Source organism: Hylobates moloch, unplaced genomic scaffold (genome assembly GCF_009828535.3).
Source record: "Hylobates moloch isolate HMO894 unplaced genomic scaffold, HMol_V3 SCAFFOLD_12, whole genome shotgun sequence".
NCBI lineage: Eukaryota > Metazoa > Chordata > Mammalia > Primates > Hylobatidae > Hylobates > Hylobates moloch.
In genome coordinates, this window is record NW_026652287.1 from 9230302 (window position 1) to 9372145 (window position 141844).

General features: G+C 46.6%; 3 protein-coding genes across 15 annotated transcripts in view; 2 read left to right on the top strand and 1 right to left on the bottom strand.

The window, feature by feature from the left end:
• Positions 1-18427: 18427 nt before the first annotated feature.
• SBNO1 (strawberry notch homolog 1) lies at positions 18428-97801 on the top strand. Of its 7 annotated transcripts, none has more exons than XM_032168374.2 (33): positions 18428-18589; positions 24865-24908; positions 32555-32686; positions 34891-34995; positions 37407-37719; positions 42192-42292; positions 46804-46900; positions 49367-49527; positions 52224-52357; positions 53132-53222; positions 54736-54897; positions 55596-55731; positions 55811-55916; positions 56044-56197; positions 57610-57792; positions 58345-58442; positions 60698-60849; positions 63070-63267; positions 63934-64101; positions 64193-64368; positions 64770-64901; positions 67859-67994; positions 69534-69646; positions 69750-69821; positions 71788-71887; positions 74258-74332; positions 75540-75686; positions 75811-75905; positions 75992-76084; positions 81370-81507; positions 83190-83266; positions 88503-88696; positions 90917-97801. In XM_032168374.2, the coding sequence occupies exons 3-33, from the start codon at positions 32555-32557 to the stop codon at positions 91057-91059; spliced, it is 4182 nt and encodes a 1393-aa protein (XP_032024265.1). In that variant the 5' UTR covers positions 18428-18589; positions 24865-24908; the 3' UTR covers positions 91060-97801. The 7 variants fall into 7 exon arrangements, 6 of the variants coding, with proteins under 6 accessions (XP_032024265.1, XP_058281634.1, XP_058281635.1 ...); XR_009209075.1 differs by lacking the exon at positions 24865-24908 and having other exon boundaries at positions 18436-18589; positions 90917-92501; positions 93325-97801; XM_058425651.1 differs by lacking the exon at positions 24865-24908 and having other exon boundaries at positions 18435-18589; positions 34891-34989.
• A 15595-nt stretch (positions 97802-113396) lies between these two features.
• CDK2AP1 (cyclin dependent kinase 2 associated protein 1) lies at positions 113397-125117 on the top strand. 5 transcript variants are annotated; one of them, XM_058425685.1, is made up of 5 exons: positions 113543-113689; positions 117943-118040; positions 120118-120244; positions 124239-124915; positions 125101-125117. In XM_058425685.1, the coding sequence occupies exons 1-4, from the start codon at positions 113635-113637 to the stop codon at positions 124304-124306; spliced, it is 348 nt and encodes a 115-aa protein (XP_058281668.1). In that variant the 5' UTR covers positions 113543-113634; the 3' UTR covers positions 124307-124915; positions 125101-125117. The 5 variants fall into 5 exon arrangements, with proteins under 5 accessions (XP_032024297.1, XP_058281668.1, XP_032024301.1 ...); XM_032168406.2 differs by lacking the exon at positions 125101-125117 and having other exon boundaries at positions 113397-113689; positions 124239-125041; XM_032168410.2 differs by lacking the exons at positions 113543-113689; positions 125101-125117 and adding an exon at positions 114345-114363 and having other exon boundaries at positions 124239-125041.
• Positions 125118-128390: 3273 nt separating this feature from the next.
• Positions 128391-141844, bottom strand: part of MTRFR (mitochondrial translation release factor in rescue) — a 28202-nt gene continuing 14748 nt past the window's right edge. For all 3 annotated transcript variants that reach the window (XM_058425684.1, XM_032168403.2, XM_032168404.2), the window contains exons 2-3: positions 132639-132948; positions 128391-129814 (exon numbers count right to left, since the gene is read on the bottom strand). In XM_058425684.1, the coding sequence (XP_058281667.1) occupies positions 129596-129814; positions 132639-132920 (501 nt within the window). In that variant the 5' untranslated portion in view covers positions 132921-132948 and the 3' untranslated portion in view covers positions 128391-129595. The remainder of the gene's footprint in view (positions 129815-132638; positions 132949-141844) is intronic.

Consider the following 141844-nt stretch of genomic DNA (forward strand, 5'->3'; position numbering starts at 1 on the left):
CCGGAGCGTGAGTAGCCCGGCTGGAGCCCTGGGCTCCGAGCCGACCGGATCTGGGACTTCCGGTTCTCCGCGGACTTGACCGGAACCCGACCTTTGACCCCTCGATCTCCCCTTAAGAGCTGGGAAACCTGAGTCTCCCAGCAGTTTAGCAAGTCCAGCACACCGACCCCTCCAGCAGTTTGATCCATTCATTCTCAGGTTTGAAAGGTTTAGGCCGGGTGTGGTGGCTCACGCCTGTAATCCCAGCACTTTGGGAGGCCGAGGTGGGTGGATCACAAACAAGGTCAGGAGATCAAGACCATCCTGGCTAACACAGTGAAACCCCATCTCTACTAAAAATACAAAAAAATGAGCCGGGCGTGGTGGTGGGCGCCTGTAGTCCCAGCTACCTGGGAGGCCGAGGCAGGAGAATGGCCTGAACCCGGGAGGCGGAGCTTGCAGTGAGCCGAGATTGCGCCACTGCACTCCAGCCTGGGCGACAGAGCGAGACTCCATCTCAAAAAAAAAAAAAAAAAAAAAAACCCACAGGCACAAATCTTGCCAACTAACTGGGTCAGTAGGGAAGGTCCTTCCAGGACCGCAAAGATCCTAATGCTTCACACCCACTCATTTTACAGATGGGGCAATAGGGGAAGCGGGTCACTTACGCACTGCCCAAGGTCACCCAGCAATGTAATTGCAGGGCCTGGGTCAGTCTCTCCACTGTTCAAACACTAAATGGCTACCTTAACCCCAGGGAAGCAAGTATTCGCTATTCCCCTCTGGGAGAGGGGGCTCAGTCAGTATGTTCCCAGAGAATCAGGTGTCCTGGAGCATCTTTGCTTTGGACTAGGGGAAGGCGTCCAGTTACTACTGCTCTTCCATGGGGCCCCTCCCAGGGGTGTGAGATGAGGTCACTAATCCATCCTGTCTCTTTGGTAGCTGAAAAGGTTTTGGAGACCCAACCATTGCCCAAAGACCCTGCCAAAGCACCAGGAAAATAGGAAAGGAAAATAAAATGATATATGTGAAAGCACTGGGAAAGGTAGAAAAGGACACTTTTGTCACAAAGTCACTGTGTCATTTGGCACATCAGTTCAGCTCTCTGGCCTTCCATTTCCCTACCTGTCAAATGAAGGAGCTGGTGTAAAGCAATGTGCCTTACAGCTTCCATAAGTATGTAGAGGTGTGGCCATGCGCAGTGGTTCTCACCTGTAATCCCAGCACTCTGGGAGGCTGAGGCAGGTGGATCATGAGGTCAGGAATTCAAGACCAGCCTGACCAACATGGTGAAAACCCCGTTTCTACTAAAAATACAAAAATTAGCCAGGCGTGGTGGTGCATGCCTGTAATCTCACTACTCAGGAGGCTGAGGCAGGAGAATTGCTTGAACCTGGGAGGCAGAGATTGCAGTGAGCCGAGATCGTGCCACTGCAATCCAGCCTGGGCAACACAGCGAGACTCTGTCTCAAAAAAAAAAAAAAAAATATATATATATATATATATATAGAGAGAGAGAGAGAGAGAGAGGTGTTTGCTTTCTCCAAAATTTATTAATTCAATATTTATTGAGCTCTATGCCTGCCGCTGTTTTGGATCCCCCAAGGATCTGAAGGCAAAGTAGACACAGCTCCTTCCTTGCATTTTTTTAGGGAAGAAACAAGGCATTATTTAAAAGATCATTTTAAGGCCGGGCGTGGTGACTCACACCTGTAATCCCAGCACTTTGGGAGGCTGAGGTAGGTGAATCACCAGGTCAGGAGATCGAGACCATCCTGGCTAACACGGTGAAACCCCATCTCTACTAAAAATACAAAAAAAAATTAGCCGGGAGTGGTGGCGGGCACCTGGAGTCCCAGCTACTCGGGAGGCTGAGGCAGAGCTTGCAGTGAGCCGAGATCATGCCACTGCACTCCAGCCTAGGCAACAAAGAGAGACTACATCTCAAAAAAAAAAAAAAAAGAAAAAAGAAAAAAGATCATTTTGTTTATTTATTTTTATTTTTCTTGAGATGGAGTCTCTCTCTGTCTCCCTAGGCTGGAGTGCAATGGTTTGATCTCGGCTCACTACAACATCTGCCTCCTGGGCTCAACCAATTCTCCTGCTTCAGCATTCTGAGTAGCTGGAATTATAGGCGCCCACTACCATGCCTCGCTAATTTTTGTATTTTTAGTAGAGATGGGGTTTCACCATGTTGGCCAGGCTGGATTCGAACTCCTGACCTAAATTGATATGACGGCCTCAGCCTCCCAAAGTGCTGGGATTACAGGCATGACCCATTGCGCTCAGCCCAATTTTTGTATTTTTAATAGAGATAGTGTTTCACCATGTTGGCCAGGCTGGTCTCAAACTCCTGGCATCATGTGATCCGCCTGCCTCAGCCTTCCAAAGTGCTAGGATTATAGGCATGGGCCCACCACCCCCAGCCTAAAAGATTATTTTATTTTATTTATTTTTTAAGACAGAATCGCATTCTGTCATCCAGGCTAGAGTGCAGGGGCGCGTTCTCGGCTCACCGCAACCTCCACCTCCTGGGCTCAAGCAATTCTCCTGCCTCAGCCTCCCAAGTAGTTGGGATTACAAGAGTGTACCATCATGCCCACCTTTTTTTTTTTTTTTTTTTTTTGAGACAGAGTCTCGCTCTGTCATCCAGGCTGGAGTGCAATGGCATGATCTCGGCTCACTGCAACCTCTGCCTCCCGGGTTCAAGCAATTCTCCTGCCTCAGCCTCCCGAGTAGCTGGGATTATAGGCATGTGCCAAAACATGCCTGTATTTTTTTTTTTTGTATTTTTAGTAGAGACGGGGTTTCACCATGCTCCCCAGGCTAGTCTTGAACTCCTGACCTCAAGTGATCCGCCTGCCTCAGCCTCCCAAAGCGCTTGGCTTACAGGCGTGAGCAACCGCGCCCGGGCATATTTTTATATTTTTAGTAGAGAAGGGGTTTCACCACGTTGGCCAGGCTGGTCTTGAATTCCTGACCTCAAATGATCTACCTGCCTTGGCCTCCCAAAGTGTTGGGACTACAGGCGTGAGCCACACGCCCATCCAAAAGATTATTTTATTTAATTAATTTATTTTATTTATTTATTTTTTGAGACAAAGTTTCACTCTTGTTGCCCAGGCTGGAGTGCAATGGCGCGATCTCAGCTCACCACAACCTCCACCTCCCAGGTTCAAGCGATTCTCCTGCCTCAACCTCCCGAGTAGCTGGGATTACAGGCATGCACGCCACGATGCCCGGCTAAGTTTGTATTTTTAGTAGAGACAAAGGTTTCTCCATGTTGGTCAGGCTGGTCTCAAACTCCTGACCTCAGGTGATCAGTCCACCTCGGCCTCCCAAAGTGCTGGGATTACAGGGGTGAGCCACTGCACCCGGCCTATTTATTTTTTGAGACAGAGTCTCGTTTTATTGCCCAGGCTGGAGTGAAGTGGCAGGATCTCGGCTCACCACAACCTCTGCCTCCCAGGTTCAAGCGATTCTCCTGCCTCAGCCTCCCAGATAGCTGGGATTACAGGCACCCGCCACCACACCCGGATAATTTTGTATTTTTAGTAGAAATGGGGTTTTGCCATGTTGGCTAGGCTGGTCTCGAACTCCTGACCTCAAGTGATCTGCCCACCTTGGCCTTCCAAATTGCTAGGACTACAGGCATGAGCCACCGCTCCCAGCCCAAAAGATCATTTTAAATGGTGATTAATGCTATAAGGAAAAAAGGCAGGTCAGGCCCGGTGGCTCATGCCTGTAATCCCAGCACTTTGGGATTCTGTGGCAGGTGTATTGTTTGATCTCATGAGTTTGAGACCAGCCAGGGTAATACCCACTTTTCTACCCTGTTCTGTGATACAGAGCAGCAAACCATAATTCCCCGTTCTCAGTTAATGTTAGGTTCTTCCAATGAGAGCAGATAGAAGAAGCGTGGGAGGCAGGAGGAAGAGAGGGGACTTGTTCTTGCCTGTTTTCTTACTATTCCTAGCATGTTCCCCTCAGTAATAACACTGCCTCTGGCAGTGGTATTTGGTTCAGTCTCCAGGTTCTTTGCACACTCCCAGAGACAGCCTCCTTGTGCTCCCGCAGAGGCACCAACAGCAGACCCCTCCTCAGAGTTTTGAGTCCCAACTACGCAGGGCTCTGGGAGGCCCAGCACCAATCTGGTCGTGCCTCTTTCTTTTTTTCTTTCTGTCTTTTTTTTTTGAGACAGAGTCTCGCTCTGTCACCCCAGTGGCACAATCGCAGCTCACTGCAACCTCTACCTTCTGGGTTCAAATGATTCTCCTGCCTCAGCCTCCCACATAGCTGGAATTGCCAGCATGCACCACTACATCAGGCTAATTTTTTGTATTTTTAGTAGAGACAGGGTTTTGCCATGTTGGCCAGGCTGGTCTCGAACTCCTGACCTCAAGTGATCTGCTCGCCTCTGCCTCTGAAAGTGCTGGGATTACAGGCATGAATCACAGCGCCTGGCTATGTGCCTCTTTCTTAGAGGGGTGAGAACGAGCTCTCCGGGGCTCTTCCTCTGATTTTGCTAGCTCTGCTAACCCCAACTTGTTTTTATTTTTATCTCCAGCTTTGGAGGTGGTAGCTGCTTCCTCTAGTAGTTATTTACATTACCTCGGTGTTCCCTTTCTGTTTTCTCAGTCCTCTGTCACCTGTTTAATGAATTTCTTATTTTAACTTCTCTGTTTTCCTAACTGGACACTGACTTACAGAAAGGCCCTAGTAAGACTTAGATTTTTACTCCAGTCCAATGGAAAGCCACTAAATGGTTTTAAGCAAAGGGTAGATTGATAGATTGTAAATCTGAATACTAATTTATTGCAAAGAGTACATAAATTATAATTATCAACACTGGACATGGTGGCTCATGCCTATAACCGCAGCACTTTGGGAGGCCCAGGCAGGAATATGACTTGAGGTAGGGAGTTCGAGACCAGCCTGGCCAACGTGGCGAAACCCAGTCTCTACGAAAAATACAAAAAAAACTACAGGTGGTGCACACCTGTAATCCTAGCTACTCGGGATGCTGAGGCAGGAAAATCGCTTGAACCCGGGAGGCAGAGGTTGCAGTGAACCGAGATTACACCACTACACCCTAGCCTGAGTGACAAAATGAGACTCAAAAAATATATATATGGCCAGGCATGGTGGCTGACGCCTATAATCCTAGCACTTTGGGAGACAGAGGCGGGTGGATCACCTGAGGTCAGGAGTTCGAGACCAGCCTGACCAACATGGAGAAACCTTGTCTCTACTAAAAATACAAAATTAGCCAGGTGTGGTGGCGCATGCATGTGAACTCAGCTACTCGGGAGGCTGAGGCAGGAGAATTGCTTGAACCCGGGATGTGGAGGTTGCAGTGAGGTGAGATCATGCCATTGCACTCCAGCCTGGGCAACAAGAGTGAAATTCCATCTCAAAAAAAAAACAAAAAAAAACATATATATATATACGATGTGCAAATATATATGAATATATGTAACTATCTTCTTTTTTTCTTTTTTTTTTTTTTTTTAAGATGAAGTCTCGCTCTGTCACCAGGCTGGGTTGCAATGGCGCGATCTCGGCTCACACTGCAACCTCTGTCTCCTGGGTTCAAGTGATTCTCCTGCCACAGCCTCCCGAGTGGCTGAGATGATAGCCGCACACCACCACGCCCAGCTAATTTTTGTATTTTTAGTAGAGATGGGGATTCACCATGTTGGCCAGGATGGTCTCAATCTCTTGATCTCATGATCTGCCCGCCTCGGCCTCCCGAAGTGTTGGGATTAACAGGTGTCAGGCACTGTGCCCGCCTCTTTTTTTTTTGAGACGGAGTCTCGCTCTGTCACCCAGGCTGGAGTGCGGTGGCGCGATCTCGGCTCACTGCAAGCTCTGCCTCCCGGGTTCACGCCATTCTCCTGCCTCAGCCTCTCCGAGTAGCTGGGACTACAGGCGCCCGCCACCACGCCCGGCTAATTTTTTTGGGTTTCACCGTGGTCTCGATCTCCTGACCTCGTGATCCGCCCGCCTCGGCCTCCCAAAGTGCTGGGATTACAAGTGTGAGCCACCGCGCCCAGCCTTTTTTTTTTCTTAGTAGAGACCAGGTTTCAGTACGTTGCCCAGGTTGGTCTTGAACTCCTGGCTTCAAGCGCTCCTCCAACCTCCTTTAGGCCTGAGCCACCATGCCTGGCCTAAAAGTCCCTTTCTGTATATACACACATATATTAATATGTATAATGTATGTACAATGTGCCAGGTGCTATGCCTCACGCCTGTAATTCCAGCACTTTGGGAGGCCGAGGGGCATATCACCTGAGGTCAGGAGCTCAAGACCAGCCTGGCCAACATGGTGAAACCCCGTCTCTACTAAAAATACAAAAATTAGCCGGGCTTGATGGCGGGCGCCTGTAATCCCAGCTACTCGGGAGGCTGAGGCAGGAGAATCGCTTGAACCCAGGAGGCAGAGGTTGCAGTGAGCCGAGATCACGACAGTGTACTCCAGCCTGGGCAACGAAGGGAGATTCCATCTCAAAAAAAAAAAAAAGAAACGAAAGACAGGGTCTCAGCCGGGTGCGGTGGCTCACACCTATTATCTCAGCCCTTTGGGAGGCCAAGGTAGGCAGATCTCTTGAGGTCAGGAGTTCAAGACTAGCCTGTCCAACATGGTGAAACCTTGTCTCCACTAAAAATAGAAAAATTAGGGCCGGGCGCAGTGGCTCACATCTGTAATCTCAGCACTTCGGGAGGACAAGGCGGGCGGATCACCTTAGATCAGGAGTTCAAGATCATCCTGGTAAACATGGCGAAACACTGTCTCTACTAAAAATCCAAAAAATTGGCCGGGCTCACATCTGTAATCCCAGCATTTTGGGAGGCCAAGGTGGGCGGATCACAAGGTCAGGAGTTCGAGACCATCCTGGCTAACATGGTGAAACTCCATCTCTACTAAAAATACAAAAAATTAGCCCAGCGTGGTGGCGGGCACCTGTAGTCCCAGCTACTCGGGAGGCTGAGCTAGGAGAATGGTGTGAACCGGGGAGGCAGAGTTTGCAGTGAGCTGAGATCGCGCCACTGCACTCCAGCCTGGGTGACAGAGCGAAGACTCCGTCTCAAAAAAAAACAAAAAAAAAAAACAATTAGACATGGTGGCACACTCTTGTAATCCCAGCTACACGGGAGGCTGAGGCAGGATGATCACTTGAACCCTAGTGAGCTGAGATCATGCCACTGCACTTCAGCCTGGGTGACAAGAGTGTGAGACTCCATCTCAAAAAAAAAAAAAAAAAAAAAAAAGACAGGGTCACGCTATGTTGCTTATCTTGAACTCTTGGGTTCAAGCCGACTCCCACGTTGGCCTCTCAAAGTGCTACAATTACAGGTGTGAGCTACTGCATTCAACCCCAAACAGCTTTTATGCACAATCAGGCTTTTTGCTTCTCTGTCAAATGGATATAGCTACTTTTCTCCCCACATTTTCTCTTAAAGGAAAGGTATTATTAAACTAGTTGTACAATATATTGGGAATTCCTTACAGTTTTAAAAATTATCAGGCCGGGGCCAGGCGCAGTGGCTCACGCCTGTAATCCCAGCACTTTGGGAGACTGAGGCGGGCAGATCACCTGAAGTCTGGAGTTCAAGACCAGCCTGACCAACATGGAGAAACCCTGTCTCTACTAAAAATAGAAAATTAGCCAGGTCTGGTGGTGCATGACTGTAATCACAGCTACTCGGGAGGCTGAGGCAGGAGAACTGCTTGAACCCGGGAGGCAGAGGTTGCAACGAGCCGAGATCACGCCATTGCACTCCAGCCTGGGCAACAAGAGAAACACTCTGTCTCAAAAAAAAAAAAAAAAAAAAAGTCAGGGCACAGTGGCTTACGCCTGTAATCCCAGCACCTTGGGAGGCCAAGGCAGGTGGATCACAAGGTCAGGAGATCGAGACCATCCTGGCTAACACGGCGAAATCCCGTCTCTACTAAAAAATACAAAAAAATAGGCCGGGCGTGGTGGCTCACACCTGTAATCCCAGCACTTTGGGAGGCCAAGATGGGCAGATCACCTGAGGTCAGGAGTTCGAAACCAGCCTGACCAACATGGAGAAACCCTGTCTCTACTAAAAATATCAGCTACTCGGGAGGCTGAGGCAGGAGAATCACTTGAACCCAGGAGGAGGAAGTTGGGGTGAGCCGAGTTTGGGCCAACACTCCAGTCTGGGCAACAAGAGTGAAACTCCATCTCAAAAAAAAAAATTATTTTATGGCCAAGTGCAGTGGCTCATGCTTGTAATCCCACCACTTTGAGAGGCCAAGGCAGGTGGATCGTTTGAAACGGTCAGGAGTTTGAGACCAGCCTGGCCAACATGGCCAAACCCCGTCTCTACTAAAAATACAAAAATTCACTGAGCGTGGTGGCGTGCACCTGTAGTCCCAGCTACTTGCGGGACTGACACAGGAGAATCGCTTGAACCCGGGAGGCGGAGATTGCAGTGCACCGAGATCATGCCACTTCACTCCAGCCTGGGCAACAGAGTGAGACTCTGTCTCAAAATAAATACAAATAAATAAAAATAAAAATTATCATTTTATTATAAAATCACATGGAAAATGTATTTATTGATGAGCAAGGGCAGTTTGTTTTTGTTTTTTTGTTTGTTTTCGAGACAGGGTCTCACGATGTTACCCAGGCTGTGGTGCAGTAGTGCCATCACAGGTCACTGCAGCCTCAACCTCCCAAGCTCAAGTGATCCTCCCACCTCAGCCTCCTGAGTGTACACCACCACATCTGGCTATTTTTTTGCAATTTTTGTAGAGACAGGGTCTTGCCATGTTGCCCAAGCTGGTCTCGAACTCCTGGTCTCAAATGATCTGCCCGCCTCCACCTCCCAGCATTCTGAGATTACAGGTGTGAGCCATGGCACCCGGCCTAGAATGTGATTTTTCTCAATTTTTTCCTGTGTGGGCTTTCTTTCTTTTTTTAATCTTAAATTGGTGAGTTTGAAGGAATGAATGAATATCATCATTTTGGTTCTGAGAGATGTTCTTAATAAATGAATGATTTGCTGGTTACCATAACAAAGTACCGCAAACTAAGTGGCTTAAGCCACAGAAATGTATTGTCATACAGTTCTAGGGGGCAGAAGTTCAAAATCAAGGTGTTGGCGGGTTGGTTCCTCCTAAATGCTGTGAGCAATGGTCTCTTGCATGCTCCCGTAGCTTTTGGCGGTGAGCAGACAATCGGACATTCCTTGGCTCGTAGAAGGTAGAAGTATCACCCAGATCTGCGCCTGCATCTTCACATAGTGTTCTCCCTCTACCAGGACACTGTTATGTTGGATTAAGACCAATGACGTCATTTTAACTTGATTAGATCTGTAAAAACATCTCCAAATAAGGTCACATTCTGAGGTACTGGGGGTTAGAATATGACTTCAACATACGAAATTGTGGGGGACATAATGCAACCCACAGCAAGAGTGTTATTAAAAAATAATTTAGGTGTTTTCTTTTTTGAGACAGAGTGTCGCTCTTGTTGCCCAGGCTGGAGTGCAATGGTGCGATTTCCGCTCACCGCAACTTCTGCCTCCCGGGTTCAAGTGATTCTCCTGCCTCAGCCTCCTGAGTAGCTGGGATTACAGGCATGTGCCACCATGCCCGGCTAATTTTGTATTTTTAGTAGAGATGGGGTTTCTCCATGTTGGTCAGGCTGGTCTTGAACTCCGGACCTCAGGTGGTCCGCCCACCTCGGCCTCCCAAACTGCTGTGATTACAGGCATGAGCCATTGTGCCGGGCCTAATTTAGGTATTTTAAGGCCAGGAGTGGTGGCTTATACCTGTAATACCAGTGCTTTGGGAAACTAAAGAGGGAGGATCACTTGAGGCCGGGAATTCAAGATCAGCCTGGGTAACATAGCAAGACCTTGTCTCCACAAAAAAATTTACAAATTTGGACAGGCACAGTGGGTCATGCCTGTAATCCCAACGTTTTGGGAGGCCAACGTGGGCAGATCACTTCAGGTCAGAAGCTCGAGACCAGACTGGCCAACATGGCGAAACCCTGTCTCTACTAAAAATACAAAAATTAGCCGGGTGTGGTGGCACATGCCTGTAATTCCAGCTACTCGGGACACTGAGGCAGGAGAATCGCCTGAACCTGGGAGGCAGAGGTTGAAGTGAGCTGAGATCACACCACTGCACTCCAGCCTGGGTGGCGGAGTGAGATGCTGTCTAAAAAAAAAAAAAAAAAAAAAAATTAGCCTGGCATGGCTGACAGGCACCTGTAATCCCAGATACTCAGGAGGCTGAGGCAGGAGAATCACTTGAGCCCAGGAGGCGCAGTGTGCTCATATCATGCCACTGCACTCCAGACTGGGTGACAGAGTGAGACTCAGTCTAAGAAAGAAAAAAAAAATTTACAAATTAGCCCGGTAGTCCCAGTTACTCGGGAGGCTGAGGTTGAAAGGATTGCTTGAGCCCCTGAGTTCGAGGCTGCAGTGAGCCATGATCTCACCACTTATTCCAGCCTGGGTGACAGAGCAAGACCCTGTCTCAAAAAACAAAACAAAATGTTTAGATATTTTAAATGTGATTTTTTAAGGGAAAGTTTACAAACATTAACAGCAATGTTTCCATTATAAAAACATAAAAATCGTCCTTGGGTTTTTGGTTTTTTTTTTTGAGACAGAGTCTCACTCTGTTGCTTGGTGGCATGATCTCGGCTCATTGCAACCTTCGCCTCCCAGGTTCAAGTGATTTTGTGATCCCAGCTACTCTTGCCTCAGCCACCTGAGTAGCTGGGATCACATGTGCATGCCACCATGCCTGGTTAATATTTGTATTTTTAGTACGTACAGACGGGGTTTCACCATGTTGGCCAGGATGGTTTCCAACTTTTTTTTTTTGAGGCAGGGTCTCAGGTAGTTGGGACTACAGGTGCTATGATCGTGCCACTGCGCTCCAGTTCAGCCTGGGCAACACAACAGACAGTGGGAAAGCCTACTTTCTTGGGACAATTTGAGTCATATCAGTCCATACTCAAAAAAGGTAGATAATTGGGGCCGGTAAAAACTTGTAAAGCTTAATTTAAATTTATAATTGAAACTTTCAACATTGTAATTCAGTTAGTATCTGTATTGTTCCAGATTGTTTTGGATTGTAAACAAGGGAAACTCAACTCAATCTGATTCAAGAAAATGAGGGAAGGTATTGACTTTTAATTTATTTATTATTTTTTCAAGACAGGATTTCACTGTCACCCAGGCTGGAGTTCATGCAGTGGCACAAAGATGATTCACTGCAGCATCGACTTCCTGGGCTCAAGGGATTCTGTGCCTCAGCCTCCGGAGTACCTGAGACCATACGTGTGTGCCACCATGCCCAGCTAATTTTCTTGATTTTATTTCTGTAGAGAAGGGGTCTCACTATGTTGCCCAGGCTGGTCTCAAATTCCTGGCCTCAAGAATCCTCCTGCCTTGGCCTCCCAAAGTGTTGGGATTACCAGCGTGAGTCACCACACTCAGCCCTGGCCTGTTGTTTTTTTGGTTTTTTGTTTTTTTTTTTTTGAGACTGAGTCTCCCTCTGTCACCCAGGCTGGAGAGCAGTGGCACAATCTCAGCTCACTGCAATTTCTGCCTCCAGGGTTCAAGCAATTCTCCTGCCTCAGCCTCCCGAGTAGCTGGGATTACAGGAGCCCGCCACCATGCCCAGCTAATTTTTTTGTGTGGGTTTTTAGTAGAGACGGGTTTTCGCCATGTTGGGAGGTTGGTCTCGAACGCCTAACCCCAGGTGATCTACCTGCCTTGGCCCCCCAAAGTGGTGGGATTACAGGAGTGAGCCACTGTGCCTGGCCTGTATTGACTCTCTGTTTTTTTTTTTTTTTGAGATCGAGCCTCCCTCTGTAGCCCAGGCTGGAGTGCAGTGGCACGATCTTGGCTCACGGCAGCCTCTGCCTCCTGGGTTCAAGTGATTCTCCTGCCTCACCCTCCCGAGTAGCTGGGATTACAGGTGCCCGCCAACACGCCCGCCTAATTTTTTTTTTTTTTAGATGGATTCTCACTCTGTCACCCAAGCTGGAGTGCAGTGGTGCGATCAAGGTTCACTGCAACCTCCACCCTGCCGGGTTCAAGGGATTCTCCTGCCTCAGCCTCCTGAGTAGCTGGGATTACAGGTGCCTGCCATCGTGCCTGGCTAATTTTTGTATTTTTAGTAGAGACGGGGTTTCACCATCTTGGCCAGGCTGGTCTTGAACTTCTGACCTCAGGTGATCCGCCCGCCTTGGCCTCCCAAAGTGCTGGGATTACAAGTGTGAGCCACTGCGCCTCGCCCAGCCTGTGTTGACTCTAGTTTTCTTTTTTTTTTTGTATTGACTCTTTTTTTTTTTTTTTTAACCATACTTTAAGTTCTAGGGTACATACGGACAACGTGCAGGTTTGTTATATATGTATACATGCTCCGTGTTGGTGTGCTGCACCCATTAACTCGTCATTTACATTAGGTATATCTCCTAATGCTATCCCTCCTCCCTCCTCCTTCCCCCCTGTATTGACTCTTATATCAAAAAAGTTAAGGCTGAGCACAGTGGTTCCCATCCGTAATCCCAGCACTTTCTGAGGCCAGAGTAGTAGGATCACTTGAGCTCAGGAGTTAGAGACCAGCCTGGGCAACATGGTGAGACCTTGTCTCTATAAAAAGAAAACCAGGGCCAGGCACGGTGGCTCACACCTGTAATCCCAGCACTTTGGGAGGCCGAGGTGGGTGGATCACCTGAGGTTAGGAGTTCGAGACCTGCCTGATCAACAAGGTGAAACCCCGTCTCTACTAAAAATACAAAAATTAGCCAGACATGATGGCAGGTGCCTGTAGTCCCAGCTACTTGGGAGGCTGAGACAGAGAATTGCTTAAATCCAGGAGGCACGGATGTTGCAGTGAGCTGAGATCATGCCACTGCACTTCAGTCTGAGCAATGGAGTGAGACTCCGTCTCAAAAAAAAAAAACAAAAAAAAACCGAAAAACCAAAAAAGCTCAGGGCTACAAATCGCTTCAGGTTTGACAGGGTCCCAGGACTCAGCAGATGTCATCAGAATCCAGTCCCTCCCCATCCCACCTACTTCTTTGCCCTGCTGTTCTCTGGGTTGACCTCATTATCAGCGTAGCCTCCTGCCCCACAGGGCCTCTGCCCCAACTTCCCAACACTGTCTTAGCAACATCAGAGGCAAGAGGGTATCTTTTTCCTGATATTTTCTTTTTTTTTTTTTTTTGAGACGGAGTCTCGCTCTGTCGCCCAGGCTGGAGTGCAGTGGCGCAATCTCGGCTCACTGCAAGCTCTGCCTCCCGGGTTCACTCCATTCTCCTGCCTCAGCCTCTCCGAGTAGCTGGGACTACAGGCGCCCGCCACCATGCCCGGCTAATTTTTTGTATTTTTTTTAGTAGAGACGGGGTTTCACCGTGGTCTCGATCTCCTGACCTTGTGATCCGCCCGCCTCGGCCTCCCAAAGTGCTGGGATTACAAGCGTGAGCCACCGCGCCCGGCCTTTTCCTGATATTTTCAATGCAAAGTACTAGAATTGCGACTCACTGGCCTGGCACCAAATCGATCACTATGGCCGGGCTGTGGATCCAGTATTCTAATCAGCTAGACCTGGCTTGCACACTAAATTCTGGAGTGATGTGTATGAGACATGGTTAGTGCTCTCCAAACCACATGGACTTTGAGAGAGGGAGATAAAACTAAGATGAGGCTCTCTGAAGAAAGAACCATAGATTCTGGGCAGTCAAAAACAATAACTGTCTACCACAGTGTTTGCCATCTTGAATAATCCAATAAACGCTTCAGCCACACACTGGTGCTCTCTGCTGCATTAGACATTGCTGGTGCTAGTGTCTCTGAATTAGAGGGTGACCTTTACAGGGGCTCTGATTTGGCGTGATGAGGCTAGTTCAGCAAGTGTGTGGAAAACTGCAAACTGGGTATAGTTGATGCTATTGCACAGAAGTGCAGCTGCCAGGGTGAAGAAGTGTTGCTGGGATGACTATTCCCTTGCATCCATGATATAATTTCTCCTGATTCTGCTTTGACCTCTCTGATTGACTTTTCTCAGGCTCACTGGGTGCTCACTTTCTTTTTTTTTTTTTTTTTTTTTTTTGAGGAGTCTCGCTCTGTCACCAGGCTGGAGTGCAATGGTGCGATCTTGGCTCACTGCAACCTCCACCTCCTGAGTTCAAGTGATTCTCCTACCTCAGCCTCCTGAGTAGCTGGGATTACAGGCACACACCACCACACCCAGCTAATTTTTGTATTTTTAGTAGAGATGGGATTTCACCATGTTGGACAGGATGGTCTCGATCTCTTCACCTTGTGATCCTCTTGTCTTGGCCTCCCAAAGTGCTGGGATACAGGCGTAAGCCACCGTGCCTGGCCCGGTGCTCATTTCTTTTTTGTTGTTGTTGTGGAGACAGAGTCTTGCTCTGTTGCCCAGGCTGGAGTGCAATGGTGCCATCTCCACTCACTGCAATTTCTGCCACCTGTGTTCAAGTGATTCTCCTGCCTCAGCCTCCCGAGTAGCTGGGATTAGAGGTGTGCACCACCACGCCCGGCTAATTTTTTGTATTTTTAGTAGAGACAGGGTTTCATCTTGTTGGCCAGGCTGGTCTTGAACTCCTGACCTCGTGATCCACCCACCTTGGCCTCCGAAAGTGCTGGGATTACAGACGTGAGCCACCACACCTGGCCTGGTGCTCACTTCTTAGACACAGAACCTCAGCTCTGCCCCTGGCTCTCCTCTCTGCATTCTCTCGTAGTTGTATTTTTTTTTTTTTTTTTTGAGACTAAGTCTCACTCTGTTGCCCAGGCTGGAGTGCAGTGGCATGATCTCGGCTCACTGCAACCTCCACCTCCCGGGTTCAAGCGATTCTCCTGCCTTAGCTTCCCAAGTAGCTCAGATTACAGGTGCCTACCACCACACCCGGCTATTCTTTGTATTTTCAGTAGAGATGGGGTTTCACCATGTTGGCAAGGCTGGTCTTGAACTCCTGACCTCAGGTGATCCACCCACCTTTGCCTCCCAAAGTGCCTGGATCACACATGTGAACCACCGTGTCCAGCCTCTCCTAGTATAGTTTTATCCCGTCTCACATTAATCTCCATCTGGATCCCCAAGCTGTAGGATTCAATTGCTTCCTAAGTATCTCCAATTGGATGTCTCAAAGGTCCCTCACCCTCAAAATTCCTTATGATTTACTTTGGTGGCGTCCAATGAACAACACTTCTCACTAGTCATACCCTTGTGTTGCCTTTCCCAAGCTGAATTTGGCTGCCTTGTTAACCAATAGAATGTGGTGGAAACATCACTGTCAGTTGCAAGCCTAAGAATTTTTTTTTTTTCCAGACAGAGTTTTGCAAGGTGCAGTGGCTCATGCCTGTAATACCAGGACTTTGGGAGGCTGAGGTGGGCGGATCACCTGAGGTCAGGAGTTTGAGACCAGCCTGGCCAATATGGGGAAACCCCATCTCTACTAAAAATACAAAATCAGCTGGGTGTGGTGGTACACGCCTGTAGTCCCAGCTACTCGGGAGGCTGAGACAGGAGAATTGCTTGAACCTGGGAAGCAGAGGCTGCAGTGAGCCAAGATCACACTGCTGCACTCCAGCCTGGGTGAGATAAAGCAAGACTCCGTCTCAATAAATAAATAAATAAACAAATAAATAAATAAGGCCTGGCACAGTAGCTCACACATGTAATCCCAGCACTTTGGGAGGCTGAGGCGGGCATATCACCTGAGGTCAGGAGTTCGAGACCAGTCTGGCTAACATGGTGAAACCCTGTTTCTACTAAAACCACAAAAAATTAGCCGGGCATGGTGGTGGGCACCTGTAATCCCCGCTACTCGGGAGGCTGAGGCAGGAGAATCACTTGAACCCTGGAGGCTGAGGCAGGAGAATCGCTTGAATCCGAGAGGCAGAGGTTGCAGTGAGCTGAGATCACAGCATTGCAACAAACTAGCTTGGGCAACAAGAGTGAAACTCTGTCTCAAAAAAAAAAAAAAAAATTAAAAAAATAGAGTTTCACTTTGTTACCCAGGCTGGTGCAGTGGCACGATTATAGCTCACTGTAGCCTCGAACTTCTTGGCAATCAAGTGATTCTCCTACCTTAGCCTCCTGAGTAGCTGGGACTATATATCACACTTGGCTAATTAAAAGTTTTTTGTTGGGCCAGGCGCGGTGGCTCACGCCTGTAATCCCAGCACTTTGGGAGGCCGAGGTGGGCGGATCATGAGGTCAGGAGATCGAGACCACAGTGAAACCCCGTCTCTACTAAAAATACAAAAAAAAAAAGAAAAAAGTCCCAGCTACTCGGGAGGCTGAGGCAGGAGAATGGCGTGAACCCAGAAGGCAGAAGTTGCAGTGAGCCGAGATCGCGCCACTGCACTCTAGCCTGGGCGACCGACAGAGCGAGACCCCATCTCAAAAAGAAAAATGTTTTTTTGTCGAGATGAGGTTGTACTTTGTTACCCAGTCTGGTCTCAAACTCCTGGCTGAGATCCCCGTTTCAGCCTCCCAGTGTTGGGATTACAGGCGTGAGCCACCACATCTCGGATTCTCGCTCCGTCACCCAGGCTGGAGTGCAATGGCACGATCTCGGCCTACTGCAACCCCTGTCTCCCGAGTTCAAGCGATTCTCCTGCCTCAGCCTCCAGAGTAGCTGGGATTACAGGTGCCCGCCACCACGCCCCTGCTAAATTTTGTATTTTTAGCAGAGATGGGGTTTCACCACGTTGGCCAGGCTGGTCTCGAACTCCTGACCTTAGGTGGTCCGCCCACCTCGGCCTCCCAAAGTGCTGGGATTACAGGCGTGAGCCACTGCGCCCAGCCTAAAATATTTTTTATTTTTGTCTTTACAGGTTTTTTTTTCTATGTGTGTGAGAGGATTAAATAATGTAATTAGTAAAGCGATTAGTTAGCACTTTAAAAATATTTATAAATGTATACAGATATATAATACATATTTATGTGTACAAACACTAAAGTTTCCTATTCTTTTTTTTTTTGAGACGGAGTCTCGCTGTCGCCCAGGCTGGAGTGCAGTGGCGCTATCTCAGCTCACTGCTGGCTCCGCCCCCCGGGGTTCACGCCATTCTCCTGCCTCAGCCTCCCGCGTAGCTGGGACTGCAGGCGCCCGCCACCTCGCCCGGCTAATTTTTTGTATTTTTAGTAGAAACGGGGTTTCACCGTGTTAGCTAGGATGGTCTCGATCTCCTGACCTCGTGATCCGCCCGCCTCGGCCTCCCAAAGTGCTAGAATTACAGGTGTGAGCCACCGCGCCCGGCCAAGTTTCCTACTCTTTCTGTGCCTACTTTTTCCTTTCTTTCCGCGAATACTTTGTCTCTGGAAGAGTTCACACTGTAACCTCCAACTGTTCCAGCTACTTGGTTTGCTTTCAGCACCAGGCTTGTAGGATGCGCAGCCAGTAGGGGGCAAGAATCACCCAGGCGTGCTTATTACCCAAGCAACGGAGTCAAACAGCACTTTCAGAATGACTTTACAAAAGGGTTACCAACAAGGTAATATGTTTATTGTGTTAGGTCGCTTAATAATAACGAAAAGATGAAAACAAGGAAGTGAGAAGCGGTAGGGACAGCCCTACTCTTCAGTATTCATTAATTGGGAGCCCCGGTGTGTTGGGCTTGCGGGTGAGCGTGAAGACAGACGTGGGATGGCCGAGCTCACACGCTTTAGGCTCTGATTCTAGCCGTGGATGCGTCGAGGGCTCCGGATTACTTGCGGTTTCACTGCCAATAAAGTGCTTTGAGCGAGCCTAACAAGCAATGGATATGTAAACATTTTCTTTCTTGGACTAACTAGGTAATGAAGAGATTTTCCAAGTGACAGAAACGCTGCTAGGTAACTTCCCGGGCCGTAGCTCCCCACCCTAACAGGTTCTGAAAATAGCTCCAGGCCCTTCCTAGCCGGAGTTTGAAAGCAGACGCGGGGCGCATGCGCGCGGCCCTCCGGCCGACCTCCCGATAGCCCTGGCACGCGGACCTTCTTCCCGACAGGCCGCGGGGAAAAAAGGGCGGGGAAACGGAATTACCGCGAGCTCTCTGTGAGCGCCGGCGGAAACAGTAGTCACGTGACTCTCCTAGGTGGCCTTCGCCTTCCCCCTCCCCCTTCTCGGAAACCCGGCCCCCTCACCCCTCGCCCACCCCAGAGCCGCGGTAATGGACCATTTGGGTTCCGGAATTCTCTTGGATCCAACAACTGGTACCGGGCCAAGGAGAGCCGGCGGAGTCCGTTTTTGGCGGCGAAAACTGGGGGGTGGTCAAGATGGGGGGGAAATTATCTTCCTTCACCTAGGAGGGAGGCGGGGCGGAGAGGGGCGCAGAGGCGGGTGGGGGGGAGGAGGGAGGAAGTCACGTGAGGGCGCTGCGTGCGCACGGCGCCTCATCCGTTGCCCCTCCCCCGCCCCTCCTGGCGGGGCGGGGGGGCTGGGGGAGGGGCGTCAAGATGGCGGCGGGGAGGTAGGCAGAGCCGGACGCCGCTGCTGCCGCCGCCGCCGCCGCCTCCGCTCCAGTCGCCTCTGGTCCTTCAAACTCGCACCTCCCGGGAGGAGCTGTCCTGGCGCCGGGTCCCGCGGGGAAAGTAAGTCCTTCCCTTGGCCCGTTTCTCCTTCCACACTCCCCCTCCCGGACAGCCTCCCACTCCCACCCTCCTCGGGGGGCCGTGCGGGGCCAGGCTGGGGGGACAGCCATCTCGCCCCGGCTTGGGGCCTCGCCGCTTGCCGCCCCCCGCGGCCGCGCGCTCCGGGGCCCTCGGGGGCATGTTCCCGACGGCGGCGCCGTTGTACCCGCTTCCTCCTCTCGTCAGCGCCGGGCCCTGCTGTCGCCGCTCGTGGGGCTTTCGGGCTCCGGGAGCCCCGCTGTCCCGGGCCGGAGGCACCCCTGTTGGACCGCGGGGCAGGGTCCGTGCACGCCGGCTCTGCTGGTTTCGCCCCTTTGGCTTCCGCTTCACAACCCGGGGGCTGCGGGTCCGGGACCCGCGGGGAAAGTAAGGTCCGGATCCTTCCCAAGTCCTCTCTCCTGCCCCAGCATTGCTCCTGGCTCTGGGCGAGGGAGGGAGGCAGGCGACGGGGTCGTCCTTCCTAAATCTGAACCCCACACCGGCGGTCTCGCGCATGCCCCACTCTTGGGGAGGTGGGAAGCCGCGGGGGACACGTGCAGGCTCCCTTCACGCCTCTCCAGGCGACTCGCGTAGTTCTGCCTCGGCGGGCGAGCTCACCTCCCAGACCCTAAGAATTACCCATGGAGGGGAACGGCAGTTGGGGATTTGCTTACTTTGAGAGCGTTTGGCATAAGGAGCATCCAGAGTTCCTCAAAGCAGTAGATACCGGTGGTTTCCCAGAAGTGGTTTGGGGTCAGTTTAACCGCTGAGGAGATTTGGATGTTCCTAAACCCTTCTGATTGTTTCTTTCCTGACCCTGGCATCCAGCTCCTCCCCTTCCCACCCCTGCTTTGTGCTTCTGTTTGGTTAATGTTTGCGGACCACTAACTTGATCCTCGCACAGAGAAGCTCTTTTTATGTGCGTGCTCGGTTTACTGTGGGAGGCTTTTGTTTTGGGGAGTCACTGGTTGAGAAACGTGGGAAAAGAACGGGCCAGAAAATGAGAGACAAATAAAGCAACGTTTTTATCCATTGAATTGCGCAGCCAATTGTAAGTGCACCCGGAAGTTTGTACTGAACACGTGTTGAGGGAAGGTTATAAACTGGTCCCCTTTGACCTTTGAAAGTTGACTATTATCATTTTATGTTGAGTTAAATGTTTCATATATTCCAGACAGCCAGAATTAGGGATGGTATATGGCTTCTAAAGAGTCAGCCAGGAGGGTACAGAGAGCTGTCAAATCCGGAGTGCCCTAGCAGGAATTGACTTAACACTTTCAGATAATTCTACGAGCTGACGGTACAGAGGGATTCTATTTTCCACCATATTTTCTATCAATCAGAATTGATTTTCATAAGCTTAGGGAAAGCTATCATCGTTGCACAGAAGATAGCAGAATTTCCTACTGGTGACTTGAATGGGACATTAATTTTGCAAGCAAGGGAACATTTTCTCTCATCTTTTAAAGAAGTTGTTTCCAAAATTTTTCCGATGGGAGACGACTTTACTTTTTTCCTCTGGTTTCTGCTTTTTATTTTCCATTCCAACTTATTCCATATGATTGCGTTTAGAATATTTATGCTATTTTTTAATTTTTGAGACAGGGTCCCACTCTGTTGCTCAAGCTGGAGTGCAGTGATGTGGTCATAGCTCACTGCAGCTTGAACTCCTGGGCTCAAGCGATCGTCCCACTTCAGCCTCCTGAGTAGCTGGGAGTACAGATGTGCACCACTACAGCAGCTGATTTTTTTTATTTTTTTGTGGAGAGGCGGGGGTCTCACCATGTTGGGAGGCAGCTACTGGCCTCAAGCAGTCTTCTGGCCTCCGCTTCCCGAAGTGATGGGATTACAGGCATGAGCCATTGTGCCTGGCTCCTTAAGAATCTTTTTTTTTTTTTTTTTTTTTTTGAGACGGAGTCTTGCTCTGTTGTCCAGGCTGGAGTGCAGTGGTATGAACTCGGCTCACTGCAACCTCTGCCTCCCGGGTTCAAGCGATTCTCCTGCCTCAGTCTCCCTAGTAGCTGGGATTGCAGGCATGTGCCACCACACCCGGCTAATTTTTTTATATAGTTGGCAGAAAGGGGTTTCGCCATGTTGGCCAGGCTGGTCTCACACTAATAACCTCAAGTGATCCACTCACCTCTGTCTCCAAGAGTGCTGGAATTACAGCCGTGAGCCACCACCCTTGGCCCCCCGTCAGAATCTTTTTTTTGAGGTGGAGTCTCGCTCTGTCGCCCAGGCTGTAGTGCAGTGTCACAACCTTGGCTCACTGCAGCCTCGGCCTCCTGGGTTCAAGCGATTGTTCTGCTTTAGCCTCCCTAGTAGCTGGGACTACAGGCGCGTGCCACCATGCCCGGCTAATTTTCGTATTTTTAGTAGACACAGGGTTTCACCATATTGGCCAGGCTGGTTTTGAACTCCTGACCTGCTGATCCGCCTGCCTCGGCCTCCCAAAGTGCTGGGATTACAGGTGTGAGTCACCGCGCCCGGCCTCAGAATCTTAAATAAAACTTCACTTTAGTTGCTGAAGGGGAGACACTGAGTTAGTGGCCTACCATTCATTCATTCATTGAATGTGATTGTATGTGAGGCAATTTTGTATTTATTTATTTTTTTTTTTTAGACTGTCTCGCTCTGTCACCAGGCTGGAGTGCAGTGGGGTGATCTCAGCTCACTGCACCCTCCCACTCCTTGGTGCAAGTGATTCTCCTGCCTCAGCTTCCTGAGTAGCTGGGATTACAGGTACACACCACCACGCCCAGCTAATTTTTGTATTTTTATTTATTTATTTATATATTTTTTGAGATGGAGTTTCACTCTTGTTGCCCAGGCTGGAGTGCAATGGCACGATCTCGGCTCACTGCAACCTCCGCCTCCCCGGTTCAAGCGATTCTCCTGCCTCAGCCTCCTGAGTAGCTGGGATTACAGGCATGAGCCACCACTCCTGGTTAACTTTGTATTTTTAGTAGAGACAGGGTTTCTGCATGTTGATCAGGCTGTTCTTGAACTCCCGACCTGAGATGATCCACCCATCTCCGCCTCCCGAAGTGCTGGGATTACAGGCATGAGCCACCGTGCCCAGCCTTTTAAAAAATTTTTTATTTTTTTGAGACGGAGTCTCACTCTGTTGCCCAGGCTGGAGTGCAGTGGTGTGATCTCTGCTCACTGCAACCTCCACTTCCCAGGTTCAAGCGATTCTCCTGCCTTAGCTTCCCAAGTAGCTGGGATTACAGGCGTGTGCCACCACGCCTGGCTAATTTTTGTTTTTTTAGTAGAGGTGAGGTTTTACCATTTTGGCCAGGATGGTTTCAATCTCTTGATCTCGTGATCTGCCTGCCTCGGCCTTCCAAAGTGCTGGGATTGTAGGCGTGAGCCACTGCGCCCGGCCAATTTTTGTATTTTTAATAGGGACGGGGCTTCACCATGTTGGCCAGGATGGTCTCTATCTCCTGATCTCGTGATCTGCCCGCCTTGGCCTCCCAAAGTGCTGGGATTACAGGTGTGAGCCACTGTGCCCAGCCTGTAGGTTTTAAGTGCCTTACTGAAAGTACTATTTAAAAAGGGGCAGCATGCAGATTCGTTTTATGCTTTAAAAAGTGGTTTGCCTCGGCCGAGCTTGGTGGTGCACGCCTGTAATCCCAGCACTTTGGGGGGCCAAGGCTGGTGGATCACAAGGTCAGGAGATCCAGACCATCCTGGCTAACACGATGAAACCCCTGTCTACTAAAAATACAAAAAATTAGCTGGGTGTGGTGATCTGGGCCTATAATCCAGGCTACTCTGGAGGCTTAGGCAGGAGAATCGCTTGAACCCGGGAGGCAGAGGTTGCAGTGAGCCGAGATTGCGCCACTGCACTCCAGCCTGGGTGACAGAGAGAGACTCCGTCTCAAAAGAAAAAAAGAAGTGGTTTGCCTCAGAGTTTAGCTGCAGATATGTTTGGGCATTTCTTAGCATCTAAATTGAGCTTCGATTTGTGACTTGCCACCTGTGAAGATGGAGAACACGCAGGACTAGTCCTACTGAGTAACCTCACATTCCATGGGGCTCTGTAGGTTCCTATGCCTTGCCTTTCTAAAGTTGGTGTAAAGATACATCTTTTTTTTTTTTTTTTTTTTTTTATTGAGACGGTGTTTCACTCTTGTCACCCAGGCTGGAGTGCAATGGCGCAACCTTGGCTCACCTGCAAGCTCCGCCTCCCAGGTTCAAGCGATTCTCCTGCTTCAGCCTCCCAAGTAGCTGGGATTAACAGGCACCCACCACCATGCCTGGCTAATTTTTTTGTGTGTTTTTAGTAGAGACAGGGTTTCATCATGTTGGCCAGGCTGGTCTCGAACTCCTGACCTCAGGTGACCAACCAGCTTGGCCTCCCAGACTGCTGGGATTACAGGGTTGAGCTACCATGTCTGGCCAAAGATAATTTTTAAGAGTAATTACTTTAGCATTAAATACCAGTTAATAACTATCTAAAATGATGTAATCCTAAAGTTTTTGCAGTTGTCTTTGTTTTTATATGCTGATTGACAGATGTAATTTGTTGTGGCTTGAACTCATCAAGTGTTAAGACAGCCTTAGGGATACCACTGAAATTTCCTTAAATGGAAAGGATGGGCTGTTAAAGATCAGGAATTCTCTTTTATGAAAAAGATATGGTGTGAAACCTATCAAATTAACTTATTTATTGGGAGGCAATATATAGATTACAGCCATACTTTTCAAATATTTTTATTGCATCCCACAGTAAGAAATGCGGTTTACATTGTGACCTAGTATACATATACACATACAACTCTCTCTCTCTCTCTCTCTCTCTATCTATCTATATATATATATATATTTTTTTTTTTTTTTTTTTTTTTTTTTTTTTTTTTTTTTTTTTGAGACGGAGTCTCCCTCTGTTGCCCAGTCTGGAGCACAGGAGTGCAATCTCGGCTCACTGCAGCCTCTGCCTTCTGGGTTCAAGTGATTCTCCCACCTCAGCATCTCGAGTAAGTGGGATTACAGGTGTGTGCCACCAGGCCCAGCTAATTTTTTTTTTTTTTTTTTGAGACGGAGTCTCGCTCTGTCACCCAGGCTGGAGTGCAGTGGCACAATCTCGGCTCACTGCAAGCTCCGCCTCCCGGGTTCACGCCATTCTCCTGCCTCAGCCTCCCCAGTAGCTGGGACTACAGGCGCCTGCCACCACGCCCGGCTAATTTTTTGTATTTTTAGTAGAGATGGGGTTTCACCGTGTTAGCCAGGATGGTCTTGATCTCCTGACCTCGTGATCCGCCTGCCTCGGCCTCACAAAGTGCTGGGATTACAGGCATGAGCCACCGCACCTGGCCTGTATTTCATTTTTCTAAGCCTTAGTTTATTAACTGTGACAAAGGGATAATGGGTAGCATTTGATACTCATGGGTTATCTTGAAAGTTAAAAGAAAAAAACCCACCCATATATGGGTTGAGCGTCCCTAATCTGAAGATTCAAAATCTGAAATGTTCAAAATCTGAAACTTTCAGCACTGACGTGATGCCACAAGTGGGAAATTCCACTCTTGACCTCACGCGAGTGATCACAGTCCAAAATGTAGTCAAAACTTTGTTTCATGCACATTTTAAGGTACTGTATAAAATTATCTTCAGGCTATGTGTATCAGGTGTATATGAAACATAAGAGTATTTTGTGTTTAGACTTGGGTCCAGTCTCTAAGATATTTCTTTTTTTTTTTTTCTTTTTTTTGAGACAGAGTCTCGCTGTCGCCCCGGCTGGAGTGCAGTGGCGCGATCTCGGCTCACTGCAGTCTCTGCCCCCCGGGGTTCACGCCATTCTCCTGCCTCAGCCTCCCGAGTAGCTGGGACTACAGGCGCCCGCCATCTCGCCCGGCTAATTTTTTGTATTTTTAGTAGAGACGGGGTTTCACTGTGTTAGCCAGGATGGTCTCGATCTCTTGACCTTGTGATCCGCCCGCCTCGGCCTCCCAAAGTGCTGGGATTACAGGCGTGAGCCACCGCGCCCGGCTAAGATATTTCATTATGTATGTACAGGTATTCCAAAATCCAAAAAAACCCTGAGTCACTTCTGGTTCCAAGTTTCAGATATGGGAAACTCAGCCTGTAGTGAGAATCAAGACAATTGACCATCTGAATTTGACTAGTGATAATCAAGAAAGTTGTTTAATTCCCCCCAACTCAATTATTTGTGTATTGCTTTTGTTAAAGGACTTTTGTGGCTTTGTATATAATTTGCACATTCCTTTGTAAATATCTTCTTCCTATAGGTTTTGCAGTGGGGAGTACTTTACCAAGCAAGGTCCTATGAACAGTAGGTGTTGAAAAGTACAGATTGCATTCTTTGTTGTTGTTGTTTTGTTTGTTTGTTTTTGAGATGGAGTCTCCTCTTTCGCCAGGTTGGAGTGCAGTGGCAAGACCTCGGCTCACTGTAACCTCCACTTTCCGGGTTCAAGCTATTCTCCTGCCTCAGCCTTCCGAGTAGCTGGGACTACAGGCACCCGCCACCATACCCAGCTAATTTTTGTATTTTTAGTAGAGATGGGGTTTCATTATGTTGGCCAGGATGCTCTCAATCTCTTGACCTCGTGATCCGACCGCCTCAGCCTCCCAAAGTGCTAGGATTACAGGCGTGAGCCACCTTGCCTGGTTGTTTGTTGTTTTGAGACGGAGTCCCACTCTGTCGCCCAGGCTGGAGTGCAGTGGTGCAGTCTCAGCTCACTGCAACCTTCACCTCCTGGGTTCCGGTGATTCTCCTGCCTCAACCTCTGGAGTAGCTGGGATTACAGGCACGCCACCATGCCCGGCTAATTTTTGTATTTTTAGTAGAGATGGGGTTTCACCATGTTGACCAGGCTTGTCAGGTCTCGAACTCCTGACCTCAAGTGATCTGCCTGCCTGGGCCTCCCAAAGTGCTGGAATTACAGGCACGAGCCACCGTGCCCAGCCCAGATTACATTATTTTAGGTAAAGGAAATTCTTGTAAACTAACTTTGTAACTGCTGTTTCTTTCTCCTGATGTTCTTAAGTGTCTACTGCACACAGTAGACACTTAATATTTGTTGATGAACTGTATCTCTAACTGGATCATTATCTTAAAATTCTTAAACTAAATGTTAGTCATATCACAGCTGCATAAAAACACAGATAAAGCTGAATCTCGAATCAGACATGCTTAGCACTCTAAGGAGAAAAAAATCCTTTTTGTTATTAGCTAAGGTGAAGATATTTGCTAAGTGATAGTATCCATGCACATTTAAAAATGTCCACCAGTTTATTCTAAGTTTAGTAACTGATTGGTCAAGTTGGATGTGTAGCAGTAACACTTTTAGATAAAAAGGAACTAGTATTTTATATAATTAATATGGGCAGGGCACGGTGGCTCATGCCTGTAATCCCAACACTGTGGGAGGCCGAGGCAGGTGGATCACTTGAGGTCAGGAGTTTGAGACCAGCCTTGCCAACATGGTAAAACCCCGTGTCTACTAAAAATACAAAAAAATTAGCTGGGTGTGGGGGCACTCGCCTATAATACCAGCTACTCTGGAGTCTGAGGCAGGAGAATCACTTGAACCCGGGGGGAGCGGACTCAAGGTTGCAGTGAGCCGAGATTGTGCCATTGCACTCCAGGTTGGGTGACAGAACGAGACTCCATCTCAGAAAAACAAACAGAAAAACCCAAAGACTAGTATGAAAGTTAATTATTTAATGGATTGCTAACAAAGTTTGTATTCTGAGGAATAAAGTGCTGAATCAGTGATATGGGAGTAAACATCTTTTTTGGATGAAATACTAATATGTATAAAAATGATAGTAGCTAGCTAGTAGCTAACATTTACTCCAGGTAGTATCACATTTACTTCACACAGCAATCCTATGAAGGAAGTTCTGTTTGTATTATTTTAAGATAAGGAAACTGAGTCAGAGAGGTTCTCACTTGACCATATCATACTACTAGTGGGCAATGCAGCCAGTATTTGAACCTAGGTATTTTGTCCGACTCCATAGTCTCCTCAGCCACTGTGGTGTGCTACTGCTATTGTGGACATATCCCTCATGTCTGCTCAGAGCTGTAGAGATTGGTTTTAGATCTGAGCAAGAGGAACCTTGTCCCCCTTGGTAACTTTCTGTGTTGGTATTCTGAATGGGAACTATATCCTTTCATTCTTCTGGTTGGCTATCGTTTCTCAGTATTCTCTTCCTGCCAAAACTAGCTCTTAGTTTTTCTCTACTACTGTGTCTTTGTGTCTTACTTATCATAGAAGTTTTCATAGGCGTACTGTTTTGAAATAGGTCATGTTTTCAAATGCATTTGCTTATTTTTCATTTTTTTGGGACAGGGTCTGTCTCTGTCACCCAGCCTGCAATGCAGTGCCATGAACATGCCTCACTGCAGCTTCGACCTGCTAGGCTCAAGGGATCCTCCTGCCTCAGCCTTCCAAGTAGCTGGGACCACAGGCGCATGTCACTGCACCCAATTAATTTTTCGAGGTTTGTTTTTATTTTTTGTTGCAGACGGAGTCTTGCTCTGTCGCCCAAGCTGGAGTGCAGTGCTGTGATCTTGGCTCACTGCAACCTCCGCCTCCCGGGTTCAAGTGATTCTCTTGCCTCAGCCTCCTGAAAAGCTGGGATTACAGGCGCCCACCACCACGCCCGGCTATTTTTTGTATTTTTAGAGGAGACGGGGTTTTACCACGTTGGCCAGGATGGTCTCAAACTCATGACCTCAGGTGAGCCACTGCGCCCAGCGTTTTTTTATTTTTATTATTTTTTTTTATTTTTAAGAAACAGGGTCTCAGCCGGGCATGGTGGCTTATGCTGTAATCCCAGCACTTTGGGAGGCCCAGGCGGGCGGATCACGAGGTCAGTAGATCGAGACCATCCTGGCCAACGTGGTGAAACCCTATCTCTACTAAAAATACAAAATTTAGCTGGGTATGGTGGTGTGGGCCTGTAGTTTCAGCCACTTGGGAGGCTGAGGCAGGAGAATTGCTTGAACCTGGGAGGCGGAGGGTGCAGTGAGCTGAGATCGCGCCACTGCACTCCAGCCTGGGCAACAGAGCAAGACTCTGTCTCAAAAAAAAAAAAAAAAAAAAAGAAAAGAAAAAGAAACAAGGTCTCCCTTTGTTGCCCAGGCTGGTTTCAAACTTCTGGACTGAAGTGATCCTCCTTAGCCTCCCAAAGTGCTGGGATTATAGGCGTGAGTCACCGCACCCAGCTTTCAAATGTATTTATGATAAAAATTGAAATCTTTTTGTCCATTGTTTGAGAGAAAGACCTTCTGTGGTTAGTAACTTGGATTTGTTAGATTGCTCCATGGTAAATGTCATCTGAGGTCTATGAATTCCTTTGTAGACACACTGACACAGTTCTCTTGTACCTAACAGTATTTAGCACTTATATGGTGCTTTGTGGCTTCAAAGTGAAAATGTTTTTCCTCCTATGAATAGGTCTTATTTGTAAAATGAGGAGGAGATTGGCTAATACAAGTTTTTAAGGGCTTTCTCTGCTTGAGCACCAAAATTCTGTGAGTCTGTAATAGTTTCTGAATAGAAATATGATTACATACTAAGGGTTTTGCCTAATGGAGTTAGAGAATGGGATAGATGTTCTCTCTCTATCTCCTTTCCCTCCTTCACGCTGCAAAAAAAGAACAAATAGAGAATTTGTGCCTGTTTGGCTGAGAAATGATTCTTAGTATTCAATTTATGTATAAGATATATAGTAGGATTAAAATCTCTTTCATTAATAGCTTGGTAAAAGACAGTGTCTTTTACAGACATTATTATTCCGAGGTCATTCATCAGATTTGAGGGTCTTTTTTTTTTTTTTTTTTTTGAGACGGAGTCTCACTCTGTCACCCAGGCTGGAGTGCAGTGGCGCAATCTCGGCTCACTGCAAGCTCCGCCTCCTGGGTTCACGCCATTCTCCTGCCTCAGCCTCTCCGAGCAGCTGGGACTACAGGTGCCCGCCACCACGCCCGGCTAATTTTTTGTATTTTTAGTAGAGACGGGGTTTCACCGTGGTCTCGATCTCCTGACCTCGTGATCCGCCCGCCTCGGCCTCCCAAAGTGCTGGGATTACAAGCGTGAGCCACCGCGCCCAGCCAAGGGTCTTAAATTGTTACTTATTTTAATTGACCAGTAAAAATTGTCTGTATGGTGTATAACATGTTTTGGTATATATAAGTATACACTGTGGAATGGCTAAGTCAAATTGTGATTCCTATGAGTGAGTTCTAAGCTGGTCACTGATAATGTTATTTATAACTGTTGCTATCTTTCTTACGTGATCATCAAAAAGTTTCTCAATAAAATTTTTTTGTACTTAAATGCTCATTGTTAAGAAAACATTTCAGAAAGCTCTCATGAAGTGAATAATACTTTGCAGTGAATATGCATTTCATTGACTAATGGTATCTCTACACTTTTGAATATTATTAGATAGGGCTTGGTGTATAGCTCATGGACTGATGGATCCTGTGGCCTGCAGGAGCTCTGTGGTCTGTAGTTTCGGAAGTCACTGGATTAAAGCAATGTACTTCTGTTTCAAATGTAAATAAATCATTTCCAGTATTTATTTTAAAGAGATGACATTTCGATAGTCTCCAGAGTTCTATTAATCTGGGTCAAGATTATCTGTAGCTGGTGGGCCAAGACCCTATTTTGGTCTTAATGAAGTATTTTATGGATTGAAAATGTTAAAAGCATTGATTTAGAGCTCTAGGTACTTGTTCGTATTATGCAGTAAGATAATTTGTAAAAGTATGATCAAATGTGTCTATATTAGAAAAATTAGTTAACTTGGTCTTTTTTTTTTAATCAAGTCATCAGGCAAACAACTTTATTTGAAATCTATATTGGGACATTTCTCCTGTTTCCTCTGTCATTCAGTTCATTCATGTTATTTATATCTTGCTGTCTGATACCTTATTCCCCCTCCAGTTTTAATCTCAATCTGGCGTATATTCTGAAATAAAATAATGAAACATCATAGTTTACCAACATCAACTTTATCTACTCATTGGAAAGAAAACTTCATGGACTTTGGGAGTTTGAACTATCTAGTTTCTAATCTTTACCACTTCTGCGTGAGTGAACTTCGGTAGATGATTTAAGTTTTCTGACCCTCAGTTTCAGCTCTTAAATTATATTACCTATCTCACTCAGGGTTGTGTTGGGCTTGAGTATGGTAATGTTTATGAAGAATTTAACACGGTGCTAGGCTTGTTTCCTTCCTTCCTCACTCCCTGCCCAAAATGGTTTTTTTCCTCAGGTTGCTTTTCCTTTTTCTGGAAAATTATGGAGAAATCTCCTTTGGGAGGCTGGGCACGGTGGTGCACGCCTGTAATCCTAGCACTTTGGGAGGCTGAGGCGGACGGATTGCCTGAGCCCAGAAGTTTAAGACCAGCCTGGGCAACACGGTGAAAACCCATCTGTACTAAAATACAAAAAATTAGCCAGGCATGGTGGCGGGCGGCTGTAGTCCCAGCTAGTCGGGAGGCTGAGGCAGGAGAATTGCTTGAACCTGGAAGGCGGAGGTTGTGGTGAGCCGAGATCACGCCACTGCACGCCAGCCTGGGTGACAGAGCGAGACTCCGTCTCCAAAAAATCTCCTTTGGGGTGTCTGTGTTTCCTCCCACCCTTCTACACAGTGGTCTGCCCTCTGTTTCATTCTGGATATCTGGTTTTCACCTTAAACTCACTCATGTTTCCATTAGAACATCTGTCTAAATGATACACAAACGTAGGTGACATAGACACAGTAGAGGGTTTCTTTGTTAAATGCTTTCATCTGAAGCAGTTCTTACATGCTAGAAGTCATGCTCAGGCCGGGCACAGTGGCTCACGGCCTGTAATCCCAGCACTTTGGGAGGCCAAGGTGGGTGGTTCACCTGAGGTCAGGAGTTCGAGACCAGCCTGGCCAACATCGTGAAACCCTGTCTCTACTAAATACAAAAATTAACCAGGTGTGTTGGTGGGCGCTACTTGGGAGGATGAGGCAGGAGCATCAGCTCGGAAGGCAGAGGTTGCAGTGAGCCAAGAGCGAAACTGCGTAGTCATGCTCATCGTGCTCTTGGCTAATGCCATTTTTGTAGGACATCATGAAACACTGACACTTGATTTTATCACAGTCTGAGAACAAATGGACTAGCTGAAAATTATTATGTAACATGAAATTAGTTTTCTGAGTACAGATTTTTCATGTTTGTATATGTAAATCGGTTATTTCAGAGAAATTAGTGAGAAAAGTTAAAATTTAGAAAGCTCTTTTTCCCCCCTATAAAATGGGTAAATATCCATGGCAGCAGAATACTTTAGTCTGGCCCCTGAGATTGTAGTTGGAAAAACCTCCAAACTAAAATCTGTCTACTTGCTTTAAATTGGCTTTAGCCCCCTACCCCGGCAAACTCCATAGAACTCATCCTTCAGGTCTTCCGGGCTCAACGTTTATTTTTTATTTTCTCTTGGCCTGACTCTAACCATTCATCAGCTCATATTTTTCTCTGACGTGCTTCATATTCTCGCTTCCATTCTGAGTTTTTATTTAAGCTAAATCTGATGGATTTAGCTCCCTAAATATCTTGGATTCCATTTCCCCTTCTTTCTCTCTGCCCCATACAGTTATGATACATCTCTCTCCTGGTCAGCTATGTCAGTTTCCCAAGATGTCTTTCTGCTGCTGGTCTTCTGCCCCCTCTTAGTTTGTTTCCACATTGCTGTTGAGTAATCCTTCTATTTTTTTCTTTCTTTACTGAGTTGAGTCGGGTGCGGGGTGGGGGGGGGTCTTACTCTGTAGCCCAGGCTGGAGTGCAATGGTGCAATCACAGCTCCCTGCAGTCTCCAATTCCTGGGCTCAAGCGATCCTCCCAAGTAGCTGGGACTACAGGCATGCACCACCACACTCGGCTAATTTAAACATTTTTTTTTTTGTAGATATGGGATCTCTAGGCAGGTCTTGAACTCCTGGCCTCAAGCTAACCTCCTGCACCTCCACTTTGGTGCTGGGATTACACACTTGAGCCACGGTGCCCAGATGAGTAATCTTTCTAAATCACAAATCTGCTGTGTCAAGTAGTCCTCAGTCGGAAAACTTGTTAGTAATCCCTGTTTCCCACAGGAGCAAGTGAACTCTCCAGCGTGGTGTACAAGGCTGTAGGTGATACCTTCATCTCTTGCCATTTCCTGCCTGAGCCCCATTCTTCTGTTCTGAGCTTCCATACCCTTGTTGAATTAACTCCAGAGGTTTTCTTTTTTTTTTTTTTTTTGAGATGGAGTCTCGCTCTGTCACCCAGGCTGGAGTGCGGTGGCACAATCTTGGCTCACTGCAACCTCCACCTCTTGGTTCAAGCGGTTTTTCCTGCCTCAGCCTCCAGAGAAGCTGGGATTACAGGCACCCGCCACCACATGTGGCTAATTTTTGTATTTTTAGTAGAGGCAAGGTTTCACCATTTTGGCCGGGCTGGTCTCAAACTTCTGAACTCAGGTGATCCACCTGGCTTTGCCTCCCAGCGTGCTGGGATTACAGGTGTGGGCCACTGCACCTGGCCTCCAGCCATAGTTTTTAAAGTGTGTCAAATTCTTTCATGCCTCCATGTTTTGAATGCGTAGTCCAGAGGATCCTTGTCCACCTGATGATTCCCTGATGCTCTGCTGCATTGTCATCTTTATAACATCTCTGCTTCCACAAAGTTCATTATTTTCTTCTCTGTTCCCGTAGCCTTTTGTAGATGTATACTTGTGCTATGATTTATGTACTTGTCTATCCTTTCTATTTTAGAGTGAGCTTGGGATTGAAGACTGTTTCTCTTTTATCCTCTTTGCCTGACACATGGCAGGTTCTTCATTAATATTGAATGAATGGGTCTAGTAGAGATTGTTGGATTGTTTATATTTAGAGGGGAGTTAATATTTGTCACTTTTTGTTTTTTATGTTAATATTTAATATTTCATTTTAAAGATGGTGGAACCAGGGCAAGATTTATTGCTTGCTGCTTTGAGTGAGAGTGGAATTAGTCCGAATGACCTCTTTGATATTGATGGTGGAGATGCAGGGCTTGCAACTCCAATGCCTACCCCGTCAGTTCAGCAGGTAAGAGTTTTACAAAGCCTCTCTTTCTTAGTGCTTTCCGCTTACAGTATTTTTTTTTTTTTTTAAGATGGTCTCACTCTGTGGCCCAGGCTGGGGTGCAGTGGTGCAGTCATGGCTTACTGAAGCCTCAACCTCCCAGGCTCAAGCCATCCTTCTGCCTCAGCCCCCCAAGTAGCTGGGACTATAGGCACATGCCACCACATCCCGCTAATTTTTTGTCTTTTTTGTAGAGACAGTGTTTGCCATGTTGCCCAGGCTGGTCTTGAACTCCTGAGCTCAAGCAATTGCCCACCTTGGCCTCCCAAAGTGTTGGGATTACAGGTGCGAGCCAAGCTTGGCCCAATTTTAGATATACATGTGAAGCCTTAATTTTAAATACATGTGTTAATTTTTTTTTTTTTTTGAGATGGAGTCTTGCTCTGTCACCCAGGCTGGAGTGCAGTGGCGCATTCTCAGCTCACTACAACCTCTGCCTCCTGGGTTCAAAATTCTCTTGCCTCAGCCTCCTGAGTAGTTGGGATTACAGGTGTAGGCCACCACACCTGGCTAATTTTTGTATTTTTAGTAGAGATGGGGTTTCACCATGTTGTTCAGGCTGGTCTCGAACTCCTGACCTTGTGATCTGCCTGCCTCAGCCTCCCAAAGTGCTGGAGTTATAGGCGTGAGCCACTGTGCCCGGCCGAATGTTATTTTTATGTTGAGTATTCATTTTGATTTATGAGGCAGAAAATAATGAAAACCGAAACATTATTTTTTGCTTTGATATTATTATAAATGTACAGACAGTGTAAGAGATGTTTAGCATTCTTATGGGAGTTATCTTTAATTTCCTTAATAGTTGTTTAATTATTTAGGGATATTCTTCTCTCTGAAACAAAACTAAATTCTGGCTGGCGGGCGGGGTGGTCACTTGTAACCACACTCTGGAGGCCGAGGGGCGGATCAAGATTCTGGCTGGGCACATGTCTTATGCCAGTAATCCCAGCACTTAGGGAGGCTGAGGCTGAAGGATTGCTTGAGCCCAGTAGTGAGACCAGCCTGGGCCATGTAGCGAGACCTTGTCTCTACAAAAAGTTAAATAAAATTAGCTGGCCGTGGTTGTGTGCGCTTGATGTCCCAGCTACCCAGGAGGCTGAGGTGGGAGGATTGCTTGAGCTGAGGAGTTTGAGGCTGTTGTGAGTTGTTATCGTGCCACTGCACTTTAGCCTGGGTGACAGAGCAAGACCTTGTTTCTGAAAAATAAAAAAAATAGACTGGTCCGAGTGCAGTGTTGTTTACAAGTAATTGATCACAGCCTGTTACAGATTTCTTTGTTTCTCCTCTACTCCCACTGCTTCACCTGACTAGCCTTAAAAAAAAAAAAAAAAGACTAAAAAAACTTTTTTTTTCTTCAGACACAGTCTCACTCTGTCACCCAGGCTGGAGTGCAGTGGCACGATCTTGGCTCACTGCAACCTCCACCTCAGAGGTTCAAGCAGTTCTCCTGCCTCAGCCTCCTGAGTAGCTGGGATTACAGGCGGCTGCTACCAAGCCCAGCTAATGTTTTTGATTATTTATTTATTTTATTTATTTCTTTTTTTGAGACAGAGTCTCGCTCTGTCGCCCAGGCCAGAGTGCAGTGGTGCAATCTCCACTCCAAGCTCTGCCTCCCAGGTTCACTCCATTCTCCTGCCTCAGCCTCCCAAGTAGCTGGGACTACAGGCGCCCGCCACCACACTTGGCGAATTTTTTGTATTTTTAGTAGAGACAGAGTTTCACCACGTTAGCCAGGATGGTCTCGATCTCCTGACCTTGTGATCCACCTGCCTCTGCCTCCCAAAGTGCTGGGATTATAGGCGTGAGCCACCGCGCCTGGCCAAGTTGGGCTAATTTTTGTATTTTAGTAGAGATGGGGTTTCACCATGTTGGCCAGGCTGGTCTGAAACTCCTGACCTCATGATCCGCCCACCTCGGCCTCCCAAAGTGCTGGGATTACAGGCGTGAGCCGCCACACCCGGCCTACAAAAATGTTTTTTAAAAGGAATTGTTAGTACAGTTTTGTGGAGATCTTGTGCTTGCAAAGATTGTTACATTATATCTGCTGTTAGTGATTTCACGTCAGTTTGAATGTTAAGCTTGATATTTTTTAATAAATGCAAATCTTGTCCTTGAAACAGAATTTACTGCTGTCCTTTATTTTTTGTCTGATGTCGTTTTCTCTCCAGTCAGTGCCACTTAGTGCATTAGAACTAGGTTTGGAGACCGAAGCAGCAGTTCCTGTTAAACAAGAACCAGAGACTGTACCTACTCCAGCACTATTAAATGTGAGGGTAAGAATGATTTAGATTTGTCGTTACTTCTAAAATAGTTTAGAACTGTAGTGAGAAAACATGGCCAGGTGTGGTGGTTCGCGTCTGTAATCTCAGCACTTCGAGAGGCTGAGGTAGGAGGATTGCTTGAGCCGAGGAATTCAAGACCAGCTTGAGCAAAATGGCAAGACCCCATCTCTATAAAAGAAGAAATGGGCTGGGCACAGTGGCTCATGCCTATAATCCTGGCACTTTGGGAGGCCAAGGTGGGTGGATCACATGAGGTCAGGAGTTCAAGACCAGCCTGGCCAACATGGTGAAACTCCATCTCTAACTCTACTAAAAATACAAAAATTAGCTGGGTGTGGTGGTGCATGCCTATAGTCATAGCTACTTGAGAGGCTGAGGCAGGGGAATCTCTTGAACCCAGGAAGTGGAAGAGGTTGCAGTGAGCAGAGACCAAGCCACTGCACTCCAGCCTGGGCGACAGAGCGAGACTTCATCTCAAAAAAGATAAAAAAAGAGGCCGGGCACGGTGGCTCACGCCTGTAATCCCAACACTTTTGGAGGCCGGGGAGGGTGGATCACGAGGTCAGGAGATCGAGACTCTCCTGGCTAACACGGTGAAACCCCGTCTCTACTAAAAATACAAAAAATTAGCCGGGTGTGGTGGCGGGCGCCTGTAGTCCCAACTACTCGGGAGGCTGAGGCAGAAGAACGGCATGTACCGGGGAGGTAGAGCTTGCAGTGAGCTGAGATGGGGCCAGTGCACTCCAGCCTGGGTGACAGAGCAAGACTCTGTCTCAAAAAAAAAAAAAAAAAAAAAAAGGATAATAAAAAATGAAAAACCTTTTAGTGTGAAATAGTTTTCTCTCTCTAGTTCTGCTTTTTGCCACTTTCCCAATATCCTACCCTTACCTCCTACTTTGCGACACGTTTCTTTCATTCTTGTTTCTTTTTGAGACGGAGACTCGCTTTGTTGGCTCACTGCAACCTCTGCCTCCTGGGTTCAAGCAATTTTTCTGCCTTAGCCTCCCGAGCAGCTGGGAGTATAGGCACCCACCACCATGCCTGGCTAATTTTTGTACCTTTAGTAGAGACAGGTTTTACCATGTTGGCCAGGCTAGTCTTGAGCTCCTGACCTCAGGTAATGTGCCCATCTCAGCATCCCAAAGTGCTGGGGTTACAGGTGTGAGCCACCGCTCCCAGCCCCACAAAGATATTTTTAAAAACAGATTTGTAGGTGAAGATATATAACATGTTCGTTGATGACAAGTCAAAATATTGAAAAAAAAAAGTTGTAAATAGTAGACTTTACTTTTTATTTATTTTTATTTTTTTGAGACGGAGACTCGCTCTGTCACCCAGGCTGGAGTGCAGTGGCGCAATCTCGGCTCACTGCAACCTCCGCCTCCCGGGTTCAGGCCATTCTCCTGTCTCAGCCTCCCGAGTAGCTGGGACAACAGGCCCATGCCTGGCTAATTTTTTGTATTTTTAGAAGAGACAGGGTTTCACTGTGTTAGCCAGGATGGTCTCGATCTCCTGACCTTGTGATCCACCCGCCTCGGCCTCCCAAAGTGCTGGGATTACAGGCATGAGCCACTGCGCCTGGCCAATAGTAGACTCTTTATTAAAGACTCATTATTAAAGGAGTCATGGAGAAATAGCAAATAGTGTTGAGGAGGAAAAAAGTGAAAACGTCATCCATCAAGGCATTAGAAACTTTCTGTTACTAGTCTTTTGGGGAGGTTGGGGCAGGAGAGGTCTTGCTATTTTGCCAAGGCTGATCTTAAAATCAAGTGAACCTCCTGTGTCACCCTCCCAATTAGCTGGAAATGCAGGTGCACACCACTGTGCCTGGCTTAGTCCTGTTATTTTCGGTTTGTGTGGGATAGTTCTATTTTATGCTTGCCATCCCTGACAGTTACAGAAAGGGTTATATTACAACTATACCTTCTTTTCATCAAAGTTGTCCGTTTTAACTTGGTAATTTGTAGTTAATCAAATCAGAAATGAAGTACCAATATTTAGGCAAGGCTGGGCACAGTGGCTCACTCCTGTAATCCCAGCACTTCGGGAGGTTGAGGTGGGAGAATGGCATGACCCCAGGAGTTTGAGACCAACCTGAGCAACATAGTGAGACTCTTTATCTCTAAAAAAAAGTTGCCGGGCATGGTGGTGTGCACCTGTAGTCCTAGCTACTTGAGAGGTTGAGGTACAAGAATCACTTGAGCCCGGTTGGGCAAGGCTGCAGTGAGCTATGATCACATTTCAGCCTGGGTGACAGAATGAGACTGTTTCAAAGAAAAAAAAAAAAAAAGCAATGATAAAACTGCATTTTAGATTTTTAGTTGTCCTTCCAAGTTTGTGGATATAAGCTTCATTAGAGAATAAAGCATTTTTCAGTGGTGTATTTTTTGTTTTCTATCTAGCAGCAGCCTCCATCTACTACAACGTTTGTGCTGAATCAAATAAATCATCTTCCACCCTTGGGATCTACAATTGTAATGACTAAAACACCACCTGCAACAACCAACAGGCAAACCATCACTTTAACTAAGTTTATCCAGACTACTGCAAGCACACGCCCGTCAGTCTCAGCACCAACAGTACGAAATGCCATGACCTCTGCACCTTCAAAAGACCAAGTTCAGCTGAAGGATCTACTGAAAAATAATAGTCTTAATGAACTGATGAAACTAAAGCCACCTGCTAATATTGCTCAGCCAGTAGCAACAGCAGCTAGTAAGTCTGTTTTCAATAGTATCAACTTTCTCTCTCTGGTAAGCTATGTCAGCATGTTTTTTTAAATGATTTGCTTGGGTTTTTAAAGAACTGGCCATAAAAGGGTGTTATCTGCATTATTTTGCATACTTACAGTGTTTAACACAATTCAAGGGAAGCAAAAGTTTAGATGCCTTGGGTAGGTTGTTTAGCTTTGAAATGTAATTTCTGGAATTATCAGGTAGCTACATTAGCAACATGAAATCTTACCAATTTTATATATTATAAGTAGTCAGTTAACATTTTTCTTAATTGTTTACAAATCAGTGCATCTTAGCGATTTACCTATGATTCATCTATGGATCTTGTTTGAAAACAGAATCTGATTCTCAGTAGAGCCCACAATTCTGCATTTCTTTTTTCTTTTTTTGAGACGGATTTTCAGTCTGTCACCCAGACTGGAGTGCAGTGGTGCGATCTCCGCTCTCTGCAGCTTCCGTCTCCTGGGTTCAAACGATTCTCCTGCCTCAGCCTCCCAAGTAGCTGGAATTACAGGCGCGTGCCACCACACCCAGCTAATTTTCGTATTTTTAATAGAGACGGGGTTTCACTATGTTGGCCAGGCTGGTCTCGAACTCCTGAGCTCAGGCGGTCTGCCCACCTTAGCCTCCCAAAGTGTTGTTGGGATTACAGACGTGAGTACCACGCCTGGCCTGCTTGTGTTTTTATGAAATAGAGGGCTAAGAGCATTCTAAAAGAATGAGCGTTAAGTGTTTATAGAAAGATGTAGAACTTTGTCTTTTTTTTTTTTTGAGACGGAGTCTTGCTCTGTCACCCAGGCTGGAGTGCAGTGGCGCGATCTCGGCTCACTGCAAGCTCCGCCTCCCGGGTTCATGCCATTCTCCTGCCTCAGCCTCTCCGAGTAGCTGGGACTACAGGTGCCCGCCACCACGCCCGGCTAATTTTTTGTATTTTTAGTAGGGACGGGGTTTCACCGTGGTCTCCATCTCCTGACCTCGTGATCCGCCCACCTCGGCCTCCCAAATTGCTGGGATTACAAGCGTGAGCCACCGCGCCCAGCAGAACTTTGTCTTAAGTGACTGTAATTAAAATTTTCAGATCATCTGGTTTTTATGTTTGGGTCCATACCATTGTGTCCTTGTGGCTGTAGTTTTTTGTTTTTTGGTTTTTGTTTTTTGGTTTTCCTCTCAAGGTCATTGTCCTGAACTGACTGCAACCTGGCAGTGAGATGCAAGTTGGGAAATCATTTTAGCTGTCTTAGGACTGATTCCATTTTCTGCCGTGGAGTGCAGCACTGTGACCTTGACCTGGCTGAGGTGCAGAGCAGTTTCTGGAATCACTCGCAAGGGACTTGGGGATGGTCGACAGTTGGTGGAAGATGCTTCTCGTTACAGTCTTTGGATTTAATGAGGAAGCCTGCTTCTTATATGAGTGGCTTTCTGAGCATTGTACTCCTCACATTAGCATATGCCATCATAACTTAAAGGAGTGGATGTATGCCATTGTGAGGGAAGAATTTAGAGCACAAAACAGAAAACAGGATAGATTTGAAGCTGACTGAACAAGAAATCTAGTACAGTAAATTCTCCAACATTTAAGGTAGTGATTTTTAAAAGACAAATGCAGACATTTAAAAGGGTGCACAGCAAGACTATCCTTGTATGGAAGCCTGAGAAACTGTCAAGCTAGATCAGGACTAAGAAACAAGGATGGGCCGGGCGCGGTGGCTCATGCCTGTAATCTCAGCACGTTTGGAGCCCGAGGTGGGTGAATCACGAGGTCAGGAGTTCAAGACCAGCCTGGCCAAGATGGTGAAACCCCACCTCTACTAAAAACATGAAAATTAGCTGGGCATGATGATGGGCGCCTATAATCCCAGCTACTTGGGAGGCTGAGGCAGGGAATTGCTTGAACCCAGGAGGCAGAGTTTGCAGTGAGCTGAGATGACGCCACTGCACTCCAGCCTGGGCGACAGAGCAAGACTCCATCTCAAAAAAAAAAAAAAAGATGGTAAGTGAGTGCTGAAGATAAGCAAAGTTTTTTGTTGTAGGAGATGGTCCTCTTTTTACTGAAGGGGAAAAATGTTGAAAATATGAAACTGCAGAAAGCAAGGTGTTGCATGTTTTACTTCTTATCTGTGTGGTTGTTGCCCTTTTGGGTTCTAACCTGTCACCTTTTCTCTGGTCTTAAAACTAGGAGCTGATCACTGGCTCTTTCACAGTTATTAATAAACCATGCCCCCAAATATCATCTCTGTTCTAGTTTCCTTGTTTTGTTAATACTTTATTTTTATTTTTTGTTTTTTTGTGAGACGGAGTCTCATTCCATCACCCAGGCTGGAGTGCAATGGCGCGATCTCAGCTCCCTGCAACACCTGTTTCTTGAATTCAAGTGATTCTCCTGCTTCAGCCTCCCAAATAGCTGGGATTACAGGCATGAGCCACCAAGCCCGGCTATTTTTAGTAGAGACGGGGTTTCACCATGTTGGCCATGCTGGTCTTGAACTCCTGACCTCAAGTGATCAGCCCACCTTGGCCTCCCAAAGTTCTGGGATTACAGACGTGAGCACCTGGCCTGTTAATACTTTAATTAGTTGTACTCGTTTTGGAGTCCGAGTGATAGTCCTCCCAAATACTCTTCATCTTTTGCTAGAATAGGTGAAATGCTGATCAGCTCTCCTGGTGTTAGCACTCTCTTCCCTAAAGGCAGTGATTTCCACACGTCTATCTCAAGAATTCTGGGTACTGTGAGGACTTCAGGGATTCTTGGAGGTTGAAGGCTGGTTCCAGGGGTTCTGGACTGGATACCTCCCACCCCTATTCAGTCAAGCAGCTCTGCTGATTGATAAGTGGATTCTGAGATTTTATTGCTATATTTAAAAGAGTTTGAAAACCAGTGGTATAGAAGAAAGTGTTCATTGTTTAGATCTTTACTCTGGGAGCAGGAGGAAGTAAGGAGTTCCCAAATGGATTTTTCTTCTTCTAGAAATAATTATTTTGCCTTGAAAATTAGTAAGTACCACCAGATCACATGAAATTGATTCTGTTTGGGCTATAACCCCAGGTTTTGGGTTTTTTTTTTTTTTTCTTTTTTGAGACGGAGTCTTGCTCTGTCACCCAGGCTGGAGTGTGGTGGCGCGATCTTGGCTCAGTGCAGGCTCCGCCTCCCGGTTTCACGCCATTCTCCTGCCTCAGCCTCCCTAGTAGCTGGGACTACAGGCACCCGCCACCATGCCTGGCTAATTTTTTTTTGTATTTTTGTTAATTTTTATTAATTAATTAATTAATTAATTTTTTTGAGACAGAGTCTTGCTCTTGTTGCCCAGGCTAGAGTTCAGTGACGTGATCTCAGCTCACTGCAACCTCCACCTCCCGGGTTCAAGCAGTTCTCTGCCTCAGCCTTCCGAGTAGCTGGGATTACAAGCATGCGCCACCATGCCTGGCTAATTTTGTATTTTTAGTAGAGACAGGGCCTCCTCGGCCTCCCAAAGTGCTGGGATTACAGGCGTAATCCACCGCGCTGGCCTTGCTTGTTTTTAATGAGTCAAATGAAGTGTCTCAAAGTAATACTGGCTTTTGAATATCTTTCTGATAAATAATTTTCAAGCTTCCCATGCACACGTTCCTTTTGAGTTACTTGTTTTCTAAAGTTAATTCTTTACTTCCATAAAGACACATGGGTTTGAATATTTTCATGCCTGTGCTTAATTTAAATTAGTAATAGAGGCCAGGTGCGGTGGCTCACGCCTGTAATCCCAGCACTTTGGGATGCCAAAGTGGGCAGATCACCTGAGGTTGGGAGTTCAAGACCAGCCTGACCAACATGGAGAAACTCCGTTTCTACTTAAAAAAAAAAAAAAAAAAAAAAATTAGGCGGCCATGGTGGTGCATTCCTGTAATCCCAGCTACTTGGGGATCTGAGGCAGGAGAATCGCTTGAACTCGGGAGGAGGAGGTTGCAGTCAGCTGAGATTGCGCCAATGCACTCCATCCTGGGCAACAGGAGTGAAACTCCAAAAATAAATAAATAAATGAAAATAAATTAGTTATAGGCAGATTGACATTCTTTGGTTTTTGAAATGTGTAAACTTCTGGGTTTTTTATTTTTATTTTTTTAGACAAAGTCTTGTTCTGTCATCCACGCTGAAGTGCAGTGGTGCAGTCTCAGCTCATTTCAACCTCCACCTCCCAGGTTCAAGCAATTCTCTCCCTCAGTCTCCCGAGTAGCTGGGATTTCAGGCGCCCGCCACCACGCCCAGCTTGTTTCTGTATTTTTAGTAGAGACGGGGTTTCACAATCTTGGCCAGGCTGGTCTTGAACTCTTGACCCTGTAATCCACCCGCCTTGGTGTCCCAAAAATGCTGGGATTACAGGCGTGAGCCGCCGCACCAGCCTTAAACTTCTGGATTTTTAAATAATGGGAAAATAAGTTCAGAATTTTCTTCTAAATGTAATTTGACTTTTTCCTCCTCAGCTGATGTAAGCAATGGTACAGTAAAGAAAGAGTCTTCTACTAAAGAAGGAGCTAGAATATGGATAAACGACATGAAGATGAGGAGTTTTTCCCCAACCATGGTGAGTTTCAAATAGCCGTGTCTTTATTTTTGTGTAGTATGACAGTGTACTCAACTAAAAGTGTTCTATATGGAACAACCCTCAGAAGCCTGTTTTTGGGTTGGGAAGAAGCTATACAGGCATGTAAACTAATGGATGCGCTTAAACCTCACTGGAATAATATAGATACTAACCAGGGTGGTTAAAACTTGCAGATTTGATGGAGTGTGGCACTAACATGCAGTACTGATATCTTACTGTTAAAAATCTCATCTGAGCAGAAAAAAAGACAATGTGGGGTTAACGAAAAGTATTTGATAACTTTGTTCATTTTAGGACCGAACTTGAATAGAAAGCTCATAATGCACTGACAGATCATATAATGGTCTGGTTATGAGTAATTCTTTTTTTTTTTCTTTTTTTTTTTTTTTTTTTTTTTTTTTTTTTTTTTGAGACAGAGTCTCACTCTATCGCCCAGGCTGGAGTGCAGTGGTGCTATCTTGGCTCACTGTAACCTCCGCCTCCCAGGTTCAAGCGATTCTCTCACCTCGCCTCTCAAGTAGCTGAGATTACAGGCATGTGCCACCATGCCTGGCTAATTTTTGTATTTTCAGTAGAAATGGGGTTTCACCATGTTGGCCAGGCTGGTCTCGAACTCCTGACCTCAGGTAATCCGCCCGCCTCAGCCTCCGAAAGTGCTGAGATTACAGGCGTGAGCCACTGCACTCAGCCTGGTTATAATTATTAACATTTTGAAAATGCTGTATGCTTTGGATCAATTGATTCCATACATTTATTTAATAAATTCTCCATGTATAAGATTGTTAATATGTGGTAGGTTTCTACAAGAAGTATATTTATTACATGCTTCTACCTTCAGTAAACAAAATTTGACAACCATCTCGATTAAGTAGTAATAATGAAAAGTACATCAAAAGGTATGCAATGTGCTACTCACAATAAAGGTTAAGAATTTGGAGGAAAAGGTGACCTTCATAAACTCTAGTGGCCTGGTGGACTTTATGGAGGAGGAATAATGGAGTTTGGGTTTTGAGTATGATGAGACTTTGAGGTGGGATATTAGGAAAGGAGCTATAGGATTAATAAGGCGTGGAGGAGGTAGTGACTATGTGCTTCAGTGAAAATAAGCCAGGAAGCTTAGCTTGTAGAAAGAAGTGGGAATAGTAGGTCTGGGCTCCATGGAGGGTCCTGAATTGAGGTTTTTGTCGTCGTCGTTGTTTTTGAGATGGAGTCTTGCTCTGTTGACCAGGCTGGAGTGTAGTGGTGCGATCTTGGCTCACTGCAACCTCCGCCTCCCAGGTTCAAGCGATTCTTCTGCCTCAGCTTCCTGAGTAGCTGGGATTACAGGTGCCCGCCACCAGGCCTGGCTAATTTTTGTGTTTTTAGTAGAGACGGGGTTTTACCATGTTGGCCAGGCTGGTCTCAAATGCCTGACCTCAAGTGATCCCTCCAGCTCGGCCTCCCAAAGTGCTGGGAGGCCAAGGTGCCCTGCGCTGAATTGAGTTTGAAGGACTTTGGACTTAGTCTAGCACCATTTAGTCAGTAGACATGAAGGGACCTGTTAGTGATGCAGGAGTTGGGGTGCAGACTGAGTAAAGGGGTAGGGAAGACAGATTCAGGATGAGTAGGAGTAGGCAAAAGAGAGAGGTTGGAAAGTTGGTTAACGTAAGGGGGAAGTAAGAAGGGGTATACTAGAGACCTTGCAGAGGAGATTGGAAAAGGGAGAGGGGAAAGGAAAAAAAGAGATGACTACATAATGATACCAAAAGAATTTTGGGACTTGGTTCTGGAATATGGAATTGGAGACAGTACAGCAAACTGTAGCTGAGGTTTTGAATGGGGACCAGGAGAACAACAGTGCTACTGGCGGTACCCAGTTTACTTAGTGATTGTCTACTAGCAGCACTTGGAAGGTGATTTTTGGAAACTAAAAATGCATATTTCTTCAAGAAATGTTTTATGTGGTTTTCACATTTCCATTTCAGTCCGTTACATACCAGAAGTTTTTTATTGGCTTAGCAGTTAAACTTAACATCTCAGAGAGACTGTGAACTGATAGCCCATCAACCAGACTAGTCGACGTGTGTGTGTGTGTGTGTGTGCGTGTGCGTGCGTGTGTGTGTGTGTTGTTAGACGGTGTCTTGCTGTCACCCAGGCTGGAGGGCAGTGGCGCGATCTCAGCTCACTGCAACCTCTGCCTCCCAGGTTCAAGTGATTCTCCTGCCTCAGCCTCCCGAGTAGCTGGGATTACAGGCGCCCGCCCCCCCTCCCCACCACACCCAGATAATTTTTGTATATTTTATTTTATTTATTTATTTTGAGATGGAGTCTCGCTCTATCACAGGCTGGAGTGCATTGGTGCAGTCTTGGCTCACTGCAACCTCCCCTTCCCGGGTTCAAGCAATTCTCTTCTTCAACCTCCCAAGTAGCTGGGATTGCAGGCGCCTGCCACTACGCCCTGCTAATTTTTTTTTGTATTTTTTAGTAGAGATGGGGTTTCACCATCTTGGCCAGGCTGGTCTTGAACTCCTGACCTCGTGATTCACCTGCCTCGGCCTCCCAAAGTTCTGGGATTTCAGGCGTGAGCCACTGCGCCTGGCCTGTATTTTTTAGTAGAGACGGGGTTTTGCCATGTTGGCCAGGCTGGTCTTGAACTCCTTACCTCAGGTGATCTGCCCACCCCTGCTGCCCAAGTGCTGGGATCACAGGCGTGAGCCACCACGCCCGGCTGACAAATGTGTTTTGTTTGGCCTTCATGGTATTTTGAAGAATTTTGAATTTGTTTGCTGACATACACAAATCCTGATTTCCTAGTTATTTTGAAAAATGGGGAGTACCTGACAACCCCAGGCCCACGTTCCCCATCTAGTAAGATTTGCCCAGCATTGTGTAGTGAACATCTACATGGTGTGTTGGGCAAACATTTCCCAGGTACCATGGTCTCCCTCCCCCGAGTTATCTCTTTGAGCTAAATTTGATATCAGTTGTCATCTCACATGCACCTGGCTTCAAGGTATTACTTGTTTGTTTCCCGGATATAGTGGTCCTTCAGTATTACCAACTTATCCTTGAGTTATTCAATTATCATCAATTTTATGATGATTTTAAAAAACTCTAGGTAGGAGAATAAAGGATGGAAGGAGAAAGGAGCCTGCTTATCTTAACGTAGAATACATTTATATTTTATAAGAGAGAACAGGGTTAGACGGTGGGTGTGAAGAGGACCCAGAATTTAGGTAATTTGCCTAAATTAAAAAACACTACACAATTAAATAACAGCAGAATTGGGATTCAAATCTATTCATTTGGCCAATCCTATTTTGCCTCGAATTTCTGAAATTGAGTTTTATTTTAGCATAATTTCTAAGAATATTCTAAGTTCTTAGATTTTATCTAAAGACTCCATAGGTTAATGTTGATTGGATGGTTATGTCCCACTTCTTTTCCTTTTCACGTTTATTATCTATTTGCAATCATATTCTGCTCTAGATTCTGAGGTAAATGAAAAAAGAGCCTGTCCTTCACTTTTAATGCTGTCTTGATCTTGCCTTAATTTGCCTTAACCTGTAGGTTTTTGTTCTCCTCTTCCCTTGGCACACTGAGTTTCACAACAGTTTCTTTATACTCTTCCCTGAACAAGTGCATGCTAATAAACAGTTGCCTAATGATTGTACTGGTAATGAAAAGTGGCTTGTTCCAGATCTTCCTTTATTCCTTTAAGATCCTGTAGAGGAAGAAAAGGGAAGCATAACTGTGGTGACCATTCACTTGGTTTGCTGAGGACAGTCTGGGTTTACTTCTGTTTTCTCAGTGTAATGCTCAATAGCTCCCCAACTCAAATGTGCCAGGGTTTGGAAAATAAATTACATGGCCATCTTATATATGATCACGATTGCACCTGTGGAGACACAGAAGTCTGAAGTAAATTTTTCTGTTCTTCATAAGGGCCTCTAAAATAAACTCCAGTCTTCTGGGATTTTGGTTTTAGGATATGCAGGAAAGCAGACAAATAGAAGTGAACTGAGAAGAAGGAGGGATGTGAGACTGAGAGGCCCTGTTTGTGGTGATGCAGGGTCCTTTGGGGCCAGTCCACCTTTGCTAGCGTTCACTCCAGTTCTGCACTAGGAAGAACCAGACACACTGCTTGCTCTTTCTCCTGGAACTAGAATGAAGGCGAAGTCTGAGTGCAGAGAGAGTCCTGGGCATCAAGGAGGGGTGGTAGGCAGTATTGAAGGGGAAAGTAGCTTGACATGATGGTGGCCGGAAGGACGTGGAGTCTTGTGGTGACTCATTTGTGGGTAAGAGACAGAGTAGGTCCTCGTTGTCTGTGCTCATTATTGGAGAAGCAGGAAAGCCACGAAGTGTGGCCCAGATTTTGGGGAGTATTGAGGTGGCGCGTCATGTTTCCATGATGGAAATTTGTAGGTGTTCCTACAAGAGAGTTTTTCTGTGTGTTGGCTGGGCATCTGGTCCCTGGATTTGGGATTGATTGTGCTCTTTCCGTGTTGCAGAAGGTTCCTGTTGTAAAAGAAGATGATGAACCAGAGGAAGAAGACGAAGAAGAAATGGGTCATGCAGAAACCTATGCAGAATACATGCCAATAAAATGTATGTCTTTGGGATTTGTCAGATATTTACATCAAAGTTTTCCTGTGGTTTCTTTGGTTCTTTTTGTTTTGTTTTGTTTTTTCTATATAAATTTAGAATCTTGTTTTAGGTCAAAGTCTTCTAAAACCAAAACTAAAGCTTGGATTTTATTTTAATTTTGTTCCTAGGAGTAGTATTATAAAAATCAAAGGTAATTGTAAAGATACATAAAGCTAAGATATTTAATACAACTTGTCTAAAATTGTAAAAACATTGAAATTATAAAAATAATTGTGCTATTTGAATTCCATAGTTTTAAATTAACTTTGTTTCTCCCTTTTGTATAACATAATTCTTTTTTTAGCAGCCACTGTATGAAGTCGAAAATTAGGTTTTTAATATTTGCATAAAATTTTCACTTTTTCATTATAGGAAACAAATCTATGTCTAGAATTTGTCTTTCATGTAGTCTTGGTTTCTATAAAAAACCACTAATAATACCATTTGAATTGAACTACAATTCTCTTTTTATCAATTACTGATGGACTCAAGATTCCATCCTTTTCTGGTCACCTGCAGTGAATTTTAGGAGTCCTATCTGAACTTCTGTTTTATTTATTCCAGTAATCATTTTGCAAAAGGATTGAAAGAGTTTATGGCCCTTTAAACCAGAGGACAGCAAACTAAATCTGGACCACTCCCTCTTTTATAGTAAATAAAGTTTTATTGGAACATAGACATGTTTATTGGTTTACTTATTATCTATGGCTACAACAGCAATGTTAAGTAGTTGTACAAGAGACAGGATGGCCTAAAACGGCAAAATCATTCTCTGACCCTTTACAGAAAAAGCTTCCTGATCGTTATTTTAATGTATTCATGTTGTACATTTTGGGGACTTGGTTGTTTAACTTTATAGCCAAGTTTGTCTTTCAAATACTTTTCAAAGTAAAATATATTCTTTTTAAGACGGGGTCTGGCTCGTTACTCAGTCTGGAGTGCAGTGGCATGCTCTTGCCTCACTGCAACCTCCACCTCTCAGGATCCCTCCTGGATTCTAGCGATTCTCATGCCTGAGCCTCCTGAGTAGCTAGGATTACAGGTGTGCACCACCATGCCTGGCTGATTTTTGTATTTTTAGTAGAGATGGGGTTTCACCGTGTTGGCCAGGCTGGTCTCAAATGCCTGACCTCAGGAGATCCACCCACCTTGGCCTCCCAAGTGCTGGGATTACAGGCGTGAGCCACCGTGCCCAGCCAGGCAGTGGCACAATCTTAGCTCACTGTAGCCTCAGCCTTCAAGGCTAAAGCAATCCTCCTGCCTCAGCCTCCTGAGTAGCTCGGACCACAGGTCCCACCACCATGCCCAGCTAATTTTTGGATTTTAATTATAGAGATGAGGGTCTCACTATATTGCCAAGGCTGGTCTTGAACTCTTGACCTCAAATGATACTCCTGCTTTGGCCTCCCAAAGTGCTGAGATTGCAAGCATGAACCTTCATGCCTAGCCTCAAAATAAAATTATATTGCAAACTTTTTTTATTTTATTTTATTTATTTATTTATTTTATTCTACTTTAGGTTTTAGGGTACATGTGCACAATGTGCAGGTTTGTTACATATGTATCCATGTGCCATATTGATTTCTTGCACCCATTAACTCGTCATTTAGCATTAGGTATATCTCCTAATGCTGTCCCTCCCCCCTCCCCCAACCCCACAACAGTCCGCAGAGTGTGATGTTCCCCTTCCTGTGTCCATGAGTTCTCATTGTTCAATTCCCACCTATGAGTGAGAACATGCAGTGTTTGGTTTTTTGTCCTTGCGATAGTTTACTGAGAATGATGTTTTAGTAACTGAACTCCTTAATCTGGCATTATGTTCTGTTACTATTAGAGAACCTGCTGGTATGAACCAAGTTGGTGTTTTTTTAGATCTTTTTTTATCAGCAAATCTCTATTTTATTTTATTTATTATTTAATTTTATTTATTTATTTTTTGAGACAGAGTCTCACTCCATCACTCAGGCTGGAGTGCAATGGCACAGTCTCGGCTCACTGCAACCTCCGTCTCCTGAGTTCAAGCAATTCTCGTTCCTCAGCCTCCTGAGTAGCTGGAATTACAGGCGCGTGCCAACGTGCCCAGCTAATTTTTGTATTTTTAGTAGAGACAGGGTTTTGCTATGTTGGCCAGGCTGGTCTTGAATGCCTGACCTCAAGTGATCCCTCCACCTCGGCCTCCCAAAGTGCTGAGATTACAGGCGTGAGCCACCCGCCTGCCCCAGATCTCTGTTTTAACCATATGTAGTTGATAAATCATTTTAGTCAAATATAGATAGTACTTTATCATCAGTAACTTTTTATGGAAGCCCAGAGTGAATACTTTTTAATTATTTTTCTTTGTTATAAAAAGAACATTGAAATATAATGAAACTGGAAATGTTATTACTTAGAATAATTAAAATAAAATGTTTTTACATTTTTGTTTAGTAAAAATTGGCCTGCGTCATCCAGATGCTGTAGTGGAAACCAGCTCTTTATCCAGTGTTACTCCTCCTGATGTTTGGTACAAAACATCCATTTCTGAGGAAACCATTGATAATGGCTGGTTATCAGCATTGCAGCTTGAGGCAATTACATATGCCGCCCAGGTAAGCAATAATATTTCATAATTAATACAATAATTATTTTATCCTATTCTGTATAACATAGTTGTTTCAATCTAAAGGTAACTTTTCCTTGTATGAAAACCTTGTAAATGTGATTTTTATGAAAGTTTAATGTGTTGGAAAATTAAATTTTAGAAGTGTAGCAGAGATCCAGATAGTGCATTTCCAGTGGAAATGGCAGATGTTATAACTTTCTTGGAATTTCCTGGGAATATCTATTAAAATTACAAATATGTATATCGACCGGGCGCAGTGGCTCATGTCTGCAATTCCAGCACTTTGGGAGGCTGAGGTGGGTATATTGGTTGAGCCCAGGAGTTCAAGACCAGTCTGGATAACGTGGTGAAATATCATGTCTACGAAAAATACAAAAAATTAGCTGAGTGTAGTGGCACACGCCTATAGTCCCAGTTTCTCAGGTGGCTGTGGTAGGGGAATCACCTCAGCCCGGGAAGTCGAGGCTGCAATAAGCTGTGATCTTGTCACTCCAGCCTGGGTGATGGGAACGAGACCCTGTCTCAAAAAAAAAAAAAAAAAAATTACATGTATGTATATGTGTGTGTGTATATACCCGTTTCTAGGAGTGTGTTGCCTAGAACTGTTAGATAAGAACATATGTGGCCGGGCGCGGTGGCTCAGGCTTGTAATCCCAGCACTTTGGGAGGCCGAGGCGGGCGGATCACGAGGTCAGGAGATCGAGACCATGGTGAAACCCCGTCTCTACTAAAAATACAAAAAAATTAGCCAGGCATGGTGGCGGGCGCCTGTAGTCCCAGCTACTCGGAGAGGCTAAGGCAGGAGAATGGCGGGAACCCAGGAGGCGGAGCTTGCAGTGAGCCGAGATTGCGCCACTGCACTCCAGCCTGTGCGGACAGAGCGAGACTCTGTCTCAAAAAAAAAAAAAAATGCAGAATGATATTTGTTGTACCTTTTGTCCCCCCAGCTGGAAAAGATTTGAGCATCCACATTATTGGGGGGAATTGCATAAACTGTGATATTATTGGACAGTGGGGGTGTTGTGTGGGCTTTTAAAACGATGTGAGGTAAACAGTTGTCTTGAAATGATTTCAGTCATATTCCATATCTGTAAAATAAGTAATGACCAAAATAGCATTTATCCTCCATATTTTGTGTGATATAAAACTTTTAATTTGGCTGGGCATGGTGGCTCACACCTGTAATCCCAGCACTTCTTTTTTTTTTCTTCTGAGATGGAATCTTGCTGTGTCGCCCAGGCTACAGTGCAGTGGTGCGATCTTGGCTCACTGGAACCTCCGCCTCGCAGGTTCACACCATTCTTCTGCCTCAGCCTCCGGAGTAGCTGGGACTACAGGTGCCTGCCGCCACGCCCGGCTAATTTTTTCTATTTTTAGTGGAGATGGAGTTCTACCGTGTTAGCCAGGATAGTCTTGATCTCCTGACCTCATGATCCACCCACCTCGGCCTCCCAAAGTGCTGGGATTATAGGTGTGAGCCACCGTGCCCGGCCCAATGCCAGCACTTTGGGAGGCCGAGGCAGGCGGGTCACCCTGAGGTCAGGAGTTTGAGACCAGCCTGGCCAACGTGGTGAAACCCTGTCTCTACCAAAAATACAAAACTTAGCCAGGCATGGTGGTGCTCACCTGTAGTCCCATCTACTCGGGAAGCTAAGTCAGGAGAATCACTTGAACCCAGAGGTGGAGGTTGCAGTGAGCTGAGATGGTGCCACTGCACTCCAGCCTGGATGACAGAGTGAGACTCTGTCTCAAAAAAGAAAAAAAAACACTGGCTGGGCACAGTGGCTCATGCCTGTAATCCCAGCACTTTTGGAGGCTGGAGGCTGAGGCTGGCGGATCACCTGAGGTCGGGAGTTCGATACCAGTCTGGCCAACATGGTGAAACCCCGTCTCTACTAAAAATACAAAAACTAGCTCTGTGTGGTCGCACATGCCTGTAATCCCAGCTACTCGGGAGGCTGAGGCAGGAGAATCACTTGAACTCAGGAGGCGGAGGTTGTGGTGAGCTGAGATTGTGCCATTGCACTCTAGCCTGATTGCACTCTAGCCTGGGCAACAAGAGCAAAATGTCTCAAAAACAAAACAAACAAACAAAAACTTCATTTGATTCTGCAAGTGTTGATAAGGGGTATGGCGGGCTCCTCACCAATTTGTTAACTTTCATTACCTGGTGCATGGGAGAGTAGCAGGAAATAATATATGGTAAATATGTAGAAAGTATTCACATTAAGCTGGGCACAGTGACTCAGGCCTGTAATCCCAGCTCTTCGGGAGGCTGAGGCGGGCAGATCACGAGGTCAGGAGATCGAGATCATCCTGGCTAACATGGTGAAACCCCGTTTCTACTAAAAATACAAAAAATTAGCCAGGCGTGGTGGTGGGTGCCTGTAGTCCCAGCTACTCAGGAGGCTGAGGCAGGAGAATGGCGTGAACCCGGGAGGCAGAGGTTGCAGTGAGCCAAGATCACGCCACTGCACTCCAGCCTGGGCGACAGAGTGAGACTCCATCTCAAAAAAAAAAATCCAAAACTCTATGAAATTTATGTAAAAATAAAGTCACAAAATCCATATACAAAACAAAAAATATGACATCAATATATTCCTATTCCTAAAACAGTGTATGAAAGATTGATCACCAAAATATCTGAAGGATTATATCAATTACCAGTGTTTTGTTTTTCAGCAACATGAAACTTTCCTACCTAATGGAGATCGTGCTGGCTTCTTAATAGGTGATGGTGCTGGTGTAGGAAAAGGAAGGACGATAGCAGGAATCATCTATGAAAATTATTTGTTGAGTAGAAAACGAGCATTGTGGTAAGTGTTTAAAAACTGGCTGTGGGCCGGGTGCGGCGGATCACGAGGTTAGGAGATGGAGACCATCCTGGCTAACACAGTGAAACTCTATCTCTACTAAAAATACAAAAAATTAGCCAGGCGTTGTGGTGGGTGCCTGTAGTCGCAACTACTCAGGAGGCTGAGGCAGAAGAATGGCGTGAACCCGGGAGGCATAGCTTGCAGTGAGCCGAGATTGTTCCACTGCACTCCAGCCTGGGTGACAGAGTGTGACTCGTCTCAAAAAAAAAATGAATAAAAATAAAAAATAAAAAAACTGGCTATGGAAGGTTTTGTTAGTGAGTAATTATTTTAGCATGTGGGGATGGGATCCTCCTTCCCCATTAACAGGATCTTTGTCACCCAGGCTGGAGTGCTGTGGCATATTCATGGTTCACTGCAGCCTCTACCTCAGGGGCTCAAGCAATTCTCCTGCCTCAGCCTCTGGAGTAGGTGGGACTACAGGCGTGCACTACCATGCTTGGCTAATTTTTTGTAGATACGGGCTCTTCTTGTGTTGCTCAGGCTGGTCTCGAACTCCTGGGCTCAAGCAGTCCTCCTGCCTCAGGCTCCCAAAGTGCTAGGATTACGGGTGTGAGCCACTGCACTCAGTGGGATGGGTTTTAACGAGTAAGTGTATTTTCTTTTTCTTTTTTTTTTTTTTTTTGTTTAAGTGTCAAGACCTGGCTTTATTAATTCCTGAATTCTAGAATGATATAATTTGTATTTAATTTGTGCTTTTTAATATTTTGGCAGGTTTAGTGTTTCAAATGACTTAAAGTATGATGCTGAAAGAGATTTAAGGGATATTGGAGCAAAAAACATTTTGGTTCATTCATTAAATAAGGTATGAAATCTTTTTATTCAGTTGGTCATTCAATAAATACTGACTCATCTATGAGATGAAAATAATAATAGCTATGTATATAAGGGGAAACTTTTTGGAAAACTTTGATGTTACTCCACAGAAAGCATAGTGAGTGCTAGCAACTATTGTTGGTTTGTGGATTCCTATGTGCTAAACACTGATAGGCAGTAGCCACTCATCACATGTGGCTATTGAGTAGTGTAAATGACCAGTGCAAATTGAGGTGTGCTCTTAAGTGTACAGTGCATACCAGTTGATTCTCTCAATTTTCAGTGTTATTTTTGTGTTTCTTTTATAGTTTGTATGCCACAAGGGTGCAGTTTAGACAGGTGGCATACCTTGCACTATAGGTCACCAAATCATATGCGATGTAGATAGTTATGGCTTGGGCAGGCTGGTTTCAGTATTTGTACAGCTAATGGACTTGAGTTACCCATACCTCTGCTCATGTGAAAACAATTCTGTAAGCTGAAAGACAATGTGTGCCAGTGTGTTTTAGAATGTTAAGGTTCAGTTAGCGAATCTTTATTGCCTTACTATGCATGCACCAATTGTTGGTGTTATAAGGTTAAAATAGACTGATAGGGTTCCTGGAAGGGCCTCCCTAGTAGCCCTTTGAAAATAAGTAACTGCACCTATACTTCCCATGGTGAGTCCTAAGTTGAATTCAGTGTTGCCCTAAACAGTGGCTTGTTAGGGTGGGTTTTACTGGGTGGATTTGTAGCTATAAAGTACTGTGTCTTGAATGACTGTATACAATTCAGAACTAAAAGGATGTAAGTGGCATCTAGAATTTTTTTTTTTTTATTTCAGAGTAGTATTAGAAAGGCGCATTAACAACTACTCATAATTCTTATGTATCAGAAATTAATCACAGTGTTTTGCATATAGTAAGTGCACAATAAGTGTTTGTAAATTGTGACTTTTCTTATAGGGGAGTTTGTCTGGTTTTTAATGTGTTTTTTTTGTGGTGATAAAGTTTTTAAGACTTTGAAAATTGGATTTGAAAAAAAAAAAAGATCTCAACTCTGTTGCCCAGGCTGAAGTGCAGTGGTGCAATCTCAGCTCACTGCAACCTCTGTCTCCCAGGCTCAAGCAACTCTCCCACCTCAGCTTCTGTGGTAGCTGGGACTACAGACATGCGCCATGATGCCTGGCTAATTTTTGTATATTTTGTAGAGATGGGGTTTCACTATGTTGACCAGGCTGGTCTTGGAGCTCCTGAGCTCAAGCAGTCCGCCCATCTTTACCTCCCAAAGTGTGGGGATTACAGATGTGAGCCACTGTGCCCTACCAAAAACTGGATTTTTGTACCATAAAGTTGTATGTTTGGGTTGTGTACATTTATACAAATAAATTTGTGTCTCTGTACTTTTGCATTTTCTGAAGCCTGTCATGGGCCTAACAAGAGTTCCTGCTTGTGAATGTTTAGTTGGGATAAATGTTTCAGTGAGAAAGGTATACTAATTAACTAAATTCTTTTCTTTTTTAGTTTAAATACGGAAAAATTTCTTCCAAACATAATGGGAGTGTGAAAAAGGGTGTTATTTTTGCTACTTACTCTTCACTTATTGGTGAAAGCCAGTCTGGCGGCAAGTATAAAACTAGGTTAAAACAACTTCTGCATTGGTGTGGTGATGACTTCGATGGAGTGGTATCCTTTATGGCAAATATTTTTCTATTTTTTAACGACAAGAAAATTATAAAAGGGTAGACCTTTGGGAAACAGGAATCTTGAGATTAAACGAGTTGCTGGAGTGAAAACTTTAATGATTACCTAGAGTCCAAAGGGATTGGAAAGTTGATTCGGTTTTTTACCTTTCAGGAGACCAATGTTTAACCTCCTGGTTTAGAAAAATGTTAATAGATACAAGGAATACTGAATACCGTATTCCCCTTTTGAGGATTAACATTGCATATTTACATAGCAGAATACGCGAGAAGACTAAGGGAAAGAAAACTGTTAGAACTTAGTGGTCCCAGACTTGTTCACAGTATATCTTTTAACGGTCCTGCGTGAGGAACATCACTTTTTGTAATGCTGATTAAATTGGTTACCAATCATGCTTCTACTTTTACAAGTTACCAGATAACAACTTCTTGCTGCAGTGGGTTCTTTTCTCTGTTTTAATTTAGAGGCAAATTGCTGGTTTAAATTCCAAATTCAGTGAATGTCTTTGAGACTAGAGAGGGAGGAGGATGTAACTGGGGAAAGGCCCATAGGACTTCCTTTGTATTTGCAGTCATGAAGTAGGCAATCAGAAGGCCTCAGGGAAATAAAAGTTAACTCTTCTTGAAAGACTAGAGATTCTTAATACTAATGTGATACATTCCTTAATTCATTCCATTTAGATAGTGTTTGATGAGTGTCATAAAGCCAAAAACTTATGTCCTGTTGGTTCTTCAAAGCCAACCAAGACAGGCTTAGCAGTTTTAGAGCTTCAGAACAAATTGCCAAAAGCCAGAGTTGTTTATGCTAGTGCAACTGGTGAGTATTTATTTATTTAAAAATATATATTGTAGGTTATTTTTTCAACTATAATATATTTCATTTGTGGGATTTTCAGGTGCTTCTGAACCACGCAACATGGCCTATATGAACCGTCTTGGCATATGGGGTGAGGGTACTCCATTTAGAGAATTCAGTGATTTTATTCAAGCAGTAGAACGGAGGTAATGCAGTTTACGGTATATATTCTTCTCAGTAGCAATCTAAGAAATGTGTTATTCCTAAAGCCCATTCTCTGTATGTTAAAATTCTACTGTATTGGTAGTTACTGTATGTTTTAATTTTATTCAGAGGAGTTGGTGCCATGGAAATAGTTGCTATGGATATGAAGCTCAGAGGAATGTACATTGCTCGACAGCTGAGCTTTACTGGAGTGACCTTCAAAATTGAGGAAGTTCTTCTTTCTCAGAGCTATGTTAAAATGTATAACAAAGCCGTCAAGCTGGTGAGGAATTTTTCTTAATTCCTAGTATTTATTTAATGTATCTGATAATGTTTCTGTTAGTTTTGGCGATTGCGATGCCTCCTGCCCATGGGAATGTATTTCTACTATAAAACAACAGATGAAGCCAGGCACAGTGTCTCATGCCTCAGCAGTTTGGGAGGCTGAGGCGAGCAGGTCACCTGAGGTCAAGAGTTCAAGACCAGGCCAGGCACGGTGGCTCACGCCTGTAATCCCAGCACTTTGGGAGGCCGAGGCGGGCGGATCACGAGGTCAGGAGATCGAGACCATCCTGGCTAACACAGTGAAACCCCATCTCTACTAAAAATACAAAAAAAGTAGCCAGACGAGGTGGCGGGCGCCTGTAGTCCCAGTTACTTGGGAGGCTGAGGCAAGAGAATGGCGTGAACCCCAGGGGGCGGAGCCTGCAGTGAGCTGAGACCGCACCACTGCACTCCAGCCTGGGCTACAGCGAGACTCTGTCTCAAAAAAAAAAAAAAAAAAAAAGCATTCAAGACCAGCCTGGCCTACATGTTGAAACCTCGCCTCTACTAAAAATACGAAAAAAAATTAGCTGGGCGTGGTGGCGCGTGCCTGTAGTGCCAGCTACTTGGGGAGGCTGAGCCAGGAGAATCGCTTGAACCTAGGAGGCGGAGGTTGCAGTGAGCCAAGATGGTGCCACTGCACTTCAGCTTGGGTAACAGAGGGAGACTCCATCGCAAAACAAAAACGAAAACAAACCAGATGAGTTACCATATGATAGGCTGTTTAAGCAATGTGGTTTTTTTGGTTTTGGTTTTTTTTTTTTTTTTTTTTTTAATTGAAGCAGGGTCTTACTCTGTCGCCTAGACTGGAGTACAGTAGTGTGATCTTGGCTTACTGCAACCTCTACCTCCCAGGTTCAAGGAGTCCTCTGAACTCTGCCTCCTGAGTAGCAGGGACTGCAGGCACGTGTCAATGTGCCTGGCTAATTGTTGTATTTTTTTGGTAGAGATGAGGTTTTACAGTGTTGCCCAGCCTGATCTGGAACTCCTGGGCTCAAGCGATCCACCTGCCTCAGCCTCCCAAAGTGCTGGAATTACAGGCATCAGCCACTGCGCCTGGCCTAACCAATGTTCTTATATTTCAGATTGTCCATGTTTTCATTTTGTTAAGGTAATTGATAAGTTATAGCCATTTATTTCAGTTGCATAGTTCTTAAAATCACATTATTTTCTAAAATGACTGCATTAGGTAATAAGAAACTTGAGACAACTGTGTGAGTATCCTGAGAAATAGATTCCCAAGTTACTAAAGATGATTTATTAAATTAATATTAAATGGTCTTGCACTTAACATTATTTTGATTTAATTGGTATTTTTAAATAACTAGACTCAAAGATGAAGTGTCTAAAATGTTGATTATGTATCTTCAGTGGGTCATCGCGAGAGAGCGGTTTCAGCAAGCTGCAGATCTGATTGATGCTGAGCAACGAATGAAGAAGTCCATGTGGGGTCAGTTCTGGTCTGCTCACCAGAGGTTCTTCAAATACTTATGCATAGCATCCAAAGTTAAAAGGGTTGTGCAACTAGCTCGAGAGGAAATCAAGAATGGAAAAGTAAGTAGAAGAACTCATTAAGAGATTGTTTTGGGGTTATGTTGTTTAGTCTTTGTGGGTGCTGAGGTTTTCTGCTTGTAAAATCTGGTTTTCCTAAAGGATAGTAAAACTTCTAAAAAATACATTTCTTAAAATTACAAAAGCAATGCCTGCTTAGAGCATTTGGAGAGTTCAGAAAAGTATAACAAAGTAAACATCGCCATAATTGGTCATCCATAGCTGTTAGCACTGGTAACATATGGATGTGTATTGGATTAAGGTTTTTTCTTTTTGGTGAATATTTAACTACTTAAAGCATAAGATACTATAAACTCTACAAGGGCAAGGGTTTCACTCATGCTTACTACTGTCTGTAATCCTATCTCCTGCCTAAATTTTTGACACGTAACCTGTCTCAAATATATAGAAGAAATAAGTAAAACAAATGTGTGTTTTATAATAATGAGGACATTCTTGTTTGAAATCTTTGTTTAGCTAAATGTTTAAAATGTGTCTTGGTAGGAAGCCACAAACGTTATTACTTGTAATTAACGTGTTTTCTTTTTTCTCCAGTGTGTTGTAATTGGTCTGCAGTCTACAGGAGAAGCTAGAACATTAGAAGCTTTGGAAGAGGGCGGGGGAGAATTGAATGATTTTGTTTCAACTGCCAAGTAATGTTTTTGTTTTTCTTTTTGAGTTCTTACTTACATTAGTTCCAATGTGGGCATTTCCTGGAGACAAAACTTTTGATTCACCTGCATCATCTTTAAGTTTTCTTGATCTGAGTTTTCTGCTTTTCTGTAACAGTGTATCTATTGGAAAACAATAACAGAAATCTCATAATCCTAAAATGTTAAGCATTTTGCCAATATTTCACAGAGTATGTGAACTAACAGAAGGGCTTGATTTTGTTTGTCTTGTACATCTTGGAAATCTGTGACAGCTTGGTTTAGTTTCAGTTTTAGTGTACTGTATTTGAAACTACCATTATCCACAGGAACAGTAGTAACTATAGTTTGTCCTGATATAACGAAGTCTACTTTATAAGTTGGCTGAGGATGGTGGCTCACACCTGTAATCTCAGCACTTTGGGAGGCCAACGTGGGCGCATCACTTGAGGTCGGTAGTTCGAGACCAGCCTGACCAAAATGGTGAAACCGCATCTCAACTAAAAATAAAAAAATTAGTTGGGCATGGTGGCACACGCCCTGTAGTCCCACCTACCTGGAGGCTGAGGCAGGAGAATCCCTTGAACCTGTGAGGTGGAGGTTGCAGTGAGCCAAGATTGCACCACTGCACTACACTCCACTCTGGGCGGCAGAGTGAGACCCTGTCTCTAAAAAAAATAAATAAATAAAGTCTACTTTAAAAGTTGAAAATAAGCATGAGATCTTCAGAAATAGATTTTAAAATGTTTTAGGCATTGCTTTTAGTTTGCCTAACCTCCAAATTCAAACTCTGGTAGTAAACTGAGCAAAATAAACTTGCTGCTCTACTATTTTGTGCCTTGGGATTCATTCAGATGCTCCTTTTAAAAGCAATACATGGGGCTCGTGCCTGTAATCCAGGCACTTTGGGAGGCTGAGTCGGGCAGATCACCAGAGATCAGGAGTTTGAGACCAGCCTGGCCAACACGGTGAAACCCCGTCTCTACTAAAAATACAAAAACTAGCCAGGCGTGGTGGCGGGCACCTGTAATCCCAGCTACTGGAGAGGCTGAGGCAGGAGAATTGCTTGAACCAAGGAGGCAGAGGTTGCAGTGAGCCGAGATTGCACCATTGCACTCCAGCCTGGGTGACAGAGAGACTCCGTCTCAAAAAAAAAAAAAGAAAAAAGAAAGACATATACCTGCTAATCTATATTTTTCTGTACATAATTGCCTAGAACTACTGTGTCCGGAATGGCAGCCACTTGTCACATGTGGCTATTGAGCCGTTGAAATGACTGATCCATATTGAGATGTTATTCTATGTGTACTGAGCCAGGTTTCAAAGACTCCTTAAGAGAAAATAATGTAAGGCCGGGCGCGGTGGCTCACGCTTGTAATCCCAGCACTTTGGGAGGCCGACGCGGGCGGATCACGAGGTCACAAGATCGAGACCACAGTGAAACCCCGTCTCTACTAAAAATACAAAAAAATTAGCCGGGCGTGGTGGCAGGCGCCTGTAGTCCCAGCTACTTGGAGAGGCTGAGGCAGGAGAATGGCGTGAACCCGGGAGGCGGAGTTTGCAGTGAGCCGAGATTGCGCCACTGCACTCTAGCCTGGGCGACAGAGCGAGACTCCGTCTCAAAAAAAAAAAAAAAAAAAAAAGAAAATAATGTAAAACATACGTGTTGACATGGTATATTGAGTTAAATAAAATGCATTATTGAAATTAGTTCCACCAGTTTTATTTATTTTTTTACTTTTTTTTGAGACAGAGTCTCGCTCTTTAGCCCAGGCTGGACTGCAGTGGCGCTGTCTCGGCTTACTGCAAGCTCCACCTCCCAGGTTCACGCCATTCTCCTGCCTCAGCCTGCCGAGTAGCTGGGATTACAGGCACCTGCCACCGCGCCCGGCTAATTTTTTCTATTTTTAGCAGAGGTGGGGTTTCACGGTGTTAGCCAAGATGGTCTGGATCTCCTGACCTCGTGATCCGCCAGCCTCGGCCTCCCAAAGTGCTGAGATTACAGGCGTGAGCCACCGCTCCCGGCTTTTTAAACTTTTTTAATGTAAGCTACCAGAAAATACAATAATTGTGTATGTGGTTTGGCTTGCATTCTTATTTAGTTGGACAGCTTTGGGCTAGGAAATTAAAATTTATTTGAGCTTGTTTATCAGTATTTTGTAAAACTGAACAAGATATATTTCAATATATTTAATAATACTTTACATATAATTATTTTGTCAACTGAAGCAGTAATTGTCGCTGTTTCTCTCCTACAGAGGTGTATTGCAGTCACTCATTGAAAAACATTTTCCTGCTCCAGACAGGAAAAAACTTTATAGTCTACTAGGAATCGATTTGACAGCTCCAAGTAACAACAGTTCACCAAGAGATAGTCCTTGTAAAGAAAATAAAATAAAGAAGCGGAAAGGTGAGTACTTTAAAAAAGAAAAAATAGACCGGGCGCAGTGGCTCACACCTGTAGTCCCAGCACTTTGGGAGGCTGAGGTGGGCAGATCACGAGGTCAGGAGATCGAGACCATCCTGGCTAACACGGTGAAACCCTGTCTCTACTAAAAATACAAAAAATTAGCCGGGCATCGTGGTGGGCACCTGTAGTCCCAGCTACTCTGGAGACTGAGGCAGGAGAATGTCGTGAACCCAGGAGGTGGAGCTTGCAGTGAGCTGAGATAGCACCACTGCACTCCAGCCTGGGTGACAGAGCGAGACTGCGTCTCAAAAAAAAGAAAAAATAGTTGATGTCGAAAATACCACAAACATAAGCATTTTAAAGTGGCTATATTTTGGGAATGAACTGCCTTCCGTGAATTCACAAATGGTTCCAGATTTTCACTGTCACTTGTACAATTTTGAATGCACAAGTTATCCCCGTTTTAAATTAGGAATTGAAAATTCACTGGTGGTTGGCAGTGTGTTAAGCACTTGGCTATATACATTCTATCACATAACCTGGCAGAGGTCCATATGAAATTAGGTCTTATTTTTCCTTTTTTTTTTTTTTTTTTTTTGAGACGGAGTGTCGCTCTGTCACCCAGGCTGGAGTGCAGTGGCGCGATCTCGGCTCACTGCAAGCTCCGCCTCCCGGGTTCACGCCATTCTCCTGCCTCAGCCTCTCCGAGTAGCTGGGACTACAGGTGCCCGCCACCACGCCCGGCTAATTTTTTGTACTTTTAGTAGAGACGGGGTTTTACCATGGTCTCGATCTCCTGACCCCGTGATCCGCCCGCCTCGGCCTCCCAAAGTGCTGGGATTACAAGCGTGAGCCACTGCGCCCAGCCTTATTTTTCCAATTTTATAGACCGAAGTCATTAAAGCACAGAAAGATTTAAAGGTTAAAGAGTTTTCCTAGGTTCACAGAGATAGTTAATGATTCATGGGAACTAAAACCTGTGTCTTTGTATTGTCAGACTTGTTTTTTAATATATAGAGAGCTGGGTGTTTCAGTAGTCTTCTTTAAAAGAGCTTTTTTTTTGTTTTTTTTTTTTTTTGTTTGGGAGTCTCACTCTGTCACCCAGGCTGGAGTGCAGTGGCACCATCTTGGCTCACTGCAACCTCTGCCTTCTGGGTTCAAGGAGCTGGGATTACAGGCATGCACCACCATGCCCTGCTAATTTTTGTATTTTTAGTAGAGATGGGGTTTCACCATGTTGGTCAGGTTGGTCTCGAACTCCTGAGCTTAAGCAATGCGCCCACCTAGGCCTCCCAAAGTGCTGGGATTACAGGTGTGAGCCATCCCGCCCAGTCCTGTTTCGGTTTTAGAAGTTGACTTCTCGCCTGGCACAGTGGCTCACGCCTGTAATCCCAGGTTTCTGGGAGGCTGAGGCAGACGGATCGGCTGAGGTCAGGAGTTTGAGACCAGCCTGGCCAACATGGCGAAACCCCGTCTCTACTTAAAATACAAAACTTAGCCAGGCCTGGTGGCAGGGGCACCTTATAATCCCAGCTACGTGGGAGGCTGAGGCGTTAGAATCACTTGAACTTGGGAGGTGGAGGTTTCAGTGAGCCAAGAGTATGCCACTGCACTTTAGCCTGGGAGACAGAGTAGACACTGTCGGGGAAAAAAAAAAAATCTGGTCATGGTGGCATGTGCCTGTAGTCCCAGGTACTTGGGAGGCTGAGGTGGGAAGATCACATGAGCCAGGGAAGTCGAGGCTGTAGTGAGCTATGATTGTGCCACTGCACTCCATCTTGGGCAACAGTGAGGCCCTGTCTCCAAAAATAAAAAGGTTTTATAAATTGATTTTCTATTGATTTTCTAAGTATTCTATGTCTATAAACCTGTAATTATTAGGCCTCTTCTCAAATCTGATACACAGTCAAATTGTGACTATGCCAGAGGTTCTGCTTTTACTCTGTTGTCCTGAATTTGTCTTGAAACTTGTGCACTTGAAGGCAGCCTTGACTTAGTACTTCTGTATCCAATTTCTTCTTCAGAATAAATGTTTATAACCTTATTTTTTATGAGAGTCCAAAAGGTTAGCGCTGGTTTGTGAATTGTTTGTTTTTTGACTTAGATAAATACTTTTCCTCTGCACTTTTCATTTGAATTAATTCATGAACTAAATATGATGTACTGGATCTTAAGAAACATTGAATTTGGGCTGACTCTGTTGTTTGTGGCTGAGGGTAGGTGAAGAAATAACTCGAGAAGCCAAAAAAGCACGAAAAGTAGGTGGCCTTACTGGTAGCAGTTCTGACGACAGTGGAAGTGCATCTGATGCCTCTGATAATGAAGAAAGTGACTATGAGAGCTCTAAAAACATGAGTTCTGGAGATGATGATGATTTCAACCCATTTAGAGATGAGTCTAGTGAGGATGATGAAAATGGTAAGTTCAGTATATTAAATATACACGAAAGCGTATACTATTTCAGTATATTTGAAAATGGGAATGAAACCTTTTCTTCTGTACAGTACAAATGACCACACAGATTATAATCTTTGCTTGGTGGAAAGCTCCAGGCTTATCTGCCTTCTGGAGGTTTGAGCCTCGTATATGTGAGAAGATAACCTCAATTTTGTGCAGTTACTTTTAACTTGAAAACATGGATTTGTACCCCATGGTGTATGGATGGACCAGCGTAGGTGGTGATAAGTTATCAGTTAACAATATAAAAAATTTCATCCGGTCGCGGTGGCTCATGTCTGTAATCCCAGCATTTGGGAGGCTGAGGTGGGCGGATCACCTGAGGCTGGGAGTTGGAGACCAGCCTGACCAACGTGGAGAAACCGCATCTCTACTAAAAATACAAAATTAACCAGGTGTGGTGGCACATACCTGTAATCTGAGCTACTCAGGAGGCTGAGGCAGGAGAATCACTTGAACCCAGGAGGTGGAGATTGCAGTAAGCCGAGATTGCGCCATTGCACTCCAGCCCGGGCTACAACAGCGAAACATAGTCTCAAAAAAAAAAAAATTTACAGGTTGTTTCCTTTGAAGATTCTGTACTTGTTTTAACAAATGATTTGACATCAATCTTTCCTTAACACTCAGATCCCTGGTTAATCAGAAAAGACCACAAGAAAAACAAAGAGAAAAAAAAGAAGAAAAGTATAGATCCAGATTCTATTCAAAGTGCCTTATTAGCATCAGGTCTTGGATCAAAACGACCTAGTTTTTCATCTACACCAGTTATCTCACCTGCTCCTAACAGTACACCAGGTATCCATATAGAAACTTCCTTTTTGAAATACTCTTTTAAACAAAAATATTTAAACTTTGTACTAACTTTTAACAAATGTTCTTTATCTAGCTAACAGTAACACCAACAGTAACAATAGCCTTATAACAAGTCAGGATGCTGTGGAAAGGGCTCAGCAGATGAAGAAAGACCTGCTTGATAAGCTAGAAAAATTAGCTGAAGACCTCCCCCCTAATACCCTGGATGAACTTATCGATGAACTTGGTGGCCCTGAGAACGTTGCTGAGGTAAATAGGCCTGTATCTCTTGGTGACATTTTTGCCATTTGAACCCCTGTAAAATGAGTTGTATTTTGACTTATCTTCACATAATAATCTCAATTTCTTAGATTATAGAATTCTTGTTCTACTTTAGTTGCCATCCTACATCCAATGAACTGCTGCCTCCAGTATCTGAGTGTCTGTCCCAAGCCACTGGTCCTAGTTACTACGCTTGTCACGCATCTTTTGTGATTGTGGCCATGTGTCAAGGTTTTTCCAGGGACTATGTTGCAGTGTTCTGTATCCTTCAGTGCGTGGTGCAGCACAGCCTGTGCTTTTATCTCCCATGTGTCTTCAAGGAAAGAGGCACTGAGTCTGTCCACCGCAGTCAGGTACCTTCATTGTAATGACATTGTTTGGCTTCTCAGATGACTGGCCGCAAGGGACGGGTTGTGAGCAATGATGATGGAAGCATATCTTATGAGTCAAGATCTGAACTTGATGTGCCTGTGGAAATACTAAACATCACAGAAAAACAACGATTTATGGATGGAGATAAGGTATGTTTTACTGGGATGCTTCTCAGTGAAAAGAACAATGCCTGTATATTTAGATTAAGCTTTAGAAGAGTTTTTTTCCTTTTAATATAAGTCATGTCCATTGAGTATTGTCATTCTGTATTTTTTAGTAATTGTACATACTGAATATTGTACTTGTTTTTAATATTTTATCATTGAATATAATAAGTATTTGCCGGGTGCAGTGGCTCAGGCCTGTAATCCTAGCACTTTGGGAGGCCAAGGTGGGCAGATCAGTTGAGCTCTGGAGTTTGAGACCAGCCTGGGCAGCATAGTGAAACCCCGTCTCTACTGAAAATACAAAAAATTAGCTGGGTGTGGAGGTGCATGCCTGTAATCCCAGCTGCTCAGAAGGCAGAGGTGGGAGGATAGCTTAACCCTGGGCGGTGCAGGTTGCAGTGAGTCGAGATCGCACCACTACACTCCAGCCTGGGCAACAGAGCTATTATGCAAATTTTTTTACTAATTGCCCTTTCTCACGGAATATTTTGCATGTTTTTATTGTTTTATCATTGAATATAGTAAGTATTGTGTATAATGCATAGAATTAGATATGGCTCTTGAGTGCTTTGGAGGCTTTTGAAATATTTAATCATGATATAAAAATACTGTGTTCTCTCTGGGCGTGGTGGCTCATGCCTGTAATCCCAACACTTTGGGAGGCCAAGATAGGCAGATCATGAGGTCAGGAGTTCAAGACCAGCCTGGCAAACATGGTGGTGAAACCCCATCTCTACTAAAAAATACAAAAATTAGCCAGGTGTGGTGAGCGCCTGTAATCCCAGCTACTCAGGAGGCTGAGGCAGGAGAATAGCTTGAACCTGGGAGGCAGGGGTTGCAGTGAGCCAAGACTGCACCATTGCACTCCCACCTGGGCAACAGAGTAAGACTGTCTCAAAAGAAAAAAAATGTTCTCTTAGTTCATCTTGGTGTTGTGACATCTAATGTCATTCTAGTGTCATTCTGATTTTGAGACTAAAATATTTATGTGTGTCCATATTACTAGTAACTTTGGTTTCACTGTTTATTTTATTGCTATATCATGTTATATTAAGATGATTTACGAGGCTGGGCGTGGTGGCTCACGCTTGTAATCCCAGCACTTTGGGAGGCCGAGGTGGGCGGATCACGAGGTCAGGAGATCAAGACCACGGTGAAACCCCGTCTCTACTAAAAATACAAAAAATTAGCCGGGCGTGGTGGCGGGTGCCTGTAGTCCCAGCTACTCGGAGAGGCTGAGGCAGGAGAATGGCGTGAACCTGGGAGGCGGAGCTTGCAGTGAGCCGAGATTGCGCCACTGCACTCCAGCCTGGGCGACAGAGCGAGACTCCGTCTCAAAAAAAAAAAAAAAAAGATGATTTACTGTAAATGGCTTACAGATTACATTCCCATATCCAACGATTGTAGAGATTTTGGGTGCCTCCAGAGACTCTTTTTTTTTCTTCTGAGACAGAGTCTTACTCTGTTGCCCAGGCGGGAGTGCAGTGCAGTGGCATGATCAACTCACTGCTACCTTCACCTCCCGAGTCCAAGTGATTCTTGTGCCTCAGCCTCCCGAGTAGCTGGGACTACAGGCACGTGCCACCACGCCCGGCTAATTTTTTGTATTTTTGGTAGAGACGGGGTTTACCCGTGGTCTCGATCTCCTGACCTCGTGATCCGCCCGCCTCGGCCTCCCAAAGTGCTGGGATTACAAGCGTGAGCCACCGCGCCCGGCCTAATTTTTGTATTTTTTGACAGAGACAGGTTTCACCATATTGACCTGGCTGGTCTTGAACTCCGGACCTCAAATGATGTGCCCACCTCTGCCTCCCAAAATGCTGGGATTATAGGTGTGAGCTACTGTGCTGGCCCAGAGACTCTGTAGACTGTTTGTTTGAGAAGGACGGTCACTTTGTCCCCCAGGCTGGATCTCAGCTCACTGCCATCTCCACCTCCCGAGTTCAAGCAGTTCTCTGCCTCAGCCTCCTGAGTAGCTGGGAATATAGGCACACACCACCACACCTGGCTAAGTTTTGTATTTTTAGTAGAGACAGACTTTCACCATGTTGGCCAGGCTGGTCTTGAACCCCTGACCTCAAATGATCCATCCGCCTCAGCCTCTCAAAGTACTAGATTACAAGAGTTTTGAGACCAGCCTGGGCAACATAGTGGGACCCCGCCGTGTACAGGGAAAATAGTCACATGATGGCACACGCCCACAGTCCCAGTACTGGGGAGGCTGAGGTGAAAGGATCACTTGAGCTTGAGAGGTGAAACTATAGAGAGCTGTGATTGCACCACTGCACTCCAGCTTGTGTGACAGAGAGACCCTGTCTCAAAAAATATATATATATACAAAAAGGTAATGTTACATATTTTCAAGATTGTAGGTACAGGTATTAGTTATTTTACATAATTGCTTCATGAATCTAGGCCCATATGCATTAGGAATTAGTTGGAATTAGTTTTGGTTGTTAAATAACAGAAAATACAAAGTCTGTAAAGTGTTGACTTCAATAAGATAGATTATTTCTCTCATGGACACATTTGGGTATGTGGAGCAGGGCTTGTATGCCCCCTTGAAGCCCAGGCATCTTCCATGTTGTTCATTAAATTATGTGGGCCTCCATTTCCAAGTTACCTTTGTATTTCAAGATACCTGTTCCAGACTCTGTCAGTACCTCTACATTTTACCTAACAGAGAGGAGACAAGGGGATGAGAAGGGCATGTCGCCCACTTTTAAGGACACTTCCTATGCATCATACATTTTACCTACACCTTGCTGGCTGGAGAATGTTCACACTTAGCCGTAAGGGAGACTGGGAAATAAAACTGGAAGTCTTTATTATTGAGAAAGAAGGAGAGAGTAGGCAGTCTGCTGAAGGACTTCATTTAAGGCACTGGCCTGCTTGTTCTTAATGCAAAAGTGACTTTATTTTTCTTATATTTGACACAGAATATTGCTATCATCTCAGAAGCTGCCAGCTCGGGTATTTCATTACAAGCAGATAGGAGAGCTAAAAATCAAAGGCGAAGAGTTCATATGACTTTAGAATTACCCTGGAGCGCTGATAGAGCAATTCAACAATTCGGTAAGTTCCTACAACTGGATTTCACTTAATGGATAGCTAGGAATCATTGGGGTAAATTTGTGCATATCAAAACCTAGGTTTAGGCTGGGCACAGTGGCTCATGCCTCTAATCCCAACATTTTGGGAGGCCATGGTGGGAGGATAACTTGAGTCCGGGAGTTTGAGACCAGCCTGGGCAACACAGTGAGACCCTGTCTCCACCAAAAGAAAAGAAAAAAACTGAGCTGAAAGCAGTGGCTCGTGCCTGTAATCCCAGCACTTTGGGAGGCTGAGGTGGGTGCATCACTTGAGGTAATAGTTTGAGACCAGCCTGGTCAACATGGTGAAACCCACCCTCTACTAAAAATACAAAAATTAAGTGGGTGTGTTGGCACGCACCTGTAATCTCAGCTACTTAGGGTGTTGAGGCAGGAGAATCGCTTGAACCTGGGAGGCACAGGCTGCAGTGAGCTGAGATCACGCCATTGCACTCCAGCCTGGGCAACATAGGGAGATTCCATCTCAAAAAAAAAAAAAGAAAAGAAGAACTGGCTGGGTGTGGTGGTGTGTGCCTGTAGTCCCAGCTACTCAGGAGGCTGAGGTAGGAGGATTACTTGAGTCTAGGACTTCAAGGTTGCAGTGAGATATGATTTCACCACTGCACTGCAGCCTGGGTGACAGAGCGTGACCTTGTCTCAAAAAAACAAAAACAGGCTGGGCGCGGCGGCTCACGCCTGTAATTTCAGCACTTTGGCAGGCTGAGGTGGGCGGATCACCTGAGGTCGGGAGTTCGAGACCAGGCTGACCAACATGGAGAAACCCTGTCTCTACTGAAAATACAAAATTAGCCGGGCGTGGTGGCACATGCCTGTAATCCCGGCTACTCAGGAGGCGAAGGCAGGAGAATTGCTTGAACCCAGGAGGCAGAAGTTGCAGTGAGCCAAGATCACAACATTGCAGTCAAGCTTCGGCAACAAGAGCGAAACTCTTAACAACAACAACAAAAAAATCCTGCATAATGTCTTATATCTTATCTCGAAATTTCAGATTTTGCATTTAAGGAGTGTTATATATACCTTATAGTATATGATGCATTAGGGATTCATTTTTTGCTTGTTTACAAGTTGTAAAAAATATATATGTGGTGGAAATTTGTGGGGTTCCAAGAACAGGGCTCCTCAAGGAGTGTCCTTATAAAACTTAAAGATGTATTAGGTCCGTATCAGAGAAGCTGCTACTTCCATATGCTTTTCCAACCTCAGTAGCTTCACCAAAGGCCCATAGCTCCTCCCTCCATCTTCATGTTCTTGTGACCAATGATTTGAAAAACAATTTTGGGAATGTTTGCTTAACGTGGTTAAGCAAAATTGGGGTAGCAATGCTAATACTTCTGTCATTGAGCAGTTTTATGTGTGTTATGGTAATTTTACATTATCTGTAATTTTTATTGTTTAGTAGTTTCCCAATACCAGTTTAGTGTTAAATGCTAGGAATACATCTCAGAATATTCTCTGTCCAGCGAACACAATCAGTGATCTTTAAAACAAAATTTCGTTGCAGGGCGTACTCATAGATCAAACCAAGTTACTGCTCCTGAGTATGTCTTTCTGATTTCTGAACTGGCAGGAGAACAAAGATTTGCATCTATTGTTGCTAAAAGACTTGAGAGTTTGGTGAGTTTTGGAGTTGTGTGGCTGTGTGTAAATGATGATCTGTTGTACCTGTTTTCTGGTAAAAGTTTACCTGTGCCTTGATTGAAATTTTTGTTTTTAATAGGGGGCACTTACACATGGCGATAGAAGAGCAACAGAATCTAGGGATCTGAGCAGGTTCAACTTTGATAATAAGGTACATTTCAATTTTCAGTATCTCTGAAAACTTGTGATAGTGTATGGTGTCTTTAGGGAACACGAAAGAAAAGTAGTTACTGTCTAAAACCAAACTGCCTCTCCTATGCATTTGCTTTAAAATCATGGCTTCCTATAAGACAGAATTTCACATGTATGTTAGATCACATGTTAAGTATCAGTACAGCAATGTAGTTGTCTTTATTCTTTTTGGAAAACAAGAATAAATGAGAATGAATTAACTGTGAGTTCTCAGAAGCAAAGGAAGTTAATTTTTCTCATGTTTGTTATGTGTAGAGACATGAACTAGGTAGTATAAAATATGTATAAAGGCCAGGCGCGGTGGCTCATGTCTGTAATCCCAGCACTTTCAGAGGCCAAGGCGGGTGGATCACCTGAGGTCAGGAGTTCGAGACCAGCCTGGCCAACATGGTGCAACCACATCTGTACTAAAAAAAAAATACAAAAATTGGCCGGGTGCGGTGGCTCACACTTGTAATCCCAGCACTTTGGGAGGCCGAGGCGGGCGGATCCCGAGGTCAGGAGATTGAGACCATGGTGAAACCCCGTCTCTACTAAAAAAATACAAAAAATTAACCAGGCGTGGTGGCGGGTGCCTGTAGTCCCAGCTACTCAGAGAGGCTAAGGCAAGAGAATGGCGTGAACCCGGGAGGCGGAGCTTGCAGTGAGCCGAGATTGCGCCACTGCACTCCAACCTGTGCGACAGAGCGAGACTCCGTCTCAAAAAAAAATACAAAAATTAGGCCGGGGTCATTTGCTCACGCCTATAATCCCAGAACTTTGGGAGGCCAAGGCAGGTGGGTCACCTGAGGTTAGGAGTTCGAGACCAGCCTGACCAACATAGTGAAACCCCATCTCTACTAAAAATACAAAAAAATTAGACGGGCGTGGGGGCATGCATCTGTAGTCCCAGCTACTTGGGAGGTGGAGGTTGCAGTGAGCTGAGGGGGGGCAGAGGTTGCAGTGAGCCGAGATCATGCCACTGCACTCCAGCCTGGACAATAGGGCAAGACTCTGTCCCAAAAAATTATACAAAAATTAGTTGGGCATGACTGGGCACAGTGGCTCACGCCTGTAATCCCAGCACTTTGGGAGACCATGGTGGGCGGATCATGAGGTCGAGAGATCGAGACCATCCTGGCCAACATGGTGAAACTCTTGTCTCTACTAAAAATAGAAAAATTAGCTGGGCGTGGTGTTGTGTGCCTGTAATCCTAGCTACTTGGGAGGCTGAGGCAGGAAAATCACTTCAACCTGGGATTCAGAGGTTGTAATGAGCCGAGTTTACACCACTGCACTCCAGCCTGTCGACAGAGCAAGACTCTGTCAGGAAAAAAAAAATTAGTTGGGCATGGTGGCGGGCACCTATAATCCCAGCTACTTGGGAGGCTGAGGCAGGAGAACCACTTGAACCCGGGAGGCGGAGGTTTCAGTGAGTAGAGATTGTGCCATTACACTCCAGCGTGGGCGATGAGCGAAACTCTGTCTCCAAAAAAAGAAAAAATAAATACGTATAAAGATAATTAAGAATTGCTTTTTTGAATCTTTGGTACAATAAGTTTGTGGTTTTTGGGGGGTTTTGTTGAGAGGGAGTTTTTTGCTCTTGTCGCCCAGGCTGGAGCACAATGACTCTCTGCTCACTACAACCTCCGCCTCCCAGGTTCAAGTGATTCTCCTGCCTCAGCCTCCCAAGTAGCTGGGATTACAGGTGTCTGCCACCACACCCAGCTAATTTTTTGTAGTAGAGATGAGGTTTCACCATGTTGGTCAGGTTGGTCTTGAACTCCCAACCTCAGGTGATCCACCCGCCTTGACCTCCCAAAGTGCTGGGATTACAGGCATGAGCCACTGCACCCAGCCAATAGTTTTTATAGTATTTAGGTGGTCATGTGATTGAAGAGTATCCAAATGCTGAAACTGGTTAAAGGTTTTGATTTTTTTTGCAGTATGGAAGAAATGCTTTAGAAATTGTGATGAAATCCATTGTAAACTTGGATTCTCCTATGGTATCACCACCTCCAGACTATCCTGGAGAATTTTTTAAAGGTAACTTCTACAAATATTCATAACAACGACAATGATTATTGACGAAGATGTACTCAAACCTGTTGTAACATTTGCTGTTACATTAGTTTTTTCTTTGGACATAAATTGTATAAAACTTTGAAATTAATGGTTACTAGGACACATAATTATCTTGTATTAAACAGATTTATTAAAGCAAATTTTATTCAAATGAAGGTGTTCTTACTGTTGATATAGTGAAAGCATGTTTGTCTAATAATAGATTTAATACAAGAAAGTTGTTTTAGTACATTGAGTAAAATCACTTTGCCAAATAGCCTTTTTTTAAAAATTATTTATTTATTTATTTATTTAAAGACCGAGTCTCGCTCTGTCCCCAGGCTGGAGTACAGTGGCGTGATCTTGGCTCACTGCAACCTCCGCCACCAGGTTCAAGCCATTCTTCTGCCTCAGCCTCCTGAGTAGCTGAGATTACAGGCACACGCCACCACACCCAGCTAATTTTTGTATTTTTAGTAGAGATGGGGTTGCACCATGTTGGCCAGGATGGTCTTGACCTCCTGACTTCATGATCTGCCCGCTTCAGCCTCCTAAAGTGCTGGAATTACAGGCATGAGCTACCGTGCCCAGCCCCAAATAGCTTTTAAAATTCAATTTAATTTTAAAGTTGAAAAAGTACCTAGGTAAATAATCTGTGAGGATTGATCGGTGGGGGTGGGAGGTTTGGATGAAACAAAATTGGCCATCAGTTCACAGTTGTTTAAACTGGATGATGGATACATGTGGCTCATAGCATAGCCTTTTTTTCTTTCGTGTATTTGGAAATGTCTTTTTTTTTTTTCAAGACAGGGTCTCGCGCTGTCACCTGGGCTGGAGTGCAATGGCGTGATCTTGGCTCACTGCAACCTCCACCACCAGGTTCAAAGGATTCTCCTGCCTGAACCTCCCGAGTAGCTGGGATTACAGGTGCCCGCCACCATACCTGCCTAATTTTTGTGTTTTCAATAGAGATAGGGTTTCGTGATGTTGACCAGGCTGGTCTTGAAATCCTGGCCGCCTGTGATCCTTCCACCTCAACATCCCACAGTGCTGGGATTACAGACGTGAGCCAATGCACCCAGATGGAGTTAGCATTTTTCACTAGAAAGTCCTTTTGATATATTAGCACATACTGATATGTGTTGTTAACAGTTCATATTGACATACCAGTTAGGGGTGTTCATCATTACTCTTGGCTTTCAACAAAAGCAATAAAGTCTTAACCTTACACCTTCACTCCTTTTGACATCAGGAGTGTCAGAAACAACTCCGTGGGCTGGGCACAGTGGCTCATGCCTGTAATCCCAGCACTTTGGGAGGCTGAGGTGTGAGGATTGCTTGAGCCTAGGAGGTGGAGGCTATAGTGAGCTGTGATGGCACCACTGCATTCCACACTGGGCGAGAGAGACCTTTTCTCAGAAAAAAAAAAAAAAGACTCCTTGATTTATTTCTAACTTCTTAAAATTACAAGTTATGGCTAGGCACAGTGGCTCACACCTATAATTTCAGCACTTTGGGAGGCCAAGGCAGGTGGATCATTTAAGCTCAGGAGATCAAGACCAGCCTGGGCAACATGGAGAACCCCCCTCTCAAAAAATTACAAAAAAAATTAGCCAGGCACGGTGGTGCACACCTGTAGTCCCAGCTACTCGGGAAGCTGAGGTGGGAGGATCCCTTGAACCTGGGAGGTGGAGGTTGCAGTGAGCCAAGATGATGCCATTGCACTCCAGCCTGGGCAACGTAGTCAGACTCTGTCGCAAAAAAAAAAAAAAAAAAAAAAATTATAGATTACTTGTTTATTATAAGTAATGACAATAATCTTGTAGCTGGGCGCAGTGGCTCACAGCTGTAATCTCAGCACTTTGGGAGGCCGAGCCGGGTAGATCTCCGGAGGTTAGGAATTTGAGACCAGCCTGGCCAACATGGCGAAACCCCGTCTCTACTAAAAATATAAAACTTAGCCTGTAGTCCCAGCTACTCAGGAGACTGAGGCAGGAGAATTGCTTGAACCCGTGAGGCAGAGGTTGCAGTGAGCTGAGATTGCGCACTGCGCTCCAGCCTGGGTGACAGAGTGAGACTCCGTCTCAAAAAAAAAAAAAAAAAGAATTTTATCATGTATAATGAAGAGAGTTAATACAGTCCCCTTAACCCTCCCTCCATTCTCACCTTCTTAGGTCACAGATGACAATGTGAACAAGGGCAGTTCTCTCCACATTTTCTCCATGTTTACATAAATATCAAGGTTTTTTTTTTAAATGGCATGATATTACTTACAGCATACTTTTCTCACTTAGTGGTACATTATAGACATCTCTTGTAATTTATGAGTCAGAATTGAACCTATTTTTACAGATGTTCGACAAGGACTGATAGGAGTTGGCCTGATAAATGTAGAAGATCGCTCGGGAATTCTTACTCTCGATAAAGGTACTACTATTAACTTTGTGTAGGCATATAACTGTTGCTATAGTATTAAAGCCCATTATGATGTATGCTTTTGAGCTGAAGGGGAAGCTTCATGTTCTTAAGACATTCTAGGTGGTTTTGGCTGCTGTGGGGTATGTGTAAAAGATCCATACATAGAGAAGCAGTTTTCAGCACTAGCTGCTAATATGATCAGCTCTCAAGCTTTTAAAAATTACTGAAGTCTGCTGGGCACGGTGGCTTACGCCTGTAATCCCAACACCTTGGGAGGCCGAGGTGGGTAGATCACGAGGTCAGGAGTTTGCAACCAGCCTGGCCAATATGATGAAACCCCATCTCTACTAAAAATACAAAAATTAGCCAGGCCTGGTGGCGGGTGCCTGTAGTCCCAGCTACTCGGGAGGCTAAGGCAAGAGAATTACTTGAACCCGCGAGGCAGAGGTTGCAGTGAGCCAAGATTGCACCACTGCACTCCAACTTCGGCGACAGTAGAGCAAGACCCCGTCTAAAAAAATAAAAAATAAAAAGTTGGTCAGGCACGATGGCTCATGCCTGTAATCCCATCACTTTGGGAGGCCGAGGCAGGCAGATCACAAGGTCAGGAGTCCAAGACCATCCTGGCCAAGATGGTGGAACCCTGTCTCTACTAAAAATACAAAAATTATCCGGGCATAGTAGTGGGCGCCTGTAATCCCAGCTACTCGGGAGGCTGAGGCAGCAGAACTGCTTGAATCTGGGAGGGGGAGGTTGCAGTGAGCCGAGATTGCACCACTGCACTCCAGCCTGGGCGACAGCAGAGCGAGACTCTGTCTCAAAAAAACAAAACAAAACAAAAAATTACTGAAGTCGGGTGGAGCTCAGACGTCGGTAGTTTTCCAAAGCTCCCAGACATTCTAATAGTGCCACTATAGTTGAGAATTCAGTGCTGGAGAACTAACTTTCTTATGTAGTGAATTGTGTTCATACTTTCCATAAGTGAGGCTGAAGATGCAAAAATTCAATTTGACAAACCTCTTTTGAGCGTGTCCTGCAGTGGTGCTAATTGCTAGAGAGAGAAATGGGCAGATTACAGGCTTGTTGTGAGGACAGTGTAAGAGTTAAGAAGGAAGACTTTTAGAAGAGAAAGTGGGACTTGAACTAAGCCTAGATGAATAAAAAATTTTAAATTACCATTTGAATGCATGAAAACGTTCATCTTTTGTCATTACAGATTATAACAACATAGGAAAATTCTTAAATAGAATTTTAGGCATGGAGGTACATCAGCAGAATGCGTTATTTCAGTATTTTGCGGACACACTTACTGCAGTTGTTCAAAATGCCAAAAAAAATGGAAGATATGATATGGGCATCTTAGGTAAGTAGGGAAAATATCCCCCTCAGTGTCCCCAGGGAAAATGTGGAGTAGAGAAATTCTTTAAACACGTGTACCTGATAAAAATGTTCTTTTTACATTTATATGTTTCTTTCTCTTGTTCAAGATCTTGGTTCTGGAGATGAAAAGGTGAGGAAAAGTGATGTTAAAAAGTTTCTGACTCCAGGATATTCAACTTCTGGCCACGTAGAATTATACACGGTAAGTTTAGAAAATGTTGTGAAGTATTGTCTTCCCATGAGATGCATTTACAGAAATGAGTTTAAATTTCGTTATTTCTCTTACAGATTAGTGTAGAGAGGGGAATGTCATGGGAGGAAGCTACCAAGATTTGGGCTGAGCTGACAGGACCAGACGATGGCTTTTACTTGTCATTGCAAGTACGACTTTTCCTTTAAATGCTGTTCAGATATATAATACTTTTTAATGGCCAGCATTGTAATTGTCTCTTCACTTTGTACCTGTTTCCCAGTTGTGTTTAGCTTTCTCTATTTTGGTAATTTATCATTGTAATTGTGTGTTTGTCCGTTTGTATTATGTTTTTACTTAATGCATTTTAAAGGATGTTATTAGATGCGAGTTTAGAATTGTTACATTTTCTTTTTTCTTTTTTTTTCTGAGACAGAGTTTCGCTCTTTGTTGCCCAGGCTGGAGTGCAATGGCGCGATCTCGGCTCACCGCATCCTCTGCTTCCCGAGTAGCTGAGATTACAAGCATGTGCCACTAGGCCTGGCTGATTTCGTATTTTTAGTAGAGACAGGGTTTCTTCATGTTGGTCAGGCTATTCTCAAACTCCTGACCTCAGGTGACCTGCCCGCCTCGGCCTTCCAAAGTGCTGGGATTAGAGGCGTGAACCACTGAACCCAGCCTAATTTTTGTATTTTTAGTAGAGGCGAAGTTTCACCATGTTGGCCAGGCTGGTCTCGAACTCCTGACCTCAGGTGATCTGCCTGCCTTGTCCTCCCAAAGGAATTGTAGATGTGAGCCACCACACCTGGCTGAATTGTTAACTTTTTTTTTTTTTTTTGAGGTTGAGTCTTGCTCTGTTGCCCAGGCTGGAGTGCAGTGGCACGATCTCAGCTCACTGCAAGCTCCACCTCCCAGGTTCACGCCATTCTCCTTGCCTCAGCCTCCCGATAGTAGCTGGGACTACAGGCACCTGTTACCACGCCTGGCTAATTTTTTTTGTATTTTTAGTAGAGACGGGGTTTCACTGTGTTAGCCAGGATGGTCTTGATCTCCTGACCTCGTGATCTGCCCACCTCAGCCTCCCAAAGTGCTGGGATTACAGGCTTGAGCCACTGCACCCGGCCAACATTTTCTTAAATTAAGCATTTTTCATAAGACAGAGACTTACTTTAGTCTTAATAATGCTTTGTATCTTTAAGACTCATTTTTCAGTTAGTAGAACAGCTACATTCTTTTAGTTATGATTTGTCTCTGTGGACAGAACTAAGGGGTGTGTGTGCGCACACATCTATACATGTATAGATACTCAACAGTCTCGAGTTTCATATTGTCTCTGTGGACAGAACTCAGGGGTGTGTGTGCGCACACATATCTATGCATATATATATAGATATTCAGCAGTATCTTGAGTTTCATATTGACTTACTCAGATCCAAGACAACAGAAATTTTATTTCACCAGTTCTCTAAGATATTTGGGGTTGTTTTGTTTTGTTTTTTGAGGCAGTTTCAATCTGTCACCCAGGCTGGAGTGCAGTGGCACGATCTTGGCTCACTGCAACCTCCGCCTTCTGAGTTCAAGTGATTCTCCTGCCACAGCCTCCTGAGTAGTTGGGACTACAGGCACGCGCCACCATGCCTGGCTAAATTTTTTATTTTTAGTAGAGACAGGGTTTCACTGTGTTAGCCAGGATGGCCTCGATCTCTTGACCTCAGGTGATCTGCCTGCCTTGGCCTCCCGTAGTGCTGGGATTACAGACATGAACCACCGCGCCCGGCATGTGGCTAATTTTTTAATTTTTCTTTTGTAGAGATGGTGTCTCACTACGTTGACCAGGCTGATTTGAAACTCTTGGCCTCAAGTGATCCTCCCACCTCTGCCTCGCAAAGTGCTGGGATTACAGGTGTAAACTACACTGCCTGGCCCCTTCATTCTTTTTTACAAGGCTGAGTAATATTTCTTTTTTTTTTTTTTTTTTTTTTTTTGAGACAGAGTCTGGCTCTGCTGCCCAGGCTGGCGTGCAGTGGTGCAATCTCGGCTCACTGCAAGCTCCGCCTCCTGAGTTCACACCATTCTCCTGCCTTAGCCTCCGGAGTAGCTGAGACTACAGGCGCCCGCCACCAGGCCGGCTAATTTTTTATATTTTTAGTAGAGACAGGGTTTCACCGTGTTAGCCAGGATGGTCTCGATCTCCTGACCTCATGATCTGCCCGTCTCAGCCTCCCAAAGTGCTGGGATTACAGGCATGAGCCACCGCGCCCGGCCAAGGCTGAGTAATATTTCATTGGTTGTATATAACATATTTTGCTTTCTATTTACAAATATTTATGGAGTGACTGCAAATAAGACCTGGTTCTTGCTCATATGAAGTAACTACAGGTATGATGATGGCACAGGCATGATGAAGTCATAAATTATCTAGGGCAGGAGTCGCTAAACTTTTTCTATGAAGGCCAGATATGTATGGTTTTGTAGGCCATATGTGGTCTATATTGCATGTCCTCTGTGTTTTCCTTCCTTCCTTTCTCTTTTTTTCCCCACCTTCCATCATTCCTTCTTAAACTTACCTCAGTTTAGGAGCGCTAAACTGGATTTATTCCACAGGTCTAAGCTGCTGATCCTTGATCTAGAGAAAAGCTCTCAAAGGATCTGGCCCCTAGTTGAGTTGGGGTTTTTTGGTTTTGTTTTGTTTTTTTTGTAATGGGATCTCGCTCGCTCTGTCACCCAGGCTGATAAGCAGTGGCGTGCGTGATCACCGCTCACTGCAGCTTCAACCCCCTGGGCTCAGACAATCCTCCCACCTCAGCCTCTTGAGTAGCTGGGACCACAGGTACACTCCACCACATTTGGCAATTTTTTTTTTTTAATGCAGTTGATGTCTCACTGTGTTGTCCAGGCTGGTCTCAAACTCTTAGGCTTAAATGATCCTCCCACCTCGGCCTCCCAAAGTGCTGGATTACAGTGGTGAGCTACTGTGCCTTGCTGGTTTTGGGGTTTTTGAAATACTGGTTGAACTGTAGGTTGATTTACATGTCATTATAAGAAACAGTACAGATAAAAATCTCGCATACTTTTACCAGTTACCCCAGTGGTAATATTTTTCAAAACTGTAATGCAGTATCACAACCAAGATGTTGACATTGGTAAACTTCACATATTTTACTCGGCTATCCCCCATAGATGCGATTTTGATTGGTCCACATAGGGTGTTGGTTCTTTTCAGGACAGTCTCGAACTCCTCCTGGGCTTGATCCATCCTCTCACCTTGACCACCTGAATAGCTGGGATTACAGGCATGCACCACTGCACCTGGCTCTTGGTTATTATCTTTAATTTGAAATTATTGCCAGAATATCACCGTTGGTAGATTGTGATGAAAGTCCTGATCCCCAGCTTCCCTTAGGTTGAAGGATGTGGTAATACTGGTCCTTCATTCTCTGTGTGGCAACAGGTGGCTGGGCATGAGGAGTGGTGGTCCTAGAGACCTCATTCCTGGTCTTCGTTTGCCTTTGAACCTCCACTGCATTAGGCCACCATACTTTTCAGTGTGTAACCTATGCTGCCATTAGGAAAACAATGTCAGAATCACTTTCCACTGTTCTGTGATGTATAATTAACCTGACACTGTCAAGACAGAGCCCATTGTTAAGTGTCTTAAACACTATCCTCTAAGTATAGGTTTGGATATTTCCTGTCAGCTGATAAATAATTTTAAATATAATCTTCAGGCCGGGCGCTGTGGCTCACGCTTGTAGTCCCAGCACTTTGGGAGGCCGAGGCGGGCAGATCATGAGGTCAGGAGATCGAGACCACGGTGAAACCCCGTCTCTACTAAAAATACAAAAAAATTAGCCGGGCACGGTGGCGGGCGCCTGTAGTCCCAGCTACTCGGAGAGACTGAGGCAGGAGAATGGCGTGAACCCGGGAGGCGGAGCTTGCAGTGAGCCGAGATCGCGCCACTGCACTCCAGCCTGGGTGACAGAGCAAGACTCCATCTCAAAAAATAAATAAATAAAATAAAATAAATAAATATAATCTTCACTTTAACCATTGTTTTATGACTTTACAGTAATTATATAAACAATGTTTCAATTCGTTGGAAAAAGTAAGAGACCAAGGGTCTTTAATATCCATGAAGAGGAAAGTAAAATATTGTGTTTTTTATTATAAGAATGAATATAAAAAGTTAATAGCCCCGCAAACAATGATGTATTGCGTAGGGGGCTGGAAAAATGGTTTTACTTTGAAACTTTTCTTTTTCCTTCCGTTTTGCTCCAGAAATGGTTGTTTAGACGCTGTTCAGTCTTCATTAAAGAAGAAATGAGTTTTCCAGTTGTTTTTCCTTGAGTTAAATGGAGTTTTAAGAGTAACTCCTCCCTCTTAAAGTTTTTCTCATAAATCCAACTTTTAAAAGTTAAAAATAGGCCAGCCGTGGTGGCTCACGTCTGTAATCCTAGCACTTTGGGAGGCCGGGTCGGGTGGATCACCTGAGGTCGGGAGTTCGAGACCAGCCAGGACAACATGGAGAAACCCCGTCTCTACTAAAAATACCAAATTAGCCGGGCATGGTGGTGGGTACCTGTAGTCCCAGCTACTCGGGAGGCTGAGGCAGGAGAATCTCCTTGAACCTGGGAGGCGGAGCTTGCAGTGAGCTGAGATCGCACCCCTGTGCTCCAGACTGGTGACAGAGCAAGACTGTCTCAAAAAAAAAAATAAAAAGTTAAAAATACATACCTGAATTCCAACATTTCTCTAATGCTTCCGTTTCTTCCATTTTTACCTCCATATGTGTGGACAATTTGTTCAACATTTTTGCTTTCTGCTGCCATAGCTTTGCTGTTTACAGAACACTTTATCATGTGATCTCTCACTTTACCCTTCAAAACCCTGTGACATCGGGAAAGGCAGTACTGACGGAGTAGACAAGTGCAGAGGACTGGGGCCATCCAAGGCCTTATCTTGGAGGGGCTTGAATTCTGTTGTTAACTTGAAAGGAGAGTAACATTTCTTTTTCCATTTTACTGAGAAATGTTTAAAAACATACAGCAGAGCTTAAAGAATTTTCTTTGAAGACCCCTAATGCCTACTACCTGGATTCTACTGTTAACATTTTATTACACTTGGTTTTTCATATCTCTCTCAGGCTGCTTGACTGGGATTCCAGGTACAGGAAATAAAAGAAGCAAAATGATCTGTGTTGGACATTTGTGCATTAAAGCTAATTCCACGTAGTTTTCTGAAGATAACTTTGGTCTTTAACCTTCATCTTTAGCCAGAATTAAGGTCCAATAACTGCCCTTTGGGTGTGGCTGTGTTAAAGTCTTTTAAACAAGCAGTTTCGGTCCTTTTTAAAGTTACCATGTACTTATTTAGTGTTACAGTCTCAAATGATTATATTTACTGATGTGATGGTACAAAAACATGTCTTAAAGTGTGTATTATAAAATCTTTATATTTTGTCATTTTCTTTAAACAGATAAGGAACAACAAGAAAACTGCCATCTTAGTTAAAGAAGTGAATCCTAAAAAGAAACTTTTCTTAGTTTATCGACCAAATACTGGGAAGCAGCTCAAATTAGAAATTTATGCTGATCTAAAAAAGAAATATAAGAAGGTATTTTCTCATTTGTACATTATATTATATAGGAATACTTACTTTGGGCCAGGCGATGTGGCTCACACCTGTAATCTCAGCACTTTGGGAGGCCGAGGCCGGCAGATCACCTGAGGTCAGGAGTTTGAGACCAGCCTGACCAACATGGAGAAACCCCATCTCTACTAAAAATGCAAAATATTATCCCAGGATGGTGATGCATACTTGTAATCCCAGGCACTCGGGAGGCCGAGGTAGGAGAATCGCTTGCACCCGGGAGGTGGAGGTTGCAGTGAGCCAAGATCTCACTTTTGCACTCCAGCCTGGGCAACAGGAGCGAAACTTCGTCTCAAAAGAAAGAATACTTATTTTGGCTGGGCACAGTGGCTCATGCCTGTAATCCTAGTACTTTGGGAGGCCGTGGCGGTTGGATCACCTGAGGTCAGGAGTTGGAGACCAGCCTGGCCAATATGGCGAAACCTCATCTCTACTAAAGATAGAAAAGATAGCCAGGTGTGGTGGTGCATGCCTGTAATCCCAGTTACTCAGGCGGCTGAGGCAGGAGAATCACTTTAACCTGTGAAGTGGAGGCTGCAGTAAGCCGAGATTGCACCACTGCACTCCAGCCAGGGAGACAGAGCAAGACTCCGTCTCAAAAAAAAAAAAAAAAAAAAAAAGAATACTTATTTTATAATATATTGAAATTGTTTAAGATAGCTTTTCTAGGTATGAAATTATATTTTCTTTTTCTTTTTTTTTTTTTTTTAATGAGATCTCACTGTGTTGCAAAGGCTGAGCTGGTCTGGAACTCATGGGCTCAAGCGATTGTCCACTTCTGCCTCCCAAAGTGCTAGAATTAACGGGTGTCAGCCACCGCACCCAGCCTGGTTTAAGGAAAATGTCAACTTTTGTTATGCTAATATCAGTCTTAATGTTAACCAGCCTTAAGAAACTTCTAAGGTGACTCCTTCGATTGCCCAGGCTGGGAGTGTAGTGGCGCGATCTTAGTTCACTGTAACACTCCGCTTCCCTGGTTCAAGTGATTCTCGTGCCTCAGCTTTCCAAGTAGCTGGGATTACAGGCATGTGCCACACACCTGGCTAATTTTTTTTTTATGTTTAATAGAGATGGAGTTTCACCATGTTAGCCAGACTGGTCTTGAACTCCTGGCCTTAAGTGATCCACCCGCCTCAGCCTCCCAAAGTGCTGGGATTATAGGCATGAGACACCGTGCCCAGCCTAAAATGATTATTTGAAACAGCTTATCTCTTCAGTAAAGGAAGCTTCCAGTGCTAATCACAAAAGTTAGAATGTTTAAAGCCCTTCTCACTACCTCTTAGTTTTATTGTGAGGATGCCTCTATGTTTATATTTTGCAGTGATTTATAGAAAACAGTAAGTGACCATTTTTCCTAACATTTACTATTAGATTTTATTTTATTAATATTACCTTGTATTATTATTTGTAGGCATTCTGATTTGAAAACAATTATAGTTAAGTAGTTATTTGAAAAATGTATTACATAAGAGGAACCAACGTGTCAGAGCTTTTCAAATGACATTCAGATTCAGTTAATAGCAAGGGTTAGGCTTTTTGTGTAGAGATTATTTTAAATTGGCTGCCTCTAGAATTACAGACCAGACTAGGTAACCAGTTTATTTAAAGCAATACTGTTTTCAATGAAATTTTTCTCGTTTTTACAGGTTGTCTCAGATGATGCCCTGATGCACTGGTTAGATCAGTATAATTCATCTGCAGATACTTGTACTCATGCTTACTGGTTAGTATTTTCATGTTTCCTACCAAATTTTCCAAAATTTAATTGAGATTTAAATACACCTTCACTCTTTACCAGTATGTCCTCATGAATTAACTAACAGATTAAGTATTGTCAGGCATGGTGTGTTCTATCAGGAATATTTACTGGACAGTTGTAGATTAGAAACTTTAGTTTATGTACCTCCTTACTCTTCACTGATGCTTTCTTATTTCCAGCCAACTGTTGTCTGGCAGCATGACCTTAACAGTTACCCTTCATATTAGAACTTGCTTTTTCGTGGCTGGGCACAGTGGCTCACGCCTGTAATCCCAGCACTTTGGGAGGCTGAGGTGGGCGGATCACCTGAGGTCAGGAGTTCGTGACCATCCTGGCCAACATGGTGAAACCCCATCTCTACTAAAAATACAAAACAAGTAGCCGGTGTGATGGCAGGCACCTGTAATCCCAGCTACTTGGGAGGCTGAGGCGGGAGAATCGCTTGAACCCAGAAGGTGGAAGTTGCAATGAGTCAAAATTGCACCATTGCACTCCAGCCTGGGGGACAGAGCGAGACTCCATTTAAAAAAAAAAAAAATCAGGCCAGGTGCGGTGGCTTATGCCTGTAATCCCAGCACTTTGGGAGGCCGAGGCAGGCGGATAATCTGAGGTGGGGAATTCGAGACCAGCCTGACCAACATGGAGAAACCCTGTCTCTACTAAAAAAAAAATTAGCTGGGTGTGGTGGTGCATGCCTGTAATCCCAGCTACTCAGGAGGCCGAGGCAGAATTGCTTGAACCCAGGAGGTGGAGGTTGCATGAGCCGAGATCACGCCATTGCACTCCAGCCTGGGCAACAAGAGCAAAACTTGTCTCGAAAAACAAAAAACAAAACAAAAAAAAAACTTTTTCGCCCTCCTTCTGTCACTCTCCCTTCATGTTTTTTTGTTTGGTTGGTTATTTTAAAGAGACAGTCTCACTGTATCACCTAGGCTGGAGTACAGTGCAGCAATCATAGCTCACTGCAGCCTCAAACTCTTCCCATCTCGGCCTCCTGAGTAGCTGGGCTCTTTTCTTTCTTCCTCTCTTTTTTAAAAAAGCTTGGTGTCCCCGATCTAGGGAATGTCTAAGAAACCAGAGAGATTCCCAAAGTTAACAGCACAGCACATGCAAACTTTTGTTGTTGAGTCTTGGAGCTCTTCCTGCTGTGCCCCCTCACCCCTTGGCTTACAGTGTTCACTTTGTGACCTCGTATACTCTCATACTCTGCAAATCATAGTTTTCTCACTGTTCTCTCCGTCATTAAGTAGTTAATGCTCTTGCAGTATCTGGCCCACTTCATGAAAAGGAATATAAGATGTAGGGGCTTTTTGTTTGTTTTGATTGTTTGAGCTGTTCTGCAGGTAGGTAAGTTGGCTTTGATGTGAGTAGTGCTTTTGGTTTTCATTATGAGAGTAAATTAGTGCCACTGAAAATTAGAAAAAGTCTGTAAGATAAAATGTTTTAAAAGGTAGGCCGGCTAGGCGCCATTGGCTTGCTGGTAGTCCCAGCACTTTGAGAGGTCGAGATGGATCACGTTAGGCCAGGAATTCAAGACCAGCCTGGCCAACATGGTGAAACCACGTCTCTACTAAAAATACAAAAATTAGCAGGGCATGGTGGCAGACGCCTGTAATCCCAGCTACTTGGGAGGCTGAGGCATGAGAATCACTTGAGCCTGTGAGGCAGAAGTTGCAGTGAGCTGAGATCTTGGCACTGCACCCCTGGCTGGATGACAGCGAGACTCGGTCTCAAAAAAAAAAAAGGTTTTAAAAGTTAACCTACCTTTTTTTTTTTTTTTTTTTGAGATGGTGTCCTTGCTCTGTCGCCCAGGCTGGAGTGCTGTGGCACGATCTTGGCTCACTGCAGCCTCCACCTCCCAGGTTCAAGCAGTTCTCCTGCCTCAGCCTCCCGAGTAGCTGGGACTACAGGTGCCTGCCGCCATGCCCAGCTAATTTTTGTATTTTTAGTAGAGACAGGGTTTCACCATGTTGGCCAAACTGGTCTCGAACTCCTGACTTTGTGATCCGCCCACCGCGGACTCCCAAAGTGCTGGGATTACAGGCATAAGCCACCGCGCCTTGCCCCTACAAACATTTTTTTTTTTTTTTTTTTTTTTTTTTTTTTTTTTTTTTTTTTTTGAGATGGAGTCTCGCTCTGTCACCCAGGCTGGAGTGCAGTAGTGTGATCTTGGCTCACTGCAAGCTCCACCTCCCAGGTTCACGCCATTCTTCTCCTCAGCCTCCTGAGTAGCGGGACTACAGGCGCCCGCCACCACGCCCAGCTAATTTTTTGTGTTTTTAGTAGAGACGGGGTTTCACCGTGTTAGCCAAGATGGTCTTGATCTCCTGACCTCGTGATCCGCCCGCCTCTGCCTCCCAAAGTGCTGGGATTACAGGCGTGACCGCACCCGGCCTGAACATTTTCTAAAACATTTCCTCTGGGGACAGTGCAGTGGCTCCTAGCACTTTGGGAGATCAAGATGAGAGGATTGCTTGAGGCCAGGAGTTTGAGACCAACCTCCTCAACACAGCGAGACTCCATCTCTACAAAAAATTAACTTAAAAAACAACAAACATTTGCTCTGAGTTATAGCAAGAGAAGTGTCCTATACACGTACATTTAACACTATGTATTAGATTCGTCTTGAGTTAGTACTAACTGGAAGGGCATCTTTATTGATGAATATTCTGAAGTTAATTTTAACCAGAAAACATTGGTGGTATTGCTCCTTTTTCTCATTTCTTCTTAAATTCACATGTAGCCTCTCCCTCCCTTCCCACCCCTTTCCATCTCTCTAGATTGCTGAGTCCTTCCCACTAGTGTGATTTAGAACCAGTGTATCAGTAGTTTCATAATATAGAAATAACTGGCAGGATCTTCCCCCCGCCCCTTCTTTTCTTTTCACAGGTATTGCTTGTTTTTTCATGGCAGGATCTCTCAGGACCTTTTTTCTTTTTTAAACAGAGGGCTTGAGTGCAATGGCCCTGTCTTGGCTCACTGCAACTTCTGCCTCCCAGGTTCAAGCGATTCTCATGCCTCAACCACCTGAGTAGCTGGGATTACAGGCATGCGCCATCACACTTGGCTTTTTTTTGTTTTGTTTTTTTTGAGACGGAGTCTCGCTCTGTTGCCCATGCCTGAGTGTAGTGGCGTGATCTTGGCTCACTGCAAGCTCCGCCTCCGAGGTTCACGCCATTCTCCTGCCTCAGCCTCCCAAGTAGCTGGGACTACAGGTGCCCGCCACCACACCCTGCAAATTTTTTCTATGTTTAGTAGAGACGGGGTTTCACCATGTTGGCCAGGATGGTCTCGATCTCCTGACCTCATGATCTGCCTGCTTCGGCCTCTCAAAGTGCTGGGATTACAGGCGTGAGCCATCGCTCCTGGCCGGTTTTGTTTTGTTTTGTTTTGTTTTGTTTGAGACGGAGTCTCGCTCTGTTGCCCATGCCTGAGTGTAGTGGCATGATCTCAGCTTACTGCAAGCTCCGCCTCCTGGGTTCACGCCATTCTCCTGCCTCAGCCTCCCCATTAGCTGGGACTACAGGTGCCTGCCACCACTCCCGGCTAATTTTTTGTATTTTTAGTAGAGACGGGGTTTCACCGTGTTAGCCAGGATGGTGTCGATCTCCTGACGTTGTGATCTGCCCACCTTGTCCTCCCAAAGTGCAGGGATTACAGGCGTGAGCCACCACGCCCAGCCCACACCCGGCTAATTTTTTGTATTTTCAGTATAAATGGGGTTTCTCCATGTTGGCCAGGCTGGTCTCAAACTCCTGGCCTCAAGCTGTCTGCACCCCTCAGCCTCCCAAAGTGCTGGGGTTACAGGCATGAGCCACCATGCCTAATTATTTTAAACTTTTTGTAGAGATAGAGCCTGTCCATGTTGCACAGGCTGGTCTCAAACTCCTGAACTCAAACAATACTCCCTCCTCAACCTCCCAAAAAGCTGTGATTACAGGCATGAGCCACCATGCCCGGCTAGCAAGATCTTTTTTGGAGGCTGTGGGGTTTTTTTTGAGACGGAGTCTTTCTCTGTCCCCCAGGCTGGAGTGCAGTGGCGCGATCTCGGCTCACCGCAACCTCCACCTCCTGGGTTCTTGCCATTCTCCTGCCTCAGCCTCCTGAGTAGCTGGGAATACAGGCGCCCGCCAACACGCCCGGCTAATTTTTTGTGTTTTTAGTAGAGACGGGGTTTCACCGTGTTAGCCAGGATGGTCTCGATCTCCTGACCTCGTGATCCGCCTGCCTCAGCCTCCCAAAGTGCTGGGATTACAGGCTTGAGCCACCGCGCCCGGCTGATCTTTTTTTTTTTTTTTGAGGCGGAGTCTCGCTCTGTCGCCCAGGCTGGAGTGCAGTGGCACAATCTCGGCTCACTGCCAGCTCCGCCTCCCGGGTTCACGCCATTCTCCTGCCTCAGCCTCTCCGAGTAGTTGGGACTACAGGCGCCCGCCACCACGCCCGGCTCATTTTTTGTATTTTTAGTAGAGACGGGGTTTCACTGTGGTCTCGATCTCCTGACCTCGTGATCCACCCGCCTCGGCCTCCCAAAGTGCTGGGATTACAAGCGTGAGCCACCGCGCCCGGCCTGCAAGATCATTTTATAAACTAGCAATACTACAGTAAAATAATGGATATTAAAGTGACTAAAATGCTTCAACAGATAGCAAACACAATAAATTCAACCCTTTTTATTGGGAGGCAGGCCCCTGAAAAAATTGTAGTTTTAAAAATCGGCCTGATACCTTAAATTGGAAATGATAACCCAATAGACCAACAGAATTATAATCTAAGAAATAGTAAAGGTAAATACTGCTAAAACATTGTTTATTTGAAATTTGAGGCCAGGAGCGATGGCTCACACCTGTAATCCCAGCCCTTTGGGAAGCCAGGGGCGGATCACCTGAGGTCAGCAGTTTGAGACCAGCCTGCCCAACATGGCAAAACACCGTCTCTACTAAAAATACCAAAAAAAAAAAAAAAAAAAAAAAATCCCAGCTACTCGGGAGGCTGAGGCAGGAGAATCACTTGACCCCGGGAGGCGGAGGTTGCAGTGAGCCAAGATCGCACCACTGCACTCCAGTCTGGGCAACAAGAGCAAAACTCCGTCTCAAAAAAAAAAAAAAGAAATTTGAGTTGACCTTGTAAACCTTTTAGGAACATGTGTCTGTGTGCATATATAGACACTCACATATATGTATTTCTTTCCCATTTTTCTTAGGCGCGGCAATTGCAAAAAAGCAAGCTTGGGGTTAGTTTGTGAAATAGGTCTTCGTTGCCGTACATATTATGTATTATGTGGTTCAGTGCTGAGTGTCTGGACAAAAGTTGAGGGTGTTCTAGCATCTGTCAGTGGCACAAATGTGAAGATGCAGATTGTGCGGCTAAGGACGGAAGATGGGCAACGGATTGTAGGTGAGTCTAATTTTTGTTTTGGTTTGAGTTGCAGGAAAAAATCAGATCTGACTTTTTTCTCATTGCTAATATCTTAGCTCTATTCCACATGCATCTAACATCTCTTCCAGTAGTGGGTATGGGACCCGTTTTATATTTCTTACAAGGTTGAACAGAAGTTAAGCCTTCAAACAGACATTGTTAGCTCTGGTTGAAGTTATGATATGGTCATCTCTTTGATGCTGCTCTCAGCTGCTCTTGCTCTCCTTCTCTACTCTTGGTGGCTGTGCAGGCTCCCTGGTGTGAAGACAGTTCAGCCTCTTGCCCAGGAGTTCTCCACTGAGCTAGCTTAAGACTCTGGAACTCAAAAGCCACTGTGCACAGAGAATGGCTTGGTGTCCTGCAGGGAGCAAGGGCAGACTAGGCCAGCTGTTCTCACCGTGTGCTCAACTACAGGTGTCCAGGAAGCAGGCCAGCAATTGGATTCTGTTTGCTTATCTTGGTTTCACTTACAGCAGCCTTCCTCTACCACGGATTGCATATCGGCAGTTTATAGGCCAAAGTCAGTCTATGGAGTGGTGTTTTTTTTTTTTTTTTTTTTGGACGAGTATTTTGGGATGTTGTAGGTTTTCATTTGATTTTTTTTTCTTTCTTTTTTTTTTTTTTTTTTGAGACTGAGTCTCACTGTGTTGCCCAGGCGTGCCCCCAGCTCACTGCAATCTCCGCCTCCCGAGTAGCTGGGGTTACAGGCATGCACCACCACGCCTGGCTAATTTTTATATTTTTTTAGTAGAGATGAGTTTTCACCATGTTGGCCAGGCTAGTCTCAAACTCCTGACCTCAAGTGATCCGCCCACCTCGGCTTCCCAAAGTGCTGGGATTATAGGCGTGAGCCACCGAGCCCAGCCTCATTTGAATTAATTGCCAACATTTAAAAATCAAGAGGTTTCATATGAAAGTCTAGATTTCCAGTTTCAAAAGCAGCCCATCAGCTGGGCATGGTGGTTCACCTTGTAATCCCAGCACTTTGGGAGGCTGAGGCAGGAGGATTGCTGGAGCCCAGGAGTTTGAGACCAGCCTAGGCAACACAGTGAGACCTTGTCTCTATAAAGAAAAAATAGGAGGCTGGACGTGGTGGCTCACGCTTGTAATCCTAGCACTTTGGGAGGCCGAGGCGGGCGGATCACGAGGTCAGGAGATCAAGACCACGGTGAAACCCCGTCTCTACTAAAAATACAAAAAAAAAAAATTAGCCGGGCGTGTTGGCGGGCGCCTGTAGTCCCAGCCACTCAGAGAGGCTGAGGCAGGAGAATGGCGTGAACCCGGGAGGCGGAGCTTGCAGTGAGCCAAGATCGTGCCACTGCACTCCAGCCTGGGTGACAGAGCGAGACTCCGTCTCAAAAAAAAAAAAAAAAAAAAATAGGGCCGGGCACGATGGCTCACGCCTATAATCCCAGCACTTCGGGAGGCCGAGGCAGGTGGATCATGAAGTCAAGAGATAGAGACCATCCTGGCCAACATGGTGAAACCCTGTCTCTACTAAAAATACAAAAATTAGCCAGATGTGGTGGCAGGTGCCTGTAGTCCCAGCTACTTGGGAGGCTGAGGCAGGAGAATCACTTGAACCCGGGAGGTGGAGGTTGCAATGAGCCAAGATTGTGCCACTGCACTCCAGCCTGGTGACAGAGCAGTACTCCATCTCAAAAAAAAAAAAAAAAAAAAAAAAAAACCATATATATATATGCATGCAATTTATCTGGAACATTGACCCTTCAGTCTCACATGCAGGACTTAAAGTTCCCTTAACCAGCACCCAGAGAGTATCCTTTCCAGTTTGCTAGTATCTACTCTTCTAAGTTAACCTGTTTCAGTTAGCATTTGAATTTGCAACTTTTGTTCTGTAGTCTTTTGGTGCATTAGTACATGACAAAGATGATATTTGCATGTTTGTGGAGCTTAAAAAGATAATACATAGAATAACAGATATTCCTGACCTCCTATTCCTCCAACAAGACAGCATTACACTAAACACATGCATATGCTTGGGTCTTTGTGGGAAATGCTGTTGAAGAATCAGACTACATCTCGATGGCCATTTCATTTATTAGGTAGTCATTTAATTTTTGTGTGAACTTCTTGTTCATTACGCTTAATATTATGCCTCATTTGGAATCTGCTGTGAAGCTGTACAGTGTGGTTTCTTCTGGAGACAACTTTATAAATTCTTGTTACTAATTACAGGTTTGATCATTCCAGCAAATTGTGTGTCTCCTCTTGTAAATCTCCTGTCAACTTCAGACCAGTCTCAACAGCTTGCGGTCCAACAGAAACAGCTATGGCAACAGCATCACCCTCAGAGCATCACCAACTTGAGCAACGCCTGAAGAACAGACAGGTTTCAACATGGATGGATCTGAAATGCTGTTGAAGCATATCATTTGCATAAAAATCAGGGACAGTTTCCAAAGAATTATATATTTTTTTCAGTTGTGCTCTCTCTAGTTAGTTTTTTTGGGAGTAAGGACAAACCTGGAATAGATAGCAAAACTGAAAATCAGCAGTGCTGATGGTGGTACATATGTCTTTCCTTTAGCTTCTCCCCTGGTAATTCCCATCTGCTTTTACTTTGGATGAGCAGAGGGGGATGTGTGCGTGCGTGTGTGTCAGTCTGTTTGTGAGTGTTAAAGGCTACAGACCACAGTTGGTTTAAAATGCTTGGAACTTCCCAAACTGGCTTTACTTTATACAGTGCTCAGGGTTAACGCAGTACATCCATGCCATTGCTGTGGGAGGTATCCCCGGATGCATGTGTTTTGAGTCTATAAATATAGAAAATATATATTGGTTTCTTTTTCCAACTTAATAGGTTTATTAAAGCATGAAATGAAAGGTTGCATATCATGCATTCAGGTTATTTTCTAATTTTTGTTCTGACAGTGCATGTCTTTGAAAGCATGCGTAAACAAGATTAACACAGGAGTCGAGTAACAGAGAGAAACATTTGTTAGATGTACAGCATTGGTTATTGCATTTTTATAGTGTTTATACCTGGGTATTGCTTCAAACCCTGCAGACCCCTCCTGCCCCTTCTCCCTGCCCTGGGTTTCTGGTCAAGGTAATGAATACATACATTTTTCTGTGATAAAACTCTTAAAAGTTAATTTTAATGTATTAATAGTATTCCTAATGTGTGCTGCAGAAATGGCTATAAGCCTCTTAAATTTACATTTTCAACTTAAAGGTAGTTTTAGAAGGAAGTACAAATTGGCTTTCATCTTGCAAACAATCGTTTTTTACTTCATTATCTTAATTTGCTTTGTCACTCATAAAAAGGAAACCATACTTGAGTTGTAGACAATGAGGAAACACTTGAGGCTTCTGCTGTATGTTGTTTTGTTGTTGTTGTTGTTGTTGTTACTCAGTAACTTGAATATTGTTTAATGTGTTGTAAGACATTGTAGAGTTTATCTCAAGCTGTTAAAAATGGTAATGTACAAATGTGAATAGACACTTATCTATATAATATGGGTAAGTTTTGTTTCGCCTATAATAGATGTTTATAAATACAAGTGAGGGGACAGTTGGTCTTTTTATTTCTTCTTTTTTTTTTTTTTCTTTTTTTTTTGCTTACACAGGTTGCACTATTGAAAATCGAGATTGTATAAACCTGGTAAAAAGCTGCAAGATGCCAAAATCTTGTAGATGTCAAATAAAAAGTTATTATACTAACAAGAAGTGGACTCTTGTTTAGGCCCTCACTGGTGACCTTCAGAAGTAGTTTGTGACGGGGACTCAGCAGAACTTGTGTGTTGTCTCAGCATTCCAGGTAGCCTTATAGTTTGGTTTAAAACTTATCCCTAAAATTTTAAGATGGCATTGAGGGAAGGGGTGTAATGATAGTACTTCTGAATGTTTTTTAAGTTGAATTGTTTGTAAACTTCTTGCAGAATTGGGTGAGATGTGTGTTAAAACTGACAGAAACCTGGCTGAAAGCTTAGGGCGTTCATCCTCTTTAGCCTGAGTTTGATTATGTCAAGCTTACCGTAAGTTTTCTTAGGATTTATTTATTCTTGGTGCCTAAAAGAATAAATTAAAAGTACTTTCTGTTCTTTGGCACATTTTGCCCAGTGGATGCAACTTCTATCCTCAGTCCAGTTCATATATCTCAGGCAGTGATCCATTTTGTATCAGCCAGTTTCCCTTGTTAGGGCCACTGGACCCGGCTGGCAGCCAAGAGCAGCACTCTCCCCACCTTCAGCAGAGCTTCTCAGCTCATGTGTGTGTTTTTAAAGCAGTAGGCAGCTTCCATCAGCAATGGAAGTGTCCCCCACTCCAGCGGAGGTGCAGTTGCTGGACCTGAGGAAGGGGGGAAGCATTACAAACCCTCCTGCAGTGAGACAGAATGGCAGAGTTGGGAAGGATCTTCTCTCGCAGGCTGTTGGCCCAACTCCTCTTTCTGTGTGTGAGGGCATTTTAGTTTTTTATGGCGTTTTCAAAGCAGCATATGAGGATTCTTAGCATGCAGCTAATTGACAACCCCCATGGCCTATGATATAATGTTTGCTCTGGACTAGCCATCTTGATAAATAGGAGTGTATGTATCTTAGGTTCTTTGTAGAACAGCTATTTTTTTTTTTTCCATTAAAAAGGCCTCTGAAAGCCCTCTCAAAACGGACCTCACAAAGGCAACCAGTGTGAGTGAGTGGATGGGAGCTGGAGTTCTGCATGCCCAGGCTAGTCATGGTGTGTGCAGCACCCAGAGAGTTGCACCCACCCCTTCTTCAGGTGGACATCCGACCTTTACACTGTGGTCTTGCAAAAATCAGCAAGTTCAGTTTGGCCACCCTGTGAAGCTTCAGTATTCAAGGTCCTCTTCTGTTAAAACCCAACTCTTGGCCGGGCGCGGTGGCTCACGCCTGTAATCCCAGCACTTCGGGAGGCCGAGGCAGGCGGATCACTTGAGGCCAGCAGTTCGAGACCAGCCTGGTCAACATGGCGAAACCCCATCTGTACCAAAAAATACAAAAAATTAGCCGCTGACTTCTGTAAAATAGGTCCATTCATTGCAGGATCTAAATGCCACACCTGAATTCAGAGGCCTTGTTTAACCCCATGTCCACTTTGCCTCTGCAATGCCTTTTTCTTCTTTTTAGCAATATGGCTCTGAGCACAAAGATTTGGTTGGAAATCATGTTCGTGTTTTCAGAGTTTACAGCGTCAATTGTACTGAAAACCACTTCCAGAGTCTAAAGCAGCTCAGATGTTATCTCTGGGGGAATTAGTGTTCCCCTCATTTAGCAACCTCCATACCACAAGGTCTCTATCTGTAGTTACTGGGATTATCCAGATACACTATCAGTGATACAAATTCATAGAAGTATTAATGCATTTCTTTAAACACAGTTTGATTAAGAAGCAAATATGTTAAGCAGTTTTCTTTTTCTGCTGCTAAATTACAGTTAGACACTTCAGTATCTTCTCTTTACATGTGTATATAAATTAGTAAGAACCTGCATCCAAAGCAATGTAGTAGTATATGTATGTATCTAAATATATTTATTCTAACTCAGCACTTCAGAAGCCTTTTTGAGTTACAACAATAAATATTTTAGTTTGCTTCGTCTGTAGAGGTAAAATTTCTATATTACCAAGCTCCAGAGGAATATGATATTTTACAGGCACAATTTTCTGGCTGTAGCCCCTGGGGCATTCATTTGCTGGCCTCCATGGGATGCTGTTAGAACAACTGTTAGCCGGCAGGAGAAGAAAGGGTACCAGGACAGCATTTACAATTGTAGAATGGGAGCCTTCTTCCCTCTCCCCTCCACTTTCATTTTAGCATGAGAGAAAAAAACAATAGATTGGAAATGATTGTTGCATCTCACTTCATGAAAGTAGGGGCAGAAGTTCCCTCTGGATCCTTTTCTTGACAAGCAGTCAAGAGGAAGGTCCCCATACACGTGTCACCTGTGTGATACTTGGTAGTTTCTAAGAATGGTGCTACATAAGCGTTGCTGTTAGGCTGGGATCCTATTAATGAACGTTTCATTAGTTCAGGCCTCCCAATGGCAAAGGCAGACACCGTGGAGATGAACATTTACTGACTCCCCTTCTGTGTGGCTTTGGTCTCCCTGGCTAACACCACACCCGTGCGTACTGCGCTTGGCCCACTTTGCTGCAGAAACGTAGCAAGCGTTTCATGTCAGGGCTACAGCTGAGAGCAAAAACTGCAAAAGTCTCATTGAATGCCAGTTGTCTGATACAGTGTCTTTTAAGTGACAGAAACACACCTAAATACCTGCAACTCAAGCTCGCTAGCATTTTTCTTCTGAGTACTTGAGATAAAATCCAAAACCCACCCTCTAATTTTGTGCTGTATTTATATATGTGTACATAAATGTATATATATAGAAATGTCGAGTTCTTCTGGATTCTGAATGTAAATAATTCTTGTAAATTGGGACTCCGCCCACCTGTTTCTCCCTTTTCCCTCTTCCCTTCAGCTCTATTTATTCTTTTCTTGACTTTCCCATATGGGGCATCTTATACTTTTTTTTTTTTTTTTTTTTAGAAAAGTATGGAAAACTTTTCATTTAGAAAAGTATTTGTTCCTGTATTTTAGAATTCAGTTTTGCATCTTTGCTGTAGAATTCCTGTTTTGTGTTAATGTTTTTTACTATGTCTTATTGTGTTTTGCATTTTTACTGTGTGCAATGCATTGTACTGGGGGGATGCACTTGAGTGCCGTTTCTGATACTGTCATTGTATGACTGCTGATGCTCATTTATGTTGTTCTTTGGAAGCTGTAGTGAGCCTGATGTTTTCATATTTTAAAAAATGCTTCCTGAGACTTCCTTAAGCTCCTCTAACTTCTTCAGTGCATTTGGGATCAAACTTAGCTCTTAGATCAGCAAACCTGACTTGCTTCTACTTTTGCAATTTTTCAGGCCTTACCATATTTCTTATCTCTGGCTTCACACCTGATAGGAAAATCTTGGCAGATTTGAAACAGTGGTTTCTGGCCTGCTGCTGCAGCAAATTCCCTATGTTTATTTAAGAAGTTGGGCCTATACTTTTAACCTACAAATGATGAGTAATTTATTTGGAATGAACACAGGTAGCCTGCTGCTGTTTATTACCTGTTAAGGATATTTATAGCAGGCAGGAGGCAGGCCTAGTGTGTTATTGACAGGTGACTTTAGAGAACATACGTTGGCCGGGCACGGTGGTTCACGCCTGTAATCCCAGCACTTTGGGAAGCCGAGGCGGGCGGATCACGAGGCCAGGAGATTGAGACCATCCTGGCTAACACGGTGAAACCCCGTCTCTACTAAAAATAAAAAAAAAAAAATTAGCCGGGCGTGGTGGCGGGCGCCTGTAGTCCCAGCTACTCGGGGGGCTAAGGCAGGAGAATGGTGTGAACCTGGGAGGCGGAGCTTGCAGTGAGCCCAGATCACGCCACTGCACTCCAGCCTGGGCGACAGACCGAGACTCCGTCTCGAAGAAAAAAAAGAGAATGTACATTAAGGAACAATTGTCCTCCAAAAGAGAGCCAAGCAACTGCTGTGGAGCCTCCTAGGCTGACTGCTGGAGGGTGAGACAGGCAGATTCCCATTGCAGCACTGGCCCCTGGGGTTCCCTGAGCGGCTGTGCTCTCCACCCTTGTATTGGTGAGTGGATCTTGACTACGTCAGCCGTAAGCCTAGAAGCAGAGCTGGATCGAGGCGTTTTTAATAATTTGAGTTGGGAAGACCCTGGATGGTTCATGAAAATGATGGTATTGAGCACCTGGGAGGCGGACATTGGGTATTTGGTCACAATTTTGCACCTGTAAGAAAATGTTCCTTTATAACTTTCAAGAAGGATTGCCATGAGCATCTTTGGGGCCTTTCATTCATGTACAAGTTTCATTCATTACTATTCAACTTGGTAGACTTGGTGAAAATGTAAAAGCATTCTGTATTTGGATCAGTCTTGGGAACTAAATTTGTCGTGAATTGGGGCCTGTCACAGATTGCCTCCAGTGTGCATCCTCCACTCAGACCCTCCTTGCTCAGTCTCCCTCTGGAGCCCATGGAGAAGCCGTGCTGTGGTTGGCAGTGCGGCCATCTGGGCTGCAGCAGCGTGGCAGGGCGCAGTCCAGCAAGACTGCCCCTTAGTGCAGGGCTAAGCAAGGAAAAGAAGAAGCCCAAAGAAGCGGGTTCTTTTTGGTACTTGTAATTCAGGTGTCCTCCAGAGTGAAGGCCCCTGGTGAGAACCTGCCTGGCTTTTCCACTGCGGGCCCCTAAACAGTACCCTGCCCTTGTGGCCCATTTGTGCCTGGGCAGATGTTTCTGGCCAGCAGACACTGAAGGGCTTTTTGCTATTAACAATATTTATGGCACTGAAGAGGATAAAGAAGCTTGAGCCCTCTTTCTGGCTCCCACTTTATGGGGCAGAGAGAGCTTTTTTTCTACATAGCACATTGCAGTCTCACCGCTATCAGAAAAATATCCTGTTCATGGTGTATACTGAGTTTGCAAACTACTGATATGATTTTTCAATAACCACTTGTATCTTCCATCATCCATGAGAGGTGGGAAGAGGTACACTGTATCTCTGCAATAAAACTTTTGCCAGGTTCTACCTCCTCTGAGCAAAGGATACTTTTCTATGTAGGTGTAGATGGTTCTCCTTTACTAATCTGACATGGTGCATCTGGAGACAACATCTGATGGGATCCAAAGACAACTTGAAACAAAGGTGGATGTCAGCTCTTGGTGTGTTTTCATTTCATTCTCTTTTTTAAATCTCCCTTTTGTTATCGCTCCTGTTGTAGCGTGTCCATCAGTGTGTGAAGGGTACGCCCTATTCCAACGATACTGCATTGCTGCATCCAGCCTTTCGTGGGAGCACAGTACCAAGCGTCCGGAATTGATTATCCCAACCATTTTTGATAAGTAACTGAAAAATTTGGTCTCATGCAATAAAAATGTACTGGCTGCATTTTAGCAAGGTTTACTCTTGCAAGTAAAAACGATCAACCGTGAAGCGTAACAAATTCTGTATTTAGTTTTTTTTTTGTTGTGGTGGTTTTTGTTCTGTTTTTTGTTTTTGTAAGATTCTAAATAAATTAAATACGAGTCATGGGTTGTGCTTTCTTTGGGCGCTGTCTTCGCAGATCTCATGAACATCTTCATAGTGTCTTTATAAAATGTAAGTGCTGTCACCGTGCCTTTGCAGATGGCACAGGCACTGAGGGAGCCAGCCAGGGTGGGGCGGTGCCCAGCCCAGGTGCAGTGTGTGGGCCCGTAGTGGGCTGCTGTCTCGGACTGCTGCGGAAGGCGGTGGGAGGGAGAAAGGGCTGGGATGCAAGTGAGAATCTGAGCAGCGTTTAGTGCATGTCTTGTCTGGGAGTTTCTCTGTGATGATTTCAAATACTTGGGAGAAGGATGTTCAGTTTTTAGCTTGAAATGCATAAGGGTATTCGATCAAATTTGTAAATAGCGTTAATGTTTAGAGGGGATTTAACCTCCCGAATATATGAGATAATTGAGCATTACTTGAGGAACAAGTCAAATGGGAGTGTTTTAACTAAAATTTGATTCAGTATTTTTGAGTTTGAAAACTGAAAGAAACAGGTTTTTAAATGTATAACCTTAATAAATTGGGCATTGGCCAGGCACAGTGGCTCACAGCTGTAATCCCAGCACTTTCAGAGGTCGAGGCGGGCAGATCACCTGAGGTCAGAAGTTCAAGACCAGCCTGGTCAACGTGGTGAACCCTCATCTCTACTAAAAATACAAAAAGCTGGCGAGGTGGCAGACACCCGTAATCCCAGCTACTTTGGAGGCTGAGGCAGGAGAATCACTTGAAGCTGGGAGGCAGAGGTGGCAGTGAGCCGAGTTCATGCCATTGTACTCCGGCCTGGGCAACAATAGCAAAACTCCATCTCAAAAAATAAAAAATAAATTGGGTACTTATATATTTTTTTGGGTTTTTTTTTTTTTTTTGAGACAGAGTCTCACCCTGTCGCCTAGGCTGGAGTGCAGTGGTGTGATCTCGGCTCACTGCAACCTCTGTCTCCCGAGTTCAAGGGATTCTCCTGCCTCCGCCTCCCAAGTATCTGGGATTACAGGTGCCTGCCACCATGCCCAGCTAATTTTTGTATTTTTATTAGAGGTGGGATTTCACCATGTTGGCCAGACTGATCTCAAACTCTTGGCCTCAGGTGATCCACCCGCCTTGGCCACCCAAAGTGCTGGGATTACGTGTGTGAGCCAATGCACCCTGCTGAGTATTAATGTATTAATTTGAATAAGAAATAATGGCTGAAGGCCGGGCGCGGTGGCTCACGCCTGTAATCCCAGCACTTTGGGAGGCCGAGGCGGGCAGATCATGAGGTCAGGAGATCGAGACCATCCTGGCTAACACGGTGAAACCCCGTCTCTACTAAAAATACAAAAAGTTAGCCGGGCGTGGTGGTGGGCGCCTGTAGTCCCAGCTACTCGGGAGGCTGAAGCAGGAAAATGACGTGAGCCCAGGAGGCGGAGGTTGCAGTGAGCCCATATCGTGCTGCATTCCAGCCTGGAGAACAGTGAGCCTCCATCTCAAAAAAGAAAAAAAGAGAATGGCTGCTTGTAGTGGCTCATGCCTGTAATCCCAGTACTTTGGGAGGCTGAGGCGGGTGGATCACTTGAGGCCAGGAGTTTGAGACCAGCCTGGCCAACATGGCAAAACCCTGCTTCTACAAAAATATAAAAAAATTAGCTGGGCATGGTGCCATGTGCCTGTAGTCCCAGCTATGTGGGAGGCTGAGGGGCAGGAGGATTGCCTGAGCTGGGGAGGTGGAGGCTGCAGTGAGCCATGATTGCTCCACCGCACTCCAATCTGGGTGACAGAGTAAGACCCAGCCTTAGAGGTAAAAGATGAAAGAGCAAACTTTGGATCGTGCCTCCGCCAGCCCCCTTGTGTTTTTCTGTTAGAATTCCAGGCTGCTTTGACCTTCCTTCCCTCAGGGTTTTGCTCTCCCTCAGTCTTGTTTTTGCTTCACCTTGGTTTGGCCTGGGCCCTGTTGACATTTGAGCCAAGTCATTCTTTGCTGTGGAGGTATCCTGGGCACTGTCGGATGTTGAGCAGCATCCCTGGCCTCCACCTGCAGATGCCAGGAGCACACATCATCCCCACGTTTGTAACAACCCAAAATCTCTCCAGACATTGGCAGATGTCCCCTGGGGGGCAAAATCAATCCTGGTTGACAATCACTGCTCTAGGCAAATTAGTCATAGAGGAGAAAGCTGGTTTTGTGTGTGTGTGTGTGTGTACATGTGCATGTGTGCTTTTTACATATGAACAAAGGGCACCACCCCCGAGATACAGAAGATACAAATGTTAACTGGCTGGGGGTTTGGAGTATGTACAATACAATTTCCATAAGTATGAATATTTATCAGCTAGTCATTTGAGAGCATGATGTAAAGAAGCCATCTGTGGAGGCCTTTATGAGAGAGAAGAGGCTAAAAGAAATGTGCCGAATGCTTATTTTTAGAGTCCGATTCTCAGTAAGTTGGCTCCATTCTCTAACGCTGCCCACTCTGGGTGGTAAGTGCCTTACTGGGTTGAGAGGGGCAAGGGCCACACTATTGGGTCTGAATCATCTTTTTTTTTTTTTTTTTTTTTTTTTTTTGAGATGGAGTTTCGCTCTTGTCACCCAGGCTGGAGTGCAGTGGCACCATCTCGGCTCACTGCAACCTCCACGTCCCGGGTTCAAGTGATTCTCCTGCCTCAGCCTTCCGAGTACCTGGGATTATAGGTGCCTACCACCATGCCCGGCTCATTTTTTGTATTTTTAGTAGAGATGGGCTTTCACCATGTTGGGCAGGCTGGTCTTGAACTCCTGACCTCAGGTGATCCGCCTGCCTCGGCCTCCGGAAGTGCTGGGATTACAGGCGTGAGCCACTGTGCCTGGCCATCATCATCTTTTAGTTAAGAAATATCACTGTGGCCAGGCATGGTGGCTCACACCTGTAATCCCAGCACTTTGGGAGGCTGAGGTGGGAGGATCAACATGAGGTCAGCAGTTCAAGACCAGTCTGGCCAACATGGCAAAACCCTGCCTCTCCTAAAAATACAAAAATTAGCCGGGCATGGGGGCGGGCACATACTGTAATCCCAGGTACTTAGGAGGCTGAGGCAGGAGAATCGCTTGAACCCGGGAGGCAGAGGTTGCAGTGAGCTGAGATCACACCACTACACTCCAGCCTGGGCAACAAAGCCAGACCATCTCAAAAAAATAAAATAAAAAAAAAATAACTGAGTATCATGCAAAGGTAGGATAGCTAGGTGCCTATTAAATTAGTCCGAATACTTCATGTTACTTTTTTTTTTCTTTTTTCGAGACAGAGTCTCGCTCTGTATTTTTAGTAAAGATGGGATGTCACCATGTTGGCCAGGTTGGTCTTGAACTCCTGACCTCGTGATCCGCCCACCTCGGCCTCTCAAAGTGCTGGGATTATAGGTGTGAGCCACTGCGCCTGGCCCAAACCATATTAATTGTAGGAAATTCAACAGCATGAACCTGTAAGTCTTGTTCTGTGAAGATACCTACTGGTGGTAGGAACAAGAGGCCCTACAGTCTCTTCCATCTCTACTCCTGGATACAGGTAAATTATACAAAGCTCTTAATTCCTGCACTGATGCTGGATTTCTGTTTAGCTTTCTGTTCCCACAGTTTCTGCTTTTTGTGTGTATCTTATTTGAAGGTACCTTTATGAAGATAGGTTTATGTCCTCAAATGTCCCATTTTTTTTCCCCCTGCCTATGGGGAAATAGGCTTAAGAAACAAATTTGTGGCCAGGCGCAGTGGCTCATGCCTGTAATCTCAACACTGGAAGACCAAGGCGGGCTGATCACTTGAGGTCAGGAGTTCGGGACCAGCCTGGCCAACATGGTGAAACCCTGTCTCTACTAAAAATGCAAAAATTAGCCGGGCGTGGTGGTGGGTGCCTGTAAGTCCCAGCTACTCGGGAGGCTGAGGTAGGAGAATCCCTTGAGCCCTTTAATCCCAGCTACTCGGGAGGCTGAGGCAGGAGAATCGCTTGAGCCCGGGAGGTGGAGGTTGCAGTGAGCCGAGGTCGCGCCATTGCACAGCAGCCTGGGCAATAAGAGTGAAACTCCATCTCAAAGAAAAAAAAAAAAAGAAGGAAACTTGTGTGGACTAAAAGAAGAATTGGCCAACTATGGTCCGTGGGTCAAGTCCAGCCTGCCACCTGTTTTTCTTTGGCCTTATAAGCTGAGAATGGTTTTGAGAACATTTTCAAATGGTTGGAAAAAATAAAAAGAATATTTTCTAACATGTGAGAAGTATGTGAAATTCAAATTTCAGTGTCTATAAATAAAGTTTTATTGGAACACAGCCATGCCCATTCTCTTATGTATTGTCTCTGGCAGCATTAGAGTAGCGACAGCACCGTTGCATAGTTACAGAGTCTATATGGCCTACAAAGCCTGAAGCATTAATATTTGCTATCCAACCCTTTATATAAAAAAGGCTTGCCAGCTCCTGGTCTAAAAACAAGAATAATGGGCTGGGCACGGTGGCTCACGCCTGTAATCCTAGCATTTTGGGAGGGCAAGGCAGGTAGATTGCCTGAGCTCAGGAGTTCAAGACGAGCCTGGGCAACATGGTGAAACCCTGTCTCTATTAAAATACAAAAAAATTGACTGGGCATGGCGGCATGCGCCTGCAATCCCAGCTACTTGGGAGGCTGAGACAGGAGAATCGGTTGAACCTGGGAGGTGGAGATTGCAGTGAGCTGAGATCATGCCACTGCATTCCAGCACTCCAGCCTGGGCGACAGAGCAAGACTACATCTCAAAAAAAACAAAACAAAGCAAACAAACAAAAGCAAGAATAGGCTGGGCGCGGTGGCTCCCGCCTGTAATCCCAGCTACTCGGGAGGCTGAGGCAGGAGAATGGCGTGAAGGAGGCAGAGCTCACAGTGAACCTTGCAAGATTTCACCACTGCACTCCAGCCTGGGCGACAAAGCAAGACTCCATCTCAAAAAAAAAGAATAATGTCAGAAACAAAACTGAAAATTAGTGCTGGAAGTGGTGGTTCCCGCCTGTAATCCCAGCACTGTGGGAGGGCAAGGTGGGTGGATTGCTTGAGACCAGGAGTTTGAGACCAGCCTGGGCAACATAGGAAGACCCTATCTCTACAAAAAATAAAAATTAACGGGGCATGGTGGCTTACACCTGTGGTCCCAGCTACTTGGGAGGCTGAGGTGGGAGGATCTTGTGAGCTCGGGAGGTCAAAAAAAATAAAAAATAAGTAAATTTGGGAGTAGACCCCTGGTCATAGCCCAAATTGATAGAAGGAATTGTTGTATGTCCCCAGCGCACAAACCATGCTGGAATCAGCAGCTGCGATGTCTTAGTCATGATGCTTCACCCACCTATTTGTTAGGTTGTGAAATGATGAGTCTGGCCACCTACATGACTAGTTTCTTAAATCAGTGGTCTTCAAGCTTTTTTGGTCACATGCTCCAGATTCAAAAGATTTGTTTTTGTTTTTGTTTTTTGAGACGGAGTCTCGCTCTGTCGCCCAGGCTGGAGTGCTGTGGCGTGATCTCGGCTCACTGCAAGCTCCGCCTCCCAGGTTCATGCCATTCTCCTGCCTCAGCCTCCCAAGTAAAAAGTAGCTGGGACTACAGGCACCCGCCACCATGCCCGGCTAATTTTTTGTATTTTTAGTAGAGACAGGGTTTCACCGTGTTAGCCAGGATGGTCTTGATCTCCTGACCTCGTGATCCACCCGCCTCGGCCTCCCAAAGTGCTGGGATTACAGGCGTGAGCCACTGTGCCCAGCCTGATACAAAAGATTTCTAGGCCAGGCACAGTGGCTCACGCCTGTAATCTCAGAACTTTGGGAGGCCTAGGCGGGAAGATCTTGAGCCTAGGAGTTCCAAGACCAGCCTGGGCAACATGGGAAGACCCCATCTCTACAAAAAATACAAAAATTAGTTGGGCGTGGTGGTGCACCCTGTAGCCCCAGCTACTTGGGAGGCTGGGGTGGGAGGATTTTTTGAGCCTGAGAGGCGGAGGCTGCAGTGAGCCGAGATAGTGCTACTGCACTCCAGCGTGGGTGACAGAGCGAAGGACACTGTCTGGCAAAAAAAAAAAAAGTTTCCAGTGCATACCTCCACCTCTAGCACTGCTTATTAATTTACTTGTAAGCTATAGTGGCTGCTGTCCTGATATGTATGCTGTATATCCCACATAAACAGAAGCTCTAATATTCCCTCCTATGGGTCACCATTCTCACCACCTGGGGTAGGCACAGTCCTCGTTGGAGCTGATTGCTTCAGAATGTTTTCAGTGTTGGAATCAGTTCCAGAATAATTTAAGGGCTTTCTCTATGGCCATATTTCCCTGAACGTCCTTGGTCTCAGCTGATCTTGGAAACTAAGCAGTGCGAGGCTTGATTAGTACTTGGATGGCAGACCACCTCGGGATACTAGGTGCCGTAGGCGAGACCTAAATCTTACAATACTGGGGGAAAAAAAGATATTTTTTAAAAAATAAAGGTTGACCTGGTACAGTAGCTCATGGCTGTAACCCCAGCACTTTGGGAGGCTGAGGCAGGCCGATCACTTGAGGTCAGGAGTTTGAGACCAACTAGCCAATGGTGAAACCCGTCTCTACTAAAACTACAAAAAAAAAGGAAAAAAGCCAGGTGTGGTGGTGGGCGGCTTTAATCCCAGCTACTCGGGAGGCCGAGGCAGGAGAATCGCTTGAACCCGGGAGGCAGAGGTTGCAGTGAGCTGAGATTGCGCCATTGCATTCCAGCCTGGGTGACAAAGCAAGACTCCATCTCAAAAAAATAAATAATAAAAATAAAAACATCCTTTCTAGGCTGGTTTTTCGTTTGTTTGTTTGACATGGGGGTCTCATGTGGTGCCCAGGCTGGAGTGCGGTGGCGTGACCTTGGCCAACTGCAACCTCCACCTCCCAGGTTGAAGCGATCCTCCTGCCTCACTCTCTCAAGTAGCTGTGGTTACGGGAATGCACCACCGCGCTCGGCTACTTTTTGTATTTTTGGTAGAGACGAGGTTTCACTACGTTGCTCAGGCTGGCCTCAAACTCCTGACCTCAAGTGATTTGTGCGCCTTGGCCTCCCAAGTGCTGAGATTATAGGCGTGAGCCACCGCGCCTGGCCAAGTGCTGGTGTTTTTTGTTAGAGAAAATGGTGCGCGTGTTACCTGTCTTCTTAGGATGTGAAGTGTTGAGAGAATCCTTAGTGATCCATCCTATCAAACCTCCCTGATCTTACAGATGAAACGAAGGCCTAGGGATGTCAAGCAAGTTCTTTGAGGCCTAGAGAAGGGTTTATGGCAGATCTGGAGCTAAAGCTTGTGTCTCCTGAGGTTCTTCATACTACACTAAGTCCCTGGGCTTCCCTTCTCTCTCCATTTACCTGCTTGCTCCCTGGTAAGCCACTCTGTGAAATATCCATTGAACCAGTAAAGAACCATTGTAGGCCAGGCACAATGGCTTACGTCCCAGCACTTTGGGAGGCAGAGGCTGGAGGATTGCTTGAGCCCGGGAGTGCAAGACCAGTCTGGGCAACATGGTGAAATCTCACCTCTACTAAAAATACAAAAAGGCCAGGCATGGTGGCTCACACCTGCAATCCCAGCACTTTGGGAAGCTGAGGCAGGCGGAACACTTGAGGTCAGGAGTTCAAGACCAGCCTGACCAACATGGAGAAACCCCGTCTCTATTAAAAATACAAAAATTATCTGGGCATGGTGGCGTGCACCTGAAGTCCCAGCTACTTGGGAGGCTGAGGCAGGAGAATTGCTTGAACCCAGGAGGCAGAGGTTGCACTAAGCCGAGATCGCCCCACTGTACTCCATCCTGGCGACAGAGCAAGACTCCATCTCAAAAAAAAAAATAAATAAAAATAAAAATAAAGAAATTACATTGAAAACTATAGAACATTGTTGAAGTTAAAAAAATTAAATAAGACCTAAAATATGGAAGATCCTGTGTTCATGGATTGGAAGACAATATTGCAATTAAAACGGCAATACTCCCGAAATAGATATACAGACTTAATACAAGCTCATCAAAATTCCAATTGTCTTTTTTTTTTTTTTTTTTTTTTTTTTCAGAAAGGGACAAGCTGATCCTAAAACTCATATGGAAATAAATGAAAGTAACCCAAAATAGCCAAAAGCAGTCTTGAAAAAGAAGAACAAAGTTGGAAGACTCATACTTCCCGATTTCAAAACTTACTATAACACTACAGGAATCGAGGCAGTGTAGTACTGGAATAGGGATAAACAAGTTGAACAGTGGAATAGAATTGACAGGCTGGAAATAAACCTTCACACTCATCATCAATTGATTTCCAACAATGGCATCAAGACAATTCTGTGAAGGAAAGGAATAGTTATTCATTTATTTTTTTTTTTTTTTGAGATGGAGTCTAGTCTGTCACCCAGGCTGGAGTGCAATGGCGCGATCTCCGCTCACTGCAAGCTCTGCCTCCCGGGTTCACGCCATTCTCCTGCCTCAGCCTCCCGGGTAGCTGGGACTACAGGCGCCCGCCACCACGCCTGGCTAATTTTTTTTTTTTTTTTGTATTTTTAATAGAGACGGGGATTCACTGTGTTAGCCAGGATGGTCTTGATCTTCTGACCTCGTGATCTGCCCGCCTTGGCCTCCCAAAGTGCTGGGATTATAGGCGTGAGCCACTGCGCCCGGCCGGAAAGGAATAGTTTTTTCAACAAAATGTGCTGAGAGAAGTTCAAGACCAGCCTGGCTAAGATGGTGAAACCCCGTCTCTACTAAAAATACAAAAAATTATGCCGGGCGCGGTGGCTCACGCTTGTAATCCCAGCACTTTGGGAGGCCGAGGCGAGCGGATAATGAGGTCAGGAGATCGAGACCATGGTGAAACCCCGTCTCTACTAAAAATACAAAAAAAAATTAGCCGGGCGTGGTGGCGGGCGCCTGTAGTCCCAGCTACTTGGAGAGGCTGAGGCAGGAGAATGGCGTGAACCCGCGAGGCGGAGCTTGCAGTGAGCCGAGATCGCGCCACTGCACTCCAGCCTGGGCGACAGAGTGAGACTCCGTCTCAAAAAAAAAAACACAAAAATTAGCCAGTTGTGGTAGCCTATACCTGTAGTCCCAGCTATTTGAGAGGCTGATGCAGGAGGATTGCTTGAGCCCAAGAGTTCAAGGTTGCAGGGAACTAGGATCATGTCATTGCACTCCAGCCTGGGTGACAGAGACCCTGTCTCTTTAAAAAAAAAAAAAAAAAAGAAGTACAGTTGCAGTCACTATGGAAAGCAGTTTGGCAGTTCCTCAAAAAGTGAAACAGAGTTATCATTTGACCCACCAACTCCATTTCTGAGTATAAAACCAAAGGAACTGAAAACATGTTCTCACAAAAGCTTGTACACAAATGATGACAGCAGCACTGTTCATCATAGCCATCATAGCCAAAAAGTACAAATAACTCCAATGTCAATCAACTGATTACTGGATAAACAAAATGGGGTACATTCATACCATGGAATATTCAGCCCTGAAGAGGAAGGAACTGCTGGAATGCTACCTGCTACAACATGGATGAACCGTGAAACATTATGTATGGCAAGTGGAAGAAGCCAGACACAAAAGGCCACATAGTGTACCATTCTATTTACAAGAAATGTCCTGAATAGGAAATTCAAGTAAATTAGTAGTTGCCTAAAGCTGGAGAGAATGAGGAATGAGAAGTGACTACTACTGGGTATGAAGTTTCTTTTTATTTTGTTTAATTAATTTATTTTTTTTGAAACGGGGTCTTGCTCCATCACCCAGCCTGGAGTGCGGTGGCAGGATCTTGGCTCACTGCAACCTCTGCCTCCTGGATTCAAGTGATTCTCCTGCCTCAGCCTCCCAAGTAGCTGGGATTACAGGCACCTGGAATCATGCCCGGCTAATTTTTGTGATTTTAGTAGAGGCTGAGGCGGGTGGATCACTAGGTCAGGAGTTTGAAACCAGCCTGACCAACATGGTGAAACCCTATCTCTACTAAAAATATAAAAATTAGCCGGGCGTGGTGGCGGGCGCCTGTAGTCCCAGCTACTCAGGAGGCTGAGGCAGGACAATCTCTCGAACCTGGGAGGCGGAGGTTGCAGTGACCCGAAATTGCACCACTGCACTCCAGCCTGGGTGACAGAGCAAGATTTCGTCTCAAATAAATAAATAAATAGGCCGGGCACAGTGGCTCACACCTGTAATCTCAACAGTTTGGGAGGCCAAGGCAGGCAGATCGTTTGAGGCCAGGAGTTTGAGACCAGCCTGGCCAACATGGTGAAACCCCATTTCTACTAAAAATACAAAAATTATCTGTGCATGGTGGCTGGCGCCTATAATCCCAGCTACTCAGGAAACTGAGGGAGGAGAGTCGCTTCAACCCAGGAGGCAAGTGCAGTGAGCTGAGATCATGCCACTGCACTCCAGCCTGGGCGATAGAGCAAAACTCCCTCTAAAATAAATAAATAAATAAATAAATAAATAAATTAATTAATTAATAGGCCAGGTGCAGTGGCTCACACCTGTAATACCAGCACTTTGGGAGGCCGAGGAGTGCGGATCACGAGGTCAGGAGATCGAGACCATCCTGGCTAACACAGTGAAACCCTGTCTCTACTAAAAATACAAAAAAAATTAGCTGGGCGTGGTGGCGGGCACCTGTAGTCCCAGCTACTCAGGAGGCTGAGGCAAGGAGAATGGCGTGAACCTGGGAGGCAGAGCTTACAGTGAGCTGAGATCCTGCCACTGCACTCCAGCCTGGGCAACAGATCGAGACTTTGTCTCTAAATAAATAAATAAATAAATATCAAATGGGGTGGGCCAGGAGTGGTGGCTCACCCCTGTAATCCCAGCATGTTGGGAGGCCAAGGCGGGCGGATCACCTGAGGTCAGGAGTGCGAGACCAGCCTGTCTAACATGGCGAAACCCCGTCTCTACCCAAAACGCCAAAATTAGCCGAGCGTGGTGGCGGGTGCTTGTAATCCCAGCTACTGGGGAGCCTGAGGAGGAGAATCACTTGAACCTGGGAGGCGGAGGTTGCAGTGAGCCAGGATTGTGCCATTGTACTCCATCCTGGGCAACAAGAGCAAGACTCCATCTCAAAAATATAAAAATAAAAATAAAATAAAACAGGGTGATAATGTTCTAGAATTAGGCCAGGCGTGGTGGTTCACTCCTGTAATCCCAGCACTTTGGGAGAGTGAGGCGGGCGGATCACGAGGTCATGAGATCAAGACCATCCTGGCTAACATGGTGAAACCCCGCCTCTGTAAAAAATACAAAAACAAAACAAATTAGTTGAGCGTGGTGGCGAGTGCCTGTAGTCCCAGCTACTACGGAGGCTGAGGCTGGAGAATGGCGTGAACCCGGGAGGCAGAGCTTGCAGTGAGCCAAGATCACGCCCCTGCACTCCAGCCTAGGCAACAGAGCAAGACCCCAGCCTGGGCAACAGAGCGAGACTCTGTCTCAAAAAAAAAAAAGTTCTAGAATTAGATAGTGGTGATAGTTGCACAACTCTGTGAATATCCTAAAAATCACTGAATTATATACTTTTTTGGGGGGTGAGGGGACAGAGTGTCACTGTCACCCAGGCTGGAGTGCAATGCCCTGATCTTGGCTCACTGCAGCCTCAACCTCCCCGAGGTTAGGGTGATCCTCCTACCTCAGCCTCCTGAGTAGCTGGGACTACAGGTTAGCCTCCACTCTCGGCTAACGTTTGTATTTTTAGTAGAGATGTGGTCTTGTTATGTTTCCTAGGCTGGTCTCAAACTCCTGGGCTCAAGAGATCCGCCTACCTCAGCCTCACAAAGTGCTGGGATTACAGGTGCGCACCACCATGCCCAGCTTTTTTTGTTTGTTTGTTTTTGTATTTTAGTAGAGACGGGGTTTCACCATGTGGCCAGGATGGTCTTGATTTCCTGACCTTGTGATCCACCCGCCTCGGCCTCCCAAAGTGTTGGGATTACAGGCGTGAGCCACCGCGCCTGGCCGAGTTGTATACTTTTTTTTTTTTTTTGGAGACAGAGTCTTGCTCTGTCGCCAAGGCTGGAGTGCAGTGGCGCCATCTCGGCTCACTGCAAGCTCCGCCTCCTGGGTTCACGCCATTCTCCTGCCTCAGCCTGGGCCCCCACCTTGCCCACTAATTTTGTATTTTATAGAGACAGGTTTCACCTGTTACCAGGATGGTCTCAACTCTGACCTTTGACGAGACGGAGTCTCGCTGTCGCCCAGGCTGGAGTGCAGTGGCGCCATCTCGGCTCACTGCAGGCTCCGCCCCACGGGGTTCAGGCCATTCTCCTGCCTCAGCCTCCCGAGTAGCTGGGACTACAGGGGCCCACCACCTCGCCCGGCTAATTTTTTTTGTATTTTTAGTAGAGACGGGGTTTCACCGTGTTAGCCGGGATGGTCTTGATCTCCTGACCTCGTGATCCGCCCGCCTCGGCCTCCCAAAGTGCTGGGATTACAGGCGTGAGCCACCGTGCCCGGCCTAAGTTGTATACTTTTAAAGGATGAATTTTGTGCTAAGTGAATAATATCTCAATTAGAATAAAAAATGGAAAGATTTTTTTCTTTTCTTTCTTTTTTCTTTTGAGACAGTTTTGCTCTATCGCCCAGGCTGGAGCAGTGGTGACATTGTGGGTCAGTGAAACCTCCCTTTCTGGGCTCCAGTGATCCTCCCACCTCAGCACCTCAGCCTCCGGAGTAGCTGGGATCACGGGTGCGTGTCACTATGCCCCAGCTAATTTTTGTATTTTTAGTAGAGATGGGTTCTTGTTTGTTTGTTTGTTTATTTATTTATTTTGAGTCGGAGTCTTGCACTGTCGCCCAGGCTGGAGTGCAGTGGCGCAATCTCGGCTCACTGCAAGCTCCGCCTCCCGGGTTCACGCCATTCTCCTGCCTCAGCCTCTCCGAGTAGCTGGGACTACAGGGGCCCGCAACCTCGCCGGGCTAAATTTTTTGTATTTTTAGTAGAGACAGGCTTTCACCGTGTTAGTCAGGATGGTCTCGATCTCCTGACCTCGTGATCCACCCTCCTCGGCCTCCCAAAGTGGTGGGATTACAGGTGTGAGCCACCGCGCCCGGTGACATGGGTTCTATGTTGCCCATGCTGGTTTTGAACCCCTGGGCTCAATTGATCTCCCTGCCTTGGCCTTCCATAGTGCTGGGATTACAGAACTGAGCCATCGTGCCTTGCTGAAACTTTTTTTTTCTTTGAGACGGAGTCTCGCTGTCACCCAGGTTTGAGTGCAGTGGCTCGATCTCGGCTCACTGCAACCTCCGCCTCCTCGGTTCAAGCAATTCTGCCTCAGCCTCTCGAGTAGCTGGGACTACAGGCACGCACCACCACGCCTGCCTACTTTTTGTATTTTTAGTTAAGATGGGGTTTCACCATGTTGGCCAAGCTAGTCTCGATCTCCTGACCTCAGGTGATCCGTCCGCCTCGGCCTCCCAAAGTGCTGGGATTAAAGGCATGAGCTGAAACTTTTTTTTTTTTTTTTTTCTGAGGTGGAATCTTGCTCTGTCACCCAGGCTGGAGTGCAAGTGGCAGGATCTCGGCTCACTGCAACCTTCTCCCGGGTTCAAGCGATTGTCCTCTCTCAGCCTCCCGAGTAGCTGGGATTACAGGCGCCCGCCACCACACCCGGCTAATTTTTTCTATTTTTAGTAGAGATGGGTTTTTGCCATGTTGGCCAGGCTAGTCTCGATCTCCTGACCTTGTGATCTGCCCGCCTCGGCCTCCCAAAGTGTTGGGATTACAGGCGTTAGCCACTGCGCTCGGCCAACAGTTTTAAAATGATGCCATGGACTTAGAGCGAGGAGTGGGGACAATGGAAAAAATACAACACTATTGGCTGACGCCTGTAATCCCAGTGCTTTGAGGTGGAGGTGGAGACGGGAGGATCACTTGAGCCCAATAGTTCAAGGCTACAGTGAGCTACGATCAAGCCACTGCACTCCAGCCTGGGTGACAGAGGGAGACCCCGGCTCTTAAATAACAATATGGAAATAGATCGGTTCAGAGCACTCACAGAAAGGACCGGGCCTGCCACTGAGATCTGGATTCTTGCCCGGCGGAAATGGAGGCCTAGTCAAACAGCCAGTGGGTGATGGAGTCAGAGTCAGTACCCGGTGTGTCCGTCTCCGTAGCCCTCTGCTAGTAGCTGCAGCCCTGCACTGTTCAATATGGTGACCCCTAGCTATGGTGGCTACTGAGCGCTGAAACGTGGCTAGTCTGAATTAAAATACGTTGTAAGTATAAAACACACACTGGATTGCGAAGACTTCGTATGATAAGAGAATGTAAAGTGTCTTATTAATAATTCCTTTTAATTCATTATATAGTGAAATCACGCTGTTCTGGAGCTATTGTGTTAAATAAAACATGTTAAAATCAATTTCACCAGTTTTTTGACTTTCTCAAATGTGACTACTGAAAAATTGAAAATTAGTTATGTGGCTGGCATTCTATTTCCATTGGACAGTGCTGCTCTAGAGGACTGGGCGCCCGGGACCAGACATATGGGTGGCATTAATTTATTCATGGAATAAGGTTTCACTGAGCGTCCTTCGCTAGTGCTGGCCTACAGCTGATCTCAAGGGTGGGGGTTAAGCTGGGGAGGGGGTGTCGTCGCCTGCGCCTTTGGTCCTAAAGGAAGAAGCAGGCCTGGGTGGGCATCCCTAGGTGGGTGCCTTTGTCACCAGATCCGGAGATGATGCTTGCACGCCTGTGTCTAATTAAATCTGCAAACCATGGCGATTAAAAACAACAGAAAAGGGTGGGCATCTTATGTATTTTAACGAGCTTTACTACTTCGGCAGAACTCCAAAATTCAAAAAACAAAAAACAAAACAAAATCCAAAAAACCCCACAACCTTCAGGTTATTCATCTAATCCAAATCCAAAATACACTGGATGGTTACATTTCAATCAGATCCAAGGATGGGCTGGGGGTGGGGTCGAAGGAGGATCTAAAATTGTCCCGTAAACTCCAGGGGGTAGAAACTTTGCCAAGTTCAATTCTTGTATCCTCAGCGCTTGGAACAGTGAGTGGCGCATAGTAGGTGCTTCCCTTAAATACTGTAGTGAGTCTACGCACGAAATTGTGCGATTCAGGGGTGAGTTTTCCAGGGAGGGGGGTGAGGGGTGGAGAAGGCCTCTAGCTTTTGTCAGTCTCAAAGGAGTCTTGGATCCCCAAAGGGTTAAAAACCACTTCATACAGACAGAGACATGAAATTTATTTGAAATCAATGTCAAGCATCGGTTATTCTAATCCTGGGGCTTGGCCAGACCTGGGTGTCTGGAATGATCTACGTGGTTAAATACACCACTCGCCACCATTTTCTCCAGGTAATTTTCCATCCCTGCCCCCACCATCAAGGGGAAGAAAGTGCTCCTCGGATTCCGGTTCGCCCTGGCCTCCCGCAGCCGCCGCGGGGGCGGCCCCCAGCGCACCCCCGGGGCGCCAGGCGCTGGTTAGCCGCCCGGACGCGCGCGGGCCTCAGGCGCCGCCGGGACCCCAGCCCCCAAACTTTGGCAAGTTGCGGACGCCGAGCGCACCCGGAGGCGCGGGGCGCGGCCGCAGGCGGAGCCGCCCCCTGACGCCGGGCCGCCCCCTCCCGGCCCCGGCCGCCCCGCCGGCTCCGCGGAAAGTTTGCGGCTGCCCCTGCGCCGCGCCCGGGGCCTGGGTGAGACTGCGGCGGCGGCAGGGCGCGGACGGCCATATTTGCCGGCGCGGCCCGAGCCGCCGACAACAAAAAGTGCGCGGGCGCTCGGCGGGCGCTCGGACGGGCGCGGGGCTGCCGCGCTACCGCCCGGCCTCGCCGCCGCCGCCGCCGCCTTCGCGGCCTGGCCCCGCCGCGCCCGGCGCGCCCGCCGCCCGGGGGGATGTCTTACAAACCGAACTTGGCCGCGCACATGCCCGCCGCCGCCCTCAACGCCGGTGAGTGAGCCGCGTGCGACGCGCCCCGAGCGCCGCCAAGTTGGGGGTCCGCGCGTCGGGTCCCGGCCCGGGGATGCCGGAGGCGCCCGCGGAGGCCGGGGGCGGGGGGCTTAGGGTCCGGGCCAGGGGCAGCGCTGCCGCCGCCATGATTCCCGAGCCCGCGCCGCGAAAGTTCTCTGGTGTGCCCCGCACGCCGAGGGCCTCGGCTGGGGGTGCGGGGTGGGCGGCCCGGGGTGACCCCCGCACCGGCGGCTGCGGATCGCAGGGAGCGCGGCGGGCGAGGGCGAGGGCGGGGGAGGCTTGTTCTCGGCTCCTTCTTCCTCCCGCTTCTGGGCGGCTCGGCGAGGGCCCCTGCCGGCGGGAGTCGGGAGCGGCCCGGGCCGCGCCGGGAGCGGGGAGCGGGGAGCGGGGAGCGGGGCGCGGGGCCCCGCCGCCCTGGGGAGCGGGGTCGTGGAGCAGCCAGGGCAGGGGGCGCTGCGGGCAGGGCCAGGCCCCGCGCTGGCGGGCGCGGGTGGAGGGCTGCGGGGCTGCCGCGGGCCCTGAGGTCGCGGGGCCGCCGGGACTGGGACCGGGATGGGGTCGCCGGCACGCAACGGACTCGGAGGCCCGGGGGCCTCGGCCGGGCGCGTCGGAGCAGGGGCTGCCCCATGCGGTCACGCGGGGATCCCCGTAAGGTGTGCGCGGAGTGAACGAAGTTGGCGCAGCCCTGGGGCTGCTGGGGCCCGCGCGCGGGCATGGGGTCAATGGGTTACGCGGACGCCCTATCTGGGAGCCCCCAGGGCTGGCCCTGGAAGGCCCTCGATGCAGAAGCCGGGAGGGGCTCCCCTCGACCTTGCTGGGGCTGCGGCCGCAGCCGGGCGCTCCCAGGAAACTCCTCCAGAAGTTGTCAGGTAGCTTCGGGCTGAGCCCAGGGGACCGAGGGAGCCATGGGGAGTGGGCTCAACATTGAGATTTGTAGGTGCCGGGCTTTGTGACCTCACTGGGGCCCCTCTTCTCTGACACTTGGTCGGAAACAGACTTCCCAAAGGCGGTTGTGTTGCGGGGCGGGGCGGGGAAGGACTCGAGGGGGAGAGGAGTGGCCCCGTTGGTCACCGGTGCCACGCTGGCTCTCCTGCTCGAGTTTTGGGCCTTGTTTGCAAACGTTGACTTCGTAACCCCCCAAATCAGAAGTGGGACCCATAAAAACGATACTTAAAAAAAGACCTTGGACACTGAGGTGTAGGGGCAGGAAAGGGTTAAGCGTCAGGGTGCGGAGGGAGAGTTGAATTGCTCACTTGTGGGCTCGGAGTCCCAAAGAGCAAACAGCCACTGTTTTTTTCTCAAACGTTCTCACCTCCTCTGGGGTCCGCAGACCTTACAAAGACGGGCTTTGTTGCCAGGTAGGACTGCCAGCAGCCTTCTTCCTCTGGCCTGTGGGGAGGGCAGGGGCTGGTGTTGCCAGCCTGGGCAAGGCTGACATCTCAGGCTTACCCTGGTGTCATTGGGGCCGGGGCCCTAAACTGGGACCCTCGGGGTTTGGGGTCACAGGGACAGCGGCACTCACGGGGACCCCTGAAGTCCTGTTCTGGGCTGGCTGCACCTGTACTCAGTTTTTCTTCTTTCTCCTGTGGAGAATTCCAGGAGTGCCGAGATCCCTAGATCTGGGATTTTTGGTGCCCCTCCTTCCCCTCCATGGGCCCCTTTGCAGAACCCCAGCTCCCCTCCTGCCATTTGCATCCAAGATGGACTCTCCGCTGCCGCCGCTGCTCCTCCGGCTTCCTTGTCATCATCCCTCACGCCCTGCAGCCCTGCCTCCTGTTCACGGGTTGCCAAGCCGCGGCCTGGCCGGTGGTGGCAGTGGCGGAGTTAGACAAAGCCCCCGCCTCCCCCGCCCCAGAGCCCCCCAGGCGCCCCAAGTGGCGGGAAGGCCGCCAGCTCCCCAGGCCCCGCGCTCTTTGTCTGGCGTGGGGGTGGGGAGCCGCGCCTGGCCCCAGGAGCTTCCTGGCCTCTGCCAACCCCTCGCTCCTGCACACTGCGCTCATTGTCTGAGATGCGCCGAGACGGCCTGCGCTGACGTGGTCCCTGTGTCCTGGTCCCTGTGTCTGCAGGAAGGAGTGACCAGGAGTGGAACTTGGAGCCCTTCCGCCATCTCTCTCCAGGACTAGACACCCCACCCCCCGAACAAGGGAGTGGCCTGGACAGAGCATTGGGGTCACCGAGCTATTGCTCCTCGTCCCCCAGCCAAAATGGGACGATTTCTCCTTCCTCCTCTCTCTCAGCCTTGCAAAACCTAACCCCAGTATCATCGAATAGTAGGATCTGGAGCCCGTAGACTTTCTCTTGGGAAGCACTGCCTCTAACAAATGGAGAAACTGAGGACTGGAGGGCGGGGGGCCTGTCTGAGGTCCCACAGCCAGGAGTGGCACAGCTGGGGCTGGCACGAAGTCCAGTGGGGAGAACAGAAAAGGGGAGGTGAGGAGCAGTGGGCAGAGCAGTTGGGGAAGAGGACAGGGGCACACCGAGGGTATGCGAGGGTGCATGGGAAGTGGCCAGCACCCCTCCTGCCAGGGCGCTGGGATCTTGCAAACGCTTGGGTTGCTGTGCGCGATGCTACCCCCAGTGACTGGCCCTCGAGGCCAGAGAGGTGTAGTGACCAGGATCAGATCCCAGGTCTGTGCCGGCAGAGCCTGTGTTCCCCATGCCACACTTGCTGCCACATCAGAAGCTCAGGAAACTGGGGTTTGGTTGATGTGGTGAGGGGGCTCTGGGGGACATTGCCCTGCCCAATTCCTGCAGTGGCCATGGACGTGCTGGATATCGTGGGCATAGTGCGTCCCCCTCCCAAGCAACCGGCCCCTATAGCGCACGTGTCTCATCATCCCCACGTGGGAGGCATGGAAACTGAGGCTCGGAGTGGCTCGGTGCTCTGCCCAGTTCAGGATCCAAGTCCACATTTCCAGTTCCAGCCCAAGCTGGAGCATAACCTGGGCTGCAGTGGCAGCATCCAGGGCTGGCCTGAGACTCAGGGAGACAGCTCAGAACTGTCCCCGTTCTTGGGGAGAGGGGCAGGTGCCGGGGTAGCTGGCTCCCTGCATTGGCCTCCTCTATGCTGTGTGCCCTGAGGCCACCCCCTCAGGCCCATTTCTCTAAATCGAGGGGCCTGGAGCCAGGGTTCTCCAGGGCTCCTCCTGGCTCCCCCAGCTTGAGGCCCTGAACTTCCTTCCTCCTCTGCCCCTCCCCTCACCCACACCAAGCGAGCAGCTGGTGGGTTTGGCCAGCCTGGCACCAGCTGTCCGTCCCCGAGGCCAAGTCTGCGGCGCCCACTGTGTGTGTGAGAGAGAGACCGTGTGGCTCTGGGGGCGGCAGGCGGGCAGCTGCCGAGGAGGACTAGGTAAATTCTCCATGGTTACCGCTGTTTGTCATTCTGCAGGATATCCTTTACCCGCTAATGGCCACTGGGACGCCATTGCGGGGCCGCGTGCTCCCAGCCGTGGACTCCCTTGCCACATCCAGGAGGCTGCGTTCTGGGCTGGGCCCTGCTTGGTCACTAACTGCAGCCCTGGACAGGCCCCAATGTTGCACCCCATATGTGGGGCCTCAACCCTCCTCTCTTGGGATACAGAGCCCTTGGGGCATAGACTGCCAAGAGTCTGGTCCCCTCTTTGGGGAGGGGGAGACAGGCACAGAGAGGTTGAGGGGCTTTATCTGGGGCACAGAGAGGCCGTGGTGTTCTCTAGATTCCTGATTTGATGTCCAGCGTGCCTGTCTTCAGCCAGGGTTGGGTCTCAAATACTCCAAGGCCTTCCTGTCTTTGCCGTCATTGAGCACAGCAGAGATTTGGGCGCATAGCAAAAAGGCTTGGAAGCTCAGCCTGCTTTCGACCAGCCTGTGTGGCGGTGTGGTGTGATGCGGCCTCTAGGTTCTCAGCCTCTGGGGACCAGGACACAGGGAGAGGGGATGGGCAGAGATGAGGCCAGGAGTGGCAGTAATTTTAGCTTTGGGAGCAGCCCTGCTGCTTGGAAGGTTCTGGTTGGATGGGACAGAGCTCTGTGAGGACCAGCGGCTGCTGCAGAGCTGGGGATGGCCGGGTGCCTTGTAGCTACATTTAATTATCCGTCTTCTACGCCGGTCAAACTGAAGGTGGAGAGCAGTGTTCTCCATCCTGCTGCAGTTGGTGGTGTGGGTCCTGGGCAAGGGCTGTTGCAGGACCCGGAGTCCTTGCCTTGGTACAACTGGCTGAGCTGACTCCTGGCCTCTCTCTCCCCACCCCACAGCTGGGAGTGTCCACTCGCCTTCCACCAGCATGGCGACGTCTTCACAGTACCGCCAGCTGCTCAGTGACTACGGGCCACCGTCCCTAGGCTACACCCAGGTATGGCAATGGGGGTGATGGCATGGTGGGAGGGCCAGGGGGAGACATGCTCCCTGCCATCAGAGGAGAGAAGTTGGTGGAAGAGACGAAGGAGCAGAAAGGATGGGATGGAGCTTTCTCAGCCCAAGGCCCTGGCTGCACTCCTGCTCAGAACACATCAGAATGGAGGGCACTGGGGACTGTGCTTCGCGGGGACGTGTGAGGTGGAGGGGACAGGAGAGCATCAGGAAGGGGCAGCAGCCCGAGCTGTGCTGAGGCCCCCACCCCATGTGTTCCTCCAGTGGGTCTCCGCACTCCTCTTTCCTGGGCAAGTGAGGCCTGACTTTGGCGCTGGCTCTCCAAGCTGGGACAGAAGACAGGGTCAGGCCGGGCGCGGTGGCTCACGCTTGTAATCCCAGCACTTTGGGAGGCCGAGGCGGGCGGATCACGAGGTCAGGAGATCGAGACCACGGTGAAACCCCGTCTCTACTAAAAATACAAAAAATTTAGCCGGGCGTGGTGGCGGGCGCCTGTAGTCCCAGCTACTCGGAGAGGCTGAGGCAGGAGAATGGCGTGAACCCGGGAGGCGGAGCTTGCAGTGAGCCGACATTGCGCCACTGCACTCCAGCCTGGGTGACAGAGCAAGACTCCGTCTCAAAAAAAAAAAAAACAAAAACAAAAACAAAAAAAACAAGAAGACAGGGTCAGTTCCCACTTGCTCTCCACGGGCGTGGGCCCAGCAGAGAGGAGGTGGCCCTGTCTCGAGAGCCAAGCGGCCGCTTGTCGAGGGCCAGTATTTGAGAGCGTGGCCTGGGTGAGGCCGCTCCCTGATTCCACCACTTTCCAGACTGTGACCCCCACTTGGTAACTGCCCAAGACCCGGGCTCCTCATCAGCCCAAGGGTGACCCTAGTACCCCCAGCCCAGGCTGGCGAACAGCAGGAATGGGGTAGCCACCATCTCAGCTGCACCCCACATCTCCAAGAGATAAGCCACCCCAGGGAAGTTCCCAGCGGGAAGATGCTCTCCCTGGCTGGGCCCCAGCGCCAGTGTTCTGAGGTCACCATGGAGCCTGTTCCTCGCAGAGTGCGCGGCTCCCTGGCCATGCCCCGCCAGGCCGCCCTGCCTCAGGAGGAGAAGCCGGTGTGGGCCCGTGAGTGGGACCGGCTGAAGAAGCGGCGGCTATGGGAGGCCAGGCAGAGGCGCAGCTGGGAGTGGCAGTGCCTGAGGCAGTGCCGTGGGGAGGCAGAGCAGCCGGAGCAGGACGAGGACAGGACAGAGCACAAGGCCAGGGGACAGAGGCGGTGGTGGAGGAGGGAGGAGGCAAGGACCTCGCCCAGGGAGCTGGCGTGGCTATGGGAGGAGGCGGCCAAGGGGAGGTAGCCTGGGCTTGTGGGCTTGCGGCTTGTCGGAAGCGCAGCCTCGCTGATCCGGGTGCTTGCTGTGGGGCTCCCGGTGGTGGTGGGAGGATGAGAGAAGGGAATGCATTCCAGGCTCTGGCTGGGCCATGGCGGATGGCTGTGGTCCCGGTGGCCCAGGTGTGGCCTCTGTCTCCCCACTGGCTTGGAGGTTCGGCACCTGGGATGTGCCCTCCCACCCATCTGCATTCTGGGAAATGCTGTTTGGACTGTTTTGTGCCGAAATAAGCTGGTTCCCCTGTTTTGTTCATTGGAGATGATAAACTTGCTTCCTGGAGACGGCTGGGTGGTCTCCCTGGGTGAGTGAGGATGGGAGGGTGAGGACCATCTCCCTAACTTGTAGTTGTCCTCTAGAATGGGACGTTCCTTGGCCCAGCTGAGGTGGCTGCCCCAGGAGTCTGAGGCTGGGCTGCGTTTCCTACCCTGACTGGCCCGGGGCCCTCTCCACCCACCTGCCTGTGGCCTTGGGGTCAGGCTGCTGAACGCTTTTTTTTTTTCCCCGAGATGGAGTCTCACTCTGTTGCCCAGGCTGGAGTGCAGTGGAGTGATCTTGGCTCACTGCAACCTCCACCTCCTGGGTCCAAGCAGTTCTCCTGCCTCAGCCTCCCGAGTAACTGGGACTACAGGCATGCACCACCACGCCTGGCTAATTTTGCTGAACCCATTTCTTTCTGATTCTAGGGAACTGGGAACAGCCAGGTGCCCCAAAGCAAATACGCGGAGCTGCTGGCCATCATTGAAGAGCTGGGGAAGGAGATCAGACCCACGTATGCGGGGAGCAAGAGTGCCATGGAGAGGCTGAAGCGCGGTAAGCCCAGCCCCGCTGCCTTGTCGGTGACCACAGTGCTAGGCCTTTAACTCTGGAAAGACTTTGGGGAAAATGTGGGAAGGTGGGCTAGGGATGGGGCTTGCTCATCGGAGCTCCTGTCTTGTTACAGAGTTGCCACCTGCTGTGGAGGCCTTAGGCAGGCGATGGGTCTGGTGGCGAGGGGCCTGGGGGGCCGGATGTCTTCAGAGGGTTCTTCTGGGAAGGGCAGCCCAGGCAGGGAGCCCTTCTTACCCTGTGTGCTGCCAGGGGGTCTGCTGGCTTTCAAGGGTGTGTTCGAAGTGTCCCCCGCCCCCGACCCTGCCTGGTCTGCTCCTGTTGGCCGACACTGGTCCTAGGGAAGCCAAGCTCAGGGTTCATTGGTGCCTGCACTGCCCTCTGCTGTCACCTCTTTGGAGGGAGACCCAAGGAAGTGTGTGGGTCTGTGCTAGGGTCTGGGGAGGGAGGCTGAGAGCACTTTGTTCTTTAATGATTGGAGAGGGAGGGCAGGCAGGAAATGACAGAGCACAAGGGACTCGTGTTAAGGTGTGACTGTCCAGCTGATTTCGAAAGGACGTTAAATAGGTTGCTACCTCCTGAAATAAAAGGGGAGTGGAGGGAGAGCAGGATTTCTATTTTAGAAGGAGACAGTGCAGTGGAGCCATAGCCCATGAACTCATTCAAGATGAGGGGAGACTTGGGGCTCTTTTTTTTTTTTTTTTTGGAGACGGAGTTTTACTCTTGTTGCCCAGGCTGGAGTGCAGTGGTGCAATCTTGGCTCACCGCAACCTCCGCCTCCTGGGTTCAAGCGATTCTCCTGCCTCAGCCTTCCAAGTAGCTGGGATTACAGGTATATGCCACCACACCCGTCTAATTTTTTGTATTTTTAGTAGAGACAGGGTTTCTCCATGTTGGTCAGGCTGGTCTTGAACTCCCAACCTCAGGTGATCCACCTGCCTTGGCCTCCCAAAGTGCTGGCATTACAGGCGTGAGCCACAGCGCCCGGCCTAGGACTTGGGGTTCTTAAAAAGGCTGGAGAGCCGGGCGCGGTGGCTCACGCTTGTAATCCCAGCACTTTGGGAGGCCGAGGCGGGCGGATCACGAGGTCAGGAGATCGAGACCATGGTGAAACCCCGTCTCTACTAAAAATACAAAAAATTAGCCGGGTGTGGTGGCGGGCGCCTGTAGTCCCAGCTACTCGGAGAGGCTGAGGCAGGAGAATGGCATGAACCCAGGAGGCGGAGCTTGCAGTGAGCCGAGATCGTGCCACTGCACTCCAGCCTGGGTGACAGAGCGAGACTCCTCAAAAAAAAAAAAAAAAAAAAAAAAAAAAAAAAAAAAAAAAAAATGGCTGGAGAAGCAACCTGGGAGAGGAACATTCTCTTTTTTTTTGAGATGGAGTCTAGCTCTGTCACCCGGGCTGGACTGCAGTGGCGCGATCTTGGCTCACTGCAACCTCCGCCTCCCGGGTTCAAACGATTTTCCTGCCTCAGCCTCCCGAGTAGCTGGGATTATAGGCATGCGCCACTACACCCAGCTAATTTTTATATTTTTACTAGAGACCGGGTTTCGCCATGTTGGTTAGCCAGGATGGTTTCGATTTCTTGACCTTGTGATCCTCCCACCTTGGCCTCCCAAAGTGCTGGGATTACAGACATTGAGCCACCTCGCCTGGCCTGGGAGAGGAACATTCTTTGGTTGTAAATCTGTAGCATAAATGGGGGCTGTAGTTGAAGTCATGACCCCAGTGACACGAGGGCCAGTTGAGGACAGGCTGCTGCCAGGAGCGGGGTTGCTCTGGAGTTTATGAAACCTTTGTGAAGAGGTTGACGGATCCAAAAGCTAGGTTGGGATTAGCAGGGTTAGAGGATGTGATTGAAGAGGGCCTGGGGAAGGGATGCAGAGCCCAACCCTGGTCTCGCCTGCTCTCCGGTAGCTGGGGTGCTGGTTACCCGAATGGAAATTCCTGGGAATATGCTGGGTCCCAGAGTCCAACAGGTGATTTGCAGTCACCCAGAAAAGGCACTGGTTCAAGTCAGCAAATGCGTACAAACTGCCAGTGTTTTAGTAACAAGGAAGACCTAGTGCTACCCCTTGGCCAACAGCCAAGCCCAAGCTTACCAACCTCATGTCACAGCAGGGTGAAAACACGTCATAGAGGGGTCAGGGAGTTAGGAGCATAGGAGCATTGTAGGTAGGTTGGCAACTACAGTCCATGAGCCAAGAGTCAAGAATAGTGTTTTTTTTGTTTTGTTTTTTTGTTTTGAGACGGAGTCTTGCTCTATCACCCAGGCTGGAGTGCAATGGCACAATCTCGGCTCACTGCAACCTCTGCCTCCCGGGTTCAAGCAATTCTCCTGCCTCAGCCTCCCGAGTAGCTGGGATTATAGGCGCCCACCACCACGCCCATCTAATTTTTGTATTTTTAGTAGAGATGGGGTTGTACCAGGCCGGGCGCGGTGGCTCACGCCTGTAATCCCAGCACTTTGGGAGGCCGAGGCGGGCGGATCACGAGGTCAGGAGATCGAGACCATCCTGGCTAACACAGTGAAACCCTGTCTCTACTAAAAATACAAAAAATTAGCCGGGCGAGGTGGCGGGCGCCTGTATTCCCAGCTGCTCAGGAGGCTGAGACAGGAGAATGGTGTGAACCCCGGGGGGCGGAGCCTGCAGTGAGCCGAGATCGCGCCACTGCACTCCAGCCTGGGCGACAGCGAGACTCTGTCTCAAAAAAAAAAAAAAAAAAAAAGAGATGGGGTTGTACCATGTTGGCCAGGCTGGTCTCAAACACCTGACCTCAAGTGGCCCATGTGCCCCGGCCTCCAAAAGTGCTGGGATTACAGGTGTGAGCCACCGTGACAGGCATGGTTCTTAATGGTTGAAAAAAAAAAAATGATTTTGGGACGTGTGAAAGTTATCTGAAATTCAGACTTAAGTGTTCATAAATAAAGGTTTGTGGGGCCAGGTGTGATGGTGCACGCCTGTAATCCAGCAGTTTGGGAGGCTGAAGCCAGGAGCAACATAGTGAGACTCCCATCTCTACAAATAATAATAAAACAGCCAGGCATGGTGGTGTGTGCCTACAGTCCCAGCTTCTCCGGAGGCTGAGGTGGGAGGATCACCTGATTCTGGGAGGTTGAGGCTGCAGTGAGCTGTGATCATGTCACTGCACTCCAGCCTGGGTGACAGGGCAAGATGCTGTCTCAAAAGAAATTTGAGTGGAGTAGTTGTGTCGGAGACTGTGTAGCCTGCAAAGCTCAAAATATTTGCTGTCTGGTCCTCACAGAAAACATTCTCCAAGGCTCTGAGTTAGATTCTAAGATTTGTGAGGTGATGATGTGGGATGTCATTCCCAGTGGCCTCTGGGAGTCATGTATTAGAAGGAATAGAATCCTTAGTGTCTATTAAAAGATCATATTTCATGAAGTTCAGTAGAGGCAGAAGGAAAAAAAGGTAACCACCAAACCATAGAGACAAAAGACGGGAAGATTCATCAGGCAGAAGGTAGCTGCAGAGTCTTGTGGGGTTGTCCTCGTGGACCCAGGGTCCCGCGTGGGCAGCAGTCAGTTCTCTGCGCCCTTACTTGTGCAGCTGGAGCCATTCTCTTGCTTACTTAGGCCGATCAAGCCCTTTCTAGAATTCAGACTGAAGAAGCCAGAGAAAAATCTCCACAGTCAGTCAAGCAAAAGAATTTGGGTGGAGACACGTCTTTCATCCAACAGTGTCATGGAAGGACAGCTTGCTGGTGCCACCTTGAATGCAGGAAAAAATGTTTAGAGAGACAGGAAGAGTTGTGGTGAGGAGGGAAGGGCCTTAGAGAGGGATGGGATTGTTAGCATCCTTCAGGGTTGCTTGGTTATAGGTTCCCCCAGTTTCCTTTCTGTCTGAGGGTTTTGTGGACAGGCTGTGGAAGGATGGATCCTCTTCCTGTACCAGAATGGGCTCTGCAGGCTGGTCCTGTGCACTGGCTGACTTCAGGTCTCTGCCTCTCTTTCAGGCATCATTCACGCTAGAGGACTGGTTCGGGAGTGCTTGGCAGAAACGGAACGGAATGCCAGATCCTAGCTGCCTTGTTGGTTTTGAAGGATTTCCATCTTTTTACAAGATGAGAAGTTACAGTTCATCTCCCCTGTTCAGATGAAACCCTTGTTTTCAAAATGGTTACAGTTTGGTTTTTCCTCCCCTGGTTCACTTGGCTCTGAACCTACAGTCTCAAAGATTGAGAAAAGATTTTGCAATTAATTAGGATTTGCATTTTATAAGTAGTTAGGAACTGCCGAGGTTTTTTTTGTTTTTTAAGCATTGATTTAAAAGATGCACGTAAAGTTATCTTACAGCAAACTGTAGTTTGCCTCCAAGACACCATTGTCTCCCTTTAATCTTCTCTTTTGAATACATTTGTTACCCACGGTGTTCTTTGTTCCTTTTCATAAGCTAATACCACTCTAGGGATTTTGTTTTGAACTCATATTGACAGCACGCTTTACTTAGTAGCCGGTTCCCATTTGCCATACAGTGTAGGTTCTGCTTAATGTAACTTCTTTTTTGCTTAAGCATTTGCATGACTATTAGTGCTTCAAAGTTAATTTTTAAAAATGCACAAGTTATAAATACAGAAGAAAGAGCAACCCACCAAACCTAACAAGGACCCCCGAACACTTTCATACTAAGACTGTAAGTAGATCTCAGTTCTGTGTTTATTGTAAGTTGATAAAAACATCTGGAAGAAAATGACTAAAACTGTTTGCATCTTTGTATGTATTTATTACTTGATGTAATAAAGCTTATTTTCATTAACAATTTGTATTAAAATGTGGGTTCCTTGAATTCTTACGTGCTGTTTTATTTTTTTGAGACAGGGTCTTGTTTTGCCACCCAGGCTGGAGCGCAGTAATGTAATCTTGGCTCACCGCAGCCTCAACCTCCTGGGCTCAAGCAATCCTCCCACCTCAGCCTCCCTAGTGGCGGGAACTACAGGTGTGTGCCACTACGCCTGAATAATTTTTAAAAGACTTTTCATATTGAATGAATGGGTGTGTGAAGGAAAAAAAAAACTTTTTGTAGAGATGAGGTCTCACTATGTTGCCTAGGCTGGGTCCTGGGCTCAAGTGATCTTCCACCTTAGCCTCTCAAAGTACTGGGATTATAGGTTTGAGCTACCGCACCTGGTCTAAAGAAGTGCTATTTTAAATAATCTCTCATGAAAGTGTTTGAAATGCTTGTTCCCCGGTGCCGTGGAGAAATAGCACTTGAACATAAATTTAATTTCCTCAGCAAGGCCATTTTTACTTCCTGCAGAAAGGGTACACTCGCCAGCAGTTTTGCCATGAGAGTACACCAAACAAAGAGACGGGGTCATTTGTAACCTGATGCATCCACCCTACTGCTGTGTCCGGTTTCCACTGGCTGGAATACATTCTGTATTTGTCCTGATTGGCGAGCAACTTAAAACTTTTTAAAAGAGGCAAAGGCAGAGGAGAACAAAGGAAGGAGGAAATAACTTGTGGAATGGTGAGAAAGGTAAAAACACTTTTAAATAAGGAAGAGGAACAGGCTATGACCTAATGCTTGCTTGGACCAGTATAAGCATGCCAGGGCAAATATTTAGGCTAAATTGTGGGAGCTAAGAACATAAAGTACATTGATTTCTTTACCACGGCTAGCAGATAATTAAGAATGTCAGCACAGGTCTTTGAATAAATTTTGCTTCGAAGAGAAGTTACTGTTTATTCCAAATTAAATGGGGAGGAAAGTCTTTGGAGAGGAACCTCTACTTTTTACAAGAGGTAGGAGATACCTGTTCAAACTGTATTTTCCCATCTGACATGGAAACATTTTGGTGATGACATCATTAGCACAGTTGGCTGGGGAAAGAATGTGTTTGCTAAGTCGGAGGTAGGGATAAAGTGAAGTTGCATTATGGGTGTATTTTAAGTGCAGCAAACTTGAGTGTATGCTAGGAAAAAAAAAATCAGAAGCAGTTTATTTATTTATTTATTTTTTAGGTGGAGTCTCCCTCTGTTGCCTAGGCTAGAGTGCAGTGGCTTGATGTTGGTTAACTGCAATCTCTGCCTCCCAGGTTCAAGGGATTTTTCCAGCTTAGCCTCCCGAGTAGCTGGGATTACAGGAGTGTGCCACCACACCCAGCTAATTTTTGTATTTTTATTAGAGATGGGATTTTACCATGTTGGTCAGGGTGGTCTCGAACTCCTGACCTCAGGTGACCCACCCACCTTGGCCTCCCAAAGTGCTGGGATTACAGGCGTGAGCCAGCACGCCCGGCCAGAAGCAGTATTATTATTTTATTTATTTATTTATTTATTTATTTTTGAGACAGAGTCTCGCTCTGTCACCCAGGCTGGAGTGCAGTGGTGCGATCTCGGCTCACTGCAAGCTCCGCCTCCCGGGTTCACGCCATTCTCCTGCCTCAGCCTCTCCGAGTAGCTGGGACTACAGGCGCCCGCCACCACGCCCGGCTAATTTTTTTTTTGTATTTTTAGTAGAAACAGGGTTTCACCGTGGTCTCGATCTCCTGACCTCATGATCCGCCCGCCTCAGCCTCCCAAAGTGCTGGGATTACAAGCGTGAGCCACTGCGCCCAGCCCAGAAGCAGTATTATTGAGTTGGCCTATTACCCACGGTTAGGCCATTCTCAGTTCGTAGGTGCTTATCCTGTGGGCTTTTGCTGGATGCTACAGGAATCTTTTTCATAAAGTGCGACCCCTAAATTCAAGCTACTTCATATGGTGCTCACTGGAAGAATTATCTGCTCTGGTGCCAGGGAAAAAATGGGCTGCACTGGATGTGTTGAGAATCCACGTGGTGGTCTCTGACAGTGCCTCCCAAAGGGATTTTAATTCTTACTCTATATCTTAGGCCCTAAATGCCCACAATGAGAATTTGCTTTGCTGAGCAATAGACAAAGACAAATGAGAGAGACTTGTCTTTCTTTGATGCAGGCATGAGGCGAATTCTCAGCCGTGACAAGGCTGAAGGCCAGCAGAAACAGGCTCTAGTGAAACGAGTGCTGTGTCCCCTTCCTGCTTGTGGCAGAAAGTTGCAAAGGTATGAGAGAGGAGACAAACGGAAACCACTCTCCCTCATCTCCAGCTCCATATTTCCCTTCCCACTATTACTGGTTTCTTAGGTGTTGTTCTAGAGACTATTTTCTAAAGGGAGTTTGGGCTGGGGAAGGGTCCTGTACACTCGCAACAGGAGGTGTAGAATGAGCCCTGCATTGAATGTGTAAGCATCCAAAGCTGTCGCTGAGGTGAGAAGAGCCTTCATTGGCAGCCTCAAAGAGAAAGGTGTGCTTGGATGTATGCCCTGGACATGCCGCCTAGGCCCGCTGGACAGACTGCAGAACTGAGGCCCTGCAACTGGCAATCTCACCATGGCCTTCTCACCTCCCAGTATTTTTTCCTATTTGTTTTCTATGTGGACTCCAGAAGAGTTCTAACAAGCCAAGCTATTAAGCATGGCTTTAAAAGAAAAACAACTGTAAGGTCAAATCCAGCTTAAGTGATGTAAATTTACTAGCAAATCAGATTCTGGAACAACCTCACCTTTACAAATCTTGCAAATCAGTGTGCAGTGAATGTGTTTCTACATCAGAGGCACAACTGGGCATCAAACAGCCTAGAAGCTAATAGAGCACATGGACAAGGAACAGAGCCTTTAACTCTTCCAACCCTCTTGTTTTCTCTTTTTTTTTTGAGACAGAGTCTTGCTCTGTTGCTCATGCTGGAGTGCGGTGGCGCAGTCTTGGCTTACTGCAACCTCTGCCTCCCGGATTCAAGCAATTCTCTTGCCTCAGCCTCCTGAGTAGCTGGGATTACAGGCGTGTGCTGCCACGCCTGGCTAATTTTTGTATTTTTAGTAGAGATGGGGTTTTACCATGTTGGTCAGGCTGGTCTCAAACTCCTGACCTCATGATCCACCTGCTCCCGCCTCCCAAAGTGCTGGGATTACAGGCGTGAGCCACCACGCCCGGTCCTTGTTTTCTCTTTTACTGTCTTGAGCTGACATCAGGATAACTGATGTTTAAGTGTCACTGGGCAGCGGCTTCCCAGCAAATGACAAGTTGCCACCAAACGCTATTAATGTTTGACTCCATTCTCCAGTTTGCCATAAAAATTGACTTTACTAATTTCAAAAATTTTTTTTTATTACAAAACAGGTACAATCACACAGACAAAGGTACAACTTGAAATACGGGGACACCCTTCTAACTACCACCCAGGTGAAAAAACAGAACTTTGTCAGGCACCCCAGAACCCCTCCAAGTGCCTCATCACAATAACTCCTTTCTTCCCTCTAGAAGTAGCCATTATTCTTGTATAGTACTGACTGTGTTTCTTTATGGTTTTATCTTATTTTTTAGAGACAGGGTCTTGTTCTGTCACACAAGAACAAGTGGACAGGTGGAGTGCAGTGGTGTTCATAGCTCACTGCAATCTTGAGCTCCTGGGCTCAGGCGATCTTCCTGCCTTAGCCTCCCAAAGTGCTGGGATTATAGGTGTGTGTCATTGCACTTGACCCTAGTTTTATTTTATTTTTTTTTGAGATGGAGTCTCAGTTTGTCACCCAGGTGTTGCCCAGGCTTGAGTGCAGTGGTGCGATCTCAGCTCACTGCAACCTCCGCCTCTCAGGTTCACGCAATTCTCCTGCCTCAGCCTCCCGAGTAGCTGGGATTACAGGCGCCCGCCACCACGCCCAGCTAATTTTTTCTATTTTTAGTAGAGACGGGGTTTCACCATGTTGGCCAGGCTGGTCTCAACTCCTGACCTCAAGTGATCTGCCCGCCTTGGCCTCCCAAAGTGCTGGGATTACAGGTGTGAGGCACCGTCCACCGTGCCCGGCCGAGTTTTCTTTTTTTTGTTTTTTTTTTTTGAGACGGAGTCTTGCTCTGTCGCCCAGGCTGGAGTGCAGTGGCGCAGTCTCGGCTCACTGCAAGCTCCGCCTCCTGGGTTCACGCCATTCTTCTGCCTCAGCCTCTCCAAGTAGCTGGGACTACAGACGCCCGCCACCACGCCCAGCTAATTTTTTGTATTTTTAGTAGAGATGGGGTTTCACCGTGGTCTCGATCTCCTGACCTCGTGATCCGCCCGCCTCGGCCTCCCAAAGTGCTGGGATTACAAGTGTGAGCCACTGCGCCCGGCTGAGTTTTATTTTTGAATCGTGCATGTCTCTGTTCACTAGTTTAGTGCACCATTTAAATAACTTTGTTGTCTTTTAAGTTCATCAAAAATATTTCTTTTGAAGCACTATAATAATGCTGGTGATGGAACCATTATTCCCTGGGAGCTTCTGGCAGATTCTGTCATTTGGAATTTGGAATCTGTAATTCTTTTCTCAGTGGACCTTTTTACTTGACTCCCACAGTTCTTTCAGTAGCTTCTTTTTTTCCAGGGTTTCCTTTGCTCTTTTTTTCCTTTCTTGTTTTTTCTTCGCTGCTTCTAGTTTTTCTTTGTGAACAGGACTGTTTTCACCATTGTAGAAAACATCTACTTTCTCTTGTAGGATTTTCCGAGCTAGCTTTCTGTTCTGATCAACTGATCTTGTCTGATGGCACTGTAAGAGATAATATTTTATAATGTGAAAACCAAAGGATGTTCAAAACGGACAGGACCTCAGAAGTCATTAAATTCAACCTGTTCGCTTTTTTATTTATTATTTATTTATTTATTTAGACAGAGTTTCGTTCTTGTCATCCAGGCTAGAGTGCAATGGCGTGATCTTTGGCTCACTGCAACCTCCGCTTCCTGGGTCCAAGTGATTCTCCTGCCTCAGCCTCCCAAGTAGCTGGGATTATAGGCGCACGCCACCATGCCCTGTTAATTTTTGTATTTTTAGTAGAGATGGGGTTTCACCATTTTGGCCAGGCTGGTCAGGACAACCTGTTCGCTTTATAGAGAGGGACAAACCTGGAAGGCAAAGCCCCTTAGCAGGAGTCCCCATGAGTCAGTGACAGTGAAGACCAGCCCCCTTCCTGCCTCTGCCCTGTGTCCCACACCCTTGCTGTATTATGTGGCTTTCACTGTGATTGTTTTAATCATTAGGAGTGCTATTTTGTTTAGAAGCAACAGTGGCCTTCAAATAACTTAAAGTCGCAAAATAATTATGAAAGTATCAACTGATGTATCTAGCTTGTGGCCAGTGAACAACCACTTTGTGTGTACCATTTATAAGCATAAAGTTCTGTCTGAAGGAAGAACATAGCATCTTTATTATCAGTCAACCATAACTCATGCACTGTGTAATGCCTCAGTTACTATAGGTGAGTGCCTTGCAAAACTGTTTGATAACAGATAAATCCTAAGCCAGGCACAGTGGCTCACACCTATGATCCCAATGCTTTGGGGGCTGAAACGGGAGGATCACTTGAGGGCTGGAGTTTGAGACCAGCGTGGGCAACATAGCAAGATCCCCCATCTGTACCAAAAATGTAAAAATTGGGTGGCCGGACACGGTGGCTTATGCCTGTAATCCTAGCACTTTGGGAGGCCGAGATGGGTGGATCCCTTGAGGTCAGGAGTTTGAAACCAGCCTGGCCAACATGGTGAAACTCTGTCTCTAGTAAAAATACAAAAAAATTAGCTGGGCATGGTGATGGGCATCTATAATCCCAGCTACTCAGGAGGCTGAGGCAGGAGAATTGCTTGAACCCAGGAGGCGGAGGTTGCAGTGAACTGAGATTGCGCCACTGCACTCCAGCCTGGGCAATAGAGCAAGACTGTCTCAAAAAACAAAACGAAACAAAAAACACTGAGTGTGGTGGGGCATGCCTGCAGTCCCAGCTACTCAGGAGGCTGAGGCGGGAGGATTGCATGAGCCCAGGTGTTTGAGGCTACACTGAGCCATGATTGCACCACTGCACTCCAACCTGGCTGACAAAACAAGACCCTGTCTCTTAAAAAAAAATTCTATGAAATTAGGGTTAAAGAATAATTCTGAAAGCAAGTTTGGAATGAGTTATGTAAAATAGGTTAAACAAAAATTAACTCTCAGGTTTCAGAATTTTGTTACTCATGAATGACACTTTTCAAGGAGGAAAAGAAAAGTGATTGAGGTTTTACGTGAAATGCTCGTGGCTCAAAAACCCAGCAGTGAAGTGCAGCTGTTAGGAACATGGACGTGGGGTATGCTGTGAACTGACTACTAAGTGGCAGGACCTTGGGCAGGTCACTTAGCCTCTCTGTGTCCCAGATTCCACACCTGTACTGTGATGGAAATCATGAACATGGGGTTTTGGGGACTGCAGAGTTAATGCTGCTTAGAACAGTTCCTCCCACACGTTTCCATGACCTGTAAGTATGTGCTGCCAGTATCATTATATACGAAACACCTGCCTTGGCTGTCTCTTTTCTGTGCTGCCTCCAGGACTCTCTCGTGATCCCTGAGGCAGAAGGACTGGGAGCCCCTCTGACCAGGCTTGTCTTTTTTTTTTTTTTTAAGAGGGAATCTTGTCTGTTGCCTAGGCTGGTATGCAGTAGCATGATCTCGGCTCACTGCAACCTCTGCCTCCAGGGTTCAAGCGATTCTCCTGCCTCAGCCTCCCGAGTAACTGGGATTACAGGCACGCGCCACCACGCCCGGCTAATTTTTGTATTTTTAGTAGAGATGGGGTTTTGCCATGTTGACCAGATTGGTCTGGAACTCCTGACCTCAGGTAATCCACCCACCTCGGCCTCCCAAAGTGCTGGGATTTACAGGCATGAGCTACCGTGCCTGGCCTGAGGCAGCTGTGCACAGCATTGTTTCTTCTGAGGTTGGAAAATGCCTGGCCTCCATGATCCTCCATGATCTCACCCTCAGTTGTCTCTGTCCAGAAGGGGAGCCATCACCGACATTTACCAAAGGGGACAGAGAGGCATGGAGGACGTGGCCACCCTAATGTTAACCAGCCAGGACAGCTAAGGGCTGGGACTGCCAGCCGACAACCCAGGCCTGCTTGCCACCTCCTCAGGGACTTGGAGCGCACAGCAATGCTGGGGATCTCGGCAGCCTTCCTGCAGCGGGAATAGATTTGAAAGAACCATGCTGTCCGGGCGCCTGCCTTTATCAGCCACTGCTTAGCTTTGTCAAGACGTTGCTTCCGGGGCAGCAGCCAAGCACCAGTGCTGTCTGCCAAATTCAAGGATGGCAGCCATACCCTGGCTCCAAAAGATCCTGGAAGCAGGCTTCCCAGGCTGTTGTAGGAGGTTCTGCCTTAGGGAGGAATGGCTCAGGGATGGGACGAGATCTGTGGTGCCCTCTACTGCCTGGCTGGTAGAGGGTGGCCCGAGCCAGAAAAATAATGCACTTCAGCTGATCCCATTCACACTTGGGAGAAATCTCTGGAGGCTGTGGAACCCTTGGGCGGGGCCTCTCCCCTCAGCGGCCTTCTGTGATCTACCTTTACAACGATGCCCGAGGGGATGTGCTTCAGCACCACGCAGTTGCTGGTTTTGTTGGTTGCCTGGCCCCCTGGGCCGTGTCCTTTGACAAACTGCTCTTCGAGTTCATTCTCATCCAAGGAAAGCAGTGCAGGGTAGTCCTTCTTGCCTGCCATCTGGACCGGAGTGACAGCTATTCCTGGGGATAACAACGTCAGCTTCTCCCAAAGCCGGAGTCCCCATGGCGCCGGGCATATTCGGGTCAATGGTGTAGGAAAATGAAATAAACCCGCGGTGCTCATAAGGAACGTGGCTCTGCTGGCCGAGGACCTGGGTTAGATGAATAAGGAGAGCTTTCAGTAAGAGGCATCTGCCCTCAAGATTATGCTTCAGATTCGAAGACAGCTTTTTATAAAGCAATTCAAATGATGACCCATCTGTTACCGAGGGAATTTAGGAAATGAGCAGAGACACATTATTCAGCAAGACGCCCCTCTCCTCAGCCTTGCACTGTCTGCCATGTTACCAGGACATGCCCTGCCAGCTAATACATATTTTCTTGCAACAGACCAAAAATATCTTCCAAGCACCTAGGGGTGCTGTTTTCTCAGGAAGGAAAGGTTTTGAGTATGAAATTCAGGCTGGGCGTGGTGGCTCACACCTGTAATCCAAGCACTTTGGGAGGCCGAGGCAGGTGGATCATGAGGTCAGGAGTTCAAGACCAGCCTGGCCAAGATGGTGAAACTCTGTCTCTACTAAAAATACAAAAATTAGCCGGGCTTGGTGGGCGCATGTAATCCCAGCTACTCGGGAGGCTGAGGCAGAGCCACTGCACTCCAGCCTGGGCAACAGAGCGAGACACTGTCAAAAAAAAAAAAAAAAAAAAAAAAAAATCAAAGGAACGGACTGTAATTTGATACAGATAAATAGTGCATCAAGCAAGAATTAGGATCTGGGTCAAGTGCCAGTATTTAAATGTTTGAGAATCTCTGAAATCAAAATGTAAAGATGACTATGAGAGTCTATTTTATTTTTTGAGATGGAATCTCGCTCTGTCGCCCAGGCTGGAATGCGATGGCGCGATCTTGGCTCACTGCAACCTCCGCCTCCCAGGTTCAGGTGATTCTCCTGCCTCAGCCTCCTGAGTAGCTGGGATTACAGGTGCGTGCCACCACACCCGGCTAATTTTTGTATTTTTAGTAGAGGCGGGGATTCACCATGTTGGCCAGGCTGGTCTCGAATTCCTGACCTCAGGTGATCTGCCCACCTCGGCCTCCCAAAGTGCTGGGATTACAAGTGTGAGCCCCTCCCCCGCCGCCCCCCCACCGCTGGGGCTGAGAGTATTTTATAGCTGAGCTTAAACAATCTGACATAGTAAACATCACTATCAATCAATGTCATGATTGTTGTTTTTTGTTTCCAGTTTCATGGATTTGAATGTGAACATCTGTTCCCCTGGACGCACTGCCAACAATGTGGTCCAACTGGTACTCATCGTTGGAACTACCAAGTCAACTAATTTTTTTTTTTTTTGAGACAGAGTCCCACTCTGTCACCCAGGTGTGGCATGCAGTGTCACTGCAGTGGCATGATCACAGCTTACTGCAGCCTTGACTTCCCCAGGGTCAGGCGATTCTCTCACCTCAGGCTCCCTGGTAGGTGAAGACTACAGGCAGACACCACCACATCTGAGTAATTACTTTCTGTAGAGATGGGGTTTGGCCATGTTGCCCAGACTGGTCTTGAACTCCCTAAGGTCAAGTAATCCGCCTGCCTCAGCCTCCCAAAGTGCTGGGATTACAGGCGTGAGCCACTGCACCTAGCCAGTCAACTAACTTTTAATAAGGTCCTTGTTAGGTATAGTGAGGGACATGAGATGAAAAAGAGCTCGACTGTCTTCTTGGAGCTTACAGGTTAGTTAGAGAAGATATTAAAAGACAGATGAGACGGGCCTAGACTCTCCGCCTACATCTTTCTCCCGTGCTGGATGCTCCCTGCCCTCGAACATCAGACTCCACGTTCTTCAGTTTTGGGACTTGGACTAGCCCTCCTTGCTCCTCAGCTTGCAGACAGCCTATTTTGGGACCTTGTGATCATAATTGATTTGTATGGGACCTCCTGGGATCATGGCAGACAGGAGGCAGGACTAGATTGCAGCTTCGGACAGAGCAGCATGCAGAGGCTTGCACTGTGAATTTTAGCTCCAGATCAACTGCAAGAACAAACCAGCAATCCTGAGAGGATCCACAGACCCTCTGAAGGAAGCGGATTGCTCCTGCAGGGCCAGGGAGACCCCCAAATACTGTGAGTGCCCCAACTGTGGAAGTGGGAAAGGGAGACCCTCCTCTCCCGAACACACACCCCCCCACTGGAGAGGCTGAAGGTCTGTTTGCAAGATAAATTTCCAACTTCACCTGGAGGTAAGTCAGACTCAGCAGAGCGAAATACAGGGGTAGAGGAAGCAGCAGAAAGGCCGTGGGAGCTCGCTGGGTCCCCAGGCAGCCCATTCCTGCCTGGCACTACAGGGATCCATCGGGAGGGTGGCCAGAGGAGCAAGGGATAAAACTCCACAGGGAGGAGGAATTCTCTAGTGGAACTTTGTAACAATTTAAACAGGGTGAGAAGCCTGGCCAGAACTGCACGAATCTGGCATGCAGACTTCACAGGTGGGGGAATAACTTTTCTTTTGCAGCTGGGAGGGGAACAGCCTCGGGCAAATTTTCAAGCCAGTCTCACCCTCTGCCTGGAAACAGACTTGGGGCAATTTTGGGGAACACGGTGGGAGTAAGACCGGCCCTTGGGTTTGTGTGGGAGCTGGGTGAGGCCTGTGACTGCCAGCTTTCCCCCACTTCCCTGACAACCTGCATGACTCAGCAGAGGCAGCCATAACTCTCCTAGGTACACGACTCCAGTGACCTGGGAATCTCACCCCCATTCCCTACAGCAGCCGCAGCAAGACCGGCCCAAGGAGAGTCTGAGCTCAGACATGCCTAGCTCCACCCCCACCTGATGGTCCTTCCCTATCCACCCTGGCGGGAAGACAAAGGGCAAAATAATCCTGGGAGTTCTAGGGCCCCGCCCACTGCTGGTTCCTCCCCATATTACCACAGCTGATGCTTTCTGGAAAGCACCACCTCCTGGCAGGAGGCCAACCAGCAAAAAAAAAAAAAAAAAAAATAGACCATTAACCCACCAAAGCTAAGGACCCTCATGGAGTCCATTGTACCCTCTGCCACCTCCACCGAACAGGCACTGGTATCCATGGCTGAGAGACCCATAGATGGTTGACATCACAGGACTCTGCAGATAACCTCCAGTACCAGCCTGGAACTGGGAAGACTCGCTGGGTGGCTAGACCCAGAAGAGAGACAACAATCACTGCAAGTTTGGCTCATAGGAAGCCACATCCATAGGAAAACGGGCAGAGTACTACATGAAGAGAACACCCCATGGGACAAAAGAATCTGAACAGCCTTCAGCCCTAGACCTTCCCTCTGACACAGCCTACCCAAATGAACAAACCCTGGTAATATGACAAAACAAGACTCTTCAACACCCCCCAAAAACAGACTAGTTCACCAGCAATGGATCCAAACCAAGAAGAAATCCCTGATTTACCTGAAAAAGAATTCAGGAGGTTAGTTATTAATCAGGGAAGGACCAGAGAAAGGTGAAGCCCAATGTAAGGAAATCCAAAAAATGATACAAGATGTGAAGGGAGAAATCATTCAGGGAAATAGATAGCTTAAAGAAAAAACAATCAAAAATTCAGGAAACTTTGGACACACTTTTAGAAATGCAAAATGCTCTGGAAAGTCTCAGCCATAGAATTCAAGAAGTAGAAGAAAGAAATTCAGAGCTCGAAGACAAGGTCTTCAAATTAACCCCATCCAACAAAGACAAAGAAAAAAGAATAAGAAAATATGAACAAAGCCTCCAAGAAGTCTGGGATTATGTTAAACGACCAAACCTAAGAATAATTGGTGTTCCTGAGGAAGAAGAGAAATCTAAAAGCTTGGAAAACATATTTGGGGGAATAATCGAGGAAAACTTCCCTGGCCTTGCTAGAGACCTAGACATCCAAATACAAGAAGCACAAAGAACACCTGAGAAATTCATTGCAAAAACATCTTCATCTAGGCATATTGTCATCAGGTAATCCAAATGAGAGGTGACAACGTGCTAGCAGCCCTCACTCGCTCTCGGCGCCTCCTTGGCCTCAGCATTCACTCTGGCTGCACTTGAGGAACCCTTCAGCCTGCCGCTGCACTCCGGAAGCCCCTCTCTGGGCTGGGCTAGGCCGAAGCTGGCTCCCTCCGCTTGCGGGGACGGGTGGAAGGAGAGCTCACGGGCCAGCGTGGGCCTGGGCCCCGCACTGGGAGTGGCTGGCTGGCGCCAGCAGCCCCAGGCAGTGAGGGGCTTAGCACCCGGGCCAGCCGCTGCGGAGGGTGTGCCAGGTCCCCCAGCACTGCCAGCCCGCCCAGGCTGTGCTCGAATTCTCACCGGGCCTCAGCCACCTCCCCGTGGAGCAGGGCTTGGAACTTGCAGCCCGCCATGCCTGAGTTCCCCCTTGGCCCATCCTGCTCCCGCAGGGCTGGAGCCTCCCAGACGGGCGCTGCCCACTGCTCCGTGGTGCCTGGTCCCATCGACCACCCAAGGGCTGAGGAGTGCGGGTGCGTGGTGCGGGACTAGCGGACAGCTCTGCCCGCAGCCCCGGTGTGGGATCCACTAGGCAAAGCCAGCTGGGTTCCTGAGTCAGGTGGGGACTTGGAGAACTTTTATGTCTAGCTAAAGATTTGTAAATACACCAGTCAGCACTTTGTGTCTAGCTCAAGGTTTGTAAATGCACCAATCAGCACCCTGTGTCTAGCTCAAGGTTTGTAAATGCACCAGTCAGTGCTCTGTGTCTAGCTAATCTAGTGGGGACTTGGAGAACTTTTGTGTCTAGCTAAAGGATTGTAAATGCACCAGTCAGCACTCTGTGTCTAGCTCAAGGTTTATAACGCACCAGTCAGCACCCTGTCAAAACAGAACAATCAGCTCTCTGTAAAATGGGCCAATTAGCTCTCTGTAAAATGGACCAATCAGCAGGATGTGGGTGGGGTCAGATGAGGGAATAAAAGCAGCGCAACATGCTCGGGTCGCCTGCCACACTGTGGAAGCTTTGTTCTTTTGGTCTTTGCAGTAAATGTTACTGCTGCTCACTCTTTGGGTCTGCGCTGCCTTTAAGAGCTGTAACACTCACTGTGAAGGTCTGCAGCTTCACTCCTGAAGTCAGCGAGACCACAAACCCACCAGAAGGAAGAAACTCCGGATGCATCTGAACATCTGAAGGAACAAACTCTGGACACACCATCTTTAAGAGCTGTAACACTCACCATGAGGGTCCGTGGCTTCAAGAGCAAGAACCCATCAATTCCAGACAAAGTTAAAATGAAAGAAAGAATTTTAAGAGCTGTGAGACAGAAGCACCAGGTAACCTATAAAGGAAAACCTATCAGATTAACAGCAGATTTCTTAGGAGAAACCCTACAAGCTAGAAGGGACTGGGGTCCTATGTTCAGCCTCCTCAAACAAAACAATTATCAGCCAAGAATTCTGTATCCAGCAGAACTAAGTATCACATATGAAGAAAAGATAGTCGTTTTCAGACAAACAAATGCTGAGAGAATTCACCATTACCAAGCCACTGCTACAAGAACTGCTAAAAGGAGCTCTAAATCTTGAAACAAATCCTGGAAACACATCAAAACAGAACCTCTTTAAAGCATAAATCACACAGCACCTATAAAACAAAAATACAAGTTAAAAAGCAAAACCAAAAAACTCCTAAAGTACATAGGCAACAAAGAGCACAATGAATGCAATGGTACCTCACATCTTATTTATTTATTATTTTTTGAGACGGAGTCTCACTCTGTTGCCCAGGCTGGAGTGCAGTGACGTGATATCTGCTCACTGCAAGCTCCGCCTCCCAGGTTCACGCCATTCTCCTGCCTCAGCCTCCCAAGTAGCTGGGACTACAGGCGTCCACCACCACGCCCGGCTAATTTTTTGTATTTTTAGTAGAGACGGGGTCTCACCGTATTAGCCAGGATGGTCTCGATCTCCTGACCTCGTGATCCACCCGCCTTGGCCTCCCAAAGTGCTGGGATTACAGGCGTGAGCCACCATGCCAGGCCAGTACCTCATTTCAATACTAACATTGAATGTGAATGGCCTAAATGCTCCACTTAAAAGATACAGAACTGCAGAATGGATAAGAACTCATCAACCATCTGCTGCCCTCAGGAGACTCAACTAACACTTAAGGACTCACGTAAACTTAAAGGGGTAGAAAAAGGCATTTCATGCAAATAGACACCAAAAACAAGCAGGGGTAGCTATTCTTGTATCAGACAAAAACTTTAAAGCAACAGCAGTTAAAAAAGACAAAGAGGGATGTTATATAATGGTAATAAGGCCTCGTCACAGGATAATATCACAATCCTAAACATACATGAACCTAACACTGGAGCTCCCAAATTTATAAAACAATTACTAACAGACCTAAGAAATGAGATAGACAGCAGCACAATAATAGTAGGGGACTTCAAAACTCCACTGACAGCACTAGACAGGTCATCAAAACGAAAAGTCAACAAAGAATGGATTTAAACTATACTTTGGAACAAATGGACTTAACAGATATATATAGAACATTTCATCCAACAACTGCAGAATATACATTCTATTCAACAGTACATGGAACTTTCTCCAAGAGAGATCACATGATAGGCCATAAAATAAGCCTCAATAAATTTAAGAAAATTGAAATTAGGCGAGGCGCGGTGGCTCACGCCTGTAATCCCAGCACTTTGGGAGGCTGAGGCGGGTGGATCACAAGGTCAGGAGATCGAGACCATCCTGGCTAACACAGTGAAACCCTGTCTCTACTAAAAATACAAAAATTAGCCGGGCGTGGTGGTGTGTGCCTGTAGTCCCAGCTCCTGGGGAGGCTGAGGCAGGAGAATGGTGTGAACCCGGGAGGTGGAGCTTGCAGTGAGCCAAGATTGCTCCACTGCACTCCAGCCTGGGTGACAGAGTGAGATTCCGTCAAAAAAAAAGAAAAGAAAATTGAAGTTATATCAAGCACTCTCTCAGACCACAGTGGAATAAAACTGGAAATCAACTCCAAAAGGAACCTTCAAAACCATGCAAATAAATTAGCTGGCTGTGGTGGCAGGTACCTGTAATCCCAGCTACTTGGGAGACTGAGGCAGGAGAATTGCTTGAACCTGGGAGGCGGAGGTTGCAGTGAGCCGAGATTGTGCCATTGCACTCCAGCCTGGGCACGAGAACAAAACTCCGTTTCAAAACAAACAAAACAAAAAAACCCCACAAATAAACAAAATGCAAATACATGTAAATTAAATAACCTGCTCCTGAATGAGCATTGGGTCAAAAACAAAATCAAGATGGAAATTAAAAAATTCTTCAAACTGACGCTGGGTGCAGTGGCTCAGCACTTTGGGAGGCCGAGGAGCACAGATCACCTGAGGTCGGGAGTTCGAGACCAGCCTATGGTGAAACCCCGTCTCTACTGAAAATACAAAATTAGCTGGGCGTGGTGGTGCATGCCTGTAATCCAGCTACTCCGGAGGCTGAGGCAGGAGAACCGCTTGAACCCGGGAGGCAGAGGTTGCAGTGAGCTGAGATCGCCCCACTGCACTCCACCCTGGGTGACAGAGTGAGACTCTGTCTCACAACAAAACAAAACAAAACAAGCAAAAAAAAAAAAATCTATGACAAACCCACAGCCAACATAATACTCAATGGGGAAAAGTTGAAACTGTTCCCCCCCGAGAATTGGAACAAGACAAGAATTCCTACTCTCACCACTTCTCTTCAACATAGTACGGAAGTCCTAGCTAGAGCAATCATACAAGATAACGAAATAAAGGGCATCCACATCCATAAAGAGGAAGTCAAGCTGTCACTGTTTGCTAATGATATGATCATTTACCTTGAAAACCCTAAGGACTCCTCCAGAAAGCTCCTAGAACTGATAAAAGAATTCACAAAGTTTCTGGATACAAGATTAACATACACAAATCAGTAGCTTTTCTATACACCAACAGCCACCAAGTGGAGAATCAAATCAAGAACTCAACCCCTTTTATAATAGCTGCAAAAACAAACGAACAACAACAAAAAAAAAACAAAAACAAAAACAAAACTTAGGAATATACCTAACACAGGAGTCGAAAGACCTCTACAAGGAAAACTACAAAACTGCTGAAAGGAATCATAGACGACACAAACAAATGGAAACACATCCCATGCTCATGGATGGGTAGAATCAATATTGTGAAAATGACCACACTGCCAAAAGCAATCTACAAATTCCACACAATGCCCATCAAAATACCACCACCATCATTCTTCACGAAATTAGAAAAAAAAATTCTAAAATTCATATGGAACCAAAATAGAGCCCACATAGCCAAAGCAAGACTAAGCAAAAAGTACAAATCTGGAGGCGTCATATTACCTGATTTCACACTATACTATAAGGCCATAGTCACCAAAACAGCGTGGTACTGGTATAAAAATAGGCACATAGGGCCAGGTGCAGTGGCTCACGCCTGTAATCCCAGCACTTTGGGGGGCCGAGGAGGGCGGATCACGAGGTCAGGAGATCTAGACCATGGTGAAACCCCGTCTCTACTAAAAATACAAAAAATTAGCCGGGTGCAGTGGCAGGCGCCTGTAATCCAAGCTACTTGGGAGGCTGAGGCAGGAGAATGGCGTGAACCCAGGAGGCAGAGCTTACAGTGAGCCGAGATCGCACCACTGCACTCCAGCCTGGGGGACAGAGTGAGACTCCATCTCAAACAACAACAACAACAACAAAAACAAACTCAAGATGGATTAAAGACTTAAACCTAAGACCTGAAACTATAAAAATTCTAGAAGATAACATTGGAAAAACCCTTCTAGATAAGGGAAAGGATTTCATGACCAAGAACCCAAAAGCAAATGCAAAAACAAAGATAAATAGCTGAGAGCTAATTAAACTAAAGAGCTTTTTGCATGGCAAAAGAAACAGTCAGCAGAGCAAACAGACAACCCAAAGAGTGGGAGAAAATCTTCACAATCTATACATCTGACAAGGGACTAATATCCAGAATCTATAATGAACTCAAACAAGTCAGTAAGAAAAAAATAATCCCGGCTGGGCGCG

What these genes read in the sequence shown, in the direction of transcription:
- SBNO1 (XM_032168374.2), top strand. Translation starts at nt 32,555, where the DNA reads ATGGTGGAACCAGGGCAAGATTTATTGCTTGCTGCTTTGAGTGAGAGT. An exon ending in CAGCACTATTAAATGTGAGG is followed by an intron (nt 34,996 to 37,406) that starts GTAAGAATGATT and finishes TTTTCTATCTAG; the next exon opens with CAGCAGCCTCCATCTACTAC. An exon ending in AGTAGAAAACGAGCATTGTG is followed by an intron (nt 52,358 to 53,131) that starts GTAAGTGTTTAA and finishes ATATTTTGGCAG; the next exon opens with GTTTAGTGTTTCAAATGACT.
- CDK2AP1 (XM_032168406.2), top strand. Translation starts at nt 113,635, where the DNA reads ATGTCTTACAAACCGAACTTGGCCGCGCACATGCCCGCCGCCGCCCTC. An exon ending in CGTCCCTAGGCTACACCCAG is followed by an intron (nt 118,041 to 120,117) that starts GTATGGCAATGG and finishes TTCTGATTCTAG; the next exon opens with GGAACTGGGAACAGCCAGGT. An exon ending in CATGGAGAGGCTGAAGCGCG is followed by an intron (nt 120,245 to 124,238) that starts GTAAGCCCAGCC and finishes CCTCTCTTTCAG; the next exon opens with GCATCATTCACGCTAGAGGA.